The 144179-nt window shown below is 38.3% G+C and overlaps 5 protein-coding genes and 3 long non-coding RNA genes across 10 annotated transcripts; 4 read left to right on the top strand and 4 right to left on the bottom strand.

Moving 5' to 3' along the window:
• Positions 1-3406: 3406 nt before the first annotated feature.
• On the top strand, positions 3407-9745 carry LOC143208144 (uncharacterized). The gene is made up of 6 exons (XM_076422277.1): positions 3407-4331; positions 4427-4644; positions 4864-5604; positions 5665-6049; positions 6805-7545; positions 9603-9745. The coding sequence occupies exons 1-6, from the start codon at positions 3407-3409 to the stop codon at positions 9743-9745; spliced, it is 3153 nt and encodes a 1050-aa protein (XP_076278392.1).
• A 45-nt stretch (positions 9746-9790) lies between these two features.
• LOC143208145 (uncharacterized) lies at positions 9791-20663 on the bottom strand. The gene is made up of 4 exons (XM_076422278.1): positions 20637-20663; positions 15965-16098; positions 10287-15654; positions 9791-10078 (listed from the first exon to the last, which is right to left on the bottom strand). Exons 1-4 carry the CDS (start codon positions 20661-20663, stop codon positions 9791-9793), a joined length of 5817 nt encoding a protein of 1938 aa, XP_076278393.1.
• A 2806-nt stretch (positions 20664-23469) lies between these two features.
• Positions 23470-26140, top strand: LOC143207928 (uncharacterized). Its single transcript, XR_013008785.1, has 3 exons — positions 23470-24629; positions 25269-25358; positions 25434-26140. It is a non-coding gene; the product is annotated as an uncharacterized LOC143207928 (long non-coding RNA).
• A 7142-nt stretch (positions 26141-33282) lies between these two features.
• Positions 33283-36515, bottom strand: LOC143207926 (uncharacterized). The gene is made up of 3 exons (XR_013008784.1): positions 34794-36515; positions 34065-34154; positions 33283-33989 (listed from the first exon to the last, which is right to left on the bottom strand). It is a non-coding gene; the product is annotated as an uncharacterized LOC143207926 (long non-coding RNA).
• A 10561-nt stretch (positions 36516-47076) lies between these two features.
• On the top strand, positions 47077-57749 carry Pkd (serine/threonine-protein kinase D3). Its single transcript, XM_076421317.1, has 13 exons — positions 47077-47567; positions 47936-48224; positions 48595-48726; positions 48809-49014; positions 49111-49390; positions 50634-50791; positions 50903-50964; positions 51070-51199; positions 51284-51416; positions 51492-51674; positions 52999-53745; positions 53843-53928; positions 54017-57749. The coding sequence occupies exons 2-13, from the start codon at positions 47960-47962 to the stop codon at positions 54128-54130; spliced, it is 2496 nt and encodes an 831-aa protein (XP_076277432.1). The 5' UTR covers positions 47077-47567; positions 47936-47959; the 3' UTR covers positions 54131-57749.
• Positions 57750-59650: 1901 nt separating this feature from the next.
• LOC143207655 (uncharacterized) lies at positions 59651-64052 on the top strand. 2 transcript variants are annotated; one of them, XM_076421320.1, is made up of 5 exons: positions 59651-60397; positions 60520-60796; positions 60854-61037; positions 61182-61351; positions 61450-64052. In XM_076421320.1, the coding sequence occupies exons 1-5, from the start codon at positions 60300-60302 to the stop codon at positions 61585-61587; spliced, it is 867 nt and encodes a 288-aa protein (XP_076277435.1). In that variant the 5' UTR covers positions 59651-60299; the 3' UTR covers positions 61588-64052. The 2 variants fall into 2 exon arrangements, with proteins under 2 accessions (XP_076277435.1, XP_076277436.1); XM_076421321.1 differs by having other exon boundaries at positions 61182-61292.
• On the bottom strand, positions 62164-66181 carry Dhap-at (dihydroxyacetone phosphate acyltransferase). Of its 2 annotated transcripts, XM_076421318.1 has the most exons (7): positions 66059-66181; positions 65541-65923; positions 65040-65450; positions 64443-64950; positions 64084-64364; positions 63723-63976; positions 62164-63632 (listed from the first exon to the last, which is right to left on the bottom strand). In XM_076421318.1, the coding sequence occupies exons 2-7, from the start codon at positions 65830-65832 to the stop codon at positions 63309-63311; spliced, it is 2070 nt and encodes a 689-aa protein (XP_076277433.1). In that variant the 5' UTR covers positions 65833-65923; positions 66059-66181; the 3' UTR covers positions 62164-63308. The 2 variants fall into 2 exon arrangements, with proteins under 2 accessions (XP_076277433.1, XP_076277434.1); XM_076421319.1 differs by lacking the exon at positions 66059-66181 and having other exon boundaries at positions 65040-65464; positions 65541-65671.
• A 30380-nt stretch (positions 66182-96561) lies between these two features.
• LOC143207788 (uncharacterized) lies at positions 96562-98136 on the bottom strand. Its single transcript, XR_013008752.1, has 3 exons — positions 97628-98136; positions 96926-97016; positions 96562-96851 (listed from the first exon to the last, which is right to left on the bottom strand). It is a non-coding gene; the product is annotated as an uncharacterized LOC143207788 (long non-coding RNA).
• Positions 98137-144179: the final 46043 nt, after the last annotated feature.

Below are 144179 nucleotides of genomic sequence, written 5' to 3' on the forward strand. Positions count from 1 at the left end.
TAATATAAATTATATTCATAGAAGTATTTTAATTTTTCCCGAGCCTTTGTTGCAAACTCTAGTTTTAAAAAATAGAAAAGCCGGAAGATTTCGAAGAAACACAGATTTTATATCGATGTTTAAAAGCCACCATCTTGGAAATTAATTTAATGATGAAATACTTACTGTCATCAATACTGTCTCCAATTTTTTTCATATTTTTAGGCACAGTTATTATTAATTAAACCAAATTGAAAACCAATTCTTTCTACGAAAATTTAGAAGAATAACTTTAGGGTTACCCTGAAATTTTCAGAATATGTTTAATTGACACAAATCTATAAAACGTATTTTTAAAATTTTAAGTATACAGGGTGATTCACGCAATTGTTACAAGTCATAACTCCGTTATTATTGCATTTACAAAAAAATGCCAAAGGAGAAAGATAAATGGTTCGAAGAGAACTACATCTGTAGGTCTTTAAATTTTTTTAGATGCAGCAGTGCATGTGCAATTAACAATTGCATCATTTCTTTAAATAGAAATGCATATTGTTTTTTACACAGATCGATTCTTCTGTTCATTCTACGTAAAAAACGATTAGGGTAAACATGGCAAAAAATTATTAGATCTCGAGATATTTTCAAAAAATGTCTTTATTGAAGAAGATGCTCAAACGCTCCTCCATTACATTCTAAACATTTCTTATAACGTATTTTTATTGTTTGCATAACTGCGTTTAAATTATCTGCAGTTATTGCTGCACATTCCAGTATGATTCTTTCTCTCAGATTCTCTACAGAATCTATGGGGTTTGAATAAATTCTATCTTTCAAATAACCCCACAGAAAAAGTCAAGGGGACTTAAATCAGGTGAACGGGCTGGCCAACGTATTGATGTATAAACGCAGTTATGCAAACAATACAAAAACGTTATAAGAAATGTTTAGAATGTAATGGAGAAGCGTTTGAGCATCTTCTTCAATAAAGACATTTTTTGAAAATATCTCGAGATCTAATAATTTTTTGCCATGTGTACCCTAATCATTTTTTACGTAGAATGAACAGAAGAATCGATCTGTGTAAAAAACAATATGCATTTCTATTTAAAGAAATGATGCAATTGTTAATTGCACATGCACTGCTGCATCTAAAAAAAATCGAAAGGCCTACAGATGTAGTTCTCTTCGAACCATTTATCTTTCTCCTTTGGCATTTTTTTGTAAATGCAATAATAACGGAGTTATGACTTGTAACAATTGCGTGAATCACCCTGTAGATAGACCCACATTAAAAAGTTGTAAAACGCAACTTTTAGTATTTTTTCTACAATTCTGATCAATTGCAATTTTTTAATAAAAAACTTCTTTTCACATCCTGCAGTAAACTAATTGCTCTAGTTTCCAAAAAAAGTTCATATCGTATAGTATATTAAAATAGTGGTAAATCTACGCTACAGACAGGGATTGGAACGGTTATGAAAATAACTGTTTAAACTGTTATTTTTCGGTTCTGATTGAAATAGTTATTAAGAACCGAAATGATGTTATGTTATAACACTTATAACTGTTACGAGAATATCGGTACTGGCTGGCAGTTCTGGCTTATATCGGTTACGGTTACGATTTTGGAGAACCGATATTATGTATTTCGGTTCAGGATTTCGGTTCCGGATTTCGGTTCTCTGTCATTCTGTATTCTATATTGTGTTCGACCTAATATTTATTATTTAAACAATTTATAAATAAATAAATTTTTATAATTTGTTACTATCTTTATTGTTTGAAATACCATTTCAATAATTTAAAATAATTGTTTAAATAAATAAATTTTTATAATTTGTTTCTATAGTAATTATTTGAATTGTTATTTCTCAATAATAATTTATTGTTAAAATAATTTAAATAAATAAATTTTTATAATTTGTTTCTGTCGAGTGCGATGATCGCGGGCGAGATGGCGCGCGAGTAAAAGGAAGAAGACGCCGCGGCGCTGCAGGGGGTTTTTAGAAGAACAATAGCGAAAGATACATGTATGACCTAGTTACGCGTCGCGACCATTATTGTGTGTCTTATAGTAAAAGTAACGCTTTTCCTCCACACAGAAGTGTCCCGAGTTGTTCATTTAGTCTCCCAAACCTGGTATATGAACATTTGGCGACCGTGACAGGACTGTGAGAAGTTTTTTCGGGGAAAGAGGGAAGCAAAGTTTCGCGTTCCGCGTGGAGTGGAAATCGTCTTCGATGGAAATATCAAAGAGACAGAGGAGAGCAGCTCGTGCCTCCTTCACGAAGGCCCTGAACATTTTTTTCGGGAATCTGGGAGCCGTGGGCCCGGTAGAAGAGAAGATCGTAGATTTCCAGTTGCTGGAATCCAAAATGGCGGAGTTGGACATCGTGCATGCCGCGCACAGCAGAGAGCTTTTTGCATCAGAAATGAGCGATGCGGAAATTGCGAAAGAAATAGAGTCTGACGATGCCTATAAGAGACAGTTTTTAGTAGCCCGAGCAAAAATCGCGGAGGTCGCGAGACCAGCTACACAATCGGAACCAGTAGAGCCGGGGCCGACGGCTAGAAGGCCGATGAAGCTGCCGACCATCGAGCTGCCGAAGATAAAAGGCCATGTCAAGGAGTGGTTGCCCTTTTGGGGGCAATTTAAGAAAATTCATAATGACGCGACAATAAGCAGGGAGGATAAATTTATCTATCTGCTGAGAGCCGCTGTGCCGGGTTCGAAGGCGCATGAAATTGTAAGCAGTTTTCCACTCGCAGCCGAAAACTATGAAAAGGCGATAAAAAAGTTGAAAAATCGTTTTGGTCGTGACGAGGTGGTTGTGGAGTTTTACGTGCGCGAGCTGTTAGAATTGGTACTGCAAAATGCCGTCGGCGCGAAGGGCGACGAGCGAGTGTCGTTGTCCAGTATATATGACAAAGTAGAGTCGTACATCCGCGCGCTAGAGACGCTAGGAGTGACAACGGACAAGTGTGCGGCCATGCTGTATCCGTTGGTGGAGTCGTCCCTGCCAGAAGAGGTTCTACGCGCGTGGCAACGCAGTGGCATACAGCGGGGGCCATCGACGCCAATGGACAACCGGAGACAAAGGATAAGCTCGAGCGGCTTCTCGAATTTCTACAACAAGAAGTCGAAAACGAAGAACACATCGAGATGGCGCTGACGGGGTTTCGAGCGGGCACGGAATCTGATCGAGCAAAGAAGCCGAAGGGTAAAGTAGAACACACGCGAGAAGCGCCTAGCGCTAGTGTTCTTTTCGTAGGAAAAAACATCGAAAAAAGTGAGTGTTGCATCTTTTGTAAATCGGCGCACGAAAGCCAAGACTGTGACGCGGCGCGTAAATTAGATTTAGATGAGAGGAGAAATACGGTTAAAAAAGAGAACGCGTGTTTTTACTGTTTGAAGCGGGGTCACATGGCGAAAAAATGTAGGGTTAGAATCAAGTGCGGTTGGTGTTCGCGACGGCATGTCTTGCTGATGTGTCCGAATGTCGGGTCGAGAGAGAATGTTCGGGAGCCGAAAGCGAGCGAAAATGAAAGGAAGCCAGTTAATGAGAATAATCTGGCCGCGTTGTGTGAATCTCCGTCGGTTTGTTTGCAAACGTTGCGGATTAAATTGTTTTCCGAGTCGAAGGAGAAAATCGTCCGGGCGGTGATTGATACGGCGTCGCAGCGCTCATATGTTCGTACGAACGTCGCGAGAGAACTAGGTTATGTAGCGATAGGAAAACAGGAAGTGACACATTCTCTGTTCGGCGGCGTTAAGACGGAAAGCAAAGTGCACGACATGTTTCGGATACGTATGAGGAGCGTAGATAATTCTTACGCGTGTAATTTTGCAGCAATGAATCAAGACACTATTTGCGATACGATTCCAAGTGTCAAACAAGAAACGTGGGTAGATGAGTTGCGTAGCCGAAACATTCGTTTGACCGACATAGGTCAGGAAAGCAGTCCCATAGACGTTCTCATTGGGGCGGACGTAGCTGGAAAGCTGTTAACGGGAAAAAAGTGCGAATTGCGGAATGGTCTCGTTGCGCTCGAAACCAGCCTGGGCTGGACGGTCATTGGGAAGCTGCCGGGTACAGCTGTTCGAAATGGCGCGGCGGTAATGATTACGTCGATGTACGTGCAAGAGGCCGATCTATCCGATCTGTGGCGTTTAGATGTTGTCGGGATTACAGATCCCATAGAAAAGGTAGATAAAACGCTCCGTAACAAGGAGACGCAGGATTTTTTGCAGAAAACGGCACGGTTGACCTCGGGCGGTCGATATGAAGTGAGATTGCCGCTCAAAGAGAATCATACGCTCATGTCCAGCAATTTTGAAATTTCACGCAGTAGGTTGGCGCGAACAGTAGAAAAGCTTAACACCCAAAATTTGTTCCGCGCGTATGACGGGGTTTTTAAACATGGGTGTCGGAAGGCATTATAGAAGAAGTTGCGGAGATCGAGAAGGCGGATTTCAGTCACTATTTACCACATCGTCCGGTAGTCAAGCCGTACGGTACCACGAGGATCAGACCCGTTTTTGACGCGTCGGCATGCAAGAAGGGAGATCCCTCGTTAAACCAGTGCCTTGAGAAGGGACCCAATTTAATTGAATTAGTGCCTACGGCGTTGAATAGGTTCCGGGAAAATGAAATAGGCGTGGTATCGGATATAAAAAAGGCGTTTTTGCAAATAGCCATTAATGAAGCGGATCGAGATTTACTTCGGTTTCTGTGGATAGAAAACGGGGAAATAAAAATATTCCGTCACTGCCGCGTCGTGTTTGGGTTGGCGTGCAGTCCGTTTTTGTTGGCGGCAATTATCGAATTATTGTTAACAACCGTATTAGATAAAGCAAAAACGAGAGAGACTCTGGCGTAGACGGTCGAGTCTGTAGAAAAGTTGAGGCGCGCATTTTACGTGGACAATTGTGTCACGAGCGTTGAGTCAGAAAGCGAATTAAAAAAGTTTGAAGCAGAAGCCAAATCCATTATGGCAATGGGAGGTTTTGATCTCCGAGGATGGGAGAGCTCGGGGGATTTTATGGGGGCGGAAGCGTCTTTAGTTTTGGGGCTTTTGTGGAATAAGAGAACCGACGTAATTTCCATAAACCCAGCGGTCTTGGACATGAAGAAGCCTGAGACCGTTACGAAGAGATCGATGTTGTCCGCGTCATACCGAGTTTTAGATCCTATTGGTTTCACGTGCCCCGCATCGTTATTGCCGAGAAAGCTGTTGCGGGATTTGTGGTCGGAAAAGATAGGCTGGGATACCAGGATAGACGACAAGAGGCGCGAAACCTTCAACTCATGGTTGGACGAATTGAACTCGTTAAAAGAAATTCAAATACCGCGAAAGCTTGGTAAGGGTAGTGTAACACTGCATACGTTCTGCGATGCCAGCGGTGAGGCTTACGCGGCGGTCGTTTTCGCGCGAATTGAAGGCGAGGGGGTGGTTAACGTGCGTCTTATGAGTGCTAGATCGCGCATAGCTCCGAAGACAGCAACCATTCCGCGATTGGAATTAATGGCCGCAACGATTGGTGTCCGGTTGGCAAGAGCGGTGTTAGATTCGTTAACGCGGGAAGTGCAACAAGTCACGTATTGGTCAGACTCAACGACGGTACTGGCTTGGATAAAACGCGATATTCAGTGAGGAGCGTTCGTTTTTAACCGGGTAAAGGAAATCAGAGACGCCTCGTCGAGAGAAAGATGGAGATACGTACCCGGTGATCGTAACCCGGCGGACCTCCCTTCACGCGGTCGTAGTCCTTCGCAATTATTGGAATCACAGTGGTGGTTGGGCCCGGAATGGCTGTACGGGGCAGAATCGGAATGGCCGGTTTCGCGACATAACGTGGACGAGGAGGAGATAAATAGGGAAGTAAAAAGGTCGCTGGTACAGATGCTGAGCGTGGAGAATTCGGAATTCGTTTATGGCGATCACTTTTCGTCCTATGAGAGACTCATTCGGGCCGCGGCGTGGATGCACAGATTCTTAGGAAACTGTAGATGTCGAACGTTGTCGGGGGAGGATCCGGGGGTCGGTCGGAGAATAATCGGGAAACGTGAGCGAAAGGAGCTTCGAGTGACGCTAAAAGAGATAGAAGCGGCAGAAATAAAATTATTAAAGTATGTACAAGAGCAAATGTTCGGCGGGGCCGCAAAGGAGAAATTATCGGCTTTTAAAACATTACGAGATGAAAACGGTTTAATTATCTTGAAAACGAAAATCTTTAATCGTGACGACGATTTTAGGTTTTTATGCCCGATACTGCTCGACAACAAGCACGAAATCGTGCACATGTTGGTGCGAGAAACACATGAAAACTGGGTCACGCCGGAACACTTATTGTCATGAGTAATTTACGAGAGAAATTTTGGATCATCTCTTTGCGCAAAGTAACCAAAACAGTCATCGAGAGATGTGTAGTTTGCCAGAGACAGAGAGTGAAGTACATGCGGTGTGAACCCCCTCCTTTACCTGTTCATCGAGTCCGCGACGCGTCTATTTTCGAAGTAATCGGTGTAGATTTTGCGGGCCCATTATTTATGCGGAGCGGGGGGAAGGGGTGGATTTGTATTTTCACATGTGCAATTTACAGAGCGGTACATCTGGAACTGGCTTCGTCGTTGTCGACCGACGGGTTTTTGGAATGTTTTAGGAGATATGTTGCAAGACGGGGTCGTCCTAGATGTGTATATAGTGATAACGGTACTAATTTTGCGGGGACGGCAAACGCGCTCGGAAGACTGGACTGGGAGAAGGTTGCAAAACACAGTTCGGCGCTCAGAATTGAGTGGATTTTTAACCCTCTCTCAGCGCTTTGGTGGGGCGGATGGTGGGAGAGGCTCATTGGGGTAGTAAAAACAATTTTGAGAAAGGTGCTAGGAAAAGCAAATCTGACTTACGAGGGCCTGACGACGACGTTATGCGATGTCGAGGCAATTATCAATTCGCGACCGCTAACATACATGGCGGAAGAGTCGAGCGATCTCAAGCCGTTGACACCCGCAATGTTTTTGCAGGAGATCCGAGAGATCGGAGTTCCAGATTTAGATATGCTATGGCACAGGAAGTTAAACACAAAATTTAGAAATAGGCTGAAACTTTTCGAGGACTTAAGAGCAAGATTTCGTAGTGAGTATCTGGGTCAGCTGGTGCTAAAAAAGGATAAAAAAGAAACGCGGGAAATAATGATTGGAGACGTCGTTTTAATCGGAGATGACAATACCAGACGCATAGATTGGCCACTTGCACGCGTAGTTGATAAGTTTATAAGTCGTGATGGCGAAAGCCGGGTGTTTATGTTGAAAACAAAAACCGGGATTCTTAAGAGACCGGTGCAGAGAGTGTACCCGTTAGAGATACCAAGAGAAGAGACAGCGTTTGCGGAAAATTTGAGAGCTAGAGCGCAGTTAGATAAGTGTGGGAATAAACCGGACTGTAAACCAGTGCAGACGAGTAATAGTTCTAAGCAGAAGAGGAGTGAGGCACAGAATTGCGAACAGTACGTGAAGACCACGAGAGGTGGACGGATCGTCAAGAAACCCGAGCGACTGGGTTATTAATTGTATGTTTCGTAGAGTCGCGATGTTAAGGCGGTGTGCCCCGTTTTGGTTTTCACCAAAAAGGGGGGAGGATGTCGAGTGCGATGATCGCGGGCGAGATGGCGCGCGAGTAAAAGGAAGAAGACGCCGCACAGTGGGCCGGATTGCGAATTCACGCGACATTTGTGAATAACTTTTGACTCGTAAGAGATATCGTAATGAAATTTGACATACATATTTATTAATATAATTCCTTATCAATGATATATAATATGATACGTTTTTTATTTGTTTAATCACTTTTTTATTAATTTTATAAACAATTTTATTATAGATTATATAATAAATCAATCATAAAATTTATTTTATTATGTAAATAAAATGTAATGCTGTAAATAAAAAAAAATAAGATATTGCATACAGCATAAAAGAATAAAGTGCTAAAAGTAGAAATATGTAGTATAAAACTTACGTGTCATGTGTGTAACTATATTTCTCGTACTTAAATACATAACAATTTAATTAATTAAATTTTTTTTTTAAACCGTACCATAAAGCTATTTTCGATGGATTTGTTGAAGCCGCCATTCTTCTGCGACGGAACCTATAGCTTAACAAAATGAGAAAATAATGATGTGCTAACGATTATTTATGATAAACACTAAGAACGCTAAATATATTTGTATTATATGTATATTAAACACACTAATATAAGTAATTATAATTTATTAAACTCGATAAATAAGACTTAAATATGTGAATAAGCTATGACTAATTGTAAGATTAAATTAAGAAAAACGTCTTTGCAATCGTTGTGCACTGTCGAAAAGAATTCGTCAAACTCAACGCAGTCAAAACATCGGAGATGGAAGCCTGATTTATTTACTGCAAAATATAAAAATATCAAGTGCCGAAAGTCTATTCAACACAGTTCTGTCAGACTTTGAGACTGCGTACATGACGAATTCAGCGCGTAGCGCGCGTCCGAGCGCGGGCAGGATAAGGGTGCGTTTATAGTTCTTGACTCACGAGACAAGCGGGTCATAAATTTCGAGCGGGGTCGACGGGCCCACTGTGCGAGGCACGAAAAAAGGTCTCTACGGCTTCACGGTTCGTTTAGGTAAACTACCGATAGCTTTCCTTTAAGGCGGTAGGATATCTTCGGCGACCTTTTTTTGTGCCACGCACAGCGGGGGGCACACCGGGCCCGTCGACCCCGCTCGAAATTCATGACCCGCTGTCTCGCGAGACCAAATGTCTCGCGAGTTACGAACTATAAACGCACCCTAACGCAACGCGGATGTCTTCAGACAATAATATCTTGAAGACCGGTTCGAAGTTGGAAATAGTTTTTGTCACATTACATAGAGGAAGGTTCACTGAAAAGATCCTTACTTATTAGAAAGTGGGATTTGCTGGGATCTGAAAGATAGTGCATGTCAAAGATACAAATTTTTAACGATTATTTTCAGTTTGCTTAGTCTTTTTTTTAGATATGTTATGTATCATAATTGTCAATGAAAAGTATGATTTCGTATCAATAAAGTATGCATTTTGATGTAGAAAAAAATTCAGGGCAAGAAGTTGATCGCAATTATTAGGACACTTTAAGAATGATCAGCCACATTATGTAGGGAAAACCGATATTCCTAAACTGTCTAACTTCATGCGTGTATTACAACTAGAACTGCTATTGTATTTGATTAATTTTTTCATTTTCGTGGTCGGTGGACATTTAGAAATCGATATCCATTGAAAAAATATCAAAATTAGAAAGTTGATTTTTTCGCAAAATGTCGCGTGAATTTGCAATCCGGCCCACTGTGCGCCGCGGCGCTGCAGGGGGTTTTTAGAAGAACAATGGCGAAAGATACATGTATGACCTAGTTACGCGTCGCGACCATTATTGTGTGTCTTATAGTAAAAGTAACGCTTTTCCTCCACACAGAAGTGTCCCGAGTTGTTCATTTAGTCTCCCAAACCTGGTATATTGACAGTTTCCATATTCATTATTTGAATTGTGTTGAGGAATCGGGTGATCCCTGGTTGCTGAGACAACCTTGTAAGAAGGTTTGAAAATCGAGGCGGCGGGTGCCGGTAGCCTGAGAGATGTAAATGAGAAACACCTCGTTCTTGTTCGGTTGCCGCACGACGAACACGTGGCACGGACGTTTATTACTAGATTACACGCACTTTGGCACTACTCGTACTAAATGGTAGCGCGACGCGTAACAAGAGAAGTTTAGACTCCGTTGGTACTAGTTTCGTCGTACTTGGTCTATGTTAACGGGTATTAACAATCCACTAAAACGAGATCGAGTATGTCGCGGTCTTGTCGCAATGACGGTTGCGCATGGAAGAGAGCGAAAAGCGCGTTCCGCAATTCGGGAGTCGGTCGCGAGCCGATGATACGACGCGCTAATTGGCTCTTTTAGTAGCCTGAATTTTGGGAGAGGTAACAGGTGCGTCTCATACAATGGCAGTCCCATAATCGCGTAGTGATTGGATGAGACGCCCTGATACTTTCCGAAGTTCAGCTCTGATTCCTGAACATGCCGCCCCCCGTTGAACGTGTACGTTCAACAGGAGAGACATGAACGGTGTGACCTGATGGTCTACAGGTTGGACTGGGAAGTCATGGTATGACAGCGAGATTTACAACTTAATCCTACTTACTTAATGCTAAGATACGCTATGTACACGCGGATAAAATCGAAACGGAATCAACGCTGCAAACGCGCATGACTATGTCACGGACGGTTCGCTCATCTCATTGATGGCGATCGGGAGAAAACAGAGTTTAGTAATCGGGCGCTTATACTCGGATTGTGCAGTTCGAATTGTGACGACGCGGACGAGTCCGTCGTCGCCGGGATGGCACGCAGAGATCCGTCCCAATTCCCACTTGCACGGCGGATTGTTGGGATTTCGGACGAGAACGATCTGACCAACTTTGGCCAGTCCTTGCACCACCCTCCACTTCGGCCGTTGGTGTAACGTCTGCATGTAGTCGGTCGTCCACGTTTTCCAAAAAATTTCGGTGAGACGTTGAAGTAACTGCCATCGAGATAATCGGTTTTCGGTTACATTAAGTACGCTCGGTTCTGGTATCGCAACTAGAGCTGAGCCGATCAGAAAATGCCCTGGGGTCAGGGTCGTGTAGTCGTCAATGCTCTCGGATGTTTGGGCAAGAGGACGTGAATTTAAACACGCCTCGACGCGGCAAAGAAACGTGGCCATTTCTTCAAACGTTAAGGTGTGAGCGCCTATGCATCTTTTGAGATGGTGCTTGACACTCTTGACCGCCGCTTCCCACAAACCCCCGAAATGAGGGGCAGCGGGTGGCAGGAAGTGCCAAGCAACACCGTTGACGACGAGCGAATTTTGAAAATCCGCATTTCGGATGACGGATTTGTAAGCGGCGGCGAGCTCTCGCTCTGCCCCTTGAAAGGTCGTGCCGATATCCGAGGACATTGACTTTGGGAGGCCTTGCCTGGACACAAATCGGTGGTAAGCAGCTACAAACGCGGAGGATGAGTAGTCACTCACAAGCTCGAGGTGAATGGCCTTAGTTGTGAGGCAAATGAAAAGCGCAATGTATGCCTTGGTCGATTTATGTCCTCGGCCAGGTGCGGTTCGAACTTGGATTGGGCCTGCATAGTCGACCCCTGTGTGGATGAAGGCTCTCTCGACTTGAGTGATGCGTGATGCTGGCAGGTCCCCCATGAGCTCGTTTGGTATTAAAGCCCGTTCACGAGTGCACGCGACGCACTGGTGTAAAACAGCACGTACGGTTGCTCGCGCTCGCAAGATCCAATAGTCGTTGCGAAGGCAGGCTAGGGTGAGTTGAGGACCGGAATGCAAATGCTTAAGGTGAGTCCAATTGATCAGGAGGATGAGGAGAGGGTGTGACCGCAGAATAATTGGGTGTTTTGCGCTTTCCGGCAACTGAGATTTGGATAAGCGCCCCTTTGCTCGTATGAGGCCCTTCGCATCGATGTACGGGGCCAGTGCAGCCAACGGACTCGACTTTGGGACTGTCCCGGTCGCGACTAGTGTCTGCCGGTCATGTGGAAAGGCATCGAACTGAATTTGTCGCAGCCAATGCTCCTTGGCTTTGGCAATTTCGTCCGGCGACAGGACTAGGGATGCGGGCCTTTCTTGTGCAGGAATTGCACTTGGAGTTACGTTCATGCGAAGACGCTCAATGAACCGAAGAACATAGGCGGTGACTCTCAATAATTTGGACCACGACGAGAATCGCAATGCCAAGTCATGTTGGTCCGTTGTGGAAACCAAAGTTTCTATTCTTACAGGGCGTGCCTCTGTTCTGGCTAGAGAGTTAGGTTTGACCGAGATTTGCGGCCACTTGTCCGAGGCTTGTTTAAGCCACGACGGGCCGGACCACCATATATGGTGTATCCTGAGCTTGGATGGAGTTACGCCTCTCGAGGCACAGTCAGCTGGATTGTCGAGAGTGGAAACATGATGCCACTGTGCATCCGGAAGAAGAGTCTGTATCTTAGAAACTCTATTGGCGACGAAGGTTTTCCACTTCGATGGAGATTGGTTGAGCCACGTGAGCGTAATGCTCGAATCAGTCCAGCAATGACACTCATAATTTCGGGAGTGTAGTGAAGATTGAACAAAGGTCATTAATCGTGCGAGCAGCAATGCTGCGCACAACTCGAGGCGTGGAATGCTGACAGTTTTAACTGGAGCGACTCTAGACTTCGCTACGAGAAGTGTGACCCACACGGTTCCGTCTCGAAGTACGCTTCGTACGTAGACAGCCGCCGCGTAGGCCTTGGACGAGGCATCAGCGAACCCATGAAGAGTTTGGGTTAATGCCGGGTCCGAGGCGAGTTTCCGGGGAATCCTGATCGCTTCTAAATCCGGCAATTGAGTGCTATACTCTTGCCACTCCTTCTGAAGGTTATCGGGAATGGGATCGTCCCAACCGCATCGCTCTGCCCACAATTGTTGCATGAGCATCTTTGCTTTTATAATCACCGGAGTGACCCATCCTAATGGGTCGAATAACCTAGCGATGGTTGACAAAATGGTTCGCTTGGTACTGGGCACCGCGGGCTGAGATGAAATACGAAAGTGAAACTCATCGTGCGCCGGATTCCAACTGATCCCCAAGATAGGAACAGTGTCCTCGGCTGAGAGGGTCTTACCGGTGGCGAGGCCATGATCTGAAGGATCGATAGCGCTCAACATGGAAGGGTCATTACTTGCCCATTTTCTTAGGCGAAAACACCCTGCTGCCAGTACGGCGTTCAATTGGTCACGTATCTGGTTGAGGCGAATGCGACTATCGTCGCCGAACAGACAGTCATCAACATAAGTTTGATGTTGAAGAACCGGAATGGCGAGGGGAAATTTAGCACCTTCGTCCTGACTCAATTGCTTCATCACTCGAAGCGCTTGAAATGGTGCGGATGTAGTGCCATAGGTGACAGTCAGAAGTTGATATTCATCAACTGGATCGGATGGCGAATTTCGCCAGAGGATTCGCTGATAATCAACGTCCTGAGAGTCTACTCGGATCTGCCGATACATTTTTGCGATGTCAGCAGTGTAAACAAAGCGGTATTGCCTCCATCGCAGGAGGATGGCGATTAAATCGCCTTGAAGCTTCGGTCCATTGAACAAATGGTCATTTAAAGATTGTCCAGTGGTGGTTCGACAGGATGCGTTAAAGACTACGCGGAGACGGGTTGTGGCACTGCTGTCGCGAAAGACAGCATGATGCGGAATGTAATATCGGCTTGGATCGGACTTGGTGTTCTCCTGCGAAACTTTTCGCATGTGACCAAGAGCCTCGTATTCGAGCATGAAAGCTCGATACATATCAGCATGCGTCGGGTTCGAGTGGAGGCGTCGTTCGACGCGGTGAAGGCTGCGAAGGGCTGCCATTCGAGAATCGCCTAATTCGAGCGGAGGTGAATGTTTGAACGGTAAGCGGACAACATACCGTCCATCTGGTTGACGAGAGTGCGTAGCTTTAAAGTGTTGCTCGCACTTTTCTTCGTCTGGAGTGGTGGTCACATGACTGGGAATCTCTTCGATCTCCCAAAATTTTCTAAGAGTTCGATCGAGATCAATAACCACGGTACTATGGTGCACGTCAATGGATTGTGTAGGTTCGGGAGGAGCAATAGGACCGGACAGAATCCACCCTAGCGTGGTATTTTGAGCAACGGGTGTTGCTGGTGAACCTTTGCGAATACCGTCCAAAATCAGTTGGCTATACACGTCAGCGCCTATGATTAAGTCGATCGGATCCGAGCTCATGGGTTCCCTGTCCGCCAATTCAACATCTGAAATGTGAGTCCAATTAAACCACGATTTACATTTAGGTGGAACGTACTTAGTGAGAGACCTTAATATCACCGCTGTGGTCGAGTATGCAGGTTGATCTCTTCGTTCCGGTGTGATGATGATCTCAGCAACGTGCTGGGCGACGGACTGGGCTTCACCGATTCCGGTGATTCGAATGTGTCGCTTCGTTCGGTGGAGGCGCAGTAGCTGAGCTACCCGCTCGGTCATTAACGTCGCGACTGAGCCTTGGTCGAGTAACGCACGCACGGCGATGTTTCGGCCCTGCTCAGAGCGAACTTGCACTCGGGCTGTTGAAAGAAGCACACGATAGTGAGTCGGAATATTCGAAACTAAGTTCGAGGAAATTTCGGTGTCGTCTTCGGACGAGGTCGGTATTTCCCGTTTGGTTGGCGCGGCGCTAGGTTGTTCTGACTTGCTGGGAAAATGCAACAGTGTATGATGGCGTTGATTGCATTCCTTGCAGGAATGCTTGCTTTGGCAGTGGGTAGCCATATGCTGGATTGAAAAGCAGTTCACACATCGTTTATTCGATTTTACAATTTCGAATCGCTCCGATGGCGATTTTGCTAGGAATGGTTTACATTGGTATAACAGATGACTCTGTTTACACACCGGGCAAGTCAGATTGACGACGGTTGTCGAATGCGTGGAAATCGTTTTCTGTTTTGACGGTTTAACCTTCCCGTTGTCGGTTGGTGTTTCGCTTATTTCGGGCACCATCGATTCGAGTTGGTTAATTCGCTCGTCCAGAAACTCATCAAAATCGTTAAAGGTTGGAAACTCACGAACATTTTTTAGTTTGAGCTCCCAAGCTTTTCTCGAGGACCGATCGAGTCTTTGAACACCGAGGTACACAATAATATCGCTCCACATATCGACGGGACGACCGAGGTTACGCAACGCTTTTGTTGACATATGTATTCGATCGCGAAGTTTTTGCAGCTCCTTCGGTGACTTTGTGGTAACGGTCGGTAAAGAAAACAACTCGGTGAGATGCGTCATTATTAACCGGCGTGGTTTCTCGAAACGAGTGTGGAATAATTGCCACGCAACATGGAAATTTTGATCGGTAATGGGCAAATTTGCTATGAGATCAATCGCGTCACCCTTTAACGCGGAGGCAAGGTAATGTAATCGCTCGACATCCGATAACGACTTGTCGTTGATTACGAGTGATTTGAATCGATCGCGGAAACTTTCCCACTTCGCGAACGTGCCGTCGAAAGACGGTAGATAGATCCGTGGCAGGCGTGACGGCCCATGGGACTGCGTACTTACAATCTGATTGGTGCTCGTGGATGGGGTATTTGTTACCAGCATCTCGGACATGAAATCCAGAGCCTCCAAATAACGTTCCTCACATCGTTCAAAGTGGTCTTCTTGGAAGTAGGGAAGAGTTGCCTCGGTTTCATCGTCGACCATGGCAGCAATCCTTGCGTTGAGATCTTGCGCTTGATTGAATGCTTCCTTCAGGACGGTCATCCTGTTCGTCGTGGTGGCGATGGTCATCTTGGCTTGGCCCAATTTCTTAAAATTGGTAAGGGCACGATTGATGGAATGCAGGATTCGGTTCTGCTTAATCAGGAGCTCTTCCATGTTGCTCATTATTGGCACGTGGTACTTGGCCGGTACAATGGCGGCTGGAACGGCACGTAGATCCTCGACTCCAATCCGGCTCGAAGGACCAAAATGTTGAGGAATCGGGTGATCCCTGGTTGCTGAGACAACCTTGTAAGAAGGTTTGAAAATCGAGGCGGCGGGTGCCGGTAGCCTGAGAGATGTAAATGAGAAACACCTCGTTCTTGTTCGGTTGCCGCACGACGAACACGTGGCACGGACGTTTATTACTAGATTACACGCACTTTGGCACTACTCGTACTAAATGGTAGCGCGACGCGTAACAAGAGAAGTTTAGACTCCGTTGGTACTAGTTTCGTCGTACTTGGTCTATGTTAACGGGTATTAACAATCCACTAAAACGAGATCGAGTATGTCGCGGTCTTGTCGCAATGACGGTTGCGCATGGAAGAGAGCGAAAAGCGCGTTCCGCAATTCGGGAGTCGGTCGCGAGCCGATGATACGACGCGCTAATTGGCTCTTTTAGTAGCCTGAATTTTGGGAGAGGTAACAGGTGCGTCTCATACAATGGCAGTCCCATAATCGCGTAGTGATTGGATGAGACGCCCTGATACTTTCCGAAGTTCAGCTCTGATTCCTGAACAAATTGTTATTTCACTAATTTAGTGTTAAAATAAATAGATTTTTATAATCTATACAAATTTGTTATTTGTTTTTATTTATTTAAACAATTATTTTCACAATAAATTATTAGAATAATATAATTCACAAATAGAAAAATATATAAATTTATTTATTTAAACCAGTGAGATGAGCAACCCCCGCGGACTGCAGTGGGCCAAAAGTGAAAACATAAGAATACGCGCGGGCTGCAACCGGCAACGGACGCAATTGTTGGAAGTAACAATTGAAAATCGGCGACGAAGGCCGCCTCGCCGCGCCACTGGTGGCTCATGTCGGGCGAAGTTATTTTGTTTCCTGGTTCGAAAAAAACGTCGACGTTACAAACTTGAAAGGTTGGTTTCTCACGATAAAAGTCTGCTCTATCGCGTGGTATAGTTCGATTTTCCGCAGGACCCTAATTTTTTGAGATAAATTGAAAAATATCCTCAAAAATTGGTGCAAAAGTAGTGTCTCTTCGTCTTTAATCATTGTTTAAACATGTTTAAACAATCATAATGTATTAATATTGGATATCACTGTATTCGGGAAAGTCTACAGAATCTTTTGCTGTAAAGAACAATTCAATGTCCTTTATAATAACCACAATATTTGTTTAAAGTTGAAAAATATGTTCTTTTTTCAAAGCCATGTTTTTCAAAAACTGTGCGTATAGGAGAAAAATTAAGGACAGATTCGGAATCAGCACAAAAAACTCTATAAGAAGGGGACCCAACAGTATATTGAAAACAAATTTGGTGTTGGACAGTGTAATCGGTTCTTCAGTACCGTTAGGCCTGTTGCACAGTCGAGCGCAATTTTCCGGTCTCAAATACGTTCTAAAATTCTAAAAAAAATGTTACATATTTTGGATCCTAAGACGCATTTTATAGAATTTTTTCAGATTTTTTGGTTGCAAACTGTGGTCGTAAATAATGAAAAACCCCCCAAAAATCGGAAAAATGTAGATTTCTAGAAAATATGAAAACATGCTTTTTACTGTTTGGTTCCTTGATAAAGTACTACAGCAGGCAGTGTCGTCAATTTTTTTCAGATTTTTTTATTGTGGGACATCATTGTCAAAATTTTTTCGACGTTTCTGCTGTGAGGAGGAAAGTTATACTTATTGATTTTACCGCGGGTGTATATTAAGTAATTTTTAACGTTATTATATGTTATTATACATTACAAAACGCAATTGTTAATAGAAAGAAGAATTGTGTTCTGTGCGCGATATATGTACATACTGTGACTCGCAAAAATTTTCGGACGCTCTAAAAATGATAACTTTTTTAATATTATACTATACGATTTGAACTTTTTGGGAAGCTAGAACAATTAGTTTAGTACAGGATGTGAAAATAATTATTTCAAAAATAGTAACTGATCGGAATTGTAGAAAAAATGAGAGACACTTGGGGAAACTAAAACACCTGGCAGAAGACTGTGAAGGGGTAGAAAGAATTAACATAGGTATAGAAAAGATAGTACAGGAGAAAAGAGTGGAAGAAATTGTAGAATGGGTTAGGAGTATAGAGAAAAAAAGGAAAGAATTAATCACAAGGGATAATCAAGAGAGAGGCAGGATTAGCGGGGAGACATTGGGATAGATCACATAGACAATAAGGTATTTGATGTGGCATGGGATATGGATGGATGGGTGGAGGAACGGATGAATGGATAAATAGAGGGATGAATGGCTTCGAGAATTATAATCCATGTCCAATTTCTGGGCCACGGGGCTGAAATAAATAAATAAATACGTATTTACTTACTTACTAAAAATTGCATTTTACAACATCTTTATATGGGCCGACATTGAAAATTTAAAAAATACGTTTTGTAAATCTGTGTCAATTAAACATATTCTGAAAATTTCGTCAAAATCGGTCGACGTTGCCATGAGCTACAAACGTTTTAATATAAAATAATAATTCTTAAAAAATATTCTGTTATTTTACACCGATATACCCGACTCGACCCGTATCATGTTACAATGTTTCACTCCACTCCACGGCGACCGAAACCCTCGAGCTTCACTTCCCTTTTCTCCGTTCGTCATCATAGAATAGTGTTTCCTGAAAATTGAATGTCTCTGGCCAGACTCGAGTTTTCGACATTTATAGCAAGCTTGCTATAATCGTATCTTATTTGTCAAAATTTAGTTTTCCATTTAAAATATTTTGTTGTTAAAACTCATTAATAGTTTTAAATAGTACTTGAACAATATTAAAAATGATACTGAAATATTGGAATATTACAATTTGGAATGAAGGGTCTAGCCGGACGAGGTAGTCCTCCGAATTATTTAAACAGCCGTTGCCCCATTCAATTTTCGGTCAATTTTTCCCATTTACTTGCGTTAATTTAATCATATAATTGCATTTAATTGAAATTGATAATTGAGATTTTTTCCCGATTTTTTGGTTCAAAATGTTAATTACACAAACTGAAAAACACGCAAAAATTCGACAAATGCAGATTTATTTGAGAAACTGAAAAATAGCATTGATCATATTTTTAGACTAGCAACATACCAGAACTTTTTTTACGTCAGCGCGTAAACGACAAAGAGGGACTTTTCAATGACTCCAAGAAAAATGAAAAACTTAATGACTCCGAGAAAAATAAAGAACTTAATGACGCTGAGGAAAATGAAAAATTTAATAACTCCAAGAAAAATGGAAACTTCAATGACTCTATGAAAAAACTTGACGGCACTGAGGAAAATGAAAAATTTAATAACTCCAAGAAAAATGGAAAACTTAATGACTTTGAAAAAAATAAAGAACTTACTGACTCTGAGGAAAATGAAAAATTTAATAACTCCCAGTAACAAGCAGTCTTCAATGCCTCTTAAAAATGCAATTAATCATGTAGGGATTGATCAGGTGTTTCTCGCTATATTAAAAAATATTTACAAATCCTTTGACAAATTCTGCTTTGTGACGTCGGTATACTGCTTTCGACATTCCATCACAGTTTGTATAGTATACATATATTATTTCTCCTCTTTGTTTCTAGATAAAATTTTATTATGATCCTCCATTAGTTTAACGCCCCGTTCAGCAGTATCATTGACCACCTTCAGTCCATGTTTCAGTCAGACTACTTATTACTCATAATAACTTCTTTTTCCGATATTAGAACTATTTTTACCACGTTTTTATTAGCTCGCTTTCTTGTTCTTCTGTAGATTGGAGCGTATTAATGAATTTATTTATATATAATATCTCTGTCAGTTATGTATACATATATGAAAAAACTCTTCAAACAAAAGTTGTAGTATATAAGGAGGTGGATATAGTATCAAAGAAAAAAAATTTTTTCAAAGTCATTATTTAAAGTTTTCAAGGTCACGGATGTTTTTTCTATCAACAACTGTTTATGCTATATATGGATTCTTAAAGAGAAAAAAGACAAATTCAACGATATATCATAACGTCTATTTATGTCATGATTTAAAAAATTCTCATTTTCCATTAAAAACTCATTTTCCCATGATCCAAACGGCCCCAAAATTTTTCCAGACCATTTTCTCAACATTTGTCACAATTCTGGTTTACGGGACCAAAAAAATTTCATGGTCGAAAAATAAGGTCCACCTTAATGTTGCATATACGTAAATTACGAGAAGCAGTAAAGAGTGCTTAACGTCGAAGAAGAAAATCCGTGTAACTAAAACTTAATATGTACTACATTCCACGTTATTAGAATAATTGTAGTTTAATTATGATATATTTTAAAATTGATATAATTATATCAACATTTTTTATTTACACCTAAAAACGCCACTGTCTCGGAAGGAAATGGACATTCGAGAGAAGCAATGAAATTAGAGCATCATTGCGAAAAAAGATGAGTTTGGAATAACCTCAATATACATTTTATGAAATTCTATTATAATTATAGTTATGACTGTATTTTTTAATAAATAAACTTGTGTATGCTAGTATAAAATCAATTTATATATATTATACAATTTATTTTATTATTTGTTTGACAACTAATAAATCTACAAATTGATTCATAAACTAAAAAATACTTCCTGCATTTTCGTATTCTCCAATCAGTCCAAATAAATACCATCAACCTGTTCTCGATCATATACCAATTTTTATTAATGCAATTATGACAGTAACAAAATGTTTCTATTTAAAATGAATACATATTTTGAACATAGTTTTTACATTTTTAATTCTTTGGAAGGTTAAAAAATGTAATTAAAAAAGTAATGAAAAATAAAAATAAAAAAAAAATCCCCGCTGCACGGGGACTCGAATGCTAGCTCCAGATTGCGATTCATACGCTCGACGGCTCGACAGCCGAATTTCAGTTCCGCTTCCGCCGTAAAGCAATACAACATGGCAACATGGCAAGTGCTAAAAATAGATTGTGGCTGGCATAAGCGCACAAGCAGCGCACACGGATATAGTAAAGGCACCGACGAGATACTATTAAAGACTGCCAGCCTTATGGGAGTTGGCGGGACTCGAATTTTTCGGTATCTCTTACGCCCTCTAGGATATAATCTGGCTCCATCAAGAGAAACAGAAGGCCAACGACAGCATTTTGTCGGTAAAGAAGACCACTGAGGAGATTCTCGTCGCGATGTATCGGTGAGAATGCGAATTATCACGAAACCATATCGATTATTATTAAATGTTACATTCTCCGCCATATTTCAGACGATGTTTTGGCATTATTGTGGCACTATTTCGAATTTTTAGCGATGTGGTATATCAGATCACTGTAACTTTCACGTTATCCCCGCGCCCACTCGCGCCCACTTACTGGTCCCGCGGAATAACACAGGGGCTGGCAGTCTTTAATAGTATCAGAGAGTATATGAGAGTGCTCACGCCCGGGTTTTGGCCGTGCCCATATAGTGCTGCCCCCTAGTCTAGTACTTAGCCTGGATCAGCTCCTACATCATCTTTAGCATGGACAAGATCCTACATCATCTTTAGCTTGGATCAGATCCTACATCATCTTTAGCCTGGATCAGATCCTACATCATCTTTAGCCTGGATCAGATCCTACATCATCTTTAGCCTAGATCAGATCCTACATCATCTTTAGCCTAGATCAGATCCTACATCATCTTTAGACTGGATCAGATCCTACATCATCATTGGCCAGGATTATGACATACAATTTATATTGTTTTATATAAAATATGTAACTAATATATAAATCTCTAATAATATAAATTATATTCATAGAAGTATTTTAATTTTTCCCGAGCTTTTGTTGCAAACTCTAGTTGTAAAAAATAAAAAAGCCAGAAGATTTCGAAGAAACACAGATTTTATATCGAAGCTTAAAAGCGACCATCTTGGAAATTAATTTAATGTGATGAAGTACTTACTGTCATCAATACTGTCTCCAATTTTTTCATATTTTTAGGCACAGTTATTATTAATTAAACCAAAGTGAAAACCAATTTTTTCTACGAAAATTTAGAAGAATAACTTTAGGGTTATCCTGAAATTTTCAGAATATGTTTTAATTGACACAAATCTATAAAACGTATTTTTTAAATTTTAAGTATAGATAGACCCACATTAAAAAGTTGTAAAACGCAACTTTTAGTATTTTTTCTATAATTCTGATCAATTGCAATTTTTTAATAAACTTCTTTTCACATCCTGCAGTAAACTAATTGCTCTAGTTTCCAAAAAAAGTTCAAATCGTATAGTATATTAAAATAGTGGTAAATCTACGCTACAGACAGGGATTGGAACGGTTATGAAAATAACTGTTTAAACTGTTATTTTTCGGTTCTGATTGAAATAGTTATTAAGAACCGAAATGATGTTATTTTATAACACTTATAACTGTTACGAGAATATCGGTACTGGCTGGCAGTTCTGGCTTATATCGGTTACGGTTACGATTTTGGAGAACCGATATTATGTATTTCGGTTCAGGATTTCGGTTCCGGATTTCGGTTTTCTGTCATTCTGTATTCTATATTGTGTTCGACCTAATATTTATTATTTAAACAATTTATAAATAAATAAATTTTTATAATTTGTTTCTATAGTAATTATTTGAATTGTTATTTCAATAATAGTTTATTGTTAAAATAATTGTTTAAATAAATAAATTTTTATAATTTGTTTCTATATTAATTATTTGAATTGTTATTTCTCAATAATAATTTATTGTTAAAATAATTGTTTAAATAAATAAATTTTTATAATTTGTTTCCATATTCATTATTTGAATTGTTATTTCAATAATTTATTGTTAAAATAAATAGATTTTTATAATCTATGCAAATTTGTTATTTGTTTTTATTTATTTAAACAATTATTTTCACAATAAATTATTAGAATAATATAATTCACAAATAGAAAAATATATAAATTTATTTATTTAAACCAGTGAGATGAGCAACCCCCGCGGACTGCAGTGGGCCAAAAGTGAAAACATAAGAATACGCGCGGGCCGCAACCGGCAACAGACGCAATTGTTGGAAGTAACAATTGAAAATCGGCGACGAAGGCCGCCTCGCCGCGCCACTGGTGGCTCATGTCGGGCGAAGTTATTTTGTTTTCTGGTTCGAAAAAAACGTCGACGTTACAAACTTGAAAGGGTGGTTTCTCAAGATAAAAGTCTGCTCTATCGCGTGGTATAGTTCGATTTTCCGCTGGACCCTAATTTTTTGAGATAAATTGAAAAATATCCTCAAAAATTGGTGCAAAAGTAGTGTCTCTTCGTCTTTAATCATTGTTTAAACATGTTTAAACAATCATAATGTATTAATATTGGATATCACTGTATTCAGGAAAGTCTACAGAATCTTTTGCTGTAAAGAACAATTCAATATCTTTTATAATAACCACAATATTTGTTTAAAGTTGAAAAAAGTAGATGTTATAGGCGGGTTCTAATTCACTTTTCACTTCACGGGAGAGCGGTACCGCCACTTCACGGGAGAGCGGTACCGCCGAGCGGTATTGCACGAGCATATATTACGTCATATTTTTAATGGAATTATTGCATCATGTTTTTGGGGGAGGGGGAGGGGGGGGGGGGGGGAAATACAGCCCATATCTTGAAAGATGGGGGAGGGGGGGGGCAGTTTCCAGGTATTGCATTCGAGACCAGTTTCCAGGTATTACGAACGTGTCCGAACGTAAACGTTCGAAGCTAATCGTAAACATTCATTAAAAGTAGCATTTCAAATAATTTCATACATCTTTTTATCGTAGTTGGTTGGGGATGGTAAGAATGAATGAACAGGACGCGATGGAACGCGAAGTCTTCGCAAACGTTCCATTAATGATTAACTGCTGGAGCTTCGAAATGAAATACGGAATCAAAACTGTATGAATACTGAAAAAGTGTAAACTGAGTTTCTCTTGAGATATATTTCTGTCAATTCTTCATCTCCGCTCTCTGTCTCTATCTCCCTGGTTATTACAATTTATGGATAGACCGTATGGTGATTATTAACTTCATCAATCGATTGAATCAGTCTTCGATTTTTCGATGATTTCTTCTTTTAATCATACACATTAATCAATCTTGACTAAAATTTTAATCGATTAATGCCCAACTCTGGGGTATTTGGCCGAAAATCTAGAAAGAAGTCAATTTCTAAATTTTTCCGTTTGTCATGGAATTTTTTCTATCCAACGTAGCTAAAGGTCGCTTGTAGTATACTTCATTGAAAGCCAAGAGATTTTACGCCACGCTTTCTGAAACAGCATCCGTTCATTGGCAATTTTCAAGGGTTTTGAGGAAAATTGTGTAAATTCTTGTATTACAGAAGTTTTTCAGTTAGGTGTACAGAGCACTTTCGCACAGATTTCATTTTGTTATGATTTAAATTAGTATAGTTATTAATATTTGTGAACATAATCAATCATGCTGTAAATTTTTTACGATTATAAAGTTTATCGACGATTTTGTTATCGAGCGGAGATTTCGACGAACGTCTAATCTCACGAGTTCGATGAACGTCTTGTTTAATTTCGTAAATATACAACGGTCCCCTCTGAAAGATCTTCTTATCGATGTAATGCAAGATGTAAGAGGACCGTGTCGCTGTTTCTGTCTGCCATCGCCATACAGTCAGCTATCGTAAACGCTCATTAAGAGTAGCATTTCAAATCATTTCTTCCATCTTTTTATTGTAGTTGGTGGGGATGGTAAGAATGAATGAACAGGACGCGATGGAACGCGAAGTCTTCGTGAACGTTCCATCGTTGCAAGCGTTTGTCATGTTGAGATTCAAAGATCAACCATTTTTCCATACGTGACGGTTTTCGCGTACTGCCCGTTGGACTTGTTGCGTGTGTGTGGAATATTATATGGAGATATTTTTTACATTAGTGGGTAGGGGTATCCATTATAAATTGCTCGTAACAGTCGTCGTATGAAGTTATACCATAAGAAAAAACGTCGACAATCAGGATCGCTATACGAAGTTACATCGCGTGTGTGTTTTTATCATCCGACCAGCCAACTTCGCGCATCCCCCTTTCTTCAACGGTAAGTACAATAAAAAAAAATTAATAAACGATGTAAAATCTAGTGGAAAAAATTGTGGAAAAAAAATGTATATGCAAAGAGTTAGCCATGTGATCGATGTTTGTCATGACGGCTCGTTCGAACTCTTCGAATTTCGCTTGGGGAAGAACGTTGTTTATCCGACGCTGACAAAAAGTCTGCATGGTATGTCAGTAATTTCATACACGGGATTCCATTTAAAGATTTCGGCTATGAAAAATATCAACAGCACGATATATTCGAAGTAATTCAAAATTTTGTGCGCGATTATGCGAATCCTGTCGTAGCGTACAAAGGTGGATGTTTCGAGAGAGAGACATCCTTCGAAAAATGAAAATAAACTCGATAAATTTGGAAGATTTCAACTGTCCGAAATACGATGTACTAGTTCGCGATCCCGTGTATGAAATTGCTGATGACGAACCGTGTCGACTTCACTGTTGGCAACCGACAAAAAACGTCACATACCATTGCAGTCTGCGCGAAGTGCGAACATTTCGAGCATGGGTTAACAATTATAAAAACACGTAAAGTATCAGTTATAAAGACGCGACTTTGAATTTTTTCCACGTCAAAACCACAAACACCTCTTTTTACGTTTTTTTTATTTTTTTCACACAGTGTTTCACAATGATTGCGAAATTGGAGATTGATTCTGGGCGAAGCGCGGTATGGATGTCTGAGGATTCGTCAAAGAATCGTCGCTCGAAGGTAAATAAATTTTCAAAGAAAAAATATCCCAAAGTATATAACATGATATATAACTGTCTATCTGTCTGTTCGCAGGAAACAAAAATAATGAAGACAAATGACAAGAAATTCGCTCCAATAATTATATTTTAATTATTTTTTAATACTTGTATATTTGTATAATTAAAGAGTAGATAAGAGTAACTTTTCACTAATGTAAAAAATATCTCGCTGTATAGGGAGGGGGCGATATTATTACTGTAATTGTTTTCTTTTTAATAAATACGAGTTAATTGTATGAGTAGGAGGACGAGGCGGAGGAGGAGGATTGGTTTTAAATAAAAAATAAGATCTTTCTTATAATTTTTTTATTTGATAAATTATGAAACAGCTAACGAATGAACAGTGCGAGGCACTTATCAACGCAGCGCATTGCAACATTTGTGAAAAACCATGTGAGGAAAAGGATATACGGGTGCGCGATCATTGTCATCTAACAGGACGATATAGAGGCCCCACGCATCAAGATTGCAATTTAAATTACAAAAATTCGTTTTGCATTCCCATAGTTTTCCACAATTTATCCGGGTACGATTCACATTTCATTATCGAGGAAATAGCTAATGCGTTTGAAGGTAGTGTCAACGTATTACCAATAACTAAAGAAAAGTATATTTCATTTACAAAAATGTTGAAGATCAGCAATCAGATTCGCGTAATTGTATTAAATTACGATTCATCGATTCGTACAAAAATGTTTGAACACAAGTCTCGACAAATTAGCATCTTTCCTCGACACAAACGAATTGACAATTTTACGCGTTCCGAATTTCAAAATCTTTCCATAGAAAATTTCATGTTGTTGACGCGAAAGGGTGTCTCTTTCCATACGAATATCTCGATTGCGTAGATAAATTAGACGATCTTTGTTTGCGAGTCATTTTACAGTTCGTTGACAGGCGAAACCGTATCCGAACGTGATTATTAGACTGCGGATCTTTACGAAAAATAAAAATTGTCTTCATAAATTGCACAACATAGGAGCCAAATAGAAATATAATTTTTTCTCTAATGATATTAATTAGCTGAAACGAGTACATTGATATTTTTAAATCCTGTTAACCTGTCCACTGCTTTAAATTGTACATACTCATTTTTGCCATAAATGTATAAAATCCGCAGTCTAGTGATTATGTGAATGCCGAGAATGTGTGGAAGCGTTTCAACACAAAAACTTTGGGTGAATACAGCGATCTGTATTTGAAAGCTGATGTTTTGTTACTGGCTGATGTTTTTGAAAATTTTCATAAAAACTTGCATTAAGAGCTACAGTTTAGATCCACCATATTATTACACTTTACCAGGTTTCACGTGGGATGCTATGCTAAAACATATAAAATTAGGTTTGAATTATTAACACAGTGGGCCGGATCGAGAAATTTAGTGACATTTCACGAAAGAGTCGACTCTCTCTCTCTCTCTCTCTCTCTCTCTCTTTCTCATATCGATTTCTAATAAATTTATATTGCCTCCTAAATGTCCATCAACATCGAAGCTGAAAAAATTAATGTTCGTTCACAAAAACTGTAGTTAATATAAATTCACAAAGATAGACATTTTGGGATGCAGTATTTTTCAGCCAAAAAATTGCTTCTTTTCATCGAGGTGTCCTGATTATCCTATTTAATATTTATTCTGGGTCTTTTGTGTAAATGAAAAACAGTCCTTTGCGGTAACAATTAACGCCATTAGTTGAGGATGGTTGCTCGCAATGTATTAAAAATTAATATTTAATGAAATGAATAAAATCTATATAAGTACTTTCTTAGAATTTGCAAGGTGTATTTTTTCATTAGACCTTCCTCTACATATCCCCACAAAAAAATCATATCCGAACCGATCCGATCTTGGAAATTATGATTGTTTAAAGTTATCGGGGACGTCTCACCTGACGCATAGCAACTCACATACATTAAATACCATCCAAATATGAATATTTTTGCAATTGCATTAAAAGTTCGTACCTACCTAAAACAAGTATGTAATTTTTAACAATAATATAGTTAATCTATTAATTTTATTGTTAAAAACATAACGAACGGTAATAATATAACTGGACTAAGAGTTTCATAGTTTTCCTTAGTGAGTATCACTGTTTTTGGGTAAGTATATCTGTCAATTTATCTATGCAGATAAAGCAGTATGTTAATTAGATTACATTTTATATCTGACAATATTTGTTGAATATAATAATTTTAATCTCAGTTTTTATGCATGCAGATATCCAGAAGCTGCAGATTTAATAATTAATTAAACTAAACAAATGGACCAAAAGTTTACCTGTGAACATCAATTTAGAAACGTTTTGCTAAGATTAATTGGCTTATCTTTTATATTTGTTATATTTTTGTTCATATTTTCATCTTTTATAAACACATTACACATACATGAAATAATACGAAATAACAAAGGTTGTAATATATAGAATGAACATGATCTTAAAACAATTAAATTGAAAAAATTATTTATAATTATTATAAAAAATATCTTTTGACACGCTTGTGAGGCGTTTTTACCTCCTCGAATTTATATTTTACGTATTCTATAAAACATTACATGTATGAAATGTAAATATAAAATACATGTTTAGTAAGAGTAAAAACTAGTTTGGGAGATTATACTTAAACAATTTTATTTTAATACAAAAAATCAATGAAAATTAATTAACAATTATTGTTTAACAAAATAGAAAAAATTTTATTTGTTAACAGTTAAGATTGACTATTTTTTAAATGAATTTTAGTGCAAATTTCATCCCGATATCTCTTATGGTTCTAGAGTTATAACAAAATGTCACTAAATTTCTCGATCCAGCCCACTGTGAGTCACCATGACTCCGCGAATACATAGGATTAAATACCCTGTTAAGAACAAATGCCACTAACGTTCTTGAAAAGAAATTTTGTACAAATTGATGAACAACGCGGTATTCGGTAAAACTATGGAAAAATGTTCGGAATCATGTAGACGTAAACCTCGTGACACGTTGGGATGGGCTACATGGTGCAGAGGCAATGATCGCGAAACCAAATTTTCCATAAACGCTATGCATTTTCCGAAAACTTTTTTTCAAGAAACCAATCTATGTGGATATGTGCATATTAGATATATCCAAAACCTGCTTGTACGGATTTGATCATGAGTACATGGTTCCTCGATATGGTAAAACCTGTAAGGTAATGTACACAGACACCGACAGCATAATTTATCATATTATGTGTGAGGTCATTTATGAAACCATGAGACGCGATATTAACTGTTTCGACACAAGTGATTATCGATAGAGAATAGGTATAATTTCCTACTTGTAAATAAAAAGGTTCCCGGCTTGATGAAAGACGAGAACAATGGGATGATAATGATGAAATTTGTCGGACTGAGAGCAAAAATGTACACATTGCGTGTAGATGGAAAATCTGATACAAAAAATAGCAAAAGGTGTAAAGTCTAACGTTGTAAGGACAACAATATCGTTTGATGATTACATGGGATGTTTGCAAGATGAAATTGCTATGAGTCGTACACAGACATCCATACGATCGAAATTGCACAAAGTGTTCGACGATCGGCTGGAGAACTTCGGAATAAGCTTCCAGGACAATATTAAGAAATTACGTGTAAAAGAAACGCGTCGACCAATCTTGAGAGAGAGATCCATGTATATGATGTTCAACCGTCATATTGCATACTGTACATGCGCTATAGCTGTACCTGTACATGCACTATACCTGTACATGCGCTATACCTGTACCTGTACCTGTCTGTAGCTGTTCCCGTACCTGTCTGTAGCTGTTCCTGTACCTGTTCATACCTGTCTGTAGCTGTTCCTGTACCTGTTCATACCTGTCTGTAGCTGTTCCTGTACCTGTCCATACCTGTCTGTAGCTGTTCATGTACCTGTCTATACCTGTCTGTAGCTGTTCCTGTACTTGTCCATACCTGTCTGTAGCTGTTCATGTACCTGTCTATACCTGTCTGTAGCTGTTCCTGTACCTGTCCATACCTGTCTGTAGCTGTTCCTGTACCTGTCCATACCTGTCTGTAGCTGTTCATGTACCTGTCCATACCTGTCTGTAGCTGTTCCTGAACCTGTCTGTACCTGTCTATAGCTGTCTGTAACTGTACCTGTATCTGTTCCTGTACCCGTCTGTACCTGTCTGTACTTGTCTGTAGCTGTACCCGTACCTGTTCCTGTACCTGTCTGTACCTGTCTATAGCTGTCTATAGCTGTACCTGTACCTGTACCTGTATTATCGATATAAAGTAGCATCCATCGAGTCATATCAAGTTACCATAAAATCATCAACCTTGAGTCGGTTCCCCTTATCTTTATCTTTTCAAATGCATGTAGGATCGTGTCCGAACGGAAACACGTTCGAACTTCGCTCAACACGTGTGGTCCACAACCGCTTGTGGTGACGTCACTTCCCGCGAGGTGATGTGGAAGTTACATCCTCGTACCCCCCCCCCCTAAAAATAAAAAAAAGAAACCAAAAGGGGGGGGGTAGGTTCAGGTTCAGGGTTTAGGGTAGACAGGTTCAGGAACAGCTACAGACAGGTATGGACAGGTACATGAACAGCTACAGACAGGTATGGACAGGTACAGGAACAGCTACAGACAGGTATGGACAGGTACAGGAACAGCTACAGACAGGTATAGACAGGTACATGAACAGCTACAGACAGGTATGGACAGGTACAGGAACAGCTACAGACAGGTATAGACAGGTACATGAACAGCTACAGACAGGTATGGACAGGTACAGGAACAGCTACAGACAGGTATGAACAGGTACAGGAACAGCTACAGACAGGTATGAACAGGTACAGGAACAGCTACAGACAGGTACGGGAACAGCTACAGACAGGTACAGGTACAGGTATAGCGCATGTACAGGTATAGTGCATGTACAGGTACAGCTATAGCGCATGTACAGTATGCAATATGACGGTTGAACATCATATACATGGATCTCTCTCTCAAGATTGGTCGACGCGTTTCTTTTACACGTAATTTCTTAATATTGTCCTGGAAGCTTATTCCGAAGTTCTCCAGCCGATCGTCGAACACTTTGTGCAATTTCGATCGTATGGATGTCTGTGTACGACTCATAGCAATTTCATCTTGCAAACATCCCATGTAATCATCAAACGATATTGTTGTCCTTACAACGTTAGACTTTACACCTTTTGCTATTTTTTGTATCAGATTTTCCATCTACACGCAATGTGTACATTTTTGCTCTCAGTCCGACAAATTTCATCATTATCATCCCATTGTTCTCGTCTTTCATCAAGCCGGGAACCTTTTTATTTACAAGTAGAAAATTATACCTATTCTCTATCGATAATCACTTGTGTCGAAACAGTTAATATCGCGTCTCATGGTTTCATAAATGACCTCACACATAATATGATAAATTATGCTGTCGGTGTCTGTGTACATTACCTTACAGGTTTTACCATATCGAGGAACCATGTACTCATGATCAAATCCGTACAAGCAGGTTTTGGATATATCTAATATGCACATATCCACATAGATTGGTTTCTTGAAAAAAAGTTTTCGGAAAATGCATAGCGTTTATGGAAAATTTGGTTTCGCGATCATTGCCTCTGCACCATGTAGCCCATCCCCAACGTGTCACGAGGTTTACGTCTACATGATTCCGAACATTTTTCCATAGTTTTACCGAATACCGCGTTGTTCATCAATTTGTACAAAATTTCTTTTCAAGAACGTTAGTGGCATTTGTTCTTAACAGGGTATTTAATCCTATGTATTCGCGGAGTCATGGTGACTCACAGTGGGCTGGATCGAGAAATTTAGTGACATTTTGTTATAACTCTAGAACCATAAGAGATATCGGGATGAAATTTGCACTAAAATTCATTTAAAAAATAGTCAATCTTAACTGTTAACAAATAAAATTTTTTCTATTTTGTTAAACAATAATTGTTAATTAATTTTCATTGATTTTTTGTATTAAAATAAAATTGTTTAAGTATAATCTCCCAAACTATTTTTTACTCTTACTAAACATGTATTTTATATTTACATTTCATACATGTAATGTTTTATAGAATACGTAAAATATAAATTCGAGGAGGTAAAAACGCCTCACAAGCGTGTCAAAAGATATTTTTTATAATAATTATAAATAATTTTTTCAATTTAATTGTTTTAAGATCATGTTCATTCTATATATTACAACCTTTGTTATTTCGTATTATTTCATGTATGTGTAATGTGTTTATAAAAGATGAAAATATGAACAAAAATATAACAAATATAAAAGATAAGCCAATTAATCTTAGCAAAACGTTTCTAAATTGATGTTCACAGGTAAACTTTTGGTCCATTTGTTTAGTTTAATTAATTATTAAATCTGCAGCTTCTGGATATCTGCATGCATAAAAACTGAGATTAAAATTATTATATTCAACAAATATTGTCAGATATAAAATGTAATCTAATTAACATACTGCTTTATCTGCATAGATAAATTGACAGATATACTTACCCAAAAACAGTGATACTCACTAAGGAAAACTATGAAACTCTTAGTCCAGTTATATTATTACCGTTCGTTATGTTTTTAACAATAAAATTAATAGATTAACTATATTATTGTTAAAAATTACATACTTGTTTTAGGTAGGTACGAACTTTTAATGCAATTGCAAAAATATTCATATTTGGATGGTATTTAATGTATGTGAGTTGCTATGCGTCAGGTGAGACGTCCCCGATAACTTTAAACAATCATAATTTCCAAGATCGGATCGGTTCGGATATGATTTTTTTGTGGGGATATGTAGAGGAAGGTCTAATGAAAAAATACACCTTGCAAATTCTAAGAAAGTAAGTATATAGATTTTATTCATTTCATTAAATATTAATTTTTAATACATTGCGAGCAACCATCCTCAACTAATGGCGTTAATTGTTACCGCAAAGGACTGTTTTTCATTTACACAAAAGACCCAGAATAAATATTAAATAGGATAATCAGGACACCTCGATGAAAAGAAGCAATTTTTTGGCTGAAAAATACTGCATCCCAAAATGTCTATCTTTGTGAATTTATATTAACTACAGTTTTTGTGAACGAACATTAATTTTTTCAGCTTCGATGTTGATGGACATTTAGGAGGCAATATAAATTTATTAGAAATCGATATGAGAAAGAGAGAGAGAGAGAGAGAGAGAGAGAGAGAGTCGACTCTTTCGTGAAATGTCACTAAATTTCTCGATCCGGCCCACTGTGTTAATAATTCAAACCTAATTTTATATGTTTTAGCATAGCATCCCACGTGAAACCTGGTAAAGTGTAATAATATGGTGGATCTAAACTGTAGCTCTTAATGCAAGTTTTTATGAAAATTTTCAAAAACATCAGCCAGTAACAAAACATCAGCTTTCAAATACAGATCGCTGTATTCACCCAAAGTTTTTGTGTTGAAACGCTTCCACACATTCTCGGCATTCACATAATCACTAGACTGCGGATTTTATACATTTATGGCAAAAATGAGTATGTACAATTTAAAGCAGTGGACAGGTTAACAGGATTTAAAAATATCAATGTACTCGTTTCAGCTAATTAATATCATTAGAGAAAAAATTATATTTCTATTTGGCTCCTATGTTGTGCAATTTATGAAGACAATTTTTATTTTTCATAAAGATCCGCAGTCTAATAATCACGTTCGGATACGGTTTCGCCTGTCAACGAACTGTAAAATGACTCGCAAACAAAGATCGTCTAATTTATCTACGCAATCGAGATATTCGTATGGAAAGAGACACCCTTTCGCGTCAACAACATGAAATTTTCTATGGAAAGATTTTGAAATTCGGAACGCGTAAAATTGTCAATTCGTTTGTGTCGAGGAAAGATGCTAATTTGTCGAGACTTGTGTTCAAACATTTTTGTACGAATCGATGAATCGTAATTTAATACAATTACGCGAATCTGATTGCTGATCTTCAACATTTTTGTAAATGAAATATACTTTTCTTTAGTTATTGGTAATACGTTGACACTACCTTCAAACGCATTAGCTATTTCCTCGATAATGAAATGTGAATCGTACCCGGATAAATTGTGGAAAACTATGGGAATGCAAAACGAATTTTTGTAATTTAAATTGCAATCTTGATGCGTGGGGCCTCTATATCGTCCTGTTAGATGACAATGATCGCGCACCCGTATATCCTTTTCCTCACATGGTTTTTCACAAATGTTGCAATGCGCTGCGTTGATAAGTGCCTCGCACTGTTCATTCGTTAGCTGTTTCATAATTTATCAAATAAAAAAATTATAAGAAAGATCTTATTTTTTATTTAAAACCAATCCTCCTCCTCCGCCTCGTCCTCCTACTCATACAATTAACTCGTATTTATTAAAAAGAAAACAATTACAGTAATAATATCGCCCCCTCCCTATACAGCGAGATATTTTTTACATTAGTGAAAAGTTACTCTTATCTACTCTTTAATTATACAAATATACAAGTATTAAAAAATAATTAAAATATAATTATTGGAGCGAATTTCTTGTCATTTGTCTTCATTATTTTTGTTTCCTGCGAACAGACAGATAGACAGTTATATATCATGTTATATACTTTGGGATATTTTTTCTTTGAAAATTTATTTACCTTCGAGCGACGATTCTTTGACGAATCCTCAGACATCCATACCGCGCTTCGCCCAGAATCAATCTCCAATTTCGCAATCATTGTGAAACACTGTGTGAAAAAAATAAAAAAAACGTAAAAAGAGGTGTTTGTGGTTTTGACGTGGAAAAAATTCAAAGTCGCGTCTTTATAACTGATACTTTACGTGTTTTTATAATTGTTAACCCATGCTCGAAATGTTCGCACTTCGCGCAGACTGCAATGGTATGTGACGTTTTTTGTCGGTTGCCAACAGTGAAGTCGACACGGTTCGTCATCAGCAATTTCATACACGGGATCGCGAACTAGTACATCGTATTTCGGACAGTTGAAATCTTCCAAATTTATCGAGTTTATTTTCATTTTTCGAAGGATGTCTCTCTCTCGAAACATCCACCTTTGTACGCTACGACAGGATTCGCATAATCGCGCACAAAATTTTGAATTACTTCGAATATATCGTGCTGTTGATATTTTTCATAGCCGAAATCTTTAAATGGAATCCCGTGTATGAAATTACTGACATACCATGCAGACTTTTCGTCAGCGTCGGATAAACAACGTTCTTCCCCAAGCGAAATTCGAAGAGTTCGAACGAGCCGTCATGACAAACATCGATCACATGGCTAACTCTTTGCATATACATTTTTTTTCCACAATTTTTTCCACTAGATTTTACATCGTTTATTAATTTTTTTTTATTGTACTTACCGTTGAAGAAAGGGGGATGCGCGAAGTTGGCTGGTCGGATGATAAAAACACACACGCGATGTAACTTCGTATAGCGATCCTGATTGTCGACGTTTTTTCTTATGGTATAACTTCATACGACGACTGTTACGAGCAATTTATAATGGATACCCCTACCCACTAATGTAAAAAATATCTCCATATAATATTCCACACACACGCAACAAGTCCAACGGGCAGTACGCGAAAACCGTCACGTATGGAAAAATGGTTGATCTTTGAATCTCAACATGACAAACGCTTGCAACGATGGAACGTTCACGAAGACTTCGCGTTCCATCGCGTCCTGTTCATTCATTCTTACCATCCCCACCAACTACAATAAAAAGATGGAAGAAATGATTTGAAATGCTACTCTTAATGAGCGTTTACGATAGCTGACTGTATGGCGATGGCAGACAGAAACAGCGACACGGTCCTCTTACATCTTGCATTACATCGATAAGAAGATCTTTCAGAGGGGACCGTTGTATATTTACGAAATTAAACAAGACGTTCATCGAACTCGTGAGATTAGACGTTCGTCGAAATCTCCGCTCGATAACAAAATCGTCGATAAACTTTATAATCGTAAAAAATTTACAGCATGATTGATTATGTTCACAAATATTAATAACTATACTAATTTAAATCATAACAAAATGAAATCTGTGCGAAAGTGCTCTGTACACCTAACTGAAAAACTTCTGTAATACAAGAATTTACACAATTTTCCTCAAAACCCTTGAAAATTGCCAATGAACGGATGCTGTTTCAGAAAGCGTGGCGTAAAATCTCTTGGCTTTCAATGAAGTATACTACAAGCGACCTTTAGCTACGTTGGATAGAAAAAATTCCATGACAAACGGAAAAATTTAGAAATTGACTTCTTTCTAGATTTTCGGCCAAATACCCCAGAGTTGGGCATTAATCGATTAAAATTTTAGTCAAGATTGATTAATGTGTATGATTAAAAGAAGAAATCATCGAAAAATCGAAGACTGATTCAATCGATTGATGAAGTTAATAATCACCATACGGTCTATCCATAAATTGTAATAACCAGGGAGATAGAGACAGAGAGCGGAGATGAAGAATTGACAGAAATATATCTCAAGAGAAACTCAGTTTACACTTTTTCAGTATTCATACAGTTTTGATTCCGTATTTCATTTCGAAGCTCCAGCAGTTAATCATTAATGGAACGTTTGCGAAGACTTCGCGTTCCATCGCGTCCTGTTCATTCATTCTTACCATCCCCAACCAACTACGATAAAAAGATGTATGAAATTATTTGAAATGCTACTTTTAATGAATGTTTACGATTAGCTGGCTGTATGGCGATGGCAGACAGAAACAGTGACACGGTCCTCTTACATCTTGCATTACATCGATAAGAAGATCTTTCAGAGGGGACCGTTGTATATTTACGAAATTAAACAAGACGAACTCCTGAGATTATACGTTCATCGAAATCTCCGCACGTGAGAAAAACCGTTGGTCCTCGACAAATCGATGTTGAGAAAAATTATTGACTGGCTGTATGGTCCCCTTACATAAATCTTTCAGAGGGGACCGTTGTATATATTTATGAAATTAAACAAGACGTTCATTGAACTTCTGAGATTATACGTTCATCGAAATCTCCGCACGTGAGAAAAACCGTTGGTCCTCGACAAATCGATGTTGAGAAAAATTATTGACTGGCCCTCTTACATAAATCTTTCAGAGGGGACCGTTGTATATATTTATGAAATTAAACAAGACGTTCATTGAACTCCGTTCAAATGAGTGTTTTACGATAGCGGCGATGACTGACATAAACAGTCTTGCATGTAGAGACGTGAAAACATAAACACGTTCGGACACGTTCGTAATACCTGGAAACTGGTCTCGAATGCAATACCTGGAAACTGCCCCCCCCCCCATCTTTCAAGATATGGGCTGTATTTCCCCCCCCCTCCCCCTCCCCCAAAAACATGATGCAATAATTCCATTAAAAATATGACGTAATATATGCTCGTGCAATACCGCTCGGCGGTACCGCTCTCCCGTGAAGTGGCGGTACCGCTCTCCCGTGAAGTGAAAAGTGAATTAGAACCCGCCTATAACATCTACTGAAAAATATGTTTTTTTTCAAAGCCATGTTTTTCAAAAACTGTGCGTATAGGAGAAAAATTAAGGACAGATTCGGAATCAGCGCAAAAAACTCTATAACAAGGACCCAACAGTATATTGAAAACAAATTTGGTGTTGGACAGTGTAATCGGTTCTCCAGAACCGTTAGGCCTGTTGCACAGTCGAGCGCAATTTTCCGGTCTCAATTACGTTCTAAAATTCTAAAAAAAATGTTACATATTTTGGATCCTAAGACGCATTTTATAGAATTTTTTCAGATTTTTTGGTTGCAAACTGTGGTCGTAAACAATGAAAAACCCCCCAAAAATCGGAAAAATGCAGATTTCTAGAAAATATGAAAACATGCTTTTTACTGTTTGGTTCCTTGATAAAGTACTACAGCAGGCAGTGTCGTCAATTTTTTCAGATTTTTTTATTGTGGGACATCATTGTCAAACTTTTCTCGACGTTTCTGCTGTGAGGAGGAAAGTTATACTTATTGATTTTACCGCGGGTGTATATTAAGTAATTTTTAACGTTATTACATTTTACTTTATTATTACATGTTATTATACATTACAAAACGCAATTGTTTGACCTAAGAAATGCGATTTAATAGAAAGAAGAATTGTGTTCTGTGCGCGATATATGTACATACTGTGACTCGCAAAAATTTTCGGACGCTCTAAAAATGATAACTTTTTTAATATTGTACTATACGATTTGAACTTTTTGGGAAGCTAGAACAATTAGTTTAGTACAGGATGTGAAAATAATTTTTTCAAAAATAGCAACTGATCGGAATTGTAGAAAAAATGAGAGACACTTGGGGAAACTAAAACACCTGGCAGAAGACTGTGAAGGGGTAGAAAGAATTAACATAGGTATAGAAAAGATAGTACAGGAGAAATTGTAGAATGGGTTAGGAGTATAGAGAAAAAAAGGAAAGAATTAATCACAAGGGATAATCAAGAGAGAGGCAGGATTAGCGGGGAGACATTGGGATAGATCAACATAGACAATAAGGTATTTGATGTGGCATGGGATATGGATGGATGGGTGGAGGAACGGATGAATGGATAAATAGAGGGATGAATGGCTTCGAGAATTATAATACAAGTCCAATTTCTGGGCCACGAGGCTGAAATAAATAAATAAATACGTATTTACTTACTTACTAAAAATTGCATTTTACAACATCTTTATATGGGCCGACATTGAAAATTTAAAAAATACGTTTTGTAAATCTGTGTCAATTAAACATATTCTGAAAATTTCGTCAAAATCGGTCGACGTTGCAATGAGCTACAAACGTTTTAATATAAAATAATAATTCTTAAAAAATATTCTGTTATTTTACACCGATATACCCGACCCGACCCGTATCATGTTACAATGTTTCTCTCCACTCCACGGCGACCGAAACCCTCTATAACAAAACAGACAGTAACAAAACGTTTCTATTTAAAATGAATACATATTTTGAACATAGTTTTTACATTTTTAATTTTTTGGAAGGTTAAAGAATGTAATTAAAAAAGTAATGAAAAATAAAAATTAAAAAAAAATCCCCGCTGCACGGGGACTCGAATGCTAGCTCCAGATTGCGATTCATACGCTCGACAGCTCGACAGCCGAATTTCAGTTTCGCTTCCGCCGTAAAGCAATACAACATGGCAACATGGCAAGTGCTAAAAATAGATTGTGGCTGGCATAAGCGCACAAGCAGCGCACACGGATATAGTAAAGGTACGCTGGTGAGTGTAGCGCGCGGGCGCGTTGCTAACACGATACAGTGTCTTCTGTGGTGGCCTCTGGTGGCCTCCTGTTTCTCACTCCAGTCAGAATATATCCTAGAGGGCGTAAGAGAAATATTCGAGCGACACAGATGTCGTCAGATGTGCTAACAGTAAAGTGGGTTCTGTTTCTTGCTAAAGATGATGTAGGTTATGTTCCATGCTAAAGATGATGTAGGAGCTGTTCCAGGCTAAACATGATGTGGAGACAAAAGCGGCACGGCCAAAACCCGGGCGTGAGCACTCTCATATACTCTCTGATAGTATCTCGTCGGTGGTAAAGGTACGCTGGTAGTGTAGCGCGCGGGCGCGTTGCTAACACGATACAGTGTCTTCTGTGGTGGCCGCTGGTGGCCTCCTGCACCGACGAGATACTATTAAAGACTGCCAGCCCCTGTGTTATTCCGCGGGACCAGTAAGCACCGACGAGATACTGTTAAAGACTGCCAGCCTTACGGGAGTTGGCGGGACTCGAATTTTTCGGTGTTCTCTTACGCCCTCTAGGATATATTCTGACTGGAGTGAGAAACAGGAGGCCAACGACGGCATTTCGTCGGTGCAGAAGACACTGTATTGGTATCGTGTTAGCAACGCACCCGCGCGCTACACTCACCAGCGTACCTTTACTATATCCGTGTGCGCTGCTTGTGCGAGCCACAATCTATTTTTAGAACTTGCCATGTTGCCATGCTTTACGGCTTACGGAAACGAAACTGAAATTCGACTGTCGAGCCGTCGAGCGTATGAATCGCAATCTGGAGCTAGCCTTCGGGTCCCCGTGCAGCGAGGATTTTTTTTTAATTTTTATTTTTCATTACTTTTTTAATTACATTTTTTAACCTTCCAAAAAATTAAAAATGTTAAAACTATGTTCAAAATATGTATTCATTTTAAATAGAAACGTTTTGTTACTGTCATAATTGCATTAATAAAAATTGGTATATGATCGAGAACAGGTTGATGGTATTTATTTGGACTGATTGGAGAATACGAAAATGCAGGAAGTATTTTTTAGTTTATGAAACAATTTGTAGATTTATTAGTTGTCAAAAAAATAATAAAATAAATTGTATAATATATATAAATTGATTTTATACTAGCATACACAAGTTTATTTGATCTTCTGTCTTCCTATAATAAAAAAACACAGTCATAACTATAATTATAATAGAATTTCATAAAATATTGAGGTTATTGCAAACTCATCTTTTTTCGCGATGATGCTCTAATTTTATTGCTTCTCTCGAATGTCCATTTCCTTCCGAGACAGTGCGTTTCTAAGTGTAAATAAAAAATGTTGATATAAAATGTATCATAATTAAACTACAATTATTCTAATAAGGTAGAATGTAGTACATATTAAGTTTTAATTACCAGGATTTTCTTCTTCGACGTTAAGCACCCTTTACTGCTTCTCGTAATTTACGTATATGGACATTAGGGTGGACCTTATTTTTCGACCATGAAATTTTTTTGTCCCGTAAACCAGAATTGTAACAAATGTTGAGAAAATGATCTGGAAAAATTTTGGGGCCGATTGGATCATGGGAAAATGAGGCGCAGCAAATTTGAAAATTTTGAATTTTTTAAATCTTTACATAAATAGACGTTATGATATATCGTTGAATTTGTCTTTTTTCTCTTTAAGAATCCGTATGTAGCATAAACAGTTGTTGATAGAAAAAACATCCGTGACTTTGAAAACTTGAAATAATTACTTTGAAAAAAAATTTTTTCTCTGATACTATATCCACCTCCTTATATACTACAACTTTTGTTTGAAGAGTTTTTTTATATATACATAACTGACAGAGATATTAAGGGGCGTAATTTGCATTATTCGGAAGCATACAACTGCGCATATAGCTATTTTCATAGCTACATGCTGCCGAATAATGAAAATTACGCCTCGTAATCGAAAAAATAGGACTTTTGAGGCAGATAGCGCCCTAGATCGATGTTTTATCTAGCGTTTTTGACTAGTGAAAAACCCCGTGTTTGTATTATCGAGAAATGAGTAAATGAATATCTTGCAATCCTGGAAGTCTCTCTACTACCTTAACTAAATTCATTAATACGCTCCAATCTACAAAAGAAAAACAGTTAAAATATCGGAAAAAGAAGTTATTATGAATAATAAGTAGACTGACTGAAACATAGACTGAAGGTGGTCAATGATACCGCTGAACGGGGCGTTAAACTAATGGAGGATCATATTAAAATTTTATATAGAAACAAAGTGGAGAAATAATATATACTATACAAACTGTGTTGGAATATCGACAGCAGTATCCTGACGCCACAAAACAGATTTGTCAAAGGATTTTTAAATATTTTTTAATATAGAGAGAGAAACACCTGATCAATCCCTACATGCGATTAATTGCATTTTTAAGAGGCATTGAAGACAGCTTATTAACTGAGAGTTATTAAACTTTTCATTTTCCTCAGAGTCAGTAAGTTCTTTATTTTTCTCGGAGTCATTAAGTTTTCCATTTTTCTTGGAGTTATTCAATTTTTCATTTTCCTCAGTGTCGTCAAGTTTTTTCATATAGTCCAGTCGGCAGGTCGAAAAAAGGCGTCTACCTGGAAAGTATTCCGAACTTAATGAAATTTTGACACGTCATTTAGGGGTACTCTGGGGAGTCGAATCTCAGTTTTCGACCTCGAGGACCCTGTGCTAACTTGGGGAGGGGGAAAAACCACTACTTTTATTACCTTGTTTTGGTTTTTCGCCTATCGGACTCGAGTCGGGTACGCGATACATCAGACACATCGGGAAGCTTATGACTAGACTGCGGATTTTATGCATGTATGACAAAAATATACACGTTCAATTTAAAGCAGTGGACATGTTAAAAATATTTAAGGACATCAATGTATTAGTTTCAGCTTAATAGGATAATTAAAAGAAGAATACAATTTATATTTGGCTCATGTGCCGTGCAATCAATGCAAACATTTTTTATTTTGCATAAAGATCCGCAGTGTACTCATGACTCACCTTTGTCGGGCGGCTTCTAAAACAATAGAACAAGATCGCGCGAACGAGTTATCGCGATACCCGAGAATCAACTGTGCGTTCTTATGAAATAGATAATAATAATAATGGTACGTATTTCTTTCATAACTTGTCCATAATGTGATTTTTATATAAGTACATTAGGTATATTCGGCAGATATGTGCATGATCGTTATTTGTATTAAAATTTGAAATAATGCACGTTTCACGTGAAAAAATTATAAGAAAATATTTACAACGTGGTATGTAATAAGTTATGATAACTTTTCAGTGGGTGATGTTTTTATTAACTGTTAAGTAACCTACTTAACTATCATTAATCTTACACAAATTCTTAAAAGATAATATATAGTATACAATATAAAATAAAATAGAAATTAACTTAAAATAAAATCATATAAAATAAAAAACTAGAGGGTTATTGTTGCTCGCTCGCTTCGATCGCTCGCGAGTAGGGTTGTTTTTGCTCGCTCGCTTTGCTCGCTCGCGGATAGGACTGCTCTTGCGAAAGGGTTAGTGGTACGCATGGCTAGTAGTACCTATAGCTATTAATGTTTTTTTTTTATTTGGTGTGTGACTCTCCACGAGCCACACAAAGAACTTCCCGATTCGTTAGTTGCAGTATATTATTATCATTATTAAGTGTACGTTTTAAGAAGATTATACGTTTTCAGGGAAATTCAATAGTTTTCTACTTATCAAAATGTTTGCTATATGGCGTCACATTAAACCAACATCGTATGCTCGTTGCTCGCTTGGTTCCTTGTTATAGCATACTAATGTTGCAAAATAAATTGTCTTAATTAGTTTTTCGCAAACGATACAACTCCTCATTATCCGGGTTTGCAGTAGTGATCTTGGTTTTCTTCGATACTGTTAATTTAAATTGTCCCAAAATATATAAACTGCGCTCAATTTTGAAACTCTGCTCAGTGCTACATACAATATTTGTAAAGTTCGCCTTTCTGATTTTTTAAAATCCAAACATACTTTCTCGTATGTTTGTCCCTGACTTTTATGAATCGTAATCGCTTCAGCAGGAACCACTGGAAATTGACTACGTGTGATTTGATATTTTTCCTCACTCGACATATTTACTTGATTCGATATTTTTATTATTGGTGTAAAATTTTGATCAATATTTGTGCATTTTTCATATAATCACGATAACGAGTTCTTACTTTCACTCCTACTCTGGCCAATTGAAAATCTAACCACAATATAGACGGAATTTTAGTATTTTCTTGAAAAGTAATAAATTTTAATATTCCGCATGTGTGCTCCATTAATCAATCCGTTTTCAACATCAATGTTATTAATAATTATCATATAGTTTATATTAATTTTCAATTTAATCTCAGTTAATAATTCGTTTTGAACTGATTGTTTTTTTAAAGATTGTAATATAAATTTTTTTTTGTACTTTCATCGATATTCTTTGAAAATGTATTCTCGCGAGTAGAGATGATTAACTCACTCTTGCATTGGGATAATTTTCGATTATTGTAAGCGGAAACATCATCGTAAGGTACAAAAAAAAAAATTAAAAAAAAATTTTTTTTTTTAAATTTTGAAGAAATCGAAAAAAAATTTTTTGTGTAATTACGTTTGTTTCTTCGGTGGAAACTTTCCGTTCTCTCGTATAAATTGCATTGTTGAATGAACTTCTTTCGAAAAAACTAAAAAAACTAAAAAACTACTTGACCAAAATGGACCAAAATCTAATCAGCTCTAAGTTACAGCGGGGCATATCGATTGCATCATTCATCATCCTGATCGCGTTGTTACTATTTCTGAAAACGTTAACGAAAAATTTGATTACATAGAAACGGCCATACGTGCGCGCGCACGCACACACACACACACACACACACACACACACACATACGAACATTTTGCTGAAAATAGTCTAAAATGACTGCAATGACCATGAAACGTGAAGATCTGCTAAAAAATCGATTTTCCATTTTCGGGGTCATTACAATAACTTCCCTATAAAATCGGGAAGTTAATTATATAGAGCCTATAGATAATACAGAATAAAATATAAACACGAAATATAATACGTATAATGTTTATATTTATATTTCGTTTTTAATTATTGCCATACTTTACCATATTGTAATCTTCTAGGTGTATTGCATAACTTCCGTAAAGACATTTTAATGATATTATCGATACATATCTAAGTTCATTCGGAGAAAATTCGTTAAAAAGCTATAAATATTATCTTTTAAGTTTTTCACATGAAACGTGCATTATTCAAGCTTTAATACAAATAAAGAGCACGTATTTGGCGAATATACCTAATGTAGTTATAAAAAAACCAAGTATATTAAAAATCACGTTATAAGTAAAGAAAGAAAACCATTATTACCATTATCTATGTCATAAGAACGCAGAGTATTTGAATCTCGGATAACGCAATAACTCGTCCGCCCGAACTTGTTTGATTCTTTTCGTACCCACCCGACGAATTCGAAGTCGAATCGACGGGCCGCCGGACTTTTTGCGATCCGACCCGACCCGAACCCGAACATCGAGCGGCCCGCACATCCCTAAATTATTTATAATTATAAATATATTATATTAAATGACCTATATTATAATAACCTATATTAGGTAATTATGATCACACTTTAAATAAGTAAATATGGCTCAAATTGTGCCGTATTTAGGCTCATTTTAATTAGAAGAATCTCACAAATACGTTGGTAATTCCGTAAAAAAAGATTGAAAAATAAAAAACTTTCCTATGTGCATTGATGTAATCGGTACGCAGCCTTTTGAACTGTGTCGGCTGCCTCGTACCTCAGTCCCTGTTTGTCGTTTACGAGCTGTCGTAAAAAAAGTTCTGGTACATATGTTGATAGTCTAAAAATATGATCAATGCTATTTTTCAATTTCTCTAAAAAACCTGCATTTGTCGAATTTTTGCGTGTTTTTCACTTTGTGTAATTAACATTTTGAACCAAAAAATCGGGAAAAAATCTCAAATATCAATTTCAATTAAATGCAATTATATGATTAAATTAATGCAAGTAAATGGGGAAAATGGACCGAAAATTGAATGGCACAACGGCTGTTTAAATAATTCGAAGGACTATCTCGTCCGGCTAGGCCCTTCATTCCAAATTGTAATATTCCAATATTCCAATATCATTTTAAATATATTCAAGTACTATTTAAAACTATTAATGAGTTTTAACAACAAAATATTTTAAATAGAAAACTAAATTTTGACATATAAGATAAGATTATAGCAAGCTTGCTATAAATGTCGAAAACTCGAGTCTGGCCAGAGACATTCAATTTTCAGGAAACACTATTCTATGATGACGAACGGAGAAAAGGGAAGTGAAGCTCGGGGGCTTCGGTCGCCGTGGAGTGGAGTGAAATATTGTAACATGATACGGGTCGGGTCGGGTATATCGGTGTGAGACTACTAATCAAACAACAAAGCTTAATTATTTATCATTATTTTTTTATAGGATTTTCCTTAACATATTTGGTGAATTTTGTTTCTTTTTATGAAAATGATACCAAAATTATATAATTCCGATGATATTTGCTTATGCAATGAGCGACGCAAGTTTCGGACACAAAGAAGGACAGCGTCGGGAAAAAAAGAGACGCGGAGAGTCCTTATTCTTTTAAGATTTCGACTTCGACTTCGTCTGCTAGCTCTTCGTCTCGTCGCACAATGTACTCATAAATGAATCATGTTTCAGGAAGTGGTTCAGTTCAGAATGAAATAAAATAATGTTACACGGACTTTTTAAATAGCGTCATATATGGTGCAAGAAATATTCGTATAGAGTCAAATAGAATTATTTTTTTAGATATCTTCGTACGAAATACTGCCTCTAAATAACATTGTATGGATAGGAGCCGTCGAAAATTAGTTTAATTAGTTAATACTTTTATCTTGTTACTACCTCTACTTTAATAATTGCAGTCAATAATGCTGTCGAGCATTACAAGTATGGGATAAATAAGTAAAAAAATTAATTTTCTGTTTCCTACTAAGGATCTTAATAAGAACGATTGAATTTTGTCATTACACAACATAACAAAATATTTTTTAAGAATCATTATTGTATATATAACGCAATAATGTTCAAATTACTATTTAAATTGCAATATACATTTGTAGAATATTACGTAGTAATTACTTCCATTTTTCCTACATCTATAAACTATCGATTATATTGTAAACAATTATTACAATGGTGATAATAAGGAAAATAAGAATGCAATAAGAGAATTATATATAGTATTATAAGGCAATTACAGAATAAGTAATGTCAGCATTCTACTATATCATTCTTCTTCAACTTGACGAATATCTCGTCGATTGTGGAACTTTTACCGCTGTGGTATATCAGATCACTGTAACTTTCCCGTTATCCCCGCGCCCACTCGCGCCCACTTACCGGTCCCGCGGAATAACACAGGGGCTGGCAGTCTTTAATAGTATCTCGTCGGTGCAGTAAGTGGGCGCGGGGATAACGTGAAAGTTACAGTGATCTGATATACCACATCGCTAAAAGTTCTAAATAGTGCCAAAATAGTGCCAAAACATCGTCTGAAATATGGCGGAGAATGTAACATTTAATAATAATCGATATGGTTTCGTGATAATTCGCATTCTCACCGATACATCGCGACGAGAATCTCCTCAGTGGTCTTCTTTACCGACAAAATGCTGTCGTTGGCCTTCTGTTTCTCTGGATGGAGCCAGAATATATCATAGAGGGCGTAAGAGAAATATTCGAGCGACACAGATGTCGTCAGATGTGCTAACAGTAAAGTGGGTTCTGTTTCTTGCTAAAGATGATGTAGGTTCTGTTCCATGCTAAAGATGATGTAGGAGCTGTTCCAGGCTAAACATGATGTGGAGACAAAAGCGGCACGGCCAAAATCCGGGCGTGAGCACTCTCATATACTCTCTGCATGCAGTTTACAAAATACATCTTTTAAATTTTCGTTATTGGCCCAGCTAAAGAAGTTGTAAAAATCAATTTTTACTATATTGTTCATCACAATGCCGGCCAAATGCATTTTTTCAACTTATTAGACGTCATTTACTAAACTAATTCTTCTAGCCTTATAGAGAAATTGAAGTCGTTTGGTCCATTTATATAAAAGTTATTCTGATTCAAAGTGTATGAACACAGTTATATGCTCCTTTTACTGTATTTCAAAATTAGAGCGATTTATTTAATTGCTAGCGACGGTATAGCGAATTTTGAAAAGATAAATTGTGTAGGCTGTTTGGTACGTATTCCGGACGGCGGCGCGCAAACAATACGTGCTCTTGATCACTCTTGACTCTTGATGCTGTTAACTTTGACCACTTGTCGCTCGTCGCTCGTTGAATGTTGAATGTGCCGGGCATGCACGAAACGAAAATCACATTGTTGCTGGTCCTGGTGTTGGTCGAACAGCGCCTATTTATATAGGGAGGGAGACAAATACATATAGATACATATATAGTTGCTGAGTTAATATCGCGAGAGTCAGCGAGAGTGCCGTGGAGTGCTGTACAGTGCCGTAGCCGCAGCCTGTAGCTGTATAACGTATAACGTATAACAGATACAGATAGAAGTGTACAGTGTACATACAGCAAAGGTGGGTCGGTCACCTGGAGATAACTGTAAAATGTCATCGACGAATGTATGTCAGGCATGGATTTGACGCCCCTAGGTGACACTTGTGGGATCTGTTGTTACACTAACGATGTTTCATCGGTGTTAACTTGATTGATAAAAGACCGACTACGTAGATAAACAGCACCTTCTGCCAATTTATTCGAATGTACGTAATCCAATTATCGTTTAAACGAAGTACGCGTTACAATTGCTACTATGCGCATAGCTATTAGATTACCGTTTTTTTTCTACCTCATTCCTTCAGTAGGAAATTTATATAGTTCCGTCGCAATTTAAAACTCTTCAAAACATTTACGAATTGTTTAATAATATCGGTCCTGCTTATTTTTTCATATTTTCTTAAATACTTTCATGTAATTGATTTTGTAAAGCGTGTGTCTTGCACAATCACAATGGATACATGCAACGAATTATTTCGAGCGGAAATAACATTTGCACCGTGTTCAACATTACAAGTATTTTTTCTATACGCTGTTACTTTCGAAGAAAGCTAACTTAGCAATGCGCTTGCAGATCACAGATAATAAAACGGATGACATGGAGGGACCAGAAGTAACATTTTTATTCCAATTCGGTTTGACTCGTGATACTGTCACCGTTGACAGCAGCACGTTAACCCTTAGGGCACTCAAGGAATTTGCCTGCGATTTTATAAATGCCAAATGTCCAGAGCACGGTTTAAATCACTTATTCGAACGGTTGCTTTTATTCAAGCATGATTACAATTCTACCAATATACTACAACTCATTACAAATACAACGGAAGTTGTCGACGAAACACTGGTAGAGATTGTTTTGACTGGTAAGTATCGCCTCTTCGAACAAACAGATATTTTTCTTTAAAGTACTGTAAAAAATTGTTTCTTCAAAGCATTCGTTACAGTCGTTCCAACGTATAACGGAAACATATAATTCCTCTAAAATAGAAATAGTCTGCGGATCTTTATGCAAAATGAAAATGTTTTGCATTGTTTGCGGGAAGCAGGAATAATATAAAAATTGATTTCATGCCTTAACAACTTTGTTACATTAGAAGAAATATTACATACAACATTCTCGTATTTTGAAATCTTTTACTGTTTTAGATTTTACCCAACCAACTTCTTCATAAATGCGTAAAGATCTGCTGTCTACTAATTACCAAACAACTAATTCTTTTTCTGTTGGTTTAGCGCAAGTGCCAAACGAAGAAGTTCCCATTCGTTCTCATGCGTTAACTGTTCACTCATACAAGGTTCCAACGTTTTGCGATTTTTGCGGAGAAATGTTATTCGGTCTTGTCCGACAAGGTCTAAAATGCGAAGGTAATTATATTAGCACCATGTATTATACGACAACGTAACAATCGTAATATACGTACTAAGCTTTGAACTTTTTATTGTGCAGGTTGTGGGATGAATTATCATAAAAGATGCGTTGTTAAGATACCTAATAATTGCTCACAAGATGCCAATCAGAGACGACGTAGTTCGGTGATGCTGAACGTACCGAGATCTCCGAGTCAAGGATCCACCAGTAGTTTGACCAGCATTAGTGACGATAATCATAGTACAAATAATATGCTGAATGTGAGCCAAAATAATAGTACTTTGGTAGGATTTCTTGTAACGCCTAACATACGACCTGCTTAGTTTTTTGTATTATCGTGATATTACATTTTGTGTGTTGTAATTATCTCCTATGTTCAGACAATACCAAGTATAATGGCTCCAAAACAATCCCGCTCTCCTTCGCTGGGAGGAAGACCAGTATGGGTCGAACGAGAACTTGCAACACGTATAAAAATTCCGCATACATTTGTGGTGCATACGTACACTAGGCCAACTGTATGCGGACACTGTAAAAAATTGCTAAGAGGTTTATTTAAGCAAGGCCTCCAATGTAAAGATTGTCAGTACAATGCACACAAAAAGTGCATTGAAAAAATACCTAAAGACTGTACCGGAGAAAATACACGAGACAATACAGGTTGTACTTGCTCGCTTCGTTGTTACCTGTTAGGTTTACCGGAAAGTTCTGTTTGTCCTCGATTTAATGCATTAAAGCCTGATTTAAACAAAATAACACTGCCATAAAAAGTCGAACTCGTGTTCGTCAAAATATCATTTTCGACCTGCGTATCTTCCCACGTATCGGGAAGATTTTTCATTTGAATTTTCTGGGATCGTATTTTATCCGAGTAATATGAGTTCGATGAAAACTTCGGAGATCCAGATAAATCTGAATTGGTGATAGTTCGAAGGTGCAGTCTGAAGAATATGGAAAGTATTCCTATCGTAGCCCTACTCCCATTTCGGATCCTCGTTCTTTCATACGTCTCTACGTAAAAACACATGTATCCTGATGTTACCACAATGCAAAATTTCACACTTCCTGTTCAATAGAAATTACAATATCTTTTAATTTCTTCGCATTTCCGGGATTGCAAGAATGCGGGCGGGATGCGCCTTCTCATTTCTCGATGATGCAAAGATGAGGTTTTTCAGTAGTCAAAAGCGCTAGATAAAATATCAATCTAAGCTGCAATCGTCCTCAACAGTACTATTTTTACGTTTACGAGGAGTAATTTGCATTATTCGGCAGCATGTAGCTGTCGCAGCTTTATGAAAATAGCTACATGCACAACTGCATGTATGCCTCCAAATAATGCAAATTAGGCCTCTTAAACGTAAAAATAGGACTTTTGAGGGCGATCGCGACCTAAATTGATCTTTTATCTCTAGCGAAAACCCCATCGCATGCATTATCGAGAAATCCTTGCAATCTTGGAATCGTGAGTCTACTTGCTTAATCTTACAAAAAAAGTAAGTCTCCTCTGCCCCACCAAATTCAGACTTTTTTTATGCATCTCTGATGCAAGAATGATTTTCTTGTAATCGGTACAGTTTCCTAGATCAATGGTATGTGTTTTCCCTTAGATTATTATTTTCGTGCGTATACTTGACAGAAACTATTTTTCGAAATTCTTGTTAATCGGTTTGATACACGTTCAATCAATATTTCCAATTCTATTTCTATGTACATCCCAAACGTTGCATGTGTTTGAGAACTATTTATTAATTACTGTTAGTCGTTATTCTTACCGAACAAAATAGTTTTTAACATTCTGAAGCGAAGAAAAAATGCTATTTAGAAAGAGAGAACTTTCGGCAGACCTAAATAGTTGACAGAATAGAATATTGTTTTAATGGGGAGTTGAATTGTTATACAGGTAACGAGTATCCAGATAGTGGAGTTGGTAGCGAACCAGAGGGTAAATGTGATGGAAGGAACGAAGAAGGTGACGGTGACAGTGACGCCGAGTCTCCATCGCCTCCTCAACATTCTTCGTTTGCAGGAGATGAAACGAAGTCATCCGAAAATTACACTGTAAAATCTCTTTATATTGATATTTTTTATACTATAAAGTAATATATAAGTTTAATTATCGTCGAAGCGAACGATGTATCCATTTAACAAATATCCATTTAATTATTACAGGAACAAGTTCCAAGCAATGATGATACTAATTACGACGAGTGTCAAAAGTCGAGACCATCGAGGTAAGTTAGATTCGAGTTAGACGATAGTCTATAATCCAAATTATGAATAACAATGTATTGCAACTCTAACTTTTTGTTCCATACAATAATTGTGTACTTGAACAGTTGCAGTTCCACACCAAGCAATAACATACCTTTAATGCGTATAGTGCAAAGTGTAAAACACACGAAACGGCGCGGTTCGAAAGTTTTGAAAGAAGGATGGATGGTACATTTTACAAATCGTGATTCAATGGTACACAATTTTTCTATACATATATACGTGTAAGGACGATTTTATTGGAACCAGTTTCTAGCAAACGTATTTAAATATTTTCAGAGGAAAAAACATTACTGGCGTCTCGATACAAAAGCTATAACGTTATTTCAAAGCGAAAACAGTTCGAAATATTTTAAAGAAATTCCACTGGTCGAGATAATATCGATCGAAGCTGCAAAGACATCTCGTTCAAGTATCCACTTAAACATTATTCAAATTCCTACTGTATCAAAATTATGAAATTAATATTAATTGTGTTGTTTCTCAGGCACAATGCATTGTTTCGAGTTGAAAACTGCCAATGTTGAGTATTATGTCGGCGAAGATCCTTCATACGGAGACAATTGTAGCCAAGTTCCTCCTCCAGAAAGTGGTATTGGAGCACATATAGCTCGATCATGGGAAACTAGTATTAGACAAGCGCTTATGCCTGTAACGACTGTATCGAGCAGTGTGTATCTTGTTTCTTACAATTAGTACAGTAATGTCAGACTGTAAGTAATTTCTCGGTTCTATGTTGTGACCAAGATATATGCAGAGGACACTATTTTTTTGTGGCTTCAAAGACCGCGCCGTACGTAGAAAAGGACAGTGAAGCTAGCTCGAGAGGCCTCGGTTTTCTCGGCCGAGGAAAGTGTAAACATAACAAAAATAACAATAACAAAACTTCTTTGTTTTTCATTATTTTTTTTATGGGATTTTGACCAACATATTCGTGGCATTTTCCTAACGAAAATGATACCAAATATGATGTAATTCCAATTATATTTACTTGTGTAATGAACGATGAAAAGTTTCGACGCAAAGAAGGACAGCGTATGGGAAAGAAAGAGACGCCAAATGCCGCGGGGCGCCGCACAGTGGGACCTTTCGTCCAAATCGGAGACAAAATCAAAGAATTTTCAATAGAAATGAGGTAGAGCGATGAAATTTTTTAAAAATTAAACCTGAAACTTGGCAGAATATGGGAAAAATAGGGAGATTATGGTACGAACGTTCTATAACCTTGAGAAAATTCGTTAAACTTTCACAATTTCAAGACAATTGCAGTTTTTTCAATACTACGTGCGGAAAATTTTTTTTTAACATACTACACCTCATTTCCTGTAGATTTTTTCATGCTGATTTCAAATCTGGTCTCAAAATTTGTCTACGACCTCAGGATATTGCAAAATCGATTTCTTGAAATTCTACATGTTTACCGAATTTTCTGAAGGTTAAAAAACGTTTTACTGTAATCTCCCTATTTTCCCCATATTTTGCAAAGTTTTAGCTTCGATTTAAAAAAAATTTCATCGCTCTACCTCATTTCTATTGAAAGTTCTTTGAGTTGGTCTCCGATTTGGACGAAAGGTCCCACTGTGCGCCGCGCCGGCACAGTTCATTTCCCACAGTTCATACGCTGTTCTTCCTTGCTCCGAAACATTCGTCGTTCATTACACAAGTAAATATCATCGGAATTATACATCATATTTGGTATCAGTTTTATTAGAAAAATGCTACGAATATGTTGGTGAAAGTCCCATAAAAAAATAATGAAAAATAAAGAAGGTTTGTAATTGGATTAGTCGCGTTCATATCGATATACCCGCCTGGGGCAGCTCGAACTTGTTGGCCCCTCGCGGGGTATGCCCCCAGTGGAATGGGCAGAGTAGCGGCATATATTGTATAAACTTTCAGCACGACTTACAGTCGGACATTACTGTATAGTGTATAGTATACATTTCTTTTTTCTTTTTGCAATAAATTCGATGATCAATCGACCATTATTTTAGGCCAGGAACAAACTACAGAACCAGAAGAAAATGTTACAGACATGTCTCAGTTATATGAGATCTTTCCAGACGAAGTATTAGGTTCTGGTCAATTTGGTACTGTATACGGAGGTGTTCATCGTAAGAGTGGTCGAGCGGTGGCCATAAAAGTAATCGACAAGCTACGTTTTCCCACGAAGCAAGAGGCGCAACTTAAAAATGAAGTTGCTATCCTGCAAAATCTTTCCCACAGCGGCGTAGTAAATCTAGAACGAATGTTCGAAACTTCCGAACGAATATTTGTAGTGATGGAGAAGCTGAAGGGAGATATGTTAGAAATGATCCTGAGCTCGGAACGCGGCCGTCTCAGTGAAAGAATCACGAAATTTCTAATTACACAGATATTGGTAGCATTGAAGCATTTGCACAGCAAAAATATAGTTCACTGCGACTTGAAGCCAGAAAACGTGTTGTTGAGCAGCGACAGTGAATTTACTCAAGTAAAACTGTGCGATTTCGGTTTCGCGAGAATCATAGGTGAGAAGAGCTTCAGAAGAAGCGTTGTTGGCACTCCCGCGTATTTAGCACCAGAAGTATTAAGGAACAAAGGCTACAATCGATCTCTGGATATGTGGAGTGTCGGTGTAATTATTTATGTATCTTTAAGCGGTACATTCCCTTTCAATGAGGAAGAAGATATCAACGAACAAATTCAGAATGCCGCTTTCATGTATCCCCCTGTTCCTTGGCAAGACATTTCATCCGATGGTATAACAACAACCATGTTACTCTGGTTACTCAACGACAAATATAATACTTTCCATATATTTATAATAATTCCATATATTTTCGTTCTCTCTTTCAGCAATCGATTTAATCAATAATTTATTGCAAGTGAAACAGAGGAAACGGTACACCGTAGATAAAAGTTTACTGCATATATGGCTTCAAGTAAGCGTTCAACATTAAAGAACATTAAAGAAGCGCAAAGATCAAAAATCAATAATTCAGTAATTCCGGTACGTTCTGTTCTTTCTAGGATTATCAAACATGGTGCGACTTACGAGAATTAGAAGCAAAGGTGGGATACCGTTATTTGACTCACGAGAGCGACGATGCTCGGTGGCTGGCGCACAGTAACCAACGCACATGACAGAACTGTCCGCCTATGTTAAACATCGAAACATTGCCAAATAATTTGTCGTTACACAAAGGCTGGGCTCGAAGCGCTCGAGCCACATTACGGCGTTTTATTCGTGCCTGACTTGAATAAGTTCGTACAAGGGAGTACAACAATTTAATCTCTCATACTAAATGTTAGAATACCGATTAGTAAACACGCCACACGTCATCGATCAAGTCCATCTTTCAAGGTATTCTTTTTTCGCGCAGGGAATATGAAAATCTTATTCTATGACTCTATGATATTTCGATCAGACTGGGATGTGTAAGATAGGATATTGAACAAAATATTGTAATGAAATGCAATAGCAACGTTTATACAAAATATTATGAGATTTCATCATAAGTTAACGGTTATATCGCAACAGGTGTTTTCCACTGAATAGCGGCACGTTTGTACGACATGTTCTAACGATTCTTTACTTTTCTCGTTGCGAGATAAACGATTATTTCGTATTCTTTTATCGCTTTAATACTCTCCTGCATGCATAATATTTTACAAGTAGTTTCTAAGTGCTTAGGCTCGTAACACAAATGATATATGCATGTACATACATACATATATGTATACATACATATATCAACATATTTTTTTCCTGCTTGATATGGGATTCGAAGTTTAGCATGGTTTATAACTGCACAAATGTTGCTTGAAACTAAAGTTAGTAGATTTAAATAGTACACAATATATTATATTCTATGCGAAGAAATAGAACACATAAAACATTCTTTAAAAGAAAGAATGCAAGATTTAGAATACTCGAATATTTGTTAAAGTTCTACTATTGCAGACGTCAGGAATCATCCAAACGAAGCTATGCAATTTTTTCCAAAGACATTCCTTGATGTGCGAACAGCAAAGATATTTTTCGTAATAAAGCATTATTGACGGACTGCCTGCTCTAAACATGGTGGCATATTTTCGGAATCTATGATGAGATTCGATTCTATCCATATAGGAATAGCTTCTACAAAGTTGTTAGATTTTCATAGATTAGGTAAGAATATAAAATGATTCTCTATACTCTACATAAAGCAAAATTTCCTACTTCGCGTGTTTTCTCTTTAAAAATATCTAAACTTCAAAAATTAGGGGCTTCGATGTGTGTCTATTGTCTCTTGTCAGGTTTATTCAAAGAAAACAGTCTACCAGTACGAAATCATAAACTTTCGATATTTATATCTATCTTTACACGGTACACTATGGTTACTACGCATAAGATCGTAATACGAATATATTAATTGTTCCTTAATGCTTCGAATTACAAAACATTTGCCTGTATCGATTACGAGGGGAAAAAAGATTGATAATAACGTAAGTAGATTTCGCATACATAATTGAAAATTTCTCAAATATACACATGTATTTATAGCTCGGAAGATGTTCTACATCGTGTTGCGATAACATAATCGCTAATGTGATAAATTTTGTATTTGGAAGTAGTAATCAAGAGTTTATTGAAATTATCCAGTGATTGGTATTCTCATAAAATAGATATAAGTTGAATATTTCGAATGCATTATATTTATTGTTTAATCTTACTATCAAATATTATCGAATTTGGTTTACTATCTTTATTAGAAGTAAATCAAAACCGTTTGACGGCATACTGAGAAAGCACAATGCGATATCAGATTTTTATTTATGTACAGTAGCGGACCGCTCTAAAGAAGACGATAACTTTTTTATTATTTTGTACTATACGATTTGAACTTTTTTGGGAAGCTAGAGCAATTAGTTTACTAAAGGATGTGAAAATAAATTTTTTCAAAAATTGCAATTGATCGGAATTGTTGAAAAAATACTAAAAGTTGAATTTTTAACTTTTTTTATGTAGGCCTACATTAAACATTTAAAAAATACGTTTTGTAGATCTGTGTCAATTGAACATATTCTGAAAATTTCGTCAAAATCGGTCGAAGCACGAAAGAACGACAGGCATTGAAAGATGTAAGAATTCTTAGATGTAGGTCGGATATCGTGAAAATCTGCAATTTTTTCCATCTTTAAACGTTTATAGCTCATTGCAACGTCGACCAATTTTGACAAAATTTTCAGAAAATGTTTAATTGACACAGATCTACAAAACGTATTTTTTAAATTTTCAATGTAGGCCCACATAAAAAGTTAAAAATTCAACTTTTAGTGTTTTTTCAACAATTCCGATCAATTGCAATTTTTGAAAAAATTTCTTTTCACATCCTTTAGTAAACTAATTGCTCTAACTTCCCAAAAAGGTTCAAATCTTATAGTACAATATTAAAAAAGTTATCGTCTTCTTTAGAGCGGTCTTAAACTTTTGTCCGCTACTATATACATACATATATTGTTCTTTATAATGTATGCATTCCTTTGTTGCTATTTACTTCCATTGTTCGTAAAATGCCAATTAAACGAGGTTCATATATATTCATATTGTAATTTGACGATACATGGCCAACTATGGCAATTTAAGATATAGTATATATAAATAAAAGTACATATAGTATGCAACTAGTTTCTTAAATCATCTTGGAGGAACCGTAATGATAGCGCATTAATTATGATACTAACATAATAGTTGCTAATATTTTTTATTAATGCAATGTTTTTAACTAGAAGAACAACGATAAGATCGAGTGTATGATTAATAAGAAAGTGAAGAATTCATATTTGCAGAAGAAGAACAAATTACCTCAAATTCAAAATTCTGACGTGAACACATGTATATGTATTGTATATATAATTTCACACTACTTAATGGATGATCTATCTTACAAAGACTGAGTTGTGTGTGCTCTTGAGTAGCGATAATTGGCATTTCAATCATTCATCCAATTACTCAACCACCTATATACATATACACACAAGCCCGTACTTAACTTGAGTTTCTTGTTTGATTGGAAGTTATTTAAATTGTTTCTTGCTCGCGTGCACGATTCACGGCCTATGCCTAAATAGGTCGTAATAATATATATATATGTGTGTGTGTGTTATTCGATGTCCTATGTTTATTGTTATGGTTGTTTTGACAATAGCCAGATGTTTTATTGGTTGCGATTATGAAATTAAAAAGCTACATTTGAGCAGTTAATACTATTATTGGTATAATAAGTTTAGATACGAATGCAATAATTTACACGAGATACTATATATATTATATTTTAATTGTTCGTAGGAGGATTTGATAATATTATCTACCCATGGTATGTTTCTATAGTATTTGCTGTACAAGATGCGTTGAATGTATCATTTGTCTGTGTAATTGTACTAGAGATAATTATTTGTATATAGCATATGTATCCCATATATTTTTTAATTTTTTTTATTCTCCTTATTATCCAGAGAATGTTCATAAAGTTCTTACACACGCATTATTCATAATTTCATAATTATTAATGATACATTCCACTTGAGCTATGCGTTTATGTCACTCGCAAATGTATTAATTAACAGATGACAAACTTTGAAGTACTTAAATGAAATGCAGTCATGAATTGTAACAGATTATATACATTTTAAGTGAAACTAACAAATCTTCATAAGAATGCTAAAATGTTAAAAATCATCATTGTACTTATAATTATGTGAATAAATTAATGATGAGTGATGCTACGAGCGAGCTTTGTAACCCAGACAGCCAAAATCCTTGATTGTGTCCAGGCCACAAATGCGCGTGAGGGCTCGTAGTGTTCCCTGGACACAATCTTGGCACATGATGTCGTTGCCACAATCCGGGATATCGTGCCCAGTTTAACGATCGGGCCGTTGTAAGAGGGCAGCACATAGCCGCACTAACTCTTCCTTTTTACTTATTTTGTACGCATTCGAGGCGGGAAAATTAAATGATAGATTTTATTTATTGTAGTATTTGTAGTAGTTTTCCTAGACTGCGGATCTTTATGCAAAATAAAAATTGTCTGCATCGATTGCAAGAGATAGAAACTAAATTGAATGTTACTTCTTCCCTCTTAACGGGTCTTTATGCAAAAAAATTCTCGTCGTATAAGGGAAAAGAAAATTGATATTTTTTTATTTTTTAATACGCCGCAGGGGGAGTTGGTGAAGACATAGGGACTGTGATAGGGGCAATGACACACAAGGAATAATAAATATTATAATTTTTTATTATTACTATGCTTTATTATTGGAAATTACAAAAATTTACAACCTTTACATGGACCTAAATCTACAGAGTGAGTCACCTAACGTTTGCACCTCAAATATCTTTGTTGTTTCGAAAGATACGTAAAATATGGTAAAGACAAAGTTGAATGGTACAATGGGGCTGACACGATGCTAAAAAATTTTTGTTTTTATGTCATTTTTTTAGAGATATCAAGGTCATCTTGACTTTTCTAAATGGAATGAGGTATTTTTTAATACATCAATCGATGCAGCTGGACATTCATTATAAAAGAGTACTAACTTATGTACAGTCAGCGACAATAATAAGTGGACACCCTTAAAAATCGCACAACTTTTTAGAAATTGGTCCAAAGGACTTGAATTCTTTTAAGATGTTAGACCGGCTAGTTCGCTAGAGAATAAGTAAACAAAAATTTATTACGATTGCAATTGGTAGTAATTATGCATTTTTTAAATTATCGTTACAGACCCAGATAAAAAATTTAAGTTGTCAAAACATCATTTTTTAATATTTTGTATAATTACTACCAATTGCAATCGTAATAAATTTTTGTTTACTTATTCTCTAGCGAACTAGCCGGTCTAACATCTTAAAAGAATTCAAGTCCTTTGGACCAATTTCTAAAAAGTTGTGCGATTTTTAAGGGTGTCCACTTATTATTGTCGCTGACTGTACATAAGTTAGTACTCTTTTATAATGAATGTCCAGCTGCATCGATTGATGTATTAAAAAATACCTCATTCCATTTAAAAAAGTCAAGATGACCTTGATATCTCTAAAAAAATGACATAAAAACAAAAATTTTTTAGCATCGTGTCAGCCCCATTGTACCATTCAACTTTGTCTTTACCATATTTTACGTATCTTTCGAAACAACAAAGATATTTGAGGTGCAAACGTTAGGTGACTCACTCTGTAGATTTAGGTCCATGTAAAGGTTGTAAATTTTTGTAATTTCCAATAATAAAGCATAGTAATAATAAAAAATTATAATATTTATTATTCCTTGTGTGTCATTGCCCCTATCACAGTCCCTATGTCTTCACCAACTCCCCCTGCGGCGTATTAAAAAATAAAAAAATATCAATTTTCTTTTCCCTTATACGACGAGAATTTTTTTGCATAAAGACCCGTTAAGAGGGAAGAAGTAACATTCAATTTAGTTTCTATCTCTTGCAATCGATGCAGACAATTTTTATTTTGCATAAAGATCCGCAGTCTAGGAAAACTACTACAAATACTACAATAAATAAAATCTATCATTTAATTTTCCCGCCTCGAATGCGTACAAAATAAGTAAAAAGGAAGAGTTAGTGCGGCTATGTGCTGCCCTCTTACAACGGCCCGATCGTTAAACTGGGCACGATATCCCGGATTGTGGCAACGACATCATGTGCCAAGATTGTGTCCAGGGAACACTACGACCCCTCACGCGCATTTGTGGCTTCGGCCCGCTTGGTTGTCTGGTACCTATAGGTACTACTAGCCATGCGTACCACTAACCCTTTCGCAAGAGCAGTTCTATCCGCGAGCTCGCAAAGCGAGCGAGCAATAACAACCCTATTCGCGAGCGAGCGAAACGAGCGAGCAACAATAACCCTCTAGTTTAATATTTTTTGTATGCATACAACAGGAAACAAAATATAAAATCGCCTGGCGGGCCGTTGGCCAGGCCTGATCTAAACATTATTCAAAATCGAATTTCTATATCTGTGTTTTGAACGGTTTAAAAAGAAAATCTGCGAATCTAGATGTCGTTAGAGTGGGAATGTAATTGTTCGTCTCGTTCTCGTTAATTCTAACAGCACTTTTGCTTGAAATAATAACATCCTGCTTAGCGTCACACTAAGTACCTCCGAGGAGGTCCTCTCAGTTGGTCATTGTATGGAATGTATCCGAGGATTCTCACGAATGCAATATTCGGGCAACAAACAATAATATTACTCGCGTTACTTCAGTAAGTGGCCGGTACCATTGCCATATTTAGACGCTATTACTCGGTTCTTCGAAATGTTCATATTAAGCATGTCAAGTATATTCTTATGGAACATCAGTTTGGCAGAATGGGTGGACATGCCACAGTTCTCCGATGAGAAAAGAATATACAGGTATGTAGCAAAAGAAAAAGAAATAGTATGTACATAGTATTATATGTATATTAGAGCACGTATCGAAAACAATGATGCGCATCGATACTTAATTTGCAAAGTTATTCACATTTTACTTGTAGGATACCGTCATCCAAACAAGATCATTTTCATACATTTTCCTCAACACCCACGGAAAATCAATTCCCTCTCGTGTACGATAATATACCTCGAAAAGACTTGAGCGAAGAAGCAGCGGTGAACGGAAGTGGAGGATCTCTGATGGATCAACATCGATTTGAAGATTCCGACAGCGAAACCACGATTCACGAGTACACCAATGAGGAAAATTCATTTGCAACTAGTACCGAAGAAGGAGAACAACAACTAGAGGAGGCAACCGATTCCTCGATAGTGGATGTAAGTAAGGGTTTTTTGTTTTTCGTCTATCATCGACTTAGAATTCCTCATTTTCAGGAAAACAATACGCATACAAAATGTTACAATGAATCCATCGTCTCGAACGACGTGGATATTTTAAAATATTTACCGATAAATATATTGAGATCTGTTCATCAGACTTTGAAATCGCAGTCGACATCCAGTGAAGGAAAACTCTTGTTTTTGAAAACGTTTGAGCAAACGTTAGTAACCGAAATAGGTAGTAAAATGATTTCTATATGTAAATAGTTACAAACTTACTGTACACCGTACATGCATAATAATGTATGTATAAGCGACGTAGCAAAAAGAGAAATGTGACAAACAAATGGTTATTGGGGTTTTTTTGTTTTTCTTTTGAAAGAATCTCGACTTGCGCAAACTTTAAAAGGCGGTCGACAAAAAAGAGGCACCGAACATCATGATGTCGGTTATGATTCTCATGATAACGCTACAGGATTTCCATCCATAGAAGGTGCATTGATGGCTATTTCATTCCTCACGTTTGCTGTATATCTTGTTCGACTAGTCATGGTATTAACGGCTCGATTCTATTGTATACACCTTAAATTCCAGTAAATCCCAAGTAACGATTTTTATTTGCTTTTCGACGTAATTGTCTCCTGTTACAGCTTCTATTCCGAAATATGAATAACCCTGCACCAACCCCTACCGGCGCCACGTTACTTCTCGGCAGAAGAAAAAGAACTATAAACATACTTGACGAAGAGACGGTTAAAATACTCAGCAGCATGGATAAATTTATCTGAAATGTTTAACTGATTTGTAATTGGTAATTCAAATGGTAACGTAATATGTACGAAATAATTACAAACAACAAAATAGAAAACTTAATAATAAATCTATGTACAGTCCTCGACAAAATAATAAGACATTAATTAAGACAGTCTGACATTAATTCGACAAAAGTATATAAGACACTAACAGAAAAATGTTTGATTAAGCAAATAAAAATACAAAATTAATACTTTGCGATACCTCCCTTGAATTCAATTACGTCTAGTAATCGCTTTCGGATAGTTTTATGATACGTTTTGATTCGTTTTTGTTCTAAATGTGTCCAATTGTGATTTATACTTTCTTTTAGTTTATTTACGTTATTATATTGTCTCCCATATTCGCGTAGAATCGTTTTAACAAATCTCCCCACAAATTTTCTATAATATATAAATCGGGAGAACGAGCGGGCCATTCCAAAATATTAATATTTTTTAAAGAAAAGGATTGTTTCACAGATTTTGCAGTATGGATTGCTGCATTATCCTGTTGAAAAATATAGTCACAGCGCGTGATACCAGCTGCAGGCTTGTTTAACTGATCTGCTATTAGTTCAATATATTTATTAGTATTCATCCGACCTGATAAAAAGTTTATTTCTGTTTTTCCATTTTTTTAAACCAATAGCGGCCCATATCATAACACTGCCACCACCCATTTGACGGCAACGTAAATGGAGTTCTTCCTTTCTGCAAACATGAAAGTAGTAGGCCCAGTCATCTAGTCAGAGCCATCTATAGATTGAATTTTTTCTCGACACTACAAATGACTTTTCTCCAGTTTTTCATTCAGTGGACTTGTTCACAAGCGAACTTTAGTCGTGCTGTTTTGTGTTTCTCCATTAAGGGTTGGCCGTTGTTTTAATTTCTTCCGTTTAATATGTTTGCTTCCTTGTAAAATGCGATGTACATTTCTTAAATTTGTTTTCACACCTGCTTCTTCGGCTATTTGTCTTGTTGTGTCCTTAAAATTCGACGCAACACGCAAAATTGCACGTTTATCACGATCGGAAGTAACGCTAGGTCTTCCACTTCCTTTCGCGTCTCCATAAGCACTTGGATTTTTTAACACATTATATATATATATATATATCGCGCACCTACTTCTGTTTAATAATTTCGCAATTTTATGAATACTGTACTTTTCCGAGCGCAACAGAACGATTCGATCGACCTCACTTTATCTAACTGCTTTCCTTGACCCATTATTTATTTTTCAATGTAATAAATGTACTTATAATGTAAGGAAATCACAAGATTCAACGTTTGCAGTAGAATGTTCCCAGTAGAACACTTAATGGTAGAAGTCACATGATTGGAAAATAAGCCAAATGTCTTATACTTTTGTCGAAGCAATGTCAGTCCGTGTTCACATATCTTTCTCTAATTTTGCTATGGTTTGCGATACAATCGTAAGATTTCGCGTGTTTACTTTGGAGATAGTATGTAGTATTCAGGATATAACGGAGTGTACACTTTTCACCTTTAAATACAGGAAATTTAAAAATATGCTAGGTGTCTTATTATTTTGTCGTGGACTGTATGTATAATAGTATAATGTATTATACGTGTAATGACTATACCGTTAATCGTGTGACAATATTTTGTTAGCTCGAACAAATTCTTGTTTGCTTATCCAATGCGACTTATTGCAACGAATGTTTCTCAACGCTTCCTATCCCAACTGTTCAAGTTTACAGTTTGGCTTGCACGGCTGGCGGCGTTGGGGACAATAATACTGCGTTACGATACGAACCCGGCGGTCGTTTCAACGAAAGATCATGTAATTGCCCAAGAATTAACGCCAGTCGAATTTTGTCGACACGGTATGTATCTCGTTTTTCAGCTGGCACTAGAATACTTTGCAGTACGAGATTGCTTATCGACGTAGAATATAAGTCAAGGGATAATGAATACGGATGGTTCCCCCATTCATCTCCTTCGAGAAATGCTTTTTCTGCTCGTTTTTGAGCTTCGGTGGAAACTACTTTTACAGTTATGTCAGACGACTCACCCCACTGTAATCGAAAAGAAGAAGAGAAATGAAATCATATTTTTCCATGTATAAAATATCCTACTTACATGATGAGAAAAATTTCTAACTTTACCTCAAACAAGACAAGACACGTAATGTATATCGCATCCACGAATGGCAGTAGTACATTGTACAAGAGAGAAGATAATTTCGAATTTTCTCCTCGAATGTATTTGTTGTTCTGAATACTGACGTAATTTAATTTCAACAAAATATTTAAGGTTTCTTCCCATTCCAACATCATCGTGAGCTCATCTTCTATCAATGGCATTGCGAATTCTGTACTCATTATTGTCCTGAGTAACGTGTATCGTTTAAAAGCGGAATCTACGTTTAAGACAATGAAAAAGTTTTACTTAGAATTACAATAGGTCGTGTATCAATAAATATCGAGAACAACGAACGAGTAGTACGTGTAATGGTTCCAAGATTACCTTGTTCGACTCCTTCCGTTCCAATCGCTAATGTGACAATGGCAGGTTTCGTTAGAAAAGAAAGAGTGGGATTTAGATAAAGTGATATATTGATAACCGATACCGCTATTTCCATCGTTTTCTCCGCAATAGTATGCCCTTTAACTCGCGTGACGCTTTTCAACTTGGTCGATTTGTGTCTTTGTTTCAGTCTTAAAAATTCCGACGAGTCGAACGTAAGCAATTCTTCGTGAGTTTTCAGAGCGTTTAATATCTCTTGTCTTGCATCGTTTCTATCTGACCTAGAGAAAACGGATTCTACGATTAATGACTGTAATATTCATTCATAGTTCTATTGTTTCTTTCGAAGCGGGACTTACTTTTTCGGATGCATAGTCGCGTTGAATGTTTCTAGAGCGTTTTTGCACCACAAATAATCGTCGACTAAACTATCTAACGTGTACGGATGATCAGGGTACATTTGACACCTCTCATTGAACAGCAATGCAATTAAATTGATAGGCATGAGAACGGTGTTCTTTTTATGCGAATCGATTATAAGGTAAGCCAAATCTTCACGAACAGTCGACGGTAGTTTCGTATAGGGTGACAATACTTTTGCCCTACGGACTTCCATGCTTAAAAAGCTGCATGTGGAAATAGGTTCGCCGATATTAAAAAATACGCTACCATAAGCATAAGGTTTCTGTAAAATAGACAAAGATTGAAGGAGACCGAACGTAGATTCTTTTGGTTTTGGGACACCCAGCAGTTCGTACGCGAATAGTAATTCTTCCGGTGGCCGTTCGTAACTAATGCTTATAGGTATGAAATAAATATCGGGTACTCCACCTTCCAACAAACTTTCTAAAATAGTTGACAGAAGACCTGAAACCCACAACGTTGTCAGAAATTGTGTTTGCATTATTTAGTACTTACGAAAGAATTAAATCGCTGTATCAGCAATTTCTGCGTACCAAATTTTGGTATTATACTCTTCAAACTTCTACTGCGAGTGCCTTCGATAAAAAATTCTATTGCTCTGTCGCTGTGTTGTACTAACGACGATACATACGCTTGGAACACTTTTTTGTATAATAAATCATTGGAGAAACTACGTCGCATGTAAAAAGCTCCTGTTTTTCTCAACAATTCTCCTATTATGTACATCTGATAAAAGTCCATACCGCTCGCGATGTTGGGAAGCGCCATGTCGTACGAAAACAAAACATACGATAATAAAATAAAATCCAAGTAACTTCTATGAGAAGGAGCATAAACGTATTGAACTTGAGAAATTTGCATTTCTTTTTTCATTCTCAGTAGCACATTCTCATTCACATAAATACTTTGAAAAATCCTTTTTAGTACTTTGGTAATAACAACACCTGAAAACCAAGATCTACATCTAGAATTTAATGGTCAAACATTGCTATTTATTCGTTTGTTTCTTTTTCTACATAGAATTTTACGCTTACCTAACCAGCGAACAGTAGCTAAATGTGCCTTACTAGCCATTTCATTTACCATTGCACGAGCTTCTTGTACAACTTTGTTTATGTTCTGTTGCTGTGTCGCAGCCACAGATGTAATTGCTAATTTAACTCTTTCATCGTTGAGGACAGCTTCGATCATTTGATTTCTGGTATACTTGGACTCGAAAGAAAGTTTATGCGGCAATAGTGGATCCATAGGTCGAGAAGCCCATAAAATATCACAGTCCTTTCGTCTTTCGAGCAACAGATCTACAGATTCTACATGTCGATTCATTTTAATCGCAGAACGTAAAACGCCGACAGCAGGACAGCCGACAATAACTTCATTCGTTTAGTAAAAGACTCCTCCCTGGATGGTTATTTTGCTGAAAACGAGAAATCAACATAAAGTCCAATGGTCAACTTTCCCTCATTTTGAATTCAATTGATATGTACACGCAATTTGTGTTATGCAAAACGTATGTATACATCCATATATGTAGACATTTATGTATACTTACTTGCGTGGTCACAGGTCACATTGTAAATACTCGTAAAACATCTGACCAGAGAGCAGTGTGCCCAGACAGAGAGTATATGAGAGTGCTCACGCCCGGGTTTTGGCCGTGCCCATATAGTGCTGCCCCCTAGTCTAGTACTTAGCCTGGATCAGCTCCTACATCATCTTTAGCATGGACAAGATCCTACATCATCTTTAGACTGAATCAGATCGTACATCATCATTAGCCTGGATCAGATCCTACATCATCTTTAGACTGAATCAGATCGTACATCATCATTGGCCAGGATTAGGACATACAGTTTATATTGTTTTATATCAAATATGTAACTAATATACAAATCTCTAATAATATAAATTATATTCATAGAAGTATTTTAATTTTTCCCGAGCCTTTGTTGCAAACTCTAGTTTTAAAAAATAGAAAAGCCGGAAGATTTCGAAGAAACACAGATTTTATATCGAAGTTTAAAAGCCACCATCTTGGAAATTAATTTAATGATGAAATACTTACTGTCATCAATACTGTCTCCAATTTTTTTCATATTTTTAGGCACAGTTATTATTAATTAAACCAAATTAAAAACCAATTTTTTCTACGAAAATTTAGAAGAATAACTTTAGGGTTACCCTGAAATTTTCAGAATATGTTTAATTGACATAAATCTATAAAACGTATTTTTTAAATTTTAAGTATACCCAGACCACCGACGAGATACTGTTAAAGACTGCCAGCCTTACGGGAGTTGGCGGGACTCGAATTTTTCGGTGTTCTCTTACGCCCTCTAGGATATATTCTGACTGGAGTGAGAAACAGGAGGCCACCGACGGCATTTCGTCGGTGCAGAAGACACTGTATTGGTATCGTGTTAGCAACGCGCCCGCGCGCTACACTCACCAGCGTACCTTTGCTATATCCGTGTGCGCTGCTTGTGCCAGCCGCAATCTATTTTTAGCACTTGCCATGTTGCCATGCTTTACGGCTTACGGCTTACGGAAACGAAACTGAAATTCGACTGTCGAGCCGTCGAGCGTATGAATCGCAATCTGGAGCTAGCCTTCGAGTCCCCGTGCAGCGAGGATTTTTTTTAATTTTTATTTTTCATTACTTTTTTAATTACATTTTTTAACCTTCCAAAAAATTAAAAATGTTAAAACTATGTTCAAAATATGTATTCATTTTAAATAGAAACGTTTCGTTACTGTCATAATTGCATTAATAAAAATTGGTATATGAGAACACGTTGATGGTATTTATTAGGACTGATTGGAGAATACGAAAATGCAGGAAGTATTTTTTAGTTTATGAAACAATTTGTAGATATATTAGTTGTCAAACAAATAATAAAATAAATTGTATAATATATATAAATTGATTTTATACACACAATTTGATCTTCTGTCTTCCTATAATAAAAAAATACAGTCATAACTATAATTATAATAGAATTTCATAAAATATTGAGGTTATTGCAAACTCATCTTTTTTCGCGATGATGCTCTAATTTTATTGCTTCTCTCGAATGTCCATTTCCTTCCGAGACAGTGGCGTTTCTAGGTGTAAATAAAAAATGTTGATATAAAATGTATCATAATTAGACTACAATTATTCTAATAACGTGGAATGTAGTACATATTAAGTTTTAATTACCAGGATTTTCTTCTTCGACGTTAAGCACCCTTTACTGTTTCTCGTAATTTACGTATATGTACATTAGGGTGGACCTTATTTTTCGACCATGAAATTTTTTGGTCCCGGAAACCAGAATTGTAACAAATGTTGAGAAAATGATCTGGAAAAATTTTGGGGCCGATTGGATCATGGGAAAATGAGGCGCAGCAAATTTGAAAATTTTGAATTTTTTAAATCTTGACATAAATAGACGTTATGATATAGCGTTGAATTTGTCTTTTTTCTCTCTAAGAATCCATATATAGCATAAACAGTTGTTGATAGAAAAAACATCCGTGACCTTGAAAACTTGAAATAATGACTTTGAAAAAATTTTTTTCTCTGATACTATATCCACCTCCTTATATGTATACTACAACTTTTGTTTGAAGAGTTTTTTCATATATACATGACTGACAGAGATACGGAAGCATACAACTGCGCATATAGCTATTTTCATAGCTACACATGCTGCCGAATAATGCAAATTACGCTTCGTAAACGAAAAAATAGGACTTTTGAGGCAGATAGCGCCTTAGATCGATGTTTTATCTGGCGTTTTTTTTTTGACTAGTGAAAAACCCCGTGTTTGTATTATCGAGAAATGAGTAAATGAATATCTTGCAATCCTGGAAGTCTCTCTACTCCCTTATATATGTATATATAAATAAATTCATTAATACGCTCCAATCTACAAAAGAAAAACAGTTATAATATCGGAAAAAGAAGTTATTATGAATAATAAGTAGTCTGACTGAAACATAGACTGAAGGTGGTCAATGATACCGCTGAACGGGGCGTTAAACTAATGGAGGATCATAATAAAATTTTATATAGAAACAAAGAGGAGAAATAATATATGTATACTATACAAACTGTGTGATGGAATATCGACAGCAGTATCCTGACGCCACAAAACAGATTTGTCAAAGGATTTTTAAATATTTTTTAATATAGAGAGAAACACCTGATCAATCCCTGCATGATTAATTGCTTTTTTAAGAGGCATTGAAGACTGCTTATTAACTGAGAGTTATTAAATTTTTCATTTTCCTCAGAGTCAGTAAGTTCTTTATTTTTCTCGGAGTCACATTAAGTTTTCCATTTTTCTCGGAGTTATCAAATTTTTCATTTTCCTCAGTGTCGTTAAGTTTTTTCATATAGTCCAGTCGGCAGGTCGAAAAAAGGCGTCTACCTGGAAAGTATTCCGAACTTAATGAAATTTTGACACGTCATTTAGGGGTACTCTGGGGTGTCGAATCTCAGTTTTCGACCTCGAGGACTCTGTGCTAACTTGGGGAGGGGGAAAAACCACGATTTTTATTACCTTGTTTTGGTTTTTCGCCTATTACTCAAAAACTGTGGATCCTCAGAACTTTTGTTTTTCATTTTTGGAAAGAGCATTAAATTTTATTCAAACACTGGTCAATCTTTTTTTTGACCCAACAGGCACCGATAGACAGGCGTTCAAAATTAGGAAATGTTTCTCAAAATGACATTTTGAGCCACGCATTGTGACATTTAGCAGGCAATTGCAAGTTTTTGGCTCATAACTTTAGTTTTTCAACATATCTATATATAATCTTCATACTACGGATACCCCTTACATTTTCACTATTAACTGGGGAGGATAGCACAATTTATTTACTTCAACCGAGTGGATTCAAGCCTTTTTATATTTTTGTTGGTGTTATGTTTAATAGCAATATAGATATTAATAATAAAAAAAAAACATCCCCGATCGGACCCCGCCGTCGTTTTTCTCAGTTTTTGAGTAATAGGCGAAAAACCAAAACAAGGTAATAAGAATCGTGATTTTTTCTCCCAAGTTAGCACAGGGTCCTCGAGGTTGAAAACTCAGATTCGACACCCCAGAGTACCCCTAAATGACGTGTCAAAATTTCATTAAGTTGGGAATACTTTCCAGGTAAAAGTACCTGGCGACTGGACTATACGCGCTGTCGTAAAAAAAGTTCTGGTATGTTGATAGTCTAAAAATATGATCACAATGCTATTTTTCAATTTCTCTAAAAAACCTGCATTTGTCGAATTTTTGCGTGTTTTTCACTTTGTGTAATTAACATTTTGAACCAAAAAATCGGGAAAAAATCTCAAATATCAATTTCAATTAAATGCAATTATATGATTAAATTAATGCAAGCAAATGGGGAAAATTGACCGAAAATTGAATGGCACAACGGCTGTTTAAATACTTCGAAGGACTACCTCGTCCGGCTAGGCCCTTCATTCCAAATTGTAATATTCCAATATTCCAAACCATTTTAAATATATTCAAGTACTATTTAAAACTATTAATGAGTTTTAACAACAAAATATTTTAAATAGAAAACTAAATTTTGACATATAAGATAAGATTATAGCAAGCTTGCTATAAATGTCGAAAACTCGAGTCTGGCCAGATATGAGACATTCAATTTTCAGGAAACACTATTCTATGATGACGAACGGAGAAAAGGGAAGTGAAGCTCGGGGGCTTCGGTCGCCGTGGAGTGGAGTGAAACATTGTAACATATATATTGATACGGGTCGGGTCGGGTATATCGGTGTGAGACTACTAATCAAACAACAAAGCTTAATTATTTATCATTACTTTTTTATAGGATTTTCCTTAACATATTTGGTGAATTTTGTTTCTTTTTATGAAAATGGTACCAAAATTATATAATTCCGATGATATTTGCTTATGCAATGAGCGACGCAAGTTTCGGACACAAAGAAGGACAGCGTCGGGAAAAGAAGAGACGCGGATAGTCCTTATTCTTTTAAGATTTCGACTTCGACTTCGTCTGCTAGATCTTCGCCTCGTCGCACAATGTACTCATAAATGAATCATGTTTCAGGAAGTGGTTCAGTTCAGAATGAAATAAAATAATGTTACACGCACTTTTTAAATAGCGTCATATATGGTGCAAGAAATATTCGTATAGAGTCAAATAGAATTATTTTTTTAGATATCTTCGTGCGAAATACTGCCTCTAAATAACATTGTATGGATAGGAGCCGTCGAAAATTAGTTTAATTAGTTAATACTTTTATCTTGTTACTACCTCTGCTTTAATAATTGCTGTCAATAATGCTGTCGAGCATTACAAGTATGGGATAAATAAGTAAAAAAATTAATTTTCTGTTTCCTACTAAGGATCTTAATAAGAACGATTGAATTTTGTCATTACATAACATAACAGAATATTTTTTAAGAATCATTATTTTATATATAACGCAATAATGTTCAAATTACTATTTAAATTCCAATATACATTTGTAGAATATTACGTAGTAGTTACTTTCATTTTTCCTTCATCTATAAACTATCGATTATATTGTAAACAATTATTACAATGGTGATAATAACGGAAATAAGAATACAATAAGAGAATTATACATATACATATAGTATTATAAGGCAATTACAGAATGGGTAATGTCAGCATTCTACTATATCATTCTTCTTCCACTTGACGAATATCTCGTCGATTGTGGAACTTTTACCGCTGTGGTATATCAGATCACTGTAACTTTCCCGTTATCCCCGCGCCCACTCGCGCCCACTTACCGGTCCCGCGGAATAACACAGGGGCTGGCAGTCTTTAATAGTATCTCGTCGGTGCCCAGACAACCAACTGCTCCGTTCTGCAGCTGTACTGCGCCGCAGCTATGTCGCGTTTTGGATCCCTGCTGCCGCGCCACTGCACGGAGAACGGGGCTCGATTTTGCCTCGCCGTAAGAGGGCAACACGATCGCGCCAGGTCGCATTAATGTAGGACGTGCTATGTGGTAGATGTCGCTAAAGTAAATGTCTATTATACAAATGTGTAGCAGCAGCAGTCTTTCTTTTTACTGACAAAATTAATATTTTTATTTAAATTACATACTACATACTATCAGGTCGTTCGGAAAGTAATTTCGTTTATCGTGTAGGGATGGCAATGCTTCCGTTTGTCATTACTAGACTGCGAATCTTTCTGCAAAGTAGAAATTGACTACATCGATTGCAAGAAATAGAAATCAAATTGAATGTTATTTCTTCAGCAAAGGAGAAAACGAAATGACTTTCCGAACGAACTAATACATTAACATATTACAATAGGAGAGCTGCATAAAGTCTAAATAAAATCAATCTCATCATTTTCATACAAAGAAACATTTACCAGTTACTTTTAAGGTTCGGTAGGTGTAGAGGGTTGAAACGTCTTCGTGCTAAAAAAATGTGTCGTAGAAGGGAAATCGGCTCGAGCGCGTTTCCAGCTACCCGAGTGCATCGGGCTGCCCGGGAGTGTCTCGATCTCGTCGGGCGGGTTCGGAAAGAATCGGACAAGTTCGGGCGAGCGAGTTTTCGCGCTACTCGAGATTCAATTCTGCGTTCGCACGAACTTGTCCGCTTCTGTCTGACGTCTGAACGCGCTCGACGAAGTCGAGCCACTCTCGGGCCACCGGGCCACCCGATGGTGTGTCACGGATAGACTGCGGATCTTCCTGCAAAATAAAAATTTACTATATCGATTGCAAGAAATAGAATTGTTTCTTCAGCAAAGGAGAAAACGAAATGACTTTCCGAACGAGCAAATACATTATAACATATTACAAGGAGAGCTGCATAAAGTCTAAATAAAATCAATCCCATCACTTTCATACAAAGAAACATTTACCAGTTACTTTTAAGGTTCGGTAGGTGTAGAGTGTTGAAATTTATAATTTTCGGCTCTAGCGCGTTTCAAGCTACCCGAGTGCATCGGGCTGCCAAGGGGTTTCGAGCTGCCCGGGAGTGTCTCGATCTCGTCGGGCGGGTTCGGAAAGAATCGGACAAGTTCGGGCGAGCGAGTTTTCGCGCTACTCGAGATTCAATTCTGCGTTCCCACGAACTTGTCCGCTTCTGTCTGACGTCTGAACGCGCTCGACGAAGTCGAGCCACTCTCGGGCCACCGGGCCACCTGATAGTGTGTCACGGATAGACTGCGTATCTTTATGCAAAATAAAAAATGTCAGCGTCGATTACAGGAAATAGAAACTAAATTGAATGTCATCTCTTCCCTTAATGATTTTAATAGAGGAGAAATCATATATTGACATCTTCAATTTAAAAAATTTTCCAACAACTATCAATTTCATCTACTCAAGTTTGCTATAAATGCATAAAGATCCGCAGTCTATTCGTGACATATCAAGCGGCCCGAGAGTGGCTCGACTTCGTCGAGTGATTTGAAAATTACAGTCAAAACGTGTTGGTCGAGGAAGTGTCGACTTCCAGCTCAATAGTAATGACCTGTCATAAATCTCCCTGTAGAGAACAGCCCCGGGAACGGCACTGAAAGAAATCGAGTCTACCGGGTTGGGTCTGCCTGGGTCTGCCTAGCCCGACCCCAGCCGCGCGCCCGTGGTCTGCGTAGCCCGACCCCAGCCGCGCGCCCGTAGTCTCAATGTGTTGACTTCGATGGCGCACGCTGCGTAGTATGTGTGACCGCTGTAATAAGTATTTCAATACAGCCGAAAATGCATGTGAAACGAGTCCTGCCTCCTCCACTCTGATCCAATCGTCCGCGCATTCGCACCTAGACACGTCACCGTAATCCTGCCTGGGAACCTTCTTCTCAGGCTTACACCAAGTACAATGTCACCAGTTCGAATCCATGCGTGTTGGCGTCTTGCCGCCATCCCCTACAATTGCGTAGTATGTAGTGGGCGGTAACGGTATCGTATCCTAACCCACTGCTGTTTCGCTATCGCTCGTACTTACGAGGCAGTGTATTGGATCACTTGTTGGACATAGACAAATCTAAAATGTTTTTTCACTACGTGAATGAAATATGTAATTTCAGGACCGACGCTGTCGATCCTTACGTCAGAAAATGTCTGTTCCAGGGTTGTTACCTTTCACTTAAAAAGGCATCGTTGGTCAAGACTGGTTGCTAATATTATTCTCGAGGTGTAAATGGGGTTATTTAGTCGTATACAGCGTCCGTTGCCAGCTCCTTGTGACGCCAATTTTTATATCTCCATTTCTTTTGAAGGGCTCATTTTACAGTGGAAACTCCAAGGAATATAAACATATTTTGTTCAAAATTTAAATCACTGACGCACAGTGGTCTGGATTGGAAAATCGTGTGCCATTTTGTTATAACTTTTGAACCAGTAGAGATACTGCAATGAAATTTTCACTAAAAATATTTAAAAAATAGTCATTTTTAACTATAGGTAATTAAATATTTTTTGCATTTGTTAAACAATAATTTTTTATAAATTTTCATTGATATTTTTGATTTAAAAATAAATTTTTGGAATATAATCGTACATACTATTTTTTACTTTCTAAATATGTATTTTTTATATTTATGTTTCACACATGTGTAACGTTTTATGGAATACGTAAAATATAAATTTGAGAAGTCTTGTTGCAATCAACATACACAAAAAAAATTACTTAAAGATATTTTTTATAATAATTTATAATGATTAAAAAACGAAACGAGCCTACTACCTTATATCTTTAGCTTACTAGAGGTGAGCGAAATATCAGAACGAAACAGAATTGAAAAACTTCTATTATATTTTAATACTAAAGAATTACCTCGGATGCAATATTTAACACTAAAATCTTACATTTTTCGCTATGTGAAGTCATCTGATAATAATTTGTACCAACAATATACCTCGCAAACATTCTATTACCAACTTTAATGGCTTTAAACAATAATAATTTGAGCGGGCGGAGAGGGGCGGAATTAATTTTTTCATGATTATTTAGAAGGAAGGTGTACTAAAAATATTCCAATTAATTAGAAAGCTAAACTCGGCTAAACTTTAAAGATATACCATCTTAAATGGAAAGGACTTCACAAATTTTTCTTACGGCATTGAGCATTATTATATAAATAGAGTATTTACGTTAATAAATAATAGAAAGATATGATTTTTATCACAAAAGTCTGCTCTTCAATATAAAAAAAAAAGCGAGAGATAATATTAAATAGGAACGTCAGGGCACCGCATCACAGAGAAGCAATTTTTCTCGTGAAAAATCCTCCTCTTAAAATGTCCTATTTTCAATGTTTATTGCAACTATTATATTTATTAAATTGTACTATTTTCTTCATTTCCGAGGTCTGTGAACATTTGGGAAGCAATGTTTATAGATATCGATACGAGAAAGTTCGTTTTTGGGCAGAAAGGCACACGATTTTCCAATCCAGACCACTGTGTGACGGCTCATCGAAAAAGACGTAAAAAACGAATTAGTTTAAATTTTTCGACTCCATACAGTTGATGGTCGAGGTTAAAAAAATAATTTTGCAATAGCCCAATCCTTTCCTAATAAAACCACCAAAAAAAAAGTGTAGCTCAATCGGATTTCAACGGAAATATGATTTCATTTGTTTCGTTGACAAAAAATTCGATTTTTTATAAAATCCTGAGGTGGTAGACAAATTCTGAGACCAGATTTGAAATAAGCGTGCAAGAATCTACGGGAAATGATGTACAGCATGTTGCAAAAAAGTTTTATTGAAATTGTGCAGGTTTAACGAATTTTGTCAAGGTTAAAAAACGTTCGTACCATCATTTCCCTACTTTCCGCATATTCTGCAAAGTTAGAGCTTTAATTTTAAAAAAAATTCATCGTTCTATCTCTTTTCTATCGAAAGTTATTCGACTTTAACACAGAAACTTGCGGCGACCCTTGCAGCGACCCTTGCAGCGACCCAATAGCTGCACGGGTCGCTGCAAGGGTCGCCGCCTGGATCGCGACGGAATGGCCAAAAAAGGTGTGTCACAGCTCTGACCGACCAGTCCTGAACCGCTAGAGGACTCATCAGTAAGGCGGGCCCTGCCCGAGACGCTGCGATATCGGAAGGTGGTTTAAGACTGTATATATAGAGATCGGTGACGGATCAGGTAGCAGCGAGAAAGGTCTTTCTTTGACTATCTGTCCATCTTGTGGCAAATGTAGGAAATTAGCTGCCACAAAAGAGAGCGAGTTATTATTGTCCGCTTCTGTCCGAACGCGCCCGACGAGGTCGACCACGTTCGGGCCACCCGCCCGATGTGTTACGGATAGATAGCGGGTCTTTATGTAAAATAAAAAACGTCAGCGTTGATTACAAGAAATAGAAACTCAAAAGAATGTCATCCCTTTCCTTAATGATTTTAATAAAGGAGAAATCATATATTGACATTTTCAATTTTAAAAATTTTCCAACAACTATCAATTTCATCTACTCAATTTTGCTATAAATGCATACAGATCCCAAGTCTATCCGTTACACATCGGGCGGCTCGAGAGCGGCTCGACATCGGCGAGTGATTTGAGGAGTTGGTGACAGATGAGTTGGGCATTTAATCGGTCATCCGATTGACGATTGATAATCGTTAGTCGCGATTAACGACTAAAGTAGAAATTTAATCGTTATCCGCAATTAACGATTAATAAGTATTTAATCTTATCCGCAAATATAACGATCAATCGGTATTTATTCGTTAACCACAATTAACGACTAAACGAGGATATTAATTGTTAATCGCGATTAACGATTGAAGTAGAAATTTAGTCGTCAATCGTCGATTGAATTTTTGCCCAACACTGGTTAGTGATTTTATTTTTATTCTATTTTCTCGAAAATGAATAAATCCATGAATACTTTCGGCCAACTCGAGGCTACAATGAACACGACCGACGCCCAAGGGTCGAGCCCTGAGGCCTGAGCCCAGAACACAATAGTAGTGCAATAAACACGGCCCGACAATCCCCCGGCCAGCCAGGTAGCTCGGCATGAAACCGCTAAGGAGCGAATGCTGAACATAATTATTTTCCGTGCTGCCCTCACGAAAGTCACACGAGCCAATTCGTGGCGTTCTGCCGATTAAGAAAAGCCTAAACTCGACGGAATTAGGACCGTTTCTAGTGGTTTTATTCATAACGGAGTGTACACTTTCCACCTTTAAATATAAGAAATTTAAAAATATGTGCTAGGTGTCTCTTTTTATTATGTCGAGCACCCTGTATATGAGCACCAAAAACTAATTTTCATCGTTTTGTTAGTGTTTGACACACGATTGTAAATACGTTCAAAGCATTGTGCTACCGTCTCGTCCCGTGTTATTGTCTTTACCGTTCGCGTTCAATTTGAACGATTTCTAACGAGCTCCCCAGTATGAGAGTATGGTGGGGATGCCCGCGTATTATGCGAGGACCCCGATCCGCAACAGTCGAGATTGATGACTGAGAGAGATCTCTGTTCCTCCGAAACGAGAACCGTGAGTCGTTCCTCCGAAACGACATCTCAATTGTCAGTTATTTGTACCGCGTGTTTAAAATTATTATTAAAAGTGATCTTGAAGTCGCAGAAACCCGGCTTCCCTGTTTAAACCAGTGGTTTTAATTCACCCACTTACACTTTCTCCACTACCGGACTGATCCAACCCTTCATACCTGATTTTAAACGAAGTGCTCGTGTCGGGGTAAACAGTTAGTTTGGCCGTTATAATTTAAGGAAAAACTTGTGACACCTCATATTACACGTCCGTAAAACCAACAATTTTCAAGACTTCAAGGAATTGTTTGAGATACGTTTTCTCATATTTCACTAAAGACTGCAACATATCCAAATTTGAACAAAATCCGAAACAGTATGTTGTAACTTTTATTGAAGGTATGTAGACTTTTACAAGTTTAGGATATGTTTCAAGTGTACGTCTGCTGGTTTTGACTACCAGTCGATGTCTGCTGCGACGCGCTTGTCGCCGAATTCGCTTCGCGAACTTTCTTTCTCTCTCTCTCTCATTCTCTCACACATTCTTTCCTAATTCGACCTATCGTTCATTCTGTTTACTCATTCGCTCACTCTCACTCACCAACTTCCTTTCTCACTCACTCACTCATGCATACACCACAGTTCGGCCTTTCCTGACATATTCGACGTCCTCGTCGAATTACAAAAACAAAATCTTTCTTATTCCACATTTGCGCGATCGGAATTTACATCTTTAGTATTACTCTTTGCGGAGCCGCTATGCGCTCGCGTGATGGCTCGATTTGCCTGTTCGCGGGCAGAAGATATATATTTTAGTCGGTCGACTGAGACCACGTTTGAATACACGCGCTGGCTCTGCTGCTCGCCCTCGATATCTCGCACTACATATCTGTCTTTATCTAGGACCTCCGCGATTTCATAAGGCCCGCGGTATTTCGGTGCTAGCTTTCGGCTTTCTCCTGTTGCAGGAGCTTTGCACCTAACTAGTACAATGTCGTTCTTATTATAATTCCTCGCTTCCTTGCGCTTCTTATCATATTGTTGTTTCATACTTTCTTTATTTTCGCATAATAGTTCCGAAACATCGCGTTTTTCCTCCTCGACTCCTAATTCGTCATTCAGTTCTCTAATTTCCAGTGTTAACGGGTTGTCGCGCCATCCGTTTATTTTATAGTTAAAAATGATCTCATGCGGTGTACGACGAGTAACTCTATGACAACTACTATTAATCGCCCATTGTACTTCGTACAGCTTCTCATCCCAATCTTCGCCCGTTACCGTGTCCGTAGAGGTAGCTAGACAATTTAATATTACGCTATTTATCCTTTCTACTTGGCCATTCGCTCGCGGGGTACCCGTTGCAACTTTGACGTGCTGTATCTCGTGCTCGCTACAAAACTGGGCGAAAGTGTTTGCTGTGAAGGCTGTCCCGCGGTCCGATATAATACGCATTGGTTTCCCGTAGTGCGCCATGAATTCGATCGCGAATCTTATTGTCGTGGCCGCGCTTACATCTTCTACCGCCTTCAAAACTACGTATTTGCTAAATCCGCAGATTACCGCCGCTACAAACTTATTATCCCTATCGGTAACTGGTAATGGCCCTAAATGGTCGATGTGTACACTTTGAAACGGCCTGTCGCCCTTATCCAATGGGTGTAGAAATCCTGGCTTCTTACCTGTTGGCGCTTTATGATAGAGACACGCTATACATCTATTCACGTACTGGGTGATGAATTCGCGCATCTTTGGGAAATAGTATTCCTGCTTCACTTTTGCGAGGGTTTTGTCTATACCTAAGTGCGCTAACGATCGGTGCGCTTCTGCCACTATTTCGTGTTTTAGTTCCGCTGGAACGTACAATCGCCACCTTCCTTTCGTGGTTTTGTAAACTCGCGCGTTATACATTGTGAACTTCGCGTGTACGTTCGCGTCGCCGCTCTCTAATGCATCGCGTACGCGTAAAATTTCGGCGTCGCCTCTTTGCATCGCTGCTATCCAATCGGTCGTCATGCGCACGCCCAATACCGGAAGTCCTATCACCGCCGTATCTTCGGCTTCGCCCGACGGACTCCTGCTTAGCGCGTCCGCTACCTGATTCTCTTTGCCCGTGTGATGTTGAAGCGTATAGTCGAATTCGGAGAGTCTTACGAACCACCTTCCAACCCTTGGGTTCAAATCACGTTTGTCCGCTAGCATTTTCAAACTATTGCAGTCGGTTCGAATAACGAAATGTATACCTATGAGGTAAACGCGAAACTTTTCGAGCGCACATACTATCGCCAACGCTTCAAGCTCATACGAGTGATATTTCATCTCCTCGGGGGTGGCTTTTCTACTATAGTAGCTAACAGGTCGCCACGTGTTATCCGGCTGCTTCTGTATCAAAACGCCACCTAACCCTGCCGCGCACGCGTCCGTGTGTACTTCGGTTTCGGCGCCGTGTTCATAAATAGCTAAAATTGGCCTGGTGGAAAGTAACTGTCTCATTTCATCGAAAGTTTTATTCTGTTCTGCCCCCCAAACGAACGTCGCATTCTTTTTCAAGAGAACAGTTAACGGCTGCATTCTTACCGCAAAGTTTTTTATGAATCGGCGAAAGTAGCTACTTAACCCGACAAATCCTCGAACGTCTCTAATATTCTTTGGCACGGGAAAATTAACTACGCATTCGATCTTTCGTTTCCCTGGTCGAATCTTCCCCGCCGATACGTCATAACCTAAATATTCAATTTCGCGCTTCAGAAAATGACATTTCTTAAAATTGATCCGCAGTCCGTTCGCCCGCAAAAGGTCGAAGATCTGCTGCAATCGCTGCAGCCCTTCATCGACGTTCCTACCTGGTATAACAATGTCATCAAGATACGCTATTGCCGTGTCGAACCTTAGCGATCCCAAAACCGTGTTAATGAGTCTTTGAAAGACTGCCGGTGCGTTGGTTAAACCGAAAGGCATTCGACGAAATTGGAAATGTCCGTCTGGCGTTACGAACGCAGTTTTTTCTCGCGATGCCGGTTCTACTGGGACTTGGTAATATCCACTAAATAGATCAATCGTGCTATAGTATTGATAGCCGCGTAATAAATCGATTTGGTCGTCAATCCGCGGTAACGGGTATTTATCTTTCAGGGTGATTTTATTTAGTGCCCGATAGTCGACACACATTCGGACATCTCCATTTTGCTTCTTGACGAGTATTACCGGACTCGAGAACGGCGATTGACTGTCTTCGATCACGTTCGCGTCTTTTAGTTCTTCCGTTAGATCGCCTAATTGTTTTCGTTCGTAATACGATAGACGATACGGCCGATACACGACGGGTTTGTCCGTTGTTACTTCTATTTTCATTTCCGCGCAGCTAGCTTTCCCTAATTGTCTAAAGTTTTTCGCGTAAAGATCGCGGTTTGCATTTAACAGAACTACAAGTTTTTCCGCCTCTTTACCGTCAAGATCGGTGTCTACTTCATGGATGTCGACCTCGTCGTCGTTGACCTCCTGTGCCAAGTCAGGGTAGTCACTGATGTTTTCTACTTCCTCGCACGTTTCACCCCGAGCGACCACCTCGCCTCCTTGCACGGTGATCGGCGTGTGTGTTACGTTTAGGACAGGTAGCACCGTTCGTCCTTCTGCATCTGTTGAGACGAGGCATCTCGGAACGCTGAGAGACCGCTCCCGTAGTCCTCCTTCAACGCAAATGTCCTGCGCTGGTAACTCGCTGCGCACCACCACATGCCCTAGATAATTTCGTGGAATCACACGCGGTTCTTCTGCTACGAGTGTCGCCCGACACGGAGCCGTGACTGTTGCCGTTGTCTGATACACCTGGTCTAATGAAGGGGCGACTATGAGTTCGCCAGCCCGGCTGAGTATGACAACTCCCTCAGCTTCCGTGTATGGATGTCCAACGAGGAGCGGTATTGCCTGGCAGCGGCTTGGTACCACATGCACCGTGACGCGGGACTCTACGGCATCGATACTTATATTAGCAGTAAATACACCAATCGGACGTACCTGTCCTGCTCCATATCCCACGAACGGGTTCAGCACCGTCTCATGATACGTGAGCTGCATTTCGTCAGCGGCATCCTGCCGCATTGCTACCACGCTGCTACCTAGGTCAATGTAGCATTTTATCGGATGCCCGTTGATGAAGGCATCCTTGTAATATTTCCTATGCGTGTCTTCCGTGATGTGCATGACCGCTGACGTTTGGGCTGGCGTTCCCGTTCTTGCTGCCCCGGTGGAAGTTGTTGATGTTACCGTCTGCTCGCTTCCCCACCCGTCTCGATTAGTCGTCGGGCAGACACGTGATATGTGGCCCGTGTTTCCACATTTGAAACAAGTAACCGCTCTGCTTCTATTCATACAATGTCGTGCTTCGTGTCCTGGCTGTTTACAAACAAAACATTTGCTCTCCGTCCGTGCTGGCCCACCATGTGCTACACGTTGATACGCTACGGGGTTCTCACGTATAGATGCAGACCCTGCTTCCAAATCGGCCAACAATTCGCTTGGTTTGTTGTAGCGTCTTAACGGACCTAAGAAATCTTTATATCTCGGATTATTTAACCCGTTTACAACCCACTCGATGATTTCCTCATCCGTCATTAATGCGCGGTTGCATTTTGCGAGTTTTTCGTAAAAGTATTCGATAATATTCTGCCCAACGGCTTGTTTGTAATCTTGTGCTTCTACTCGCATCTCCCGGGTGTTCCTTTTGCACGGAAAGTCTTGACGCAGTATGATTTTCCATTCTGCCCATGTGCGTTCCCGGCGCGGGAGGCTATCCCTCCACCGTTTTGCGACGCCCTCGAGTGAAGATAGGGCATAGTGTCTTACCGCTATGTCATCCCATTGGTACAAATCACCATATTCCTCGATCTTTTCAATCCACTCATCTACAGACAGCTGCTTGGACACCGGATCGAATTTCGGTAGCACGTTTTCCAGGTTGCGGAAGTGTTGGCATGGCACCGCCATGTTGATTCCGGACTCTTCGCCGCTTCGAAATCGAGTATTCGCCCCTTAATCGGCCTCGAAATTCCTCTCGGCACCACTACTTCGCGTCCACTTACACGAAGCTTCACGACCACTACTTTTCACTGCGCGAAAGTATCCCTCGTAATCGCTTTCCGTCTCCGAAAATCACAACGACTTCTGCCGCACCACGTGCTCTCTACCGTCTTTTAACGATGTTTTTTTTTTTTCTTTTTAATCGCGGATATGTTTCCGCGACACGTGAAGTCTCATATCCCACTTCTGAGAACTGTTGTAACTTTTATTGAAGGTATGTAGACTTTTACAAGTTTAGGATATGTTTCAAGTGTACGTCTGCTGGTTTTGACTACCAGTCGATGTCTGCTGCGACGCGCTTGTCGCCGAATTCGCTTCGCGAACTTTCTTTCTCTCTCTCTCTCATTCTCTCACACATTCTTTCCTAATTCGACCTATCGTTCATTCTGTTTACTCATTCGCTCACTCTCACTCACCAACTTCCTTTCTCACTCACTCACTCATGCATACACCACAAGTAGTTCTATTTCGCATGGAAATATGGATACTCGAAAACAATTAAAAATTAAAACAATTATAAGAAACTGCGATTTAGATCAATCGTGAGCAGAAAAATTCAAAGATTCTTTTCTTTACATCTTTCAATGCCTACTATGTATATCTGGTTTATGTGTTGACCGTTTTCGATGACATTTCGGGTAATCGGATAGTGTTTTTTCATTTTCTTAGTTTTAAAAATCTTAAGCTTAATAAATATGGATTCGAAAAAATCGTTTGTCCCGCTGTTTCCAAAACCGTTGTTTAAACATGTTTAAACAATCATACTGTATTAATATTGGATATCACTGTATTTGAAAAAGTCTACAGAATCTTTTATATGGCGGGGGTAGCGAGCGCACGGTAACCCCAAGGAATCTGGTTAGACCGATTTGGTCTTTAATGTCTTTATGGTTATTACGGCTATTAACTCCTAAGGGTACGGCACATTGCAGTTCGGCCATGGCACAACAAAAGCCCAAACTTCGTTTTTCAGGAGCTTTTGCTCGAAAAAGTATATTAACGGTTTCGGTGTTATTTCAGCCACTTGGCATAGTACCGTTACCGGTATTGTTCGGTATGTATATATATTTTACCGAGATTAAGTCCCTGATTTCACACAGTGAATTAAAGTTTCAAAGCGAAATGTTCAGCTCTGTACGAAGCATTAACGACATTAGATTCGAGACTAAAAGACTTGAATTTTTGGAGATGTTATGACATTTCGACGAACATTGCGCCTGACGGCGCACACGGTTTTCGCCGACATTTCACCGACTCCAGATTTGACCGGCTACAAATTTGATCGAATTGATTCAATCGATTGATGAAGTTAATCGCCATACGGTCTATCCATCTGTCACCAACTCCTCAAATCACTCGCCGATGTCGAGCCGCTCTCGAGCCGCCCGATGTGTAACGGATAGACTTGGGATCTGTATGCATTTATAGCAAAATTGAGTAGATGAAATTGATAGTTGTTGGAAAATTTTTAAAATTGAAAATGTCAATATATGATTTCTCCTTTATTAAAATCATTAAGGAAAGGGATGACATTCTTTTGAGTTTCTATTTCTTGTAATCAACGCTGACGTTTTTTATTTTACATAAAGACCCGCTATCTATCCGTAACACATCGGGCGGGTGGCCCGAACGTGGTCGACCTCGTCGGGCGCGTTCGGACAGAAGCGGACAATAATAACTCGCTCTCTTTTGTGGCAGCTAATTTCCTACATTTGCCACAAGATGGACAGATAGTCAAAGAAAGACCTTTCTCGCTGCTACCTGATCCGTCACCGATCTCTATATATACAGTCTTAAACCACCTTCCGATATCGCAGCGTCTCGGGCAGGGCCCGCCTTACTGATGAGTCCTCTAGCGGTTCAGGACTGGTCGGTCAGAGCTGTGACACACCTTTTTTGGCCATTCCGTCGCGATCCAGGCGGCGACCCTTGCAGCGACCCGTGCAGCTATTGGGTCGCTGCAAGGGTCGCTGCAAGGGTCGCCGCAAGTTTCTGTGTTAAAGTCGAATAACTTTCGATAGAAAAGAGATAGAACGATGAATTTTTTTTAAAATTAAAGCTCTAACTTTGCAGAATATGCGGAAAGTAGGGAAATGATGGTACGAACGTTTTTTAACCTTGACAAAATTCGTTAAACCTGCACAATTTCAATAAAACTTTTTTGCAACATGCTGTACATCATTTCCCGTAGATTCTTGCACGCTTATTTCAAATCTGGTCTCAGAATTTGTCTACCACCTCAGGATTTTATAAAAAATCGAATTTTTTGTCAACGAAACAAATGAAATCATATTTCCGTTGAAATCCGATTGAGCTACACTTTTTTTTTGGTGGTTTTATTAGGAAAGGATTGGGCTATTGCAAAATTATTTTTTTAACCTCGACCATCAACTGTATGGAGTCGAAAAATTTAAACTAATTCGTTTTTTACGTCTTTTTCGATGAGCCGTCACACAGTGGTCTGGATTGGAAAATCGTGTGCCTTTCTGCCCAAAAACGAACTTTCTCGTATCGATATCTATAAACATTGCTTCCCAAATGTTCACAGACCTCGGAAATGAAGAAAATAGTACAATTTAATAAATATAATAGTTGCAATAAACATTGAAAATAGGACATTTTAAGAGGAGGATTTTTCACGAGAAAAATTGCTTCTCTGTGATGCGGTGCCCTGACGTTCCTATTTAATATTATCTCTCGCTTTTTTTTTTATATTGAAGAGCAGACTTTTGTGATAAAAATCATATCTTTCTATTATTTATTAACGTAAATACTCTATTTATATAATAATGCTCAATGCCGTAAGAAAAATTTGTGAAGTCCTTTCCATTTAAGATGGTATATCTTTAAAGTTTAGCCGAGTTTAGCTTTCTAATTAATTAGAATATTTTTAGTACACCTTCCTTCTAAATAATCATGAAAAAATTAATTCCGCCCCTCTCCGCCCGCTCAAATTATTATTGTTTAAAGCCATTAAAGTTGGTAATAGAATGTTTGCGAGGTATATTGTTGGTACAAATTATTATCAGATGACTTCACATAGCGAAAAATGTAAGATTTTAGTGTTAAATATTGCATCCGAGGTAATTCTTTAGTATTAAAATATAATAGAAGTTTTTCAATTCTGTTTCGTTCTGATATTTCGCTCACCTCTAGTAAGCTAAAGATATAAGGTAGTAGGCTCGTTTCGTTTTTTAATCATTATAAATTATTATAAAAAATATCTTTGACACGCTTGTAATGCGTTTTTACCTTTACGGTAATTTTTTTTGTGTATGTTGATTGCAACAAGACTTCTCAAATTTATATTTTACGTATTCCATAAAACGTTACACATGTGTGAAACATAAATATAAAAAATACATATTTAGAAAGTAAACAATAGTATGTACGATTATATTCCAAAAATTTATTTTTAAATCAAAAATATCAATGAAAATTTATAAAAAATTATTGTTTAACAAATGCAAAAAATATTTAATTACCTATAGTTAAAAATGACTATTTTTTAAATATTTTTAGTGAAAATTTCATTGCAGTATCTCTACTGGTTCAAAAGTTATAACAAAATGGCACACGATTTTCCAATCCAGACCACTGTGCGTCAGTGATTTAAATTTTGAACAAAATATGTTTATATTCCTTGGAGTTTCCACTGTAAAATGAGCCCTTCAAAAGAAATGGAAATATAAAAATTGGCGTCACAAGGAGCTGGCAACGGACGCTGTATACGACTAAATAACCCCATTTACACCTCGAGAATAATATTAGCAACCAGTCTTGACCAACGATGCCTTTTTAAGTGAAAGGTAACAACCCTGGAACAGACATTTTCTGACGTAAGGATCGACAGCGTCGGTCCTGAAATTACATATTTCATTCACGTAGTGAAAAAACATTTTAGATTTGTCTATGTCCAACAAGTGATCCAATACACTGCCTCGTAAGTACGAGCGATAGCGGAACAGCAGTGGGTTAGGATACGATACCGTTACCGCCCACTACATACTACGCAATTGTAGGGGATGGCGGCAAGACGCCAACACGCATGGATTCGAACTGGTGACATTGTACTTGGTGTAAGCCTGAGAAGAAGGTTCCCAGGCAGGATTACGGTGACGTGTCTAGGTGCGAATGCGCGGACGATTGGATCAGAGTGGAGGAGGCAGGACTCGTTTCACACGCATTTTCGGCTGTATTGAAATACTTATTACAGCGGTCACACATACTACGCAGCGTGCGCCATCGAAGTCAACACATTGAGACTACGGGCGCGCGGCTGGGGTCGGGCTAGGCAGACCCAGGCAGACCCAACCCGGTAGACTCGATTTCTTTCAGTGCCGTTCCCGGGGCTGTTCTCTACAGAGAGATTTATGACAGGTCATTACTATTGAGCTGGAAGTCGACACTTCCTCGACCAACACGTTTTGACTGTAATTTTCAAATCACTCGACGAAGTCGAGCCACTCTCGGGCCGCTTGATATGTCACGAATAGACTGCGGATCTTTATGCATTTATAGCAAACTTGAGTAGATGAAATTGATAGTTGTTGGAAAATTTTTTAAATTGAAGATGTCAATATATGATTTCTCCTCTATTAAAATCATTAAGGGAAGAGATGACATTCAATTTAGTTTCTATTTCCTGTAATCGACGCTGACATTTTTTATTTTGCATAAAGATCCGCAGACTAAGCGGACAAGTTCGTGCGAACGCAGAATTGAATCTCGAGTAGCGCGAAAACTCGCTCGCCCGAACTTGTCCGATTCTTTCCGAACCCGCCCGACGAGATCGAGACACTCCCGGGCAGCTCGAAACCCCTTGGCAGCCCGATGCACTCGGGTAGCTTGAAACGCGCTCGAGCCGAAAATTATAAATTTCAACACTCTACACCTACCGAACCTTAAAAGTAACTGGTAAATGTTTCTTTGTATGAAAGTGATGAGATTGATTTTATTTAGACTTTATGCAGCTCTCCTTGTAATATGTTAATGTATTAGCTCGTTCGGAAAGTCATTTCGTTTTCTCCTTTGCTGAAGAAACAATTCAATTCAATTTGATTTCTATTTCTTGCAATCGATATAGTAAATTTTTATTTTGCAGAAAGATCCGCAGTCTATCCGTGACACACCATCGGGTGGCCCGGTGGCCCGAGAGTGGCTCGACTTCGTCGAGCGCGTTCAGACGTCAGACAGAAGCGGACAAGTTCGTGCGAACGCAGAATTGAATCTCGAGTAGCGCGAAAACTCGCTCGCCCGAACTTGTCCGATTCTTTCCGAACCCGCCCGACGAGATCGAGACACTCCCGGGCAGCCCGATGCACTCGGGTAGCTGGAAACGCGCTCGAGCCGAAAATTATAAATTAAGTTTCTTTTCCCTTCTACGACACATTTTTTTAGCACGAAGACGTTTCAACCCTCTACACCTACCGAACCTTAAAAGTAACTGGTAAATGTTTCTTTGTATGAAAATGATGAGATTGATTTTATTTAGACTTTATGCAGCTCTCCTATTGTAATATGTTAATGTATTAGCTCGTTCGGAAAGTCATTTCGTTTTCTCCTTTGCTGAAGAAATAATTCAATTCAATTTAGTTTCTATTTCCTGTAATCGACGCTGACATTTTTTATTTTGCAGAAAGATCCGCAGTCTAGTAATGACAAACAGAAGCATTGCCATCCCTACACGATAAACAAAATTACTTTCCGAACGACCTGATAGTATTTAGTATGTAATTTAAATAAAAATATTAATTTTTGTCAGTAAAAAGAAAGACTGCTGCTGCTGCTGCTACACATTTGTACAATAGACATTTACTTTACCGACATCTTAATGTGGAAGATCCACATCAGCGCGACCAGCTCTGTATCACCTTACCGGGGCGAGAGACCCCCTGCTCCCTAGTACAAGGCCTGTACGTGCCTGTATGGCGCTGCGTACGGCATTCGAAACATTGGCGCGACTGTGTTGCCCTCTTACGGTGAGGCAAAATCCCCCACCGTTTTCCGTGCAGCCTCGCGGCAGCAGGGATCCAAAACGCGACATTGCTGCCCGGTGCAGCCCTGGTTGTCTGGGTACAGGGTGATTCACGCAATTGTTACAAGTCATAACTCGGTTATTATTGCATTTACAAAAAAATGCAAAAGGAGAAAGATAAATGGTTCGAAGAAAACTACATCTGTATGTCTTTAACTTTTTTTGGATGCAGCAGTGCATGTGCAATTAACAATTGCATCATTTCTTTATATAGAAATGCATATTGTTTTTTACACAGATCGATTCTTCTGTTCATTCTACGTAAAAAATGATTGGGGTACACATGGCAAAAAATTATTAGATCTCGAGATATTTTCAAAAAATGTCTTTATTGAAGAAGATGCTCAAACGCTTCTCCATTACATTCTAATATTCTATATTAGTTATTTTGTTTTCTGGTTCGAAAAAAACGTCGACGTTACAAACTTGAAAGGGTGGTTTCTCAAGATTGTAACGGGGCCGATTTCTCGCGGGATCGGTTATTCAGACCGGGGTCTCTTTAATGCGGGAATAGCTCGCCGTGCCGGGGTTCGCGTCGCGAGAGTCGGAGCGGGAAGACGTGGTGCAAGGGTACGAAATAAACAAGACGACGTTTTAGTGATAAGGCGATGCTCGCCACCTCGTAACGACGGTGATGATGCGTGATGATCGCAGGATCGTCGTGGAGCGGTAGTCGGAGCTTGATTTGGTGCAGGGTACGGCGTCTCGCCGGAGGATCGGTGTTAGGGGAGGTTCAGCGTAGGCGGTGACGTCTCGTCACGGGAACGGGGTCAACGGTGGTTCGGGGACGTCTCGTTACAGGAACAGTGTCAAACGTCTCGTCACAGGAACAGCGTCAAAGGTCCCTACAGGAGATGGCGTTTCGTCACGGGAACGATCTCAACGGGGTTCGGTGCAGGAGGTGACGTCTCGTCGCGGGAACGGGGCCAGGGCGGTTCGGGGTACAGGAGGTGACGTCTCGTCACAGGAACGGTCTCAAAGGGGTTCGGCGCAGGAGGTGACGTCTCGTCACGGGAACGGTGACAGTGTGGTTCGGGGTGCAGGAGGTGACGTCTCGTCACAGGAACAGTGGCAGTGGGGTTCGGTGCAGGAGGTGACGTCTCGTCACGGGAACGGTACTACTGGAGGTAGTCGGTACAGGCGTCGACGTCTTCGTCGAGAGAACGGTACTACTGGAGGTAGTCGGTACAGGCGTCGACGTCTTCGTCGAGAGAACGGTACTACTGGAGGTAGTCGGTACAGGCGTCGACGTCTTCGTCGAGGGAACGGTACTACTGGAGGTAGTCGGTACAGGCGTCGACGTCTTCGTCGAGGGAACGGTACTACTGGAGGTCGTCGGTGCAGGCGTCGACGTCTTCGTCGAGGGAACGATAGCTGGGGATTCTGACGGGCTGGTTTCAACGTCTCGTTGAAGGAGCGGTACTTTACGGTGGACTGGTTACGACGTCGTCGTCGGAGGATCGGGTACCTGGTGCGTGGTGGTTGCTTAGGTCGCCTAAGCAGGACTGCGATAATTTGGCATATTTCGGAGGCCTTTTATACTCCCCCAAAATGTACTGTTTGGAGGTGAGGGTTGGTGGTGAGGTAAGGTGTGTTCTATGGTTTTTCATGTGTTTTGGTCTTTGGGTGGATGACACTTTGCTCAAGGAGTTTCGGAGGAGTGTTGTTTACGCCGGTGTGGATCGGTGGGTCTCGGGGAACCTCGGGTTCTTTCGGGGATCAGCTGTTCGTAACAAGCTTGCTTCGTGCAGGTTTGTTACAAGATAAAAGTCTGCTCTATCGCGTGGTATAGTTCGATTTTCCGCTGGACCCTAATTTTTTGAGATAAATTGAAAAATATCCTCAAAAATTGGTGCAAAAGTAGTGTCTCTCCGTCTTTAATCATTGTTTAAACATGTTTAAACAATCATAATGTATTAATATGGATATCACTGTATTCGGGAAAGTGTACAGAATCTTTTGCTGTAAAGAACAATTCAATATCTTTTATAATAACCACAATATTTGTTTAAAGTTGAAAAATATGTTTTTTTTCAAAGCCATGTTTTTCAAAAACTGTGCGTATAGGAGAAAAATTAAGGACAGATTCGGAATCAGCGCAAAAAACTCTATAAGAAGGACCCAACAGTATATTGAAAACAAATTTGGTGTTGGACAGTGTAATCGGTTCTCCAGAACCGTTAGGCCTGTTGCACAGTCGAGCGCAATTTTCCGGTCTCAAATACGTTCTAAAATTCTAAAAAAAATGTTACATATTTTGGATCCTAAGACGCATTTTATAGAATTTTTTCAGATTTTTTGGTTGCAAACTGTAGTCGTAAACAATGAAAAAACCCCAAAAATCGGAAAAATGCAGATTTCTAGAAAATATGAAAACATGCTATTCTACTGTTTGGTTCCTGGATAAAGTACTACAGCAGGCAGTGTCGTCAAGTTTTTTCAGATTTTTTTAATTGTGGGACATCATTGTCAAAATTTTTTCGACGTTTCTGCTGTGAGGACGAAAGTTATACTTATACTGATTTTACCGCGGGTGTATATTAAGTAATTTTTAACGTTATTACATTTTACATTATTATTACATGTTATTATACATTACAAAACGCAATTGTTTGACCTAAGAAATGCGATTTAATAGAAAGAAGAATTGTGTTCTGTGCGATATATGTACATATTGTGACTCGCAAAAATTTTCGGACGCTCTAAAAATGATAACTTCTTTAATATTGTACTATACGATTTGAACTTTTTGGGAAGCTAGAACAATTAGTTTAGTACAGGATGTGAAAATAATTTTTTCAAAAATAGCAACTGATCGGAATTGTAGAAAAAATGAGAGACACTTGGGGAAACTAAAACACCTGGCAGAAGACTGTGAAGGGGTAGAAAAAATTAACATAAGTATAGAAAAGATAGTACAGGAGAAAAGAGTGGGAGAAATTGTAGAATGGGTTAGGAGTATAGAGAAAAAAGGAAAGAATTAATCACAAGAGATAATCAAGAGAGAGGCGGGATTAGCGGGGAGACATTGGGATTGGGATAGATCAACATAGACAATCCCCGACAGCACAGTCTGCCCGAGCCCACCGCCGGACCCAGCTAGCCGAGCCCCAGCCCGACACGTTACGGGCTAACGCAATGCTTGGCTCAGCGTTGAGACCAAATCAGGACGATTTAGCCTGGCCCCTGTGCACAAAAGGGCGCGATTTTCACCTGCCGGGGGCTCGAGCCCAGAGCCTGACGGCCGGGCTGGGATTCAGCCTGTTTTTGAGAGGGCAGCACGGTATCACACTAATGTGGCCAATCAGTGCTTCGATTGGGCCCAACTTTTCTCGCGCATGCGCGACACAGGGCGGGTCGCATCAATGTGGCAGTACTTTGCAAATGCGTAGCAGTCTCCCTTGTTACCGACAAAAGTATAATAAGTTAATAAATAAGACCTTTGAGGGCGATTGCTGCCTAGATTGACCTTTATTTGGCGTTTTTGACTACTGAAAAAACCCGTGTTTGTATTATCACGCAATGAGAACGCGAATCCCGCACCCTTGCAATCTTGCAAATCGGCTGAATCCTAGCCCGGCCGGCAGGCCCTGGGCTCGAGCCCTCGGCAGGCGGAAAACGCGCCCTTTTGTGCACAGGGGCCAGGCTGAAACCGAGCCGGTGTGCCGTCGGGGAAGGTATTTGATGTGGCATGCGATATGGATGGATGGGTGGAGGAACGGATGAATGGATAAATAGAGGGATGAATGGCTTCGAGAATTATAATCCAAGTCCAATTTCTGGGCCACGAGGCTGAAATAAATAAATAAATACGTATTTACTTACTTACTAAAAGTTGCATTTTACAACATCTTTATATGGCCCTACATTGAAAATTTAAAAAATACGTTTTATAGATATGTGTCAATTAAACATATTCTGAAAATTTCGTCAAAATCGGTCAACGTTGCAATAAGCTACAAACGTTTTAATATAAAATAATAATTCTTAAAAAATATTGTGTTATTTTACATCGATATACCCGACCCGACCCGTATCATGTTACAATGTTTCACTCCACTCCGCGGCAACCGAAGCCCTCGAGCTTCACTTCCCTTTTTTCCGTTCGTCATCATAGAATAGTGTTTCCTGAAAATAATGTCTCTGGCCTGACTCGAGTTTTCGACATTTATAGCAAGCTTGCTATAATCGTATTTTATTTGTCAAAATTTAGTTTTCCATTTAAAATATTTTGTCGTTAAAACTCATTAATAGTTTTAAATAGTACTTGAAATATTTAAAATGATACTGAAATATTGGAATATTACAATTTGGAATGAAGGTTCTAGCCGGACGAGGTAGTCCTTCGAATTATTAAAACAGCCGTTGCGCCATTCAATTTTCGGTCAATTTTTCCTATTTACTTGCATTAATTTAATCATATAACTGCATTTAATTGAAATTGATATTTGAGATTTTTTCCCGATTTTTTGGTTCAAAATGTTAATTACACAAACTGAAAAACACGCAAAAATTAGACAAATGCAGATTTTTTAGAGAAACTGAAAAATAGCATTGATCATATTTTTAGACTAGCAACATACCAGAACTTTTTTAACGACAGCGCGTAAACGACAAAGAGGGACTTTTCAATGACTCCAAGAAAAATGAAAAACTTAATGACTCCGAGAAAAATAAAGAACTTAATGACTCTGAAGAAAATGAAAAATTGAATGACTCCAAGAAAAATGGAAACTTCAATGACTCTATGAAAAAACTTGACGACACTGAAGAAAATGAAAAATTTAATAACTCCAAGAAAAATGGAAAACTTAATGACTCCGAGAAAAATAAAGAACTTACTGACTCTGAGGAAAATGAAAAATTTAATAACTCTCAGTTAATAAGCTGTCTTCAATGCCTCTTAAAAATGCAATTAATCATGTAGGGATTGATCAGGTGTTTCTCGCTATATTAAAAAATATTTACAAATCCTTTGACAAATTCTGCTTTGTGGCGTCAGGATACTGCTTTCCATCACAGTTTGTATAGTATACATATATTATTTCTCCTCTTTGTTTCTAGATAAAATTTTATTATGATCCTCCATTAGTTTAACGCCCCGTTCAGCAGTATCATTGACCACCTTCAGTCCATGTTTCAGTCAGACTACTTATTATTCATAATAACTTCTTTTTCCGATATTAGAACTATTCTTACCACGTTTTTATTAGCTCGCTTTCTTGTTCTTTTGTAGATTGGAGCGTATTAATGAATTTATTTATATGTAATATCTCTGCCAGTTATGTATATATGAAAAAACTCTTCAAACAAAAGTTGTAGTATATAAGGAGGTGGATATAGTATCAAAGGAAAAAAATTTTTTCAAAGTCATTATTTAAAGTTTTCAAGGTCACGGATGTTTTTTCTATCAACAACTGTTTATGCTATATATGGATTCTTAAAGAGAAAAAAGACAAATTCAACGATATATCATAACGTCTATTTATGTCAAGATTTAAAAAATTCCCATTTTCCATTAAAAACTCATTTTCCCATTATTCAAACGGCCCCAAAATTTTTCCAGACCATTTTCTCAACATTTGTCACAATTCTGGTTTACGGGACCAAAAAAATTTCATGGTCGAAAAATAAGGTCCACCCTAATGTTGCATATACGTAAATTACGAGAAGCAGTAAAGAGTGCTTAACGTCGAAGAAGAAAATCCGGGTAACTAAAACTTAATATGTACTACATTCCACGTTATTAGAATAATTGTAGTTTAATTATGATACATTTTATATCAACATTTTTTATTTACACCTGCTAGAAACGCCACTGTCTCGGAAGGAAATGGACATTCGAGAGAAGCAATAAAATTAGAGCATCATTGCGAAAAAAGATGAGTTTGCAATAACCTCAATATACATTTTATGAAATTCTATTATAATTATAGTTATGACTGTATTTTTTAATAAATAAACTTGTGTATGCTAGTATAAAATCAATTTATATATATTATACAATTTATTTTATTATTTGTTTGACAACTAATAAATCTACAAATTGTTTCATAAACTAAAAAATACTTCCTGCATTTTCGTATTCTCCAATCAGTCCAAATAAATACCATCAACCTGTTCTCGATCATATACCAATTTTTATTAATGCAATTATGACAGTAACAAAACGTTTCTATTTAAAATGAATACATATTTTGAACATAGTTTTAACATTTTTAATTTTTTGGAAGGTTAAAAAATGTAATTAAAAAAGTAATGAAAAATAAAAATAAAAAAAAAATCCTCGCTGCACGGGGACCCGAAGGCTAGCTCCAGATTGCGATTCATACGCTCGACGGCTCGACAGTCGAATTTCAGTTTCGTTTCCGTAAGCTGTAAAGCAATACAACATGGCAACATGGCAAGTGCTAAAAATAGATTGTGGCTGGCATAAGCGCACAAGCAGCGCACACGGATATAGTAAAGGTACGCTGGGGAGTGTAGCGTGGTGTAGCGCGCGGGCGCGTTGCTAACACGATACAGTGTTTTCTGCACCGACGAAATGCCGTCGGTGGCCTCTGGTCACCGACGAGATACTATTAAAGACTGCCAGCCCCTGTGTTATTCCGCGGGACCAGTAAGTGGGCGCGTGTGGGCGCGGGGATAACGTGAAAGTTACAGTGATCTGATATACCACATCGCTAAAAGTTCTAAATAGTGCTAAAATAGTGCCAAAACATCGTCTGAAATATGGCGGAGAATGTAACATTTAATAATAATCGATATGGTTTCGTAATAATTCGCATTCACACCGATGCATCGCGACGAGAATCTCCTCAGTGGTCTTCTGTACCGACAAAATGCCGTCGTTGGCCTTCTGTTTCTCTGGATGGAGCTAAAATATATCCTAGAGGGCGTAAGAAATACCGAAAAATTCGAGTCCCGCCAACTCCCATAAGGCTGGCAGTCTTTAACAGTATCTCGTCGGTGGCCTCTGGTGGCCTTCTGTTTCTCACTCCAGTCAGAATATATCCTAGAGGGCGTAAGAGAAATATTCGAGCGACACAGATTGTCACAGATGTCGTCAGATGTGCTAACAGTAAAGTGGGTTCTGTTTCTTGCTAAAGATGATGTAGGTTCTGTTCCATGCTAAAGATGATGTAGGAGCTGTTCCAGGCTAAACATGATGTGGAGACAAAAGCGGCACGGCCAAAACCCGGGCGTGAGCACTCTCATATACTCTCTGGCCCAGATAACACTGGATAACACGCTTTTTTTCGCGCATGCGCGTCAAAACAGTAACGTAGCTATGAGGCGGCCGATACGATGATGTAGCAGAGCCCTGAGGCAGCTACAGGCAGCTACAGTCAGCGGCGATAATAAGTGGACACGCTTAAAAATCGCATAACTTTTTAGAAATTGGTCCAAAGGACTTGAATTTTTTTAAGATGTTAGACCGGCTAGTTCGCTAGAGAATAAGTAAACTAAAATTTCTTACGATTGCAATTGGTAGGAATTATACAAAATTTTAAAATATGATGTTTTGCCAACTTTTTTATATGGGCCTGTAATGATAATTTAAAAAATGCGTTTTATAGATTTCGGTAACTTATATGCATACCAATTTCAGATGACTTTAGTGAAAATAATTAATTAATTAATTAATAATTAACAGATCAATTTAGACCCTTCTCTTGCACACAAAGCCAAGGCCGAATATATATACAAATACACTTGTGTCATTCATTCGTTTTTCATAATCAGTTCATATCAACTTCTTAACATTCGGCATGGCGCTCAAGGTGCCACATTTCCTCGCGAAGCGTACTTTACTGAGGCTAAAAAGCCGCGCATGCGCGAAAAAAAGCGTGGAATCTGGGCACACTGCACTGATATATATTCTATGGATTCGAGAAGCCTCCCTGATAGCACAACGGACTCCACGTGAAGTGTCGAAAACGATTACAGGTAGACTCCACCTGGAACCAGCCCACGCGGAATGCAGCTTTCTGCAGTCCAGCTGGAACGCCACTCTATCCTGGATTCCGCTTCCCCGCAAGATGGCAGCACGGTCGCACTGATTAATGCGGCGAATGCCGTTATACAGGGCAGCGCCGTCGGTAAGGGCAGATCGCACTAATGTGGCAGATGTCGATAAAGTAAATTTCTATTGTACAAATATGTAGCAGTTTTCCTTTTTACCGACAATACTGATTTTTGAATGAATATTCAGTCACATGCAAGGAGAGAAAACGAAAAAAAAATAATCTGTTCAAAATAAAAATTCTCTGCATTGATTGCAAGAGATGGAAGCTAAGATTAAAATGTCCCCATGCAAAAAAAGACAAAGTGTCATATAAGGGAAAAGAAAATTTACTTTTTCTTATTTTTTAATACGCCGCAGGAAGTTGGTAAAGACACATGACAATGACACAAGGAATATATATATATATATATATATATATATATAATAAATATTATAATTTTTTATTATTACTATGCTTTATTATTGGACGAACACCTAAATATCTCTTCAGGTTATTGTGATGCAAAAAATATTTGTTACGTAATGTGCACGGTGTGCCAGATATTTGGTCCATTGACACCATGCACATTACGTAACAAATATTTTTTGCATCACAATAACCTGAAGAGATATTTAGGTGTTCGTATTTAAACGGAACACCCTGTATATTGTGATTATTACACGTTGTTGCCCCTGCTTCCCAAAACTTGTGGCCCGTAGCACGTTCTGGCATAGGTGGGATACCTAAAAAATACAAAGAAAATCAGTAATGTACAATATATGCATGTGTGTTGAATGGCATAATTAGATATACGTACCACGTGAAAAATTAGAGGTCTTCATCTTCCCCGGTTGCCGCAGCTTCCTTCTCCTCCTTCCCTGGATAGCACATTATATTTATCCTCCGTTCTGTAAATTAGATTTTCAATTACACAGTGAGTAAAGGTGAGTATTTAATCTTCTTCGCTTATTGCTCATCTCAACGAATTTTCTAATTTCTGGTGCTACAATTACAAAAGGTCTTCTGACGTTTTTCATCAACTAATATACCTAACTGATTCAAACATTGCAATGATATTTATAAAAAATCGATTAAAGTTGAACCACAAACAAAAGAATGTACTACCAGAAATAAAAAAATTCGATGATGAGAAGCAAGTGAAGAAGATTAAATTGCCTTACTGAATTGGTTTAAGCCATCATTTTGCCGATTTAGAATATTGCTAAGCTAATTCTAATCTGAATGGGCCAAAGCTGAATTGTGTTGGATTTGTTTAAAGTGATAAATGATAATAATGATGATGAAAAGAGAGTGATAAAGTGATAAAGAAACAAACAATTTACTATTTTGGACTCTACATTGAAGTGAACATACTCGCCCCGTAGCACCTCATACGTGATGGCACATGGCACTGTCGCGTGGTGTGCCGACAAGCGTTCTCACGCTTTTTCACGCGAAGATTTTGGGAGACATTTGAGCAAAATGAAACCGATCAACCAATATAAATATGTACAAATACCTTCCGTTCTTCCTTCCTTCCACGTAGTGCACGTAATCCAAGTAATCCACGTAATCACATAATCCAAGCAAGTCAATCTAATAAATAGTCAAATAGTCAAATGCCGCAACGCAGACCGCACTCGCGAGTGTAACGTGTAACCACAGAGCGAAGCTATGTAATATATCTGTGATTGTGTCAAGAAAAACGCTGCATGTCACAATTTCAAAAAATTTCAGTTTATGCATTTATTGAACTTTATAGTGTAGGATTAGGTATTTACCAGAAAAAACGTCACGAAAATCAATTCAAAAGGCTCGAAAAAATAATACAATTTAACCAATGTCCTTGTCAAAGCATTAGTGATCAAAACTTTAAACGACAATATCTCGAAAGTGAAAGTACAATGTGACATGCGGCGGCGTCCTCCTGACAACCACAGATATTACGACCGAGCTAAGCGAACGAGAACTTGCGAACTGTTGAGAGTTGAGAGAATAACTGAAAACTGCTGAAAACTGAACGGCAGTTTCCCCCAGGGGGCTTAAGCTGTAACAGAGAGGATATGAGAGTGCTCACGCCCGGGTTTTCGTTGCCACCGGTTTAGTGCTGCCCCCTCTAAAAACCTTAGCCTGGATCAGCTCCTAGACCGACAGTAGAGCGGATTTCCCCCTCCCACTTTTAGCCTGGATCAGCTCCTAGACCGACGGTAGAGCGGACGCTTAGCCTGGATCAGCACCTAGACCGAAGGTAGAGCGGACGCTTAGCCTGGATCAGCACCTAGACCGACGGTAGAGCGGATTTCCCCCTCCCGCGCCAGAGAAGATGAGATCTCACATCATTTTTGAGAAAGAGAAATTAATAGTTTTAAATACAATCTCTCTCTCTCTATTTCTAGATTTAATATACAACTTGGAGAAAAGTTCCCGAGAGTTAGAACACATTTTACTCTCAAATTAATATATATTTTGCGTAGTTTTCTGCAGAACTTGGCATAAAAATATAAATTAATTTAATATTCAGCATAGGATAGATTATCCTCTAGTTGTATGAGATAATTCAAACCATTTAATATCAATTTAATTGCTAGTAATTACGCTAATCGCGAATAATCGTATCCACATAGCACACGACGTTTTATACACGTCGTTATTACGTCTTCTTTAGGTCTCAACGTCTTACGTCCCAAAAGGACGTCTTTTAGACGTCTAAAAGAGCCATTTTGGAAACGTCGTTTTTACTGCTGAACGAAAATGCCCCTTTTAGACGTCTCATTTCAACCGTAAAAACTTAAAAGACGTGTATTAGACGTATTCCAGCGACCTTCCAGCGGTGTTCCAGCGACTTTCGAGACGTCTGAATGTCTTGCGGCAGGCGTCTAAAATATATCCTTTAGACGTCTCAGCGCCATTTGGGTAGTTGAATTACATTGTAATTGAAATTTAATGTATTTGGAGCACAATGTAATTGAAATGGAATGTAACTGAATGATTCAGAATCAGACTTCGAAAACTGTTTAATATCGATTTCGGTAACTAAACCAGTTATGAAGAACTTTTATTTCGACGAACTGTTTTACGAAGAACCGAAAGGGTTTTTCAGGATAAGTATGGTCCAGCAGCTCTCACGGCAATTTTTATGGATATCACGTGCAAAAATCAATGCTTTTAGGTTGAAAGAAACGAAAATACTCGAACTTACATCGTGCATTTTATATATTTGTTTACGCAACTGTGAGCAAATTATAAACTGTAGAAAAAAAATAAATTTTTTTAGGGTGCAGATTCCAAGCAATAGAAGCTGCTGTGTCAAAGATTGACGATGTCCCGGACGAGTTGTTCCCATTATCTATTCCTTATTCTTTTCGTTACTTTGTATTTTGAATAATATAAACAGTATTATAAACAGTAGTGATGGCCACAGTATTGTGTCATAGTAATCTCAGAATCATGATTACGGTCGTGATTTCGTAATCTAGAGTGAATTTGCTTATTGTCATCCTAATTCTTCGTATATCATACAAGATATTCTTACCAAAGGTTGAAACCATGCTGTATTTCAGGGGTGGCCAACTTTTGTGTACATAAGATCTACTTTTTATCTTAAAATAAAATCGCGATCAACTTGTTGTCATAGGCGTAGTCTAAGTGGGGTGAGAGGGAGGTGTGAAATACATACTATGTTTATACACTGTGTTTCAGTACATAGATTATTTAACGGGCCAAAAAAAAATCGTCCAGGGGAATTAAAACAACATGAGTAATTATTAACAATATTAGTTCAAATTAGCTACAGATAAAGACAGATTTAGAATTAAATCCTTTTTTTATTGCCTTAACATTAATGGGAAGACTGAGTTTGCATGTCTCTAACCAAGCAATCATAATTAGGTGTATATCCTGACAAAGATAATAATAATGAGTCTATAGTATGGGAATCAGTCAGGACAGAACGTTGTTTAGTCTTCGTTAACTGTAAGTATGAAAATGCCGATTCACACGGGTATGTAGATCCGAAGCAAGAATAGTATTTGCTACATTTGGTGGTACTGGGATATTTTTCGCGGTTGACGTATTTCCAAAAATCATCCTCAAATTTTCTGGTTTGTAAGCTCGACGTCTACATTATAGCCAGAGAGGCGGTTGATCGACCAAAATTGGATTCGCTATATTTGATGAAAACATCTTCGATCGGACTGTTGATAACAGATTAATCACTCACTGATCACGATTCGTGGTTCACCCTGTACAAAGGGTGACTACTACTTTTTAGTGTATAGTACAGTTAAGGAGACTGGAGACAAACGAGAGAGGATTTCTTCGTTTCGCCCAAGACAAAGTATTGCTTGTGTGAAATCAGGGACTTAATCCCGGTAAAATATACATACCGGACAATACCGGTAACGGTATTATGCCAAACGGCTGAAATAACACCGAAACCGTTAATATACTTTTTGGAGCAAAAGCTTCTGAAAAAGTAAGTGTGGGCTTTTGTTGTGCTATGGCCGAACAGCAATGGGCCACCAGCCGTACCCTTAAGAGTTAATAGTCGTAATAACCATAAAGACATTAAAGACCAAATAATAATAGAACTAGGCTAGTTCTATTCATAACCCCTCATCCTATCCTAAATAACAGTAAACTTAAAAATTTGTAAGACAACCAAAATGAACGCCTATTGTCAGCCTGTTATTTATGATAGGATGAGGGATTAAGTTTTTATTTTGGATAGGACGAGGGATTAAGTTTACTGTTAGCTCCATTTCTTTTTCTGCAACACGTATTTTTGGAAGTGAAAAATATAAAAGAATAGGGTCATTTAGTCGGATTCGAGCTACCTGGCTGGCCGGAGGATTACCCGGTCGTGTTTATTGCACCACTTGGCCAAGGCGCTCCAAGCCCTCGTCGCTTCGTCGCCCTAGCCAGCAGAAATGGGTAAAAATTGTATTTGGATACAAATTTCCAATATATTTTTACGAGTAAAACCATTAGACACAGTCCGAATTCTATTATCGAGTTTAGTTTTGTTAGGATTAAGTGAGTTTGACGCAGGTATTAATGCGATATTTGCTAGTATAATTGAAGAACTTAATATACATATCGATAATACTGAACAATACGTAGTACACGTGTAGAAGGCAACATACGCAACAACAGACGAAACGAATAGTGCGAAGACGCTACCACCGCGCTAACGCATGCGCACATCACTCATACAGAATGCTCGAATTGCGCCGTTACAACACCTCCTCCCAATGCGAGCATCATTAACAATCATTACATAGCCCAATGCCCATACGTTTAATACAAAAATGATGTTTATATTTAGGTAGAGGTTTCGTGAGTACATCAGCCGGCATATTTTCAGATGACAAATGTTCTAACTTAAAATTATCTTCTTTGAAAACATCACGCAAAAAATGAAATCTAAGATTGATATGTTTAGTACGCGGATGTACAATAGGATTCTTCGCCAGTAACTGCGCGCCAAGATTATCATTGTAAACAGTCATTTTCGAAAACACATAAAATCCTATTTCTTTGAGAAACTCTGAAAAATACATTGCATCCTTTACTGCTTCTGCCATTGCCACATACTCTGCCTCTGTGGACGATAAGGCTACTGTTCGCTGCTTCGTGGACCTCCAACTAATTGGGCCATTTGACAGAACTGTTACATATCCCGTATATGATCGTCTATCCATCTTACATCGTCCCCAATCAGCGTCCACATATACTTTAGGACAATCATCTGACTTCCTGTAAACAATGCCATAATTAAGAGTACCTTTTAAATACCTCAATACTCGTTTGCCAGCCGCCCAATGTGCTTCTCCGTTACAATCGTTAAATTGTGCCAACCTGCTGACCGCATATGAGATATCTGGTCTCGTTGCGACAGCGAGGTACATGAGGGCTCCGACGAGTTCTCTATACGGCCTCCTCCTGTTTGAACGATCTCCATCGATCTTATCCAATGCAGTATCCTTATCCAGGGGAGTAGCCACTGAGTTGCAATTTTCCAATCCAAATCGTTTCAGCAAATCCAAAATATACCTCTTTTGAGATATTACTATCGTCTCAGATGTCTGCTCGATTTCTATACCTAAACAATATTGAGCCTTTCCTAGATCCTTGACATCGAATTCTTCAGCCAGTTGATTTTTAATTTCAGCAACCCAACCTAAATCTTTTGAGATAATCAACATATCATCAACATATATGGCCATGAATAAAGTAGATTCGCCTCTTTTTGAATAATATACACAGGGATCAGCAACTGTTGACTTGAACCCCATTTCTTTTAATTTTTGAGACAGTCGTTTGTGCCACTGTCTACCGGCTTGGCGCAAGCCATAAATAGCTTTGTTTAAGTGACACACTAAGTCTTTATTTTCTTTTAGACGACTTAATAACTCCCTCGAATTCTTTCTTATTTGCCCATCTTCTTTAACGTCATTAGCTAGATCGTTCAAACATTCGCTTAATAATTCAGGTTTTTCCATATAAACCTCCTCTCATGTCTTATTGCATGTATCCACTCGAGTTTTTCTGTACCAGTAAGGGCATCGTCCAATGAAACTTCGGCTACATTCGCCACCAGCTCATCCATATCCATCTCATGTTCCTCTGTAATTTCTGGTTCGATTTCTTCACGACTCTCCTGTAGGTTTCCTTGAGTATCTTCGTTTTGATTTGATTGATTATTATTCATACGATATTTAAATAGCTTTCTAGGACGTCCTCTTTTTCCGGTTCTTTGTATCTTCGGTCTTCCTGGCGCTCTACATAATTGCTTTTCATCCTGATTTTCATTTGCCGTTTCCTCCTGATTCACTTGATCTTTGATCGGTTTTTCAGCATTTTCTAAACTTCGATCTATAGGTTCCACCCGAGCATTGTTGTTTCCAATACAGGTATCCGGTTCTTCACATGTTTCAGGCGTCTGAATAATTTTCTGATCTATACATTCATTAGAATTATAACCTTCTTTCTCGATCACCCGGATATCCCTAGATACAACTACTCTTCTTTCGTTGGGAATCCATACTCGATATGCTTTTGACGTTTCTGAATAGCCTATAAAGGTTCCTACTTTCGTCCTTTGTGCAAACTTTGATTTTTGAGGATCTTTATTTAAAATGTAAGCTTTCATTCCAAATACCTTTAAATGTTTCAAAACAGGCTTTCTGTTATTCCAGAATTCAAACGGAGTCCTACACTCCAGGGTTTTTGTTGGACACCGGTTCCTCAGATAATTAGCAGTCATTACTGCTTCAGCCCAAAATCCATGGGTTAGTTCGGCCCTTAATAACATGCATCTTGCAGTTTGAATAAGTGTACGATTTTTGCGCTCGGCCACCCCATTTTGTTCTGGAGTGTGAGGCACGGTCAGACGTCTTCGTATGCCTTCATTTTTCAAGAACTCATCAAATTGTTTATTACAATACTCACGCCCATTGTCGGTCTGAAGGTACTTGATTTTATTTCCTGTGCGTCTTTCCGCATAACTTTTGTATTCCTTGAATTTCTGTAACACCTCATCCTTTCTTTTCAAAAAATAAACTTCACTCCATCGTGAATAATCATCGATAAACAATAACATGTACCTGGATCCTGCCAGAGACTCAATGCTCATAGGACCGCAGACGTCTGAATGTATTATCTCTAATAGTTTTGAGCTTCGTTGGCTATTCCGTGGAAAAGGCGTGTTGGTTAATTTACCTTGTATACATATTTCACATATAGGCATCCGTGTCTCTCCTTGAATATTAATACCAATAGCATGTTCTTTCTTAGCAACATCTAATAAATCTCTAACGTTCAAGTGACCCATTCTTTCATGCCACAATTTTATTTGAGATTCTTCTGTTTCTTTGAAACATATATTCTTAGCTGCTTCTGATTGCTCCTCACAAATATAATATAAATTTCCAATGCGGTTAGCCTTCAACTTTACTCTTCCATCGCGTCCCATTACAATTGCCTCTTTATTCCTAAAAATCACTGAATTACCTTTATCGGTGATTTTAGCGACAGACATTAAATTTGACCTTAGTTCGGGCACGTATAAGGCATCTTCGAACTTAATATCCTTTATTTCTTGATGCATACGTGTTTTGATGTGCACATTACCTTTAGCCTTTACCGTAGCCCATGCATTATTAGCCAAATTCAATTTTTCATGTTTAGTATGTTGTATTTGAATAAACTTTGATGAATCTTTACAAAGATGTGTTGTACAACCGCTATCCAGACACCAGTATTGTTTTTCTGGGTCTTCGGTAGCAATGTACGTCTCATTATTATTTTGATAATTAACATAAAATAGTTCTTGAGATTTACCTCCATAAGATTTATAATCAGTCTTCCTTGAATAGCAATCAGGAGCTTTGTGTCCTATCTTACCACACTTATGACAAATAATTCTTGGTTTTCTTGCATCATATTCTTTGGGATTGTTCCATTGCGCTTTGGGTTTCGTCTCGCTCCTTCGATAATTACCCTTAACAATCATTGCACCATGATCTTCCGATGTCTTCTGTTGTCTAGTTTCAAACTCTTCTAAAATTTTAATTTTTAGCGTATCTAAATCTGGAAGATCATCTCTGGATTCCATAGCACATCTGAAATTCTCATAATTTTCAGGCAGACTATTAAGAAGCATTGCACTTTGTAAATCTTTGTGAATATCAATATTCATCTCCGCTAACTTATCAACTATTTCTATAAATTTATTAATATGTTCTCTAACGTCTTCTCCGCTCGCCATGCGGTGTGAGGTTAACTTTCTCAATAATGCAGCCCTTTTTGCTGGACCTTTTGACGCATATATGGAACGTAACTTTGTCCATACCTCGTTTGAAGTTTCACACGCTTTAACTTGTTTTAATTCTGAAGGACTAATTGTTAAAATAAGGTCAGACTTAGCTTTCTTATCGCTGATATCCCAAGCTTTCGCTGCGGTTTCCGTAAGTCGGTCTGCGGCATCGACACGTGGTCGCACCTTCGTTCCATTTACATAATCCCACAAATCGTTCTTTACCAATAATGCTTCGGCTTGCATACACCAGGTATCATAATTTTCCTTATTCAAAGTCTCAATTCTGGTTATATTTCCAATACCACAAGCCATAATTAATTTCACTGTACGTTTTCAAGCACGTGGTTAACCTCACTTTTTAAATACGTATTACCGATATCTCTTATTTAACATATTTTAGAAACACAACTACCTGGGCCCATAACCTGTTAGGATTAAGTGAGTTTGACGCAGGTATTAATGCGATATTTGCTAGTATAATTGAAGAACTTAATATACATATCGATAATACTGAACAATACGTAGTACACGTGTAGAAGGCAACATACGCAACAACAGACGAAACGAATAGTGCGAAGACGCTACCACCGCGCTAACGCATGCGCACATCACTCATACAGAATGCTCGAATTGCGCCGTTACAACAAGTTTTTTCTTAATCGGAAGAACGCCACGAACTAGCTCGTGTCACTTTCGTGACGACATTACGAAAAATAAACAAGTTCAGCATTTACTTGTTAGCGGCTTCATGCCGAGATAAGGTAAAAGGCCATATTATGAGACAATGTCCCCATTTATGAAACATTAAAAACAAAAATGAAAGGGGATTATATTATAAATATATGCATGTCACAATTTAAATAAAATTATATTTATATAAAAATATAACCCTTCAAATTTCTATGTGTACAAATATTAATGTTGTTTTAATGTATTTAATATGAAAAAATGAAGTTGAAGTGTCCTCTCCAAGTTTGTATAAAATTACTTAGCTTACTCTGAGCTGAAGTACGAATACACTTAGCTTTTTGTTTTTAGCATATTTACAAATTTCAATGATTTTAAAAGATGTTAAATAACTTAATCGAAAGCTGAAAAGTCGTAGATTGTAATTAAATAAATACGATTAGGATTCTGGCGCAATTTTATTAATTATAAAGCTGTCTCATATTATGTACACTAGCCTTTTAGAAGTCCGTATTTATGGTACAATAATTTGGTTGTCCCATGTTCCATGGACCTGTTGATTCCCGCCTAGTGCCGATTTATGAGACAGCAATTTGAAGTTTGTGTAACTGTGTTATTTATTTGAAAATAGTTTTTAATTGTAAGTTTTTACCGTTTTCCTATTACTAATTACCTGATTCGACTTTTATTTCTTTCCAACGTACGTATAAATAAGCGTATTAAAGTTTTGAGTTGAAAATTGTAGACCTAACCTATAAAATATTGTCAATGTAAAATACAATATTTTTAATGTAGATTGAAATTTATATTTATTTATTAGAATAAGTTGTTTTAGGTACAGTTTTTTAGTATTTAAGTTTAGTATTAAGTATGGCAGGTACTAGAGAAACTAAAAAAAGGAGAGATAGGAAAGAAGTTGGAAAAAATCCCATAAAGAAAAGTGTGAATTGTAAGGTCAAAAAGAAGTCTACTGTATTAGACAACAATTCAAATAAGAAGTAGATTAAGAAAATAAATTATTCTCCTGAAAGTTTAACAAATGCTATTAAAGCATTAGATACAGGCATTTCTCTCAGGAAAGCTGCTAATGCATATGGAGTTCCCGTAGCCACTTTAACCAGAAGGAAAAACAATTCAGATGTTTAAAAAATGAAAACTGGACCAGCAACTGTTCTAACAGAGGCTGAAGAACGTGAAATTGTTAACTGGATACTGTATCAAGCAGAAAGAGACTACCCGGTTAACAAAACAGATCTATTAGATTGTACTCAAAAATATATATATAATCAATGAAGAGAGGAACACCGTTTATTGAAAACCGTCCAGGTCGTCACTGGTACGAAGGGTTTAGAAACCGCCATAAAAATATATCAATTAGAACTGCACAGCACTTAAGTTTGAGTAGAGCTGCTGTAACAAGGCAAGATCTAAAAGAATGGTTTAACGAGCAAGAAATCTATTTAAATACTTATTATTTTATTTTACAGTTTATTTAATATTTCAGATACATTGTTATATTATATATTTAAAAAAGGAATAAAAAACTAAAATATGAAAAAAGAGTGATTTTTAGATTTTTTTATCTGTTCCATAAATAGGGACATACAGTATGAGACACCAGGGACATGGTGTATCCAAGCTGTCTCATAATACGTACATGGACATTACTCCTATTTTTCAATCATATAATTATTTTTTAACGTTATAATTACATTATAAAAATTATTTGTACTTCAGAAAACACGAAAGAATGGAATAATGCACAAATTCGCAGCATTTTATGTTTTTAACTATTTAAAATCATTGAAAATATCATGTTCTTCTCTAGCATCTGTCTCATAATATGGCCTTTTACCTTACCTGGCTGGCCGAAGGATTGCCCGGCCGTGTTTATTGCACCACTTGGCCAAGGCGCCCGAGGCCCTCGTCGCTTCGTCGCCCTAGCACAGATGATGGGCAGAAAATGTATTTGAATAAAAATTTCGAGAATACTTTCACGGATAAAACCACTAGAAACAATCCTAATTCTATCGAGTTTAGGCTTTTCTTAATCGGCAGAACGCCACGAATTGGCTCATGTCACTTTCGTGAGGGCAGCACAGAAAATAAAAAAGTTCAGCATTCACTCCTTAGCGGTTTCCTTATAATGTATCCAAATAAATAATAAATGGAAATTATTTTACACTTTTTAGTGCGTTTTTTCGAAGTCGGTTTAATTTTTTTTTATAAAAGTTTTTTTATTAAATACTCTTATGGTTACACTATGATATAATTTAATGAAAAACTTGTGACTGGGTATTCGGATAGTGTTTTCATATTTTCTTAGTTTTAAAAATCTTAATCTTAATAAATGTGGATTCGAAATAATCTTTTACCTCGCTCTTTCCAAAACCATCGTGACCTTAGTTGTCGGAAAGTAAAAAAAAGTCGCGAACTTTTGGATTATAACCAAATAAAAATCGGTGGGACTCGGAGTCTCAATAACATACAAAAAAATTAATAATTAGCTTTGTATTTTTTATAATTCAAAGTAATGTACTCACCGCACTGAATAATATCTACACTATGAAACTTTCGAAAATCAAGGAGTGCATATACACAAAAACAACAAAGAAATGAGAAAAAATTTTTTCCTTCAAATGTATGTCACAGTTCTTTCCAATGTCAGTGTTTGGGTTAAGTTCTATTACAATCTATGATCGATGCATTAATACTGTAATGTATTTCAATACACATAGATTTTTAAAAATGACATAATAAACGAATTATTGCCATGTCTTGGGGATTTTGCACCACTGTGCGAAGTACGATAGCGTAGCGGCTATAAAACATGGGCATGCGAATGGTCGGGTCATTATTGGGCGATCGACAGCGAAGCTATTTTTCAGAAAGCTGTTTTTAGCGCGTCCTATTCATAATTTTTTACTGTAAAATAATTTTTAAGTTAACACAAGTCAACACGTGTTGTCCGAGAAAGTGTCGACTTCCAGCTCAATAGTAATGACCTGTCATAAACCTCTCCATAGAGAACAGCCCCGGGAACGGCACATAAACAAATCGAGCCTATCATCGCTAGGTCTGCCTATCCCCACCACAGCCGCGCCCGTAGTCCCAATGTTTTGACTTCGACGCTGCACGCTACATGGTACCAGAATGGTACATATGTGTGGCCGCTGTAGCCAATATTTCGTCGACAGCCGAAAATGCGTGTGAAACGAGGTCTGCCTCCTCCGCTCTGATCCAATCGGCCGCTCATTCGTTCCTAGAGACACGTCACCGTAGTCCTGCCTGGTAACCTTCTTCTCAGGCTCGCATCAATACAATGTCACCAGTTCGGACCCATACGAGATGGCGCCTTGCCACCCCCGACAATCGCGTAGTATGTAGTGGGCGGTAACGGTGTAACATCTTAACCAACTCAGAGTTTTGCTAATTCAATTACACAATTGAATTACATTGTATTTCAATTATATAGTAATTCATCTACGTCATCACTGAATTACATATTACATTAAAATACAGCTCTCCAAATTATAGTCCAGAACTTTGAAGAAGTGCGGATATATTTTTATGTTTTTCTTTCATATGCTCTTGTTTGCTGTCCATGCGGTGTAGTTTCTATTCCTCGTCATCCTTCATAATACATACCGCTATTTTATAATTGTACTCCAATTGCAATTACGAATTATATTGTACTTTAATTGAATAAAGATATGAATTATAAATTACAATATGGCTGAATTACAATGTAATCAATTAGTTTGTATCAGGTCGGAGAGAAAGTCCTTACGGTTTTTGTTATTTTGATTTTAATTAAAACCGCAAGAATTTTCTTTTCGGCCTAATAATTTTGCTTCCTCGAGTAATTCAATTGTAATTCTGCACAACTCTGAACCCACTGCTGTTTCGCTATCGCTTCGTACGGGCATTGTATTGGACTACTTGTTGGACATAAACAAATTGAAAATGTTTTTTCACTACATGAAAGGTGTCCCATCTCAACTTGGCCAAAAGTGTCTTCCAGGTGGAAGACAGATAAAAGAGTCACTGTACACGGTGTGCGGGTTGAGGGGAAACCCCAAAAATAAATAGCTGCAGCCTACAACTGACCGTGAAGGTCTGCAAGGTTTATAACACATAATTGCTATTGGGGCTCAGGGAGATTTCAGTCTTTCTTCGTGGCTCCGACAATAAAGTAATAACGAGGTTTTCTCTCAAAAATGGCAAGGACGTCACGTCCGTAAGAAAGGCACATTTTTCAACTGTAGACAAATATTGTGATGTTATTATAAAAGATATTGAATTGTTCTTTGCAGCAGAAGGTTCTGTACACTTTTCCGAATACAGTTATATCCAATATTAACACATTATGATTGTTTAAATATGTTTAAACAATGGTTTCGGAAAGAGCGAGACAAACGATTTTTTCGAATTCATATTTATTAGCTTAAGATTTTTAAAACAGAAAATGGGGAGGGGGGGAACACTATCCGATGTTACGGATGACGAACAGGTGTTCAATATCATCTCTGGCAGAAACCGTCCTAGATAAACGAACAGAGCTACCCTAGATAAATCTACATAATTGTTTAGGTTAGTTTAGGGCCCAAACGTACGCACGACCAACTGGTCGTTGACAAAATACGAATGTTCACTTGAAGGGTACTGACAAGTACCACCCGTCATTGCAGGGCTATATAAGCCCTTACATTTCTACTCTCGGGGGCTAGTACTGTCGTAATCACGAATAGTGTCGCGTCGTGCTGCATCTCGGAAGTCAACTACCAGTGAGATCGGACGTTCGTTCCTTTTGAATCAAAGTTTAACCGTACAGATTCCGCGAGTTCGGTCTAAAATCTGTTAGGCAGTGACAAGGTTGCTCCGAGTCCCCCGCATTGCCAGTGCGTCAACACCGTGCGTCTTAGCTTAGGTAATATCACCTTTCAATTTCTTTCCTATTCTAAATTCAGTTCATTCGCGACACAAGTACACTTGTAGAACGAAACTCTATAGTAAGAATATATTTGTCTTCTTTGATAATTAACTCAAATTCATTAAACCCATAATTATCGTCCAATATCCTAACCAAGTAATTGAACGTCCCCACATGATACAATCTTACCGCTCGGATTGTATCAATTAAATTATACTAGTTACGAGGCTTACTAATTAACTTCCCGATTTTATAGGGAAGTTATTGTAATGACCCCGAAAATCGAAAATCGATTTTTTAGCAGATCTACACGTTTCAAGGTCATTGCAGACATATTAGACTATTTTCAGCAAAATGTTCGTATGTGTGTGTGTGTGTGTGCGTATGGCCGTTTCTATGTAATCAAATTTTTCGTTAACGTTTTCAGAAAAAGTAACAACGCGATCAGGATGATGAATGATGCAATCGATGTGCCCCGCTGTAACTTAGAGCTGATTAGATTTTGGTCCATTTTGGTCAAGTAGTTTTTTAGTTTTTTTAGTTTTTTTCGAAAGAAGTTCATTCAACAATGCAATTTATACGAGAGAACGGAAAGTTTCCACCGAAGAAACAAACGTAATTATACAAAAAAATTTAAAAAAAAAAAAATGTTTTTTTGTCTTACGACGAATTTTACGCTTACAATAATCGAAAATTATCCCAATGCAAGAGTGAGTTAATCATCTCTACTGCCGAGAATACATTTTCGAAGAATATCGATGAAAGTACAAAAAAAATGTATATTACAATCTTTAAAAACACAATCAGTTCAAAACGAATTATTAACTGAGATTAAATTGAAAATTAATATAAACTATATGATAATTATTATTAATTACATTGATGTTGAAAACGGATTGGTTAATGGAGCACACATGCGGAATATTAAAATTTATTACTTTTCAAGAAAATACTAAAATTCCGTCTATATTTTGGTTAGATTTTCAATTGGCCAGAGTAGGAGTGAAAGTAAGAACTCGTTATCGTGATTATATGAAAAATGCCAATATTGATCATTTAGCACCAATAATAAAAATATCGAATCAAGTAAATATGTCGAGAGAGGAAAAATATCAAATCACACGTAGTCAATTTCCAGTGGTTCCTGCTGAAGCGATTACGATTCATAAAAGTCAGGGACAAACATACGAGAAAGTATGTTTGGATTTTAAAAAATCAGAAAGGCGAACTTTACAAATTTTGTATGTAGCACTGAGCAGAGTTTCAAAATTGAGCGCGGTTTATATATCTTGGGACAATTTAAATTAACAGTATCGAAGAAAACCAAGATCAATACTGCAAACCCGGATAATGAGGAGTTGTTTCGTTGCGAAAAACTAATTAAGACAATTTATTTTGCAACATTAGTATGCTATAACAAGGAACCAAGCGAGCAACGAGCCTACGATGTTGGTTTAATGCGACGCCATATAGCAAACATTTTGATAAGTAGAAAACTATTGAATTTCCCTGAAAACGTATAATCTTCTTAAAACGTACACTTAATAATGATAATAATATACTGCAACTAACGAATCGGGAAGTTCTTTGTGTGGCTCGTGGAGAGTCACACACCAAATAACATCCGTACCACTAACCCTCTCGCGAGCTCGCAAAGCGAGCGAGCTACGACAACCCTACTTGCGAAGCTCGCGAAGCGAGCGAGCAACGACACCCCTCTAGTTATCCTAGCAATTCCCTGATTAACCATCAGGTTCTTTCGCGACATTCCAATTGTCCGAACAGAGATTTATCCAACCTAGCGGCTCCCCAGTTTTGCATTGGGTTCGTCCGCATCCTAACAGCTCCCTGATTTCGCATCAGGTTCGTCTGTGCTATTATACAACCTCCTAGCAGCTCCCCGGTTTTGCATCGGGTTCGTCTGCGTTTGACTCCATTCCTAGAGGCTCCCTGACTTCGCGTCAGGTTCGTCCTCGCTGTCAATAATCCTAGCGGCTCCCCAATTTCGCATTGGGTTCGTCCGCGTTCCTTAACTAACAAATTTATATCATATTCCTAGGGTAATAACCCTTCGCCGGCCACTCGTGCTGCTCGCGGCCCTGGCTCGTAACACCGAATACCCAAAATTTCATCGAAAACGGTTGAAGCATAAAACAGATATAGTAGCCATTGAAAGATGTAAAGATACGAATCTTTGAATTTTTCTGCTTACGATTGTAATTGAGTATCCCCACATTTCCATGCGAAATAGGACTACTGTTTCGGATTTTGTTCAAATTTGGATATGTTGCAGTCTTTAGTAAAATATGGACGTATCTCAAAGAGAATTCTTTGAAATCTTGAAAATTGATGGTTCTACGCGGACGTAGAATATGAGGTGTCACAACTTTTTCATTAAATTATAACGGCCAAACTAACAAAACAATGACAATTTTAGTTTTGGGTGCACATAGTGAAACCATAAGAGTATTTAATAAAAATGATTTCAGTTGAAAAAATATTTATTTTCATAGTTTATTTTGCAACTGTTACGACCCGGAGTCTGACTTTTGCGAAAACTATCGTTCCGCGACCCATTCCCCTTACTGGACGCTCTCAAATGCGATACAACCTTTTGTCCACGCGGCACGTTACGTCCGACGTCTGACTGGGAACCACGACTTTCGCGAACATGCGTATTCTACTTAACGCTTACAGTAGATTCGCCCCAAAGCGGCGGACGATAACAGAGATAACTGAGACGGCACGAATCTTCGCAGGGAAATATCTAGCAACTTATCGAACAGTTGAGTATAGCGATCGGTGAAGACAGGCAGGCTTCCTTTATGCGAGCTGCTTCCGTTGCTCGCTGACGGCTGCAGTCGAATCAGGCTGGATCGTCGTAGGAAGGACGATGATCCTCACTCGTCCTGGGAAGATCACGTCGTCGGTGATCCTCGGTTGGCGGGAGATACCCCGCTGTTGTCCTTCGTCTCGCGTTCGTTGACGCGCACGAGCTTTCGTAATTGATAGCGACGAACGCGAATTGAATAGGAGAGTATTGCAAACGCGAGGATGTAGGGAGAAGAACTAAGCGAGACTCACTTATTAAATTAATAACTGGGAATATATTTGTAACGTATGAAATGAAATTATAATGAACTAGAAGCGCGTGTTATAGCAGGACCGCTCAAAGGCGGATGAGAGCGAGGACTCGTCGGAGTCTGGACCGGGACATTCAGGAGGCGGCGAGCCTCGCTGGAGTCTTGAACGAACGTATCAGACTGGCTGTCCGAATTGAACTGAACTAACTGAACTCTTTTTAGGATCGTGAGGTCGAATACATAGGTGTCTTATTTTCTACCGGATGTCTCGTTAGACATAACGCTATGGATGTTATGAGAAGCGCGCGATTAATGATTACGGTGAATGCTACGTGATACTGCTACGGGGAATACATTAAGATATGATTATTATACAAGGGTTAAGATAAGCATGGGTATATGGTATGAGGTGAGAATCGGATCTGATGAACGGAGCGAAGTATGACTACTTATAACTAATCAATATTCTTAATAATTACGGTTACAATATCCTACTCTTATTGGCTATGCTTATAACCTATGGCAACACGTCGGCAGACGTGACACCTCACCCCTTGGGGAAATAATTTTCGGCACGAAAATTATTTCTCATCCTCGGAGTCGAACGTCGCGGTTCAACGTAACGTTTCATAAAATGTCGTTTTGGACTCGCATCGTCAAACATGTCGGACGAGTCGTAATCCATCGTAGAGGAAATAGGGAAGGGTTGACGCGTCATCGTCTTCGCTGAAAATGTATATCGCTTGCGACTTATCGGCTGTAACACAAACATCTTAGATTTCGGAGAGTTTACAATATGCATGTTACGCTTCGCGGCTATCGCTCTAAATGTAAACGTTTTTGATTTCACGGGTTTCGGTTTCGTGCGAATGACTCGGTCTGTCTTGTATAAGCGGTCGCTGGAGAGGTGAGATTTATCGTGATTATCGCGCGTTGAACTTTGAATATTTCTCTTCTTGCTGAGATGGTCGGTACTAATTATGTCCGTGACCTCGTCGCAGCGGGAATCGAGAGAATATGAATTGGAAAGAGAATTAGATGAATTGGGACGAAGATTTAGGATTTTTAGATTTGGATTGGACTTGGGATACGCGTTGGTATCTAAAATGGAAGAATCGAGATTCAACAATGAATTCGGTTTTGAATTCGAAATAGAAATTGAATCTGAATTTGAATGATACTTGTTCGTATCGGAATTAGTAGAATTGAGATTCAACGATGAGTTCTGCTTTGAACTCGAAATAGAAATTGAATCTAAATGGGAATGATACTTGTTCGTATCGGAATTAGTAGAGTTGAGATTCAACAATGAATTCGGTTTTGAATTCGAAATAGAAATTGAATCTGAATTTGAATGATACTTGTTCGTATCGGAATTAGTAGAATTGAGATTCAACGATGAGTTCTGCTTTGAACTCGAAATAGAAATTGAATCTGAATTGGAATGATACTTGTTCGTATCGGAATTAGTAGAATTGAGATTCAACGATGAGTTCTGCTTTGAACTCGGAATAGAAATTGAATCTGAATTGGAATGATACTTGTTCGTATCGGAATTAGTAGAATTGAGATTCAACGATGAGTTCTGCTTTGAACTCGGAATAGAAATTGAATCTGAATTGGAATGATTCGCTCGCGAATCTGGATGCTCATGGGCATTGGATATAGTAGACTGAGAATTTGAAATTGGGATTGAATTTGAAATAGAATTCGTAAATTCTGACTCCGGATCGGCGATTTCCACGATACTTTCTACTTCCTCCAGCTCCATGTTCGGCGTGGAGAGTTCGATCGGTTCGCTCGTGGTGTTGACGCTCTGTATGTACGCTTTACCGTCGGAGATGCGCTTTGAACAATTCGGAATTATAACGCCGGGCGCGATTTCGCATTTTCGCAGGTAACCTATCCTAGGTACGGCGGCGTTCATCGCTGTGTATACCGCGGCTCGCGGTTCGGTATGGCAACTCTCGCGTGAGATAAAAGGAAACTCGTTTCCTTGCCATGTCATGCACCGGTTTCTATACGAAATGTCTGCGCCTTGGACTAAGAACGCAGATCCAAGAACTCCTTCGGATGGAATTGCAGATGAATCTGGCACAACTTGAAATTCTACGGGCGTACCAGATATTGTTAAACATACGGATCCTACAGTCGACACGATTTCGTCGGTAATGCCAGACATTAGAATTTTATTTCCCGTGTCGATTACAATATCGGGCTTTAATACTGAGGCTCTGATCAGGTTCGGTTCTGATCCTGTGTCTAGCATGATCTTAATATCTTTCATCAACTCGGGGATCATAACAATTATATGCGGGATTGCGGTATTGTCGCTGAGAGTTATTCTCGTTACTCTCTGGCCCTTTCTGTGCTCGGCTCGGTCGCGATTATTCAAGCGAATCGTTTGAGAGGTGCCTCCTGTCGTGGACTCGCGGCGGACAGGCGGCTTGGTCCGTTTCCCGACCGTTCGGTTTCGCGTTTGCGGCATTCGTAAATATCATGCTCGGACGTCTCGCAATAATTGCAGTACTTTGCTGGTGCAAAAGAGCTCGCGTAATCATCTTCGCTGCGTTGGGAGGAGGTGTACGCATCGTGATATGACTCGAGATGACATTCTCCGCGTGGTCTGTTTGAAAACAGGTCGGCACGCGTGCGATAAGGAGAGTCGTCGCGTGGCCCATCGTGGTATCGGTCCGGGCGATAACGGTCGTCGCGATAGCGCTCGGGTGTCGGACTACGGTCGACTCTGAAGTTGCGATATTGTTGTGCCGAAGAATCCCTATCGTATGAAAATGCGTATACGTCGGATTGGCGACTTCGGTAGGAAGAATATGATTGATCGAATCTCGGGTTCGACTGTGGGTGCTGCGGCGACGTCATCCTATCGGGGGTTCTGTCGCGTGACGCGTCCGAAAATCGTATTCGTTCGTCGAATCGTTCGTAACGGTCTCTGTCTATTTCGGCCTCTTTATATAATTCTATCGCTTTATTGAATACGTGATTCAGTGATCCGTGTCGAAGGCGCCGGATTTCACTTCGGAGGTTCGGGATTAACCCGCGGATGAAACTATCTATCGTGAGATCGTCTACGTTCGCTATGTTCGGTCGATCGCGATCGCAGTCGAGGATCGCGGCGCGGAGATCTTTTACGCGGCAAATGTAATCGAGAATATGCTCGTTTTGCCGCATGAAAATATTTGCCATCTGACCTCGGTAGTGGTCGACGGTGTGACAGGTGCCGAAAACGTCTTTGAGACGGTTGCACAGTTCGGTTACTGTTTCGACGTTTTCGTCTTCGATTGCGGTATACGCGATTCCGCGGAGTTTAATGATAATCAATTTCGACAGCGTTCTTTCCGCATGTCGAGGAACGAGATCGCGGGCGCGCTTGCAGGCTCGCGTGAATTGCAGCACAGAAATGTTCGTGCCATCGAATGAAGGAATCGAATCTATTGCGGCTTTTATAACTAGTCGCGAATCTTCTCGCTCAGGCGAGTAATCTCTACGAGTTGGCATCGGATCGTCTTGAAGAGGCTTTGCTAACAGGTGCAACGGAAAGTTAATCAAATTTTCTGTTCGCTGAGAACGCGTGTTTCTCGTTGGGTTCGCCCTTTCGTCGTGGTGGTTGATCGATCCCACCGCTGCCACCAATTTGTTACGTCCCGGAGTCTGACTTTTGCGAAAACTATCGTTCCGCGACCCATTCCCCTTACTGGACGCTCTCAAATGCGATACAACCTTTTGTCCACGCGGCACGTTACGTCCGACGTCTGACTGGGAACCACGACTTTCGCGAACATGCGTATTCTACTTAACGCTTACAGTAGATTCGCCCCAAAGTGGCGGACGAGAACAGAGATAACTGAGACGGCACGAATCTTCGCAGGGAAATATCTAGCAACTTATCGAACAGTTGAGTATAGCGATCGGTGAAGACAGGCAGGCTTCCTTTATGCGAGCTGCTTCCGTTGCTCGCTGACGGCTGCAGTCGAATCAGGCTGGATCGTCGTAGGAAGGACGATGATCCTCACTCGTCCTGGGAAGATCACGTCGTCGGTGATCCTCAGTTGGCGGGAGATACCCCGCTGTTGTCCTTCGTCTCGCGTTCGTTGACGCGCACGAGCTTTCGTAATTGATAGCGACGAACGCGAATTGAATAGGAGAGTATTGCAAACGCGAGGATGTAGGGAGAAGAACTAAGCGAGACTCACTTATTAAATTAATAACTGGGAATATATTTGTAACGTATGAAATGAAATTATAATGAACTAGAAGCGCGTGTTATAGCAGGACCGCTCAAAGGCGGATGAGAGCGAGGACTCGTCGGAGTCTGGACCGGGACATCCAGGAGGCGGCGAGCCTCGCTGGAGTCTTGAACGAACGTATCAGACTGGCTGTCCGAATTGAACTGAACTAACTGAACTCTTTTTAGGATCGTGAGGTCGAATACATAGGTGTCTTATTTTCTACCGGATGTCTCGTTAGACATAACGCTATGGATGTTATGAGAAGCGCGCGATTAATGATTACGGTGAATGCTACGTGATACTGCTACGGGGAATACATTAAGATATGATTATTATACAAGGGTTAAGATAAGAATGGGTATATGGTATGAGGTGAGAATCGGATCTGATGAACGGAGCGAAGTATGACTACTTATAACTAATCAATATTCTTAATAATTACGGTTACAATATCCTACTCTTATTGGCTATGCTTATAACCTATGGCAACACGTCGGCAGACGTGACACAACTGTTTTTTAAACAGGCGCATTGCTATCATACCGCCAGGAAATTGGAAAAATAAAAATAATGATAATATAGCCCCAAGTGTCCTATTTGTGGACCCGTTCTTAAAAATACGGATACTTGAAAATTGGCGACATGAAAATTATTTAAAATGAACGCTGCACCGTCCGACGTAGGGCGAAAAAACGAAATGATTTGATTCTCCTCCGGCGTCGGGACCCCATGGGGTTTGTCCATTGTTACCCTTCGCTGACCTTGACCATTTTGCCCGATGTCGGCTCCACCGACATTTTGAAGAGGAACACGTCCAACGTCGCCGCCAAGCTCCCAGCTCATCCGAACTCGCGTCGAGGTGGACCGAGTAGCTGAGACGCGAGGGAGGAGAAGATGCATCATTTCATCGAGATGCCGAAGAAGATGATCGAAATCTGCCGCTGCCAAATTTTGAAGAGGAATACGTCCAACGTCGCCGCCAAGCTCTCAGCCCGTTCGAACCCGCGTCTCAACGATCGATTTTAATTTGAAGTGTTTGAAAACAGTTATGCTCCTTACTGTATACAGGGTGTCCTACATAACAGTTTTCGCGATTTTTCAAGTACTTGCGATAATAACTTTATCTCGATCGACACTTTGTTAACTTGCGATAATGTTACAAAAAAATGTTTTAAACAAAAGTTAATCAGTCTTCGATTGGCTGTACATTGCATTAAAAAAAGTTCGAATTTTTTATTTTTTTTAGTATTGTCAAGGCCTCCTTCATTTTTTTAAATGGAATGAGGTATTTTTTAATACATCAATCGATGCTGCTGGACATTCGTTATAAAAAAGTACTAACCTATGTATGTCGAAAAGTTAGTAGTCCAGGAGATATTTCAATTTCAATAACTCTAAAACACCATTACTGTCGTACTAACAATAAGACGTTAGCGTTTACTTACTTGTGTAACGTCTTACAATTAGTACGACAGTAATGGTGTTTTAGAATTATTTAAATTGAAATATCTCCTGGACTACTAACTTTTCGACATACATAGGTTAGTACTTTTTTATAACGAATGTCCAGCTGCATCGATTGATGTATTAAAAAATGCCTCATTCCATTTAAAAAAATGAAGGAGGCCCTGACAATACTAAAAAAAAGATACAATTCGAACTTTTTTAATTGCAATGTATAGCCAATCGAAGACTGAACAACTTTTGTTTAAAACATTCTTTTGTAAGATTATCGCAAGTACTTGAAAAATCGTGAGAACTGTTATGTGGGACACTCTGTATATGTATAATTTTAAAGAGTACTATGAAATTATATAATTTAAATTGTATTTTTTATATTCTTCTTTTTGTTGAAATAAGAGTTAATTGTTTTTGTTTTTGTTTTTAGTTAAATAAAATTATCTATTTAATTAAGAAAAGAGATTGCGTCGTCGCTTTGTCGAATCAAAAATGTCAAAGCGGTTTCTTGTATTTACCCGAGTCACAATAAATAAATTATATACATATACGCCGATTCTACCTTACTTATTAACATTTCCCTTTTATATTCCCTTCCATATTTTCATAATTCAAATTTTTATCCAAAGCCTTGAAATAAATGTTTGATCGGGAAAATAAATTATGGAATAAAGAATTAATTAATATATAGAATATATAGGCCATGTTAATTTTTATCGTAGTACTCGGCCACCGAGGCAGTCCGAGCTCGTAGCTTCAGGGCTGAAGCCTTCGAATAAATCCACGGATAACACTGCTAGATACAGTCCTATGTGTACCGTGTTTACTATCGTTTTAATCAGAAAATGTCACGAGTTAGTTGGTACAAGTTCCATAAGAGAATAAAGAAAAATAAAGAAGTTCCGCAATTGAATTGGCAGTTTTTGCACATCGATATCTCTCACGACTCTTCGAACTCCGAACTTTAAAGACTAGTGTCCGACCAACAGCGTACAATGAAGCAGATAGAGAATCGAGCATTATTGACAACTTATACTTTTATAATTTTAGCCAACAACCGTAGTCCCGTTGAAAGCACCGGTTCTCGTTAGATCACCGAAGTTAAACAACGTGGAACGTGACCGGCACTAGGATGGGTGACCGTCTGGTCAAAAACCGGAAAGTGACCCACCCGGGGTGTTTTTCACGTGTTGTTGGCAAAAGGTGGTTCGGAACCCACCATAAACAGTAGGTCCCGCTGAAAAGGCGATGGTGAGAGTGGAAAGAGGAGAGGATTGGTAAATGAATTTGAAACCCTGAGGGGACCAAATATCATGTCCATTGTATTGTACTTTTATAATTTTAATACGAATAAGTTGTAGAGCTTATCTCGATGAAAATGAGACCAAATACGACATCATTTGGACTACTTAAATAAAATCATAATTTTTATCATAACACTACGTATCAATAAAAATTGTTCCATTACACTCGAGTTTGGTCCCCATTTTCATCAGGAAAAGCACCGCAATTAACTCGTAATAATTTTATGTAGGGGAGTATATTGAAAAATCTAAAAGTTTAAACTTTCATTCGTGCATGATTCCCCATCTGCTTACATTTGTTTGTTTGTTACGTTTGTTAGTCGCTGGGTCTCTGACGTTCGGCACTCGCCGAACCTCATCGCCTTTTATTCGAGCTGCCCAGATAGCACACGACGTCCTAAAGACGTCTATTTTACGTCTATTTTAGGTCTGAACGTCTTACGTCCTAAAAAACAGTGTGGTTTTTATAAATAGCCATAATCTAGCAGAAAGTATTAGCATTGGTATTATTTGTTCGAGTTAGTGTTTTTGCTTCAATTTCAATTTCAATTTCAATATCAATATCAATTTCAATTTTCACTGTGATTTTAATTGTAATTGCAATTTTAATTTTTATTATGTTTATTGTGATTTTAATTGCAATTGTTATTTTTATTACACTTTTTATGTCAATTCCACACGCGTTCTTCTAATAAAGTTATTTATTAATATTAAATTTATTAGAATTATGTATTACCGCAACGAATTTTAGCAATTTCTAATACATGGTTATATCGCACGAAGCATCGGTTGAAGCTAGTTCTGATTTATGCCACAGGCTAGTAAAGGTTCTGTTTCATGCTAAAACATGCTGCTGCATGGTATGGTCGCTGTTTCGTGGAAAAAACGGGCTCTACTGTCGGTCTAGGAGCTGTTCCGTGCTAAGCGTGAGCACCGACGAGATACTATTAAAGACTGCCAGCCCCTGTGTTATTCCGCGGGACCGGTAAGTGGGCGCGAGTGGGCGCGGGGATAACGTGAAAGTTACAGTGATCTGATATACCACATCGCTAAAAGTTCTAAATAGTGCCAAAATAGTGCCAAAACATCGTCTGAAATATGGCGGAGAATGTAACATTTAATAATAATCGATATGGTTTCGTGATAATTCGCATTCTCACCGATGCATCGCGACGAGAATCTCCTCAGTGGTCTTCTTTACCGACAAAATGCTGTCGTTGGCCTTCTGTTTCTCTGGATGGAGCCAGGATATATCCTAGAGGGCGTAAGAAATACCGAAAAATTCGAGTCCCGCCAACTCCCATAAGGCTGGCAGTCAGGGGGTTCAAGCTGCCGTGTTAAAGAAGTGGCCAGTATTTCAGCGCCACCTCAGTAGTAGGGCCGAACTAATGGCAGTATATATGCTATTTCCATTTCAGCTTACACCCCCTGCTGGCAGTCTTTAACAGTATCTCGTCGGTGGCGTGAGCGTGCCAGAAAGTGGTGGCAACTCAGACCCGGGCGTGAGCACTCTCTTATCCTCTCTGGCTGTAATCAGCTGTAATGGAAATAGCTTGACCACCGACAGGGAGGGCAATCTCCCATGTATAATGTATGGACCTTAGCACCGCCATCTATCCTAGTTCCCTCAACTAAAACCTATATATATATAGCTATACGATTCTATAGCTATATATAGCTATAGATATACCTAGTATACCGCTTACTTTAAATTCTAAGTACAAGGATAAGGATACAATAATTTTGTATAAACAAAGTTTAATTTAATAATTTTTTATTTTAATGTAATTTTAATAATACATAATACAGTATACCCTCGTCCCCGCGTCCGCCGCGAGCCCAAGCTACTCGATCCACCTGAGCCCCCAAGCTACTCGATCCACCTGAGGATTTCGCGGGATCAGCGGGGCGCGATGTAACTGGTGACCCGCAGGTGCTGTCGATCAGTTCGGTCGTCTTTAACAAAAAAACATATAAATTACAAATATACATAAATATACAAAATATACACAGATGACATCAAAATACACTGAATAGCACTGACCTTCCTTGATGTCTTCTTAAGTTTTCTTCCGTGCAGATTTTCCAAGCTTATTATGTTTTAATAATGCTTGCTGAAGTACTGCGTCTCGTCGTCTTCTGACGTCCTTCCCACATAGAATCTTATTGACTGTGGTGCACCACTTGCCAATAAAGTGCGAGACTTTCACAGTCAATATTCTTTCTTGCAATTGTTCTGCATGCTGCGTACATACAATAGATGAAAAGTTGATATCCCCATGCAACATGTTCTCCATGTATTTTCGGAGTTTACTTCTAAAATACACATGACGCATGGTTTTGTGCAGCAAAGTATCAATTTTTTTAAATACATTCTGTATTGATGCATCTTCGTTCAATGTGCGAAGTGATGCTCTGCACAACTCACATTCTTTGTGTGGGTTAACACATAATATTTTTCTGAAAATAGCACTGTTATTAATGTCTTCATATTCTTCTTGTGCTATATCTTCAGAATTTTGAGGCGCAGCACTCGTTTCTTCCACCACTACCTCGGACACCTCAGTCTCTTCTTCTACTTCTTCTGTCAGTAGTTTCCTTAGTGTAAACAGGAAGTGTCCACTGCATACATCTTCGCAGTTGAAGCCAACACTTCGGCTGGAGGTAATGTTGTTGATGAGTAGAATTTTATATCCCATCTCGAGGCCATACGGAGTGGGATTTACGTTCTGATATCCAATAGATCGCATGCATCCAAACATATTCTCCAAGGGATCTTGATTGACGTATCGTGTCTTCAAATTTTCATATCCCTGTCTCTTCAATAACCTCCATAAAATTTCAAATGAAGAGATAGTATTCACCCAATTCTTGAGGCATAGTGCTCCAGACACTGGCACTTTTGTAACTGGGTGAACATACCGCATACATTTTAAACTCCTTTTTGCTTCGGACCAAAATTCGTGATGTCCACTGGCTTCTGATACGACTGTCCTCAGTGGAGCTTCTGAGGCTGCAGTGTGTCCATTGACGGAGTCGAACAGCTTGTTGAAGAAGTTAAGGACTTCTGCTGTCGTGAGGCCTTCCTCCTTTTGTATTTTCAATGGGCCTTGGTCTGTTTCTACAGCGCCTATAGTAATGAATATTTTGTTAGTTATTCAAGCATAACAGAACGTCCATATTATTCATATAGTGAAATATAACTTTTACTTACATTGGTGGCGGCTAAGAAATCCTATATGTGACGCCACTGTTTCGCTGAACACTTGTGATGCGTACTTCACTTTCATTTTCTTTATCCTCTGAGGTACGACATGTTCATTCGTCAGCTTCTTCATCATGGGGCGTACCACGTAGCCAGCGATGTCCATATTATACGCCTGCTCAATGGTCCTCCATGATGCGAATTGCCTTTCGCATTCTTTTCTTCCTGGCGTCACATTTATTTCCAGATCCTTATTTAATAAATTGTTTCGGACTCCTTTGATCAGGTGCGGTGGATCATAAAATGGTATTAATTGCATACCATCTATTTCAATTATGTCACCTATAAGTACAAAATGATTGCATTGAGTCTCAATATTATATTTTTCAAATTATACAGAAAACTTAATAAAATGTATACATACGGTGCTCTTCTCCTTGTCTCAATTCTTTCGCCCGTGTGTCTGCCTGTAAGGTCTTGATGGCAGCAACATTCGATGATCCTTGGTCGCATACAGTGGCAACAACTTGTAGCCCAGTTTTCTTCAGTGCTTTCACTATGTTCTTGATGCACTGTATTAATTGCGGTGTCTTTGTTTGCCCTTCGCAATAATTGTAAGAAATGGGCATTTTCCATCCACTGTACAGTCCTCTTAACATGAAGACAAGGGCATGATCGGCAAATCTTGATGTTCTTCTTGTGCCCCAGTCTTCGAACCCAATGATCTTGTCAGTGTTTGCATTGTAGTCCACATGAGGCTTCAAAGACATTTCATCCCACATCAATATACATAATTTGTCTTGAGCACTCATGGTATCCGCTTGACGGTGAAGATGCTCCATCACAACTTGTGATACTCCAGTCTCGACTGGAATTTTCCTTAGCATCTTCTTCAATGTTGTTTCGCTGGGTAAATTACACAGCTTTCTCAGCAGCTTGTATGATTTTGGTGACTGCTTCAGAAGTGCTAAGGCCAATATCTTCTCATCCGTCGTGTAGCGCCTTCCCTGAAAACATATTTCATAAAGTTATAAATAAGTTACAATTAAATAACACAATGAAAATACAGCATATATATTACATAGCAACACTAAATAAAGGTCAAATATATTATACAGCCATATCCAAACATAAAACCAGTTAATTATAGGGTCATTCCATGCAAAATCGGACACTTTTGGAAGTACCATCTCGAATTTTGTTCAGAAAATATATAGAATTTCTCAGGCACTTCATGCAACTTCATGCATGTGGAACAGCGTGCAAAAAGATATTGCAATTGTAAACATTACCTTTCTTACTGTCTGTGCATCACATCATGTTGACCCATGTGAACAATAACATTATTTAACATTTTGTTGGCAAATTTTGTTGGCTGTAAGTGCTGGATACTTAAATAATATGTTATTAACTACATCTAAAAATTTTACTCACCTGTGGCATGGATCTGGATGTGCGTAACTGCATCTCGATGAACATCTTCTGCGTATCAGATAGATTTTCAAATCGATTTATCAGACTAGATTCTGATAAAGCTCTTGCTCGTTCTAGTCGTGTCTTTAAATCTCCTCTCTTCCTGTTTGCATAACGGTTGCGTTTCAGTAATTTCTTCGCAACGCTGTACAATCTGGCTGCAGTTGGGGTCAATTGGCACTTTTTCATGCCCCGCAGCAGTACATTTTCGCTCTTCTGTGGGGTTGAACACTGCTGTAACTGTCCTGATGTACTTGGACCAGCTTCGTTGTGTCCATCAATATCCCACGCTGTTACTTCGTAAACCACATCTATCCTTGGCGTAATCAGTTCTTCATGATTAGCGTCTTCATATCTCAGCGGTGTAGCAGATGCTGGATATTCTTCTGCTTCTATATTTTCATGTGCATATTCCGTCTTCTCACTTTGCACTGGCAAATGCAAAGTTGGAACTGCATCATGTTTTAATTTTTTTCGCTGAGCGAAGCACAGGAAGGAGGTTTCCTCAAAGTGCTTGTAACACACTCTGTATTTACGTCTTTCAGTGCTTGTCAGTTTAAGTATGACAGGACACTGAATTACGTTAGCCCAAGACCGTGATTGTTCAATATCTTTGGGAAAAAAGTATGCCAGGGCTTTCACACCCGACGAACACTGTGGAACACAACAAGCTCTCACCATTGTTTTTTGTCCAAATTGTTTATAATGTCCACTAATTGTTTATATAAATAGTTTTATGTGTCTTCTGCACTAATATTATTTTTTCACGCACTTTTCTCACTTTTTCTTCTAACTGCTGCACTCCTTTGCACCTCACTGTCCACTATCCTAAAACAAACTTTAAAAAAATTTTATAATTTATGCACAAAATTCCAAAAATAAGCTCGAAAATAAGTTTCCCGAGTGTCGTTCAATTTTGCAAAATTATTTGTAAAATTGATTTAACACTGAGCAAACTTCTTTTTTCGAGATTATTAATGTTGTTTTGTATGATAAAGTATAAAATATTATTAAAAAAATCCTGTCAAATCGTCGGTTTTCACTCGTCCACACAATCACAGCACGGGGTACGTGATTGACAATTGAAAGTTGATTTTGGCGGTAGTAGGTAGTAGTCAAATATTAGCGCCAAATTCTCCGCCCAATAGCGACAGGGAATTAAACAGTGCTGTGATCGTGGTGCCATCTAGTCTAGTTCCCTCAACTATACTAGGCGGTCCAAGGCCATACATAAGAGTTTTCTCCCCCTGACCACCGACGAGATACTATTAAAGACTGCCAGCCCCTGTGCTATTCAGCGAGCCCGGTAACCGGGCGCAACGGGCGCGGGGATAACGTGAAAGTTACAGTGATCTGATATACCACAGCGCTAAAAGTTCCACAATCGACGAGATATTCGTCAAGTTGAAGAAGAATGATATAGTAGAATGCTGACATTACCTATTCTGTAATTGCCTTATAATACTATATATAATTCTCTTATTGCATTCTTATTTTTCTTATTATCAACATTGTAATAATTGTTTACAATATAATCGATAGTTTATAGATGAAGGAAAAATGAAAGTAATTACTATACGTAATATTCTACAAATGTATATTGGAATTTAAATAGTAATTTGAACATTATTGCGTTATATATAAAATAATGATTCTTAAAAAATATTCTGTTATGTTATGTAATTACAAAATTCAATCGTTCTTATTAAGATCCTTAGTAGGAAACAGAAAATTAATTTTTTTACTTATTTATCCCATACTTGTAATGCTCAACAGCATTATTGACTGCAATTGTTAAAGTAGAGGTAGTAACAAGATAAAAGTATTAACTAATTAAACTAATTTTCGACGGCTCCTATCCATACAATGTTATTTAGAGGCAGTATTTCGTACGAAGATATCTAAAAAAATAATTCTATTTGACTCTATACGAATATTTCTTGCACCATGACGCTATTTAAAAAGTGCGTGTAACATTATTTTATTTCATTCTGAACTGAACCGCTTCCTGAAACATGATTAATTTATGAGTACATTGTGCGACGAGGCGAAGAGCTAGCAGACGAAGTCGAAGTCGAAATCTTAAAAGAATAAGGACTTTCCGCGTCTCTTTTTTTCCCCACGCTGTCCTTCATTGTGTCCGAAACTTGCGTCGCTCATTGCATAAGCAAATATCATCGGAATTATATAATTTTGGTATCATTTTCATAAAAAGAAACAAAATTCACCAAATATGTTAAGGAAAATCCTATAAAAAAGTAATGATAAATAATTAAGCTTTGTTGTTTGATTTAGTAGTCTCACACCGATATACCCGACCCGACCCGTATCATGTTACAATGTTTCACTCCACTCCACGGCGACCGAAGCCCTCGAGCTTCACTTCCCTTTTCTCCGTTCGTCATCATAGAATAGTGTTTCCTGAAAATTGAATGTCTCATATCTGGCCAGACTCGAGTTTTCGACATTTATAGCAAGCTTGCTATAATCTTATCTTATTTGTCAAAATTTAGTTTTCTATTTAAAATATTTTGTTGTTAAAACTCATTAATAGTTTTAAATAGTACTTGAAATATTGAAAATGATATTGGAATATTGGAATATTACAATTTGGAATGAAGGGCCTAGCCGGACGAGGTAGTCCTTCGAATTATTTAAACAGCCGTTGTGCCATTCAATTTTCGGTCAATTTTCCCCATTAACTTGCATTAATTTAATCATATAATTGCATTTAATTAAAATTGATATTTGAGATTTTTTCCCGATTTTTTGGTTGAAAATGTTAATTACACACAAAGTGAAAAACACGCAAAAATTCGACAAATGCAAGTTTTTTAGAGAAATTGACAAATAGCATTGATCATATTTTTAGACTATCAACATACAGAACTTTTTTTACGACAGCGCGTAAACGACAAAGAGGGACTGAGGTACGAGGCAGCCGACACAGTTCAAAAGGCTGCGTACCGATTACATCAATGCACATAGGAAAGTTTTTTATTTTTCAATCTTTTTTTACGGAATTACCAACGTATTTGTGAGATTCTTCTAATTAAAATGAGCCTAAATACGGCACAATTTGAGCCATATTTACTTATTTAAAGTGTGATCATAATTACCTAATATAGGTTATTATAATAGGTCATTTAATATAATATATTTATAATTATAAATAATTTAGGGATGTGCGGGCCGCTCGATGTTCGGGTTCGGGTCGGGTCGGGTCGCAGAAAGTCCGGCGGCCCGTCGATTCGACTTCGAATTCGTCGGGTGGGTACGAAAAGAATCGAACAAGTTCGGGCGGACGAGTTATTGCGTTATCCGAGATTCAAATACTCTGCGTTCTTATGACATAGATAATGGTAATAATGGTTTTCTTTCTTAACTTATAACGTGATTTTTAATATACTTGGTTTTTTTAGAACTACATTAGGTATATTCGCCAAACACGTGCCTGCTCTTTATATGTATTAAAGCTTGAATAATGCACGTTTAATGTGAAAAACTTAAAAGACAATATTTCTAGCTTTTTAACGAATTTTCTCCGAATGAACTTAGATATGTATCGATAATATCATTAAAATATCCTTACGGAAGTTATACAATACACCTAGAAGATTACAATATGGTAAAGTATGGCAATAATTCAATGACTCCAAGAAAAATGGAAAACTTAATGACTCCGAGAAAAATAAAGAACTTAATGACACTGAGGAAAATGAAAAATTGAATAACTCCAAGAAAAATGGAAAACTTAATGACTCCGAGAAAAATAAAGAACTTACTGACTCTGAGGAAAATGAAAAATTTAATAACTCTCAGTTAATAAGCTGTCTTCAATACCTCTTAAAAATGCAATTAATCGCATGTAGGGATTGATCAGGTGTTTCTCTCTATATTAAAAAATATTTAAAAATCCTTTGACAAATCTGTTTTGTGGCGTCAGGATACTGCTGTCGATATTCCATCACAGTTTGTATAGTATATATTATTTCTCCTCTTTGTTTCTATATAAAATTTTATTATGATCCTCCATTAGTTTAACGCCTCGTTCAGCGGTATCATTGACCACCTTCAGTCTATGTTTCAGTCAGACTACTTATTATTCATAATAACTTCTTTTTCCGATATTATAACTGTTTTTCTTTTGTAGATTGGAGCATATTAATGAATTTGTTTATAAGGGAGTAGAGAGACTTCCAGGATTGCAAAATATTCATTTACTCATTTCTCGATAATACAAACACGGGGTTTTTCACTAGTCAAAAACGCTAGATAAAACATCGATCTAGGGCGCTATCTGCCTCAAAAGTCCTATTTTTTCGTTTACGAGGCGTAATTTGCATTATTCGGCAGCATGTAGCTATGAAAATAGCTATACATATGCGCAGTTGTATGCTTCCGAATAATGCAAATTACGCCCCTTAATATCTCTGTCAGTTATGTATGTATGAAAAATCTCTTCAAACAAAAGTTGTAGTATATAAGGAGGTGGATATAGTATCAGAGAAAAAAAATTTTTTCAAAGTCATTATTTCAAGTTTTCAAGGTCACGGATGTTTTTCTATCAACAACTGTTTATGCTATATATGGATTCTTAAAGAGAAAAAAGACAAATTCAACGATATATCATAACGTCTATTTATGTAAAGATTTAAAAAATTCAAAATTTTCAAATTTGCTGCGCCTCATTTTCCCATGATCCAATCGGCCCCAACATTTTTCCAGATCATTTTCTCAACATTTGTTACAATTCTGGTTTACGGGACCAAAAAATTTCATGGTCGAAAAATAAAGTCCAGCCTAATGTACATATACGTAAATTACGAGAAGCAGTAAAGGGTGCTTTACGTCGAAGAAGAAAATCCTGGTAATTAAAACTTAATATGTACTACATTCTACGTTATTAGGATAATTGTAGTTTAATTATGATACATTTTATAAGCAATGAAATTAGAGCATCATTGCGAAAAAAGATGAGTTTACAATAACCTCAATATTTTATGAAATTCTATTATAATTATAGTTATGACTGTATTTTTTTATTATACGAAGACAGAAGATCAAATAAACTTGTGTATGCTAGTATAAAATCAATTTATATATATTATACAATTTATTTTATTATTTGTTTGACAACTAATAAATCTACAAATTGTTTCATAAACTAAAAAATACTTCCTGCATTTTCGTATTCTCCAATCAGTCCAAATAAATACCATCAACCTGTTCTCGATCATATACCTATAGGTATAATGAGGTATTAATATATTTTTATTAATGCAATTATGACAGTAACAAAACGTTTCTATTTTAAATGAATACATATTTTGAACATAGTTTTTATATTTTTAATTTTTTGGAAGGTTAAAAAATGTAATTAAAAAAGTAATGAAAATTAAAAATAAAAAAAAATCCCCGCTGCACGGGGACTCGAATGCTAGCTCCAGATTGCCATTCATACGCTCGACGGCTTGACAGCCGAATTTCAGTTTCGTTTCCGCCGTAAAGCAATGCAACATGGCAACATGGCAAGTGCTAAAAATAGATTGTGGCTGGCATAAGCGCACAAGCAGCGCACACGGATATAGTAAAGGTACGCTGGTGAGTGTAGCGCGCGGGCGCGTTGCTAACACGATACATACAGTGTCTTCTGCACCGACGAAATGCCGTCGGTGGCCTCCTGTTTCTCACTCCAGTCAGAATATATCCTAGAGGGCGTAAGAGAACACCGAAAAATTTTAGGCTCGCCAACTCCCGTAAGGCTGGCAGTCTTTAATAGTATCTCGTCGGTGGCTTGACCACTATTTTTCGGCCTCGGGATACCAGAGGCACTGGTGTAGCTGCAGTCATTCTTTGCGATACATATACCAAAATTTTCGATGGTTTTATAAGATCGTCGGTGGGCCAATCGGCAAAAGAGTTGGACTACCAAGCGGTAGACCGAGGTTCGAATCCTGTTGGGGTAAACAGTTTTTTTCCAACCGTCTACCGCTTTTTATCTATATATACTGTCATTAGTTCGGCCTCGGGACACTAGGAGCGCTAAAATACTAGGCCACAGTTTTAACACGGCAGCTTAATTTATAATTTTCGGCTCGAGCGCGTTTCAAGCTACCCGAGTGCATCGGGCTGCCCGGGAGTGTCTCGATCTCGTCGGGCGGGTTCGGAAAGAATCGGACAAGTTCGGGCGAGCGAGTTTTCGCGCTACTCGAGATTCAATTCTGCGTTCGCACGAACTTGTCCGCTTCTGTCTGACGTCTGAACGCGCTCGACGAAGTCGAGCCACTCTCGGGCCACCGGGCCACCTGATAGTGTGTCACGGATAGACTGCGGATCTTTATGCAAAATAAAAAATGTCAGCGTCGATTACAGGAAATAGAAACTAAATTGAATGTCATCTCTTCCCTTAATGATTTTAATAGAGGAGAAATCATATATTGACATCTTCAATTTAAAAAATTTTCCAACAACTATCAATTTCATCTACTCAAGTTTGCTATAAATGCATAAAGATCCGCAGTCTATTCGTGACATATCAAGCGGCCCGAGAGTGGCTCGACTTCGTCGAGTGATTTGAAAATTACAGTCAAAACGTGTTGGTCGAGGAAGTGTCGACTTCCAGCTCAAAGAGAACAGCCCTGGGAACGGCACTGAAAGAAATCGAGTCTACCGGGTTGGATCTGCCTGGGTCTGCCTAGCCCGACCCCAGCCGCGCGCCCGTGGTCTGCCTAGCCCGACCCCAGCCGCGCGCCCGTAGTCTCAATGTGTTGACTTCGATGGCGCACGCTGCGTAGTATGTGTGACCGCTGTAATAAGTATTTCAATACAGCCGAAAATGCATGTGAAACGAGTCCTGCCTCCTCCACTCTGATCCAATCGTCCGCGCATTCGCACCTAGACACGTCACCGTAATCCTGCCTGGGAACCTTCTTCTCAGGCTTACACCAAGTACAATGTCACCAGTTCGAATCCATGCGTGTTGGCGTCTTGCCGCCATCCCCTACAATTGCGTAGTATGTAGTGGGCGGTAACGGTATCGTATCCTAACCCACTGCTGTTTCGCTATCGCTCGTACTTACGAGGCAGTGTATTGGATCACTTGTTGGACATAGACAAATCTAAAATGTTTTTTCACTACGTGAATGAAATATGTAATTTCAGGACCGACGCTGTCGATCCTTACGTCAGAAAATGTCTGTTCCAGGGTTGTTACCTTTCACTTAAAAAGGCATCGTTGGTCAAGACTGGTTGCTAATATTATTTTCGAGGTGTAAATGGGGTTATTTAGTCGTATACAGCGTCCGTTGCCAGCTCCTTGTGACGCCAATTTTTATATCTCCATTTCTTTTGAAGGGCTCATTTTACAGTGGAAACTCCAAGGAATATAAACATATTTTGTTCAAAATTTAAATCACTGACGCACAGTGGTCTGGATTGGAAAATCGTGTGCCATTTTGTTATAACTTTTGAACCAGTAGAGATACTGCAATGAAATTTTCACTAAAAATATTTAAAAAATAGTCATTTTTAACTATAGGTAATTAAATATTTTTTGCATTTGTTAAACAATAATTTTTTATAAATTTTCATTGATATTTTTGATTTAAAAAAAAATTTTTGGAATATAATCGTACATACTATTTTTTACTTTCTAAATATGTATTTTTTATATTTATGTTTCACACATGTGTAACGTTTTATGGAATACGTAAAATATAAATTTGAGAAGTCTTGTTGCAATCAACATACACAAAAAAAATTACCGTAAAGGTAAAAACGCATTACAAGCGTGTCAAAGATATTTTTTATAATAATTTATAATGATTAAAAAACGAAACGAGCCTACTACCTTATATCTTTATTTTACTAGAGGTGAGCGAAATATCAGAACGAAACAGAATTGAAAAACTTCTATTATATTTTAATACTAAAGAATTACCTCGGATGCAATATTTAACACTAAAATCTTACATTTTTCGCTATGTGAAGTCATCTGATAATAATTTGTACCAACAATATACCTCGCAAACATTCTATTACCAACTTTAATGGCTTTAAACAATAATAATTTGAGCGGGCGGAGAGGGGCGGAATTAATTTTTTCATGATTATTTAGAAGGAAGGTGTACTAAAAATATTCCAATTAATTAGAAAGCTAAACTCGGCTAAACTTTAAAGATATACCATCTTAAATGGAAAGGACTTCACAAATTTTTCTTACGGCATTGAGCATTATTATATAAATAGAGTATTTACGTTAATAAATAATAGAAAGATATGATTTTTATCACAAAAGTCTGCTCTTCAATATAAAAAAAAAAGCGAGAGATAATATTAAATAGGAACGTCAGGGCACCGCATCACAGAGAAGCAATTTTTCTCGTGAAAAATCCTCCTCTTAAAATGTCCTATTTTCAATGTTTATTGCAACTATTATATTTATTAAATTGTACTATTTTCTTCATTTCCGAGGTCTGTGAACATTTGGGAAGCAATGTTTATAGATATCGATACGAGAAAGTTCGTTTTTGGGCAGAAAGGCACACGATTTTCCAATCCAGACCACTGTGTGACGGCTCATCGAAAAAGACGTAAAAAACGAATTAGTTTAAATTTTTCGACTCCATACAGTTGATGGTCGAGGTTAAAAAAATAATTTTGCAATAGCCCAATCCTTTCCTAATAAAACCACCAAAAAAAAAGTGTAGCTCAATCGGATTTCAACGGAAATATGATTTCATTTGTTTCGTTGACAAAAAATTCGATTTTTTATAAAATCCTGAGGTGGTAGACAAATTCTGAGACCAGATTTGAAATAAGCGTGCAAGAATCTACGGGAAATGATGTACAGCATGTTGCAAAAAAGTTTTATTGAAATTGTGCAGGTTTAACGAATTTTGTCAAGGTTAAAAAACGTTCGTACCATCATTTCCCTACTTTCCGCATATTCTGCAAAGTTAGAGCTTTAATTTAAAAAAAAATTCATCGTTCTATCTCTTTTCTATCGAAAGTTATTCGACTTTAACACAGAAACTTGCGGCGACCCTTGCAGCGACCCTTGCAGCGACCCAATAGCTGCACGGGTCGCTGCAAGGGTCGCCGCCTGGATCGCGACGGAATGGCCAAAAAAGGTGTGTCACAGCTCTGACCGACCAGTCCTGAACCGCTAGAGGACTCATCAGTAAGGCGGGCCCTGCCCGAGACGCTGCGATATCGGAAGGTGGTTTAAGACTGTATATATAGAGATCGGTGACGGATCAGGTAGCAGCGAGAAAGGTCTTTCTTTGACTATCTGTCCATCTTGTGGCAAATGTAGGAAATTAGCTGCCACAAAAGAGAGCGAGTTATTATTGTCCGCTTCTGTCCGAACGCGCCCGACGAGGTCGACCACGTTCGGGCCACCCGCCCGATGTGTTACGGATAGATAGCGGGTCTTTATGTAAAATAAAAAACGTCAGCGTTGATTACAAGAAATAGAAACTCAAAAGAATGTCATCCCTTTCCTTAATGATTTTAATAAAGGAGAAATCATATATTGACATTTTCAATTTTAAAAATTTTCCAACAACTATCAATTTCATCTACTCAATTTTGCTATAAATGCATACAGATCCCAAGTCTATCCGTTACACATCGGGCGGCTCGAGAGCGGCTCGACATCGGCGAGTGATTTGAGGAGTTGGTGACAGATGAGTTGGGCATTTAATCGGTCATCCGATTGACGATTGATAATCGTTAATCGCGATTAACGATTGAAGTAGAAATTTAGTCGTCAATCGTCGATTGAATTTTTGCCCAACACTGGTTAGTGATTTTATTTTTATTCTATTTTCTCGAAAATGAATAAATCCATGAATACTTTCGGCCAACTCGAGGCTACAATGAACACGACCGACGCCCGAGGGTCGAGCCCTGAGGCCTGAGCCCAGAACACAATAGTAGTGCAATAAACACGGCCCGACAATCCCCCGGCCAGCCAGGTAGCTCGGCATGAAACCGCTAAGGAGCGAATGCTGAACTTAATTATTTTCCGTGCTGCCCTCACGAAAGTCACACGAGCCAATTCGTGGCGTTCTGCCGATTAAGAAAAGCCTAAACTCGACGGAATTAGGATCGTTTCTAGTGGTTTTATTCATAACGGAGTGTACACTTTCCACCTTTAAATATAAGAAATTTAAAAATATGTGCTAGGTGTCTCTTTTTATTATGTCGAGCACCCTGTATATGAGCACCAAAAACTAATTTTCATCGTTTTGTTAGTGTTTGACACGCGATTGTAAATACGTTCAAAGCATTGTGCTACCGTCTCGTCCCGTGTTATTGTCTTTACCGTTCGCGTTCAATTTGAACGATTTCTAACGAGCTCCCCAGTATGAGAGTATGGTGGGGATGCCCGCGTATTACGCGAGGACCCCGATCCGCAACAGTCGAGATTGATGACTGAGAGAGATCTCTGTTCCTCCGAAACGAGAACCGTGAGTCGTTCCTCCGAAACGACATCTCAATTGTCAGTTATTTGTACCGCGTGTTTAAAATTATTATTAAAAGTGATCTTGAAGTCGCAGAAACCCGGCTTCCCTGTTTAAACTAGTGGTTTTAATTCACCCACTTACACTTTCTCCACTACCGGACTGATCCAACCCTTCATACCTGATTTTAAACGAAGTGCTCGTGTCGGGGTAAACAGTTAGTTTGGCCGTTATAATTTAAGGAAAAACTTGTGACACCTCATATTACACGTCCGTAAAACCAACAATTTTCAAGACTTCAAGGAATTGTTTGAGATACGTTTTCTCATATTTCACTAAAGACTGCAACATATCCAAATTTGAACAAAATCCGAAACAGTAGTTCTATTTCGCATGGAAATATGGATACTCGAAAACAATTAAAAATTAAAACAATTATAAGAAACTGCGATTTAGATCAATCGTGAGCAGAAAAATTCAAAGATACTTTTCTTTACATCTTTCAATGCCTACTATGTATATCTGGTTTATGTGTTGACCGTTTTCGATGACATTTCGGGTAATCGGATAGTGTTTTTTCATTTTCTTAGTTTTAAAAATCTTAAGCTTAATAAATATGGATTCGAAAAAATCGTTTGTCCCGCTGTTTCCAAAACCGTTGTTTAAACATGTTTAAACAATCATACTGTATTAATATTGGATATCACTGTATTTGAAAAAGTCTACAGAATCTTTTATATGGCGGGGGTAGCGAGCGCACGGTAACCCCAAGGAATCTGGTTAGACCGATTTGGTCTTTAATGTCTTTATGGTTATTACGGCTATTAACTCCTAAGGGTACGGCACATTGCAGTTCGGCCATGGCACAACAAAAGCCCAAACTTCGTTTTTCAGGAGCTTTTGCTCGAAAAAGTATATTAACGGTTTCGGTGTTATTTCAGCCACTTGGCATAGTACCGTTACCGGTATTGTTCGGTATGTATATATATTTTACCGAGATTAAGTCCCTGATTTCACACAGTGAATTAAAGTTTCAAAGCGAAATGTTCAGCTCTGTACGAAGCATTAACGACATTAGATTCGAGACTAAAAGACTTGAATTTTTGGAGATGTTATGACATTTCGACGAACATTGCGCCGGACGGCGCACACGGTTTTCGCCGACATTTCACCGACTCCAGATTTGACCGGCAACAAATTTGATCGAATTGATTCAATCGATTGATGAAGTTATTCGCCATACGGTCTATCCATCTGTCACCAACTCCTCAAATCACTCGCCGATGTCGAGCCGCTCTCGAGCCGCCCGATGTGTAACGGATAGACTTGGGATCTGTATGCATTTATAGCAAAATTGAGCAGATGAAATTGATAGTTGTTGGAAAATTTTTAAAATTGAAAATGTCAATATATGATTTCTCCTTTATTAAAATCATTAAGGAAAGGGATGACATTCTTTTGAGTTTCTATTTCTTGTAATCAACGCTGACGTTTTTTATTTTGCATAAAGACCCGCTGTCTATCCGTAACACATCGGGCGGGTGGCCCGAACGTGGTCGACCTCGTCGGGCGCGTTCGGACAGAAGCGGACAATAATAACTCGCTCTCTTTTGTGGCAGCTAATTTCCTACATTTGCCACAAGATGGACAGATAGTCAAAGAAAGACCTTTCTCGCTGCTACCTGATCCGTCACCGATCTCTATATATACAGTCTTAAACCACCTTCCGATATCGCAGCGTCTCGGGCAGGGCCCGCCTTACTGATGAGTCCTCTAGCGGTTCAGGACTGGTCGGTCAGAGCTGTGACACACCTTTTTTGGCCATTCCGTCGCGATCCAGGCGGCGACCCTTGCAGCGACCCGTGCAGCTATTGGGTCGCTGCAAGGGTCGCTGCACGGGTCGCCGCAAGTTTCTGTGTTAAAGTCGAATAACTTTCGATAGAAAAGAGATAGAACGATGAATTTTTTTTTAAATTAAAGCTCTAACTTTGCAGAATATGCGGAAAGTAGGGAAATGATGGTACGAACGTTTTTTAACCTTGACAAAATTCGTTAAACCTGCACAATTTCAATAAAACTTTTTTGCAACATGCTGTACATCATTTCCCGTACATTCTTCCACGCTTATTTCAAATCTGGTCTCAGAATTTGTCTACCACCTCAGGATTTTCCAAAAAATCGAATTTTTTGTCAACGAAACATCATGAAATCATATTTTCGTTGAAATCCGATTGAGCTACACTTTTTTTTTGGTGGTTTTATTAGGAAAGGATTGGGCTATTGCAAAATTATTTTTTTAACCTCGACCATCAACTGTATGGAGTCGAAAAATTTAAACTAATTCGTTTTTTACGTCTTTTTCGATGAGCCGTCACACAGTGGTCTGGATTGGAAAATCGTGTGCCTTTCTGCCCAAAAACGAACTTTCTCGTATCGATATCTATAAACATTGCTTCCCAAATGTTCACAGACCTCGGAAATGAAGAAAATAGTACAATTTAATAAATATAATAGTTGCAATAAACATTGAAAATAGGACATTTTAAGAGGAGGATTTTTCACGAGAAAAATTGCTTCTCTGTGATGCGGTGCCCTGACGTTCCTATTTAATATTATCTCTCGCTTTTTTTTTTATATTGAAGAGCAGACTTTTGTGATAAAAATCATATCTTTCTATTATTTATTAACGTAAATACTCTATTTATATAATAATGCTCAATGCCGTAAGAAAAATTTGTGAAGTCCTTTCCATTTAAGATGGTATATCTTTAAAGTTTAGCCGAGTTTAGCTTTCTAATTAATTGGAATATTTTTAGTACACCTTCCTTCTAAATAATCATGAAAAAATTAATTCCGCCCCTCTCCGCCCGCTCAAATTATTATTGTTTAAAGCCATTAAAGTTGGTAATAGAATGTTTGCGAGGTATATTGTTGGTACAAATTATTATCAGATGACTTCACATAGCGAAAAATGTAAGATTTTAGTGTTAAATATTGCATCCGAGGTAATTCTTTAGTATTAAAATATAATAGAAGTTTTTCAATTCTGTTTCGTTCTGATATTTCGCTCACCTCTAGTAAAATAAAGATATAAGGTAGTAGGCTCGTTTCGTTTTTTAATCATTATAAATTATTATAAAAAATATCTTTGACACGCTTGTAATGCGTTTTTACCTTTACGGTAATTTTTTTTGTGTATGTTGATTGCAACAAGACTTCTCAAATTTATATTTTACGTATTCCATAAAACGTTACACATGTGTGAAACATAAATATAAAAAATACATATTTAGAAAGTAAAAAATAGTATGTACGATTATATTCCAAAAATTTTTTTTTAAATCAAAAATATCAATGAAAATTTATAAAAAATTATTGTTTAACAAATGCAAAAAATATTTAATTACCTATAGTTAAAAATGACTATTTTTTAAATATTTTTAGTGAAAATTTCATTGCAGTATCTCTACTGGTTCAAAAGTTATAACAAAATGGCACACGATTTTCCAATCCAGACCACTGTGCGTCAGTGATTTAAATTTTGAACAAAATATGTTTATATTCCTTGGAGTTTCCACTGTAAAATGAGCCCTTCAAAAGAAATGGAGATATAAAAATTGGCGTCACAAGGAGCTGGCAACGGACGCTGTATACGACTAAATAACCCCATTTACACCTCGAGAATAATATTAGCAACCAGTCTTGACCAACGATGCCTTTTTAAGTGAAAGGTAACAACCCTGGAACAGACATTTTCTGACGTAAGGATCGACAGCGTCGGTCCTGAAATTACATATTTCATTCATGTAGTGAAAAAACATTTTAGATTTGTCTATGTCCAACAAGTGATCCAATACACTGCCTCGTAAGTACGAGCGATAGCGGAACAGCAGTGGGTTAGGATACGATACCGTTACCGCCCACTACATACTACGCAATTGTAGGGGATGGCGGCAAGACGCCAACACGCATGGATTCGAACTGGTGACATTGTACTTGGTGTAAGCCTGAGAAGAAGGTTCCCAGGCAGGATTACGGTGACGTGTCTAGGTGCGAATGCGCGGACGATTGGATCAGAGTGGAGGAGGCAGGACTCGTTTCACATGCATTTTCGGCTGTATTGAAATACTTATTACAGCGGTCACACATACTACGCAGCGTGCGCCATCGAAATCAACACATTCGGACTACGGGCGCGCGGCTGGGGTCGGGCTAGGCAGACCACGGGCGCGCGGCTGGGGTCGGGCTTGGCAGACCCAGGCAGACCCAACCCGGTAGACTCGATTTCTTTCAGTGCCGTTCCCGGGGCTGTTCTCTACAGGGAGATTTATGACAGGTCATTACTATTGAGCTGGAAGTCGACACTTTCTCGACCAACACGTTTTGACTGTAATTTTCAAATCACTCGACGAAGTCGAGCCACTCTCGGGCCGCTTGATATGTCACGAATAGACTGCGGATCTTTATGCATTTATAGCAAACTTGAGTAGATGAAATTGATAGTTGTTGGAAAATTTTTTAAATTGAAGATGTCAATATATGATTTCTCCTCTATTAAAATCATTAAGGGAAGAGATGACATTCAATTTAGTTTCTATTTCCTGTAATCGACGCTGACATTTTTTATTTTGCATAAAGATACGCAGTCTATCCGTGACACACTATCAGGTGGCCCGGTGGCCCGAGAGTGGCTCGACTTCGTCGAGCGCGTTCAGACGTCAGACAGAAGCGGACAAGTTCGTGCGAACGCAGAATTGAATCTCGAGTAGCGCGAAAACTCGCTCGCCCGATCTTGTCCGATTCTTTCCGAATCCGCCCGACGAGATCGAGACACTCCCGGGCAGCTCGAAACCCCTTGGCAGCCCGATGCACTCGGGTAGCTTGAAACGCGCTCGAGCCGAAAATTATAAATTTCAACACTCTACACCTACCGAACCTTAAAAGTAACTGGTAAATGTTTCTTTGTATGAAAGTGATGAGATTGATTTTATTTAGACTTTATGCAGCTCTCCTTGTAATATGTTATAATGTATTGGTTCGTTCGGAAAGTCATTTCGTTTTCTCCTTTGCTGAAGAAACAATTCAATTCAATTTGATTTCTATTTCTTGCAATCGATATAGTAAATTTTTATTTTGCAGAAAGATCCGCAGTCTATCCGTGACACACCATCGGGTGGCCCGGTGGCCCGAGAGTGGCTCGACTTCGTCGAGCGCGTTCAGACGTCAGACAGAAGCGGACAAGTTCGTGCGAACGCAGAATTGAATCTCGAGTAGCGCGAAAACTCGCTCGCCCGAACTTGTCCGATTCTTTCCGAACCCGCCCGACGAGATCGAGACACTCCCGGGCAGCTCGAAACCCCTTGGCAGCCCGATGCACTCGGGTAGCTTGAAACGCGCTCGAGCCGAAAATTATAAATTTCAACACTCTACACCTACCGAACCTTAAAAGTAACTGGTAAATGTTTCTTTGTATGAAAGTGATGAGATTGATTTTATTTAGACTTTATGCAGCTCTCCTTGTAATATGTTATAATGTATTGGTTCGTTCGGAAAGTCATTTCGTTTTCTCCTTTGCTGAAGAAACAATTCAATTCAATTTGATTTCTATTTCTTGCAATCGATATAGTAAATTTTTATTTTGCAGAAAGATCCGCAGACTATCCGTGACACACCATCGGGTGGCCTGGTGGCCCGAGAGTGGCTCGACTTCGTCGAGCGCGTTCAGACGTCAGATAGAAGCGGACAAATTCGTGCGAACTGGTGCGAACGCAGAATTGAATCTCGAGTAGCGCGAAAACTCGCTCGCCCGAACTTGTCCGATTCTTTCCGAACCCGCCCGACGAGATCGAAACACTCCCGGGCAGCCCGATGCACTCGGGTAGCTGGAAACGCGCTCCAGCCGAAAATTATAAATTAAGTTTCTTTTCCCTTCTACGACACATTTTTTTTTGCACGAAGACGTTTCAACCCTCTACACCTACCGAACCTTAAAAGTAACTGGTAAATGTTTCTTTGTATGAAAATGATGAGATTGATTTTATTTAGACTTTATGCAGCTCTCCTATTGTAATATGTTAATGTATTAGCTCGTTCGGAAAGTCATTTCGTTTTCTCCTTTGCTGAAGAAATAATTCAATTCAATTTAGTTTCTATTTCCTGTAATCGACGCTGACATTTTTTATTTTGCAGAAAGATCCGCAGTCTAGTAATGACAAACGGAAGCATTGCCATCCCTACACGATAAACAAAATTACTTTCCGAACGACCTGATAGTATGTAGTATGTAATTTAAATAATAATATTAATTTTTGTCAGTAAAAAGAAAGACTGTTGCTGCTGCTGCTACACATTTGTACAATAGACATTTACTTTACCGACATCTTAATGTGGAAGATCCACATCAGCGCGACCAGCTCTGTATCACCTTACCGGGGCGAGAGACCCCCTGCTCCCTAGTGCAAGGCCTGTACGTGCCTGTATGGCGCTGCGTACGGCATTCGAAACATTGGCGCGACTGTGTTGCCCTCTTACGGTGAGGCAAAATCCCCCACCGTTTTCCGTGCAGCCTCGCGGCAGCAGGGATCCAAAACGCGACATTGCTGCCCGGTGCAGCCCTGGTTGTCTGGGTACTTGTCCTTTGCGAAAATGCTTTTGTAATTGTCTATTAGGATATTCATTTTATTTCTTTGGTTTGTGCTTAAATGTTCAATATCTATATTGAATTCATTTATATTAATACCCTCATTGAAATTTACTTGAAATTGATCAAATGCCTTTTTCATCTCAATTTCTTCTTTATTTTGTATCTTATTTTTGTTATTGCTTTTGATTCCAATGTGTAATTCATTTGTTGATATATTATCCTTATCTGCTTTGGACTCTATTTCTTTTTGTAATTGGATATTTAAATTCCTATCATGGGTCAATCCAAATCTTTTTATAGTATCTAGTCCTAAGATCATATCATAATTGAATCCATCATTGTTGTACACAAATGCATTGATTTTATTTTCAATGTTTAGTATATTTGCATATACTGTTATTAATCCATTAGTTATACCCCTACCACTAATTGTTTTTATAGTACTACTGAAGTTTTCTTTCATCAAATTTTTTATTTTTACCAATTTGGAGTTTATCAATGTGATATTTGAACCAGGGTCATAAATACCTCTACATTCAGTGTTTCCATTCAGTGTTACCTTAACCTCAATCAGTGGGGGGAAATCTAGTTTTTTGGATCTTCTGTGTTGTCAATCTCCAGTATAGTATTAGTTATTCTATTTTTCCCAATGCTTTTGTTTCTGTCTTCCTTGAACCAACACAAATCTTCGGGATGATATCTGTTTTTATTTCCTCTGCTCTCACAAATTTTATATGGCTGTTTTATATTGGATCTTGCTTCTGTTTTCATTATCTTTGGTTTGTATTCATTTATCCTGTTTGATTTTTTTCCAAGGTTTTCATATTTTCTTAACTCACTGAATAATTCAACTGGAGTTTTGGTATCTTGTCTGTCAATTCTGTTTCTAACGAACGCTGGTAGTCCATCAGCAATCAGATCTACTAAAGTTCTGTTATCCATATTTTTATTGGATTCCAGTAATAAATGCTCTTTTTTAAGTGCATACTCCATAATTGAGCCGGTGAAATATTTGTAGTTCAGTGCATAAGTGACAGACGACCAACCTTTATCAGCAAAAGTTTGTAAAAACTTTTCTTTCCATGTTCTCCACTCAGAGTTTAATGTGTGTTTGATTAGCATAGAGCTAAACCAATCCTTTACTGCGTCGTCCAAGAATAATCTCAGAGCTTCAATCTTCTCAGCATCACTTTCAATATTCAATCTATCACATTCACTTTCATATGTCTGCAACCATTGGTCTGCACTCACTTTTTTTCCCTCAAACTTATCCAGAACAAATTTTTCGCACAGTTTGTTCAAATTTCTGTTTTTACTCTCTTTTTCAGATTTTTCTTTTTCACACAATTTTTCAAGAAGTGTTATTAGGGTTTCGTCTACTTGTGTTCCAGAAGTGCTTGGTGCAGTTCGTTTAGTGGTAGAAATTTCTGCTAACAAAAAGTCCTTGACTGCCATATTTCCACTTTCATCTTTGTAGAGTGGTAGGATTTCACTATTTAGCTTTATCCATACATTCCTGCATTGTCCACGTTTTTTTAATGTATTTGCGACTTTTTTGAATTCTGGTAGTTTTATAAGTTCTGGATGCTCTTTATATGACTGATAACATGGTGGAATGTGGAATTTTTTCCATCTTCGTCGGTTATAGATTTGATTACAATAGTGTTTGACTTTGGGTCCTCATCAGCAGTCATTTCACATTCAAACTGTAGTTTTGCCATTTTTCTTTTATTTTTATCCACAAA

The sequence above is a fragment of the Lasioglossum baleicum genome, chromosome 4 (assembly GCF_051020765.1).
Source record: "Lasioglossum baleicum chromosome 4, iyLasBale1, whole genome shotgun sequence".
NCBI lineage: Eukaryota > Metazoa > Arthropoda > Insecta > Hymenoptera > Halictidae > Lasioglossum > Lasioglossum baleicum.

Coding starts and splice junctions, on each gene's coding strand:
- LOC143208144 (XM_076422277.1), top strand. CDS start 3,407: ATGGCGAAAAAATGTAGGGTTAGAATCAAGTGCGGTTGGTGTTCGCGA. Junction 4,332..4,426: donor CAATTTTGAAATTTCACGCA/GTAGGTTGGCGC, acceptor AAGGCATTATAG/AAGAAGTTGCGGAGATCGAG. Junction 5,605..5,664: donor ATTGGTCAGACTCAACGACG/GTACTGGCTTGG, acceptor AACCGGGTAAAG/GAAATCAGAGACGCCTCGTC.
- LOC143208145 (XM_076422278.1), bottom strand. CDS start 20,663: ATGGAGCCAGATTATATCCTAGAGGGC. Junction 16,099..20,636: donor CAGATTATATCCTAGAGGGC/GTAAGAGATACC, acceptor CAATTTGTTCAG/GAATCAGAGCTGAACTTCGG. Junction 10,079..10,286: donor ATGAGATGAGCGAACCGTCC/GTGACATAGTCA, acceptor CGGCATGTTCAG/GAATCAGAGCTGAACTTCGG.
- Pkd (XM_076421317.1), top strand. CDS start 47,960: ATGGAGGGACCAGAAGTAACATTTTTATTCCAATTCGGTTTGACTCGT. Junction 48,225..48,594: donor GGTAGAGATTGTTTTGACTG/GTAAGTATCGCC, acceptor CTGTTGGTTTAG/CGCAAGTGCCAAACGAAGAA. Junction 53,746..53,842: donor GCAAGACATTTCATCCGATG/GTATAACAACAA, acceptor TCTCTCTTTCAG/CAATCGATTTAATCAATAAT.
- LOC143207655 (XM_076421320.1), top strand. CDS start 60,300: ATGTTCATATTAAGCATGTCAAGTATATTCTTATGGAACATCAGTTTG. Junction 60,398..60,519: donor GATGAGAAAAGAATATACAG/GTATGTAGCAAA, acceptor TTTTACTTGTAG/GATACCGTCATCCAAACAAG. Junction 61,352..61,449: donor ATCTTGTTCGACTAGTCATG/GTATTAACGGCT, acceptor CTCCTGTTACAG/CTTCTATTCCGAAATATGAA.
- Dhap-at (XM_076421318.1), bottom strand. CDS start 65,832: ATGAATCGACATGTAGAATCTGTAGATCTGTTGCTCGAAAGACGAAAG. Junction 65,451..65,540: donor AGCTACTGTTCGCTGGTTAG/GTAAGCGTAAAA, acceptor CTTGGTTTTCAG/GTGTTGTTATTACCAAAGTA. Junction 64,951..65,039: donor GAGTATAATACCAAAATTTG/GTACGCAGAAAT, acceptor TGTGGGTTTCAG/GTCTTCTGTCAACTATTTTA.